This window comes from Elgaria multicarinata, chromosome 3, assembly GCF_023053635.1.
Source record: "Elgaria multicarinata webbii isolate HBS135686 ecotype San Diego chromosome 3, rElgMul1.1.pri, whole genome shotgun sequence".
Taxonomy (NCBI): Eukaryota; Metazoa; Chordata; class Lepidosauria; order Squamata; family Anguidae; genus Elgaria; species Elgaria multicarinata.
In genome coordinates, this window is record NC_086173.1 from 54,612,855 (window position 1) to 54,714,000 (window position 101,146).

General features: G+C 43.6%; 2 protein-coding genes across 5 annotated transcripts; both read right to left on the bottom strand.

The window, feature by feature from the left end:
• Nucleotides 1–4,928: 4,928 nt before the first annotated feature.
• On the bottom strand, nucleotides 4,929–26,387 carry LOC134394696 (uncharacterized). 2 transcript variants are annotated; one of them, XM_063120352.1, is made up of 3 exons: nucleotides 26,251–26,387; nucleotides 25,406–25,792; nucleotides 4,929–5,016 (listed from the first exon to the last, which is right to left on the bottom strand). In XM_063120352.1, exons 2-3 carry the CDS (start codon nucleotides 25,719–25,721, stop codon nucleotides 4,952–4,954), a joined length of 381 nt encoding a protein of 126 aa, XP_062976422.1. In that variant the 5' UTR covers nucleotides 25,722–25,792; nucleotides 26,251–26,387; the 3' UTR covers nucleotides 4,929–4,951. The 2 variants fall into 2 exon arrangements, with proteins under 2 accessions (XP_062976422.1, XP_062976420.1); XM_063120350.1 differs by lacking the exon at nucleotides 4,929–5,016 and adding an exon at nucleotides 17,151–20,670.
• Nucleotides 26,388–29,124: 2,737 nt separating this feature from the next.
• MXRA7 (matrix remodeling associated 7) lies at nucleotides 29,125–99,901 on the bottom strand. 3 transcript variants are annotated; one of them, XM_063120356.1, is made up of 5 exons: nucleotides 99,073–99,899; nucleotides 62,361–62,421; nucleotides 50,034–50,130; nucleotides 44,874–44,954; nucleotides 36,144–37,410 (listed from the first exon to the last, which is right to left on the bottom strand). In XM_063120356.1, exons 1-4 carry the CDS (start codon nucleotides 99,649–99,651, stop codon nucleotides 44,921–44,923), a joined length of 771 nt encoding a protein of 256 aa, XP_062976426.1. In that variant the 5' UTR covers nucleotides 99,652–99,899; the 3' UTR covers nucleotides 36,144–37,410; nucleotides 44,874–44,920. The 3 variants fall into 3 exon arrangements, with proteins under 3 accessions (XP_062976424.1, XP_062976426.1, XP_062976425.1); XM_063120354.1 differs by lacking the exons at nucleotides 36,144–37,410; nucleotides 44,874–44,954 and adding an exon at nucleotides 29,125–29,303 and having other exon boundaries at nucleotides 99,073–99,901; XM_063120355.1 differs by lacking the exon at nucleotides 44,874–44,954 and having other exon boundaries at nucleotides 99,073–99,894.
• Nucleotides 99,902–101,146: the final 1,245 nt, after the last annotated feature.

Here is a 101,146-nt window from a genome sequence, read left to right on the forward strand (position 1 = left end):
CTTCGCCACGGAGCTCCGGATCGGAGCTCCGCAGTGATGGGGAGTGGTGCCAGGTAAGGCCCCCTCCCTCCTCTCCCTTACCTGCAGAGACCAAGGGGGAGGGGGGCCTTACCTGCGTCCATCCGCGGTCCCTCGGCTTCTTCAATTGAGCCCGTGGCTCAACCAGGAAGTCTGCGGCCTAGACTTCCTGGTTGAGCCGCGGGCTCAATTGAAGAAGCCGAGGGACCGCGGACAGACGCAGGTAAGGGAGAGGAGGGGGGGTTTACCGGGCCCTGCCGCTGTCGCCGCATGGGCGACAGTGACAGCGGCAGGGCCCGGTAAACCCCACTTACCTTTCTGGCGGAGCTCCGGATCGAGGCGAAGGATCCGCCTTCACCTCGATCCTCTTCGCCACGCTCCGCCGGCCCCCCAATCCTCTTCGCCTCCGCCTTAAGGGTAGGCGAAGCCCCCCGCTCCGCTCCTGCTTCTCCGGTTCGAGGAGAAGTGGAGCACATCCCTAAGGAAAAGTGAGCAAGAGGGCTGATTAAGGCACAGAGGAAGCAGGTTATAGTGCTCTAGCAAGCAGATGAAAGTAGCTTAAATAAACCTTCCTTATCCTTCAAATACAGAGTTTTTTACATGTTTATAATTCTTATAGGTAGGCAAATTGTTACAATAGCACAAAGATTATCCAATAAATTATAGTATAGGCCTCTGTAGTCTGCGGTATACTGTCAGACAGGCTCCTATTGCTACCTATACAAAGGCGTTGGGCAGCTATTCTGAAGCAAGCAGTGTGAAAACACAGGGGGATGAAAAATGGAAGATGATGACATGTGGAACTCCTCTAAAATTCTGTGAACAAGGCAGGGTGACAGCATAAAAGCCTCGTTTGGAAGCACTCGGAGCCTCAAGTTGAGACTAGGAGAGACCTTGTCCACATGATTACTGCAGCCTACTGTGGCTTATTTAAACTATGGTGGATTGCAGCTTCTGCAGATGGCAGGTTGCCAATTCCTGCCCTCATCCCCTGCCATGGCTTCTCGTGTTATCTGAATCCAGTGAGTGTGGCTTGCTGGGGTGGTCCACAAACCACTCCACAACCCTAAAACAGGTCATGGGTTCTATGTGGTTGGATAACCAAACCAACATCCCACTCTTACTGGGTGAGGTTTGGACATCACAACAAGCTGCACCCAGCAAGGGTCATTAGGAAAATGAGTCAGCACGCACGGGGGTGGTTAACAAGCCACAGTGGCATATTAGTCACCTTCGTGTCATGTGAACCAGGCCAGTGTGTTCCAGCCTGATCCTATACGCGTGTTTATTGAGAAAAGCATCACACTGAATTCAATGCGGCTTGTTTCCAAGCACGTGCACACAGGGTTGCAACTTTAGTAGCATGAACAGTATTTACTGAGACACACAGGACTGTTTGCAACAATAACACCAGCACTGCCCCAGCCAGCTCTAATTCATGATGTGAAGAAGTGCTGGCGGACAGTGAAAATGCTACACTTCCAGTGGGTGGTGTGGGTGAGTGAGATTAAAGAGTGTGTTTGCGACCAGAGGTTTAACCAGCTGAAAGTAAAGGGATGGGACTAAGCAGGAAGCAGAGTTGCCTGCGGGCACCATCAGTTTGGTGCCTCCAGGCCCCAGGTTGACATTCACAGCCCCACTGCAGCTTCTTATGTCATCCAAAGCATTCAACAAAACCATGTTGGCAAGATATCAGAGCACATAGGAAGCTGGTAGTCTGGAGGTAAATGATAGTCACCACCACTCCCTTCCTCAGTATGAATCTCATCTATTTCCTCCTGTGCACGTTTCTTCTCCTGAGGCGTAGGCAAAGGACTTTAACTCCATTCTGCCGTGGCCACTTATGCATCACCAAAAACCACACAACCGAGGACAAAAGAAAGCACAGACTTGCATAAAATTTGCAAACAGGAAGGTAACACATCTCAACACCGTGGTGAAGACTGAGCACGTGTTGGATGACCTGTTGATGGGCAACTTCAAGGCCCAGCTCTCCCACCTTATGGCTCTTGATGTTCAAACTGGACTTGGCGTGCACAGCCCTTCAGCCCTCTGACAGGTCTTCAAATAGAGGACTGTCCTGCATAAAATAGGACACATGGCCATGCTAGCTGCTTTCTTTTCCTTGTTTGTTTGCCTGTCCTTTTGCTACCACCACTGCCACTTGTTCCTTCTGCTGGGAACTGAATGCACACACATATACACACACAACTACCTCTCACCAGGCATGTGCTTTGTGATGGAAGCAGCCTGCCTCAGGGGGATTTCATCCCACATGAGGGGGGAAAGAACAGGCAGGTGTTTTATCACACAACAAAATAGTATATGCCATTCAGTATTTCAAAATCCGGCAGCTCACACTGGGAAAGTGGCGAGATTGTGTTTTGCTATGTACAAAGACATTACTACTGGCTACCCAGCGCAAGGTGTGAATGAGACCAATCTCCTATTGACTTTTCCTGACAGACCAAGTGGGAAACTTTGATTTTCTATCTCCTAGATCAGACTTCCTCAACCGGGTGCCCTCCAGATGTGTTGGACTGCTGGGAAATGCGGTCCAATACATCTGGAGTGCTCCAGTTGTGGAAGGCTGTCTGAGATAATAACATTGAGAGTTTCTGCATCCAGATAGTTTCTCTTAAAGGGGCAGAAAATGGGGGTTGTGGCTGGTGACATTATTCTTTGCTTTCTCCAGAAACCCTTGTCTCTCCCCAGCTTAAAGGCAGTACTGACTTCATCTTGTTGAGACACACATCTGCTCTCATGAGAGTGGCACAGCAATGCCCTCTTTTTGCTTATTGTATTATGAATAACACCTCACAATAAAAACCCATCGACACAAAGTGTTTCCACTTTTTGTGCACCATTTGCAGTTCCTAAACTATGATCAAGCTGTACAGACGATGAATGGGAATGGATGCAACCCAGCTACAGACTCTTTATGCTGCAGATATAAGCACTTTGCACACATTGGGCCTATTTGGACAACACGCTAAGCCATGGTTAGGCCACTACCCTTTAGCAGCAAATGGTTTGTGAGCATGTTTAAACCATGGTTATGTAGCCACCATGGTTAGTTCGCATAACACACTAAGCCATAATGCTTAGCTCAAAATGCTTAATCACTGTGGTTTAGCGTGTCGTCTGAACAGAGTCATTAAAAATGATGCAGAAATGGTGAGGTCCAGCAGTTAAACTAATTAACCCCCAAAGCAAATGGGCTTCAGCGGAGGAGGAGGAAGCCTGCTTGTGCCTCAAAAGCTGCATTTCCCTCCTTTCCTTGAACAGCCCACCCTTTCTCTCCCAATGGCTTCTATTTCCAGGAAGAAATGGCAAGTTACAGGATTTGGGTGATCCCAGCAACTGCAGCAGCTGGAACATGTTGAAGCATATTTGCTTAACCAGGAATGCGCTGGTTTTAATGCCTGGATAAGTGTTTTATTGTGGATTTCTTTTTCAGTAATGTTGCTTTAACAAATTTTGCACGACTCTATGTACACATTGTTAGTGAAGGGTGGAGTCCTAAAGAAACAAATGTTTGCCAAAGATTTCCAGGTTCTGCAGAAAAGCACTGCCCAACTTCCTGAACTGCACATATCAAGTCAGAAAGGTGTGTGTGTGTGTGTTTGGGTGCCCGTACAGCCGCCCAAGAGGCATGGGATGATGGGCAAAGAGGGTATCAGGAAATAGGGTTGCAGTGGAGTGGATGGTGGGATGATAGTGGGCAAAATTAGTGTGTGAACTTGCAACTTGGTCTCTGCCAAAGGTTTGCATATTTCTACCTCAAGTGAAAGGCTGTCTTTGTATTAAGGCTCAAAATGGAGTCACCCTGGGACGCGGAACAATTTTTGCATCTTTTATTGCTGAAAGATGAGTGGCTGGTAACAGCAGACTGGGAGATGGATAAACAGCAGACACAGAGGGGCAAATACTTACCGCCCTCCCAATCCATCACCTGCGCAGCTGACAAAAATAAATGAGACAACTTAGAATTCTTAAATCACTTGCTCCTGAGCAGTATTTTTTAATTTTTTAATCTGTTTACAGCATTTTTACTCCATTTTCAGCCTACAAGACTTACAAAGATAAATAAGACAGGCCTTATAGGCTTATAATCTAAACAATGTAACACAAAAGGAAAAGGGTTTGAGAAGGAGGAGGGGAAAAAAAGCAAACTCAGTCCTTTGTTAGGTTAGGTGTTCTTCCTGGAATGAACAGCTGTTCATTCTCTGGGGCCGGTTTCAGGGCCATGCCCTCCGAAAGCAAAAGACACACACGCACACACACACACACACACACACACACACACACAGAAACAGAAAATCAGAGATAAAGTGGACACAGCTGAACAAGACACATGAAAAAAAATGCTTTAGATCATGTAATTCCCTTAAGGGAGGCCAAGCAAGTGGAAGTGAGTTCCACAAGGGCAGGGTCACAACTGACAAAGCCCCAACTTCACCAGTAAGCAGACGAGTAGGATCTCTGACATAGATCTTAGATCATGGGGGCAGGTGATCTTTTAAGATAACATGGTTTCAAACCGCTTAGGGACTTGAAGATTAATACCAGCACCTTCTATTAGGCCTGGAAATGCACTGTTAGCCAGCAGAAATGGCACAAAAGTGGTGTCACATGTTCAGATTTTCTGCCTCCCTATTAAGCACCCAGGCAGCCGCATTTTGCATGAATAGAGTTTGGTGCAGTCTTCAGAGGCTACCCCATGTAAACTGTATTGTAGACATCCAGTGTGGAAATAACTAGAGCATGGGGAACTGAGAGCAGGTCCTGCTATACCAGATAGGGCTACAAGCCTGATCTGGTAGAAGGCACAGCTACTACCTATGCTTCTGCAGCCAATGAGAGGTCCACGAACAACTCCAAGCTGCACACCAGGCCCTTCAGAGGGAGTGAAACACCACCCAGAACCAGATTAATACATCTTAGCTGGATTCAGTTTCAGTTTGTTCTCCAGCATCCATCCAGATTCCCTGGGATCTGTAAATGGGAAAGAAAGGTAGAGCTGTGTGTCATCAGCATATTGATGGCAACATAGCCCAAACCACAGAATAACCTCTTCATATAGCCCAAGAACAGGGGATAAGATGGAAACCAGAGGTGCCCCACAAGCCAGAAGCCAAGGAGTGGGACAGAACTCACCCAACACTGCTTTCTGGGAATGTCTGTCGAAGGAGTGGAGTCACTGACTACGGCCTTTGCTAGACATATCGGAAAGTCTGTGATGGAGGAGGGGAGAGCCCGCGATGCAAGTATCATGGGATGTCACCCTAGTCTACACGTCAGGCACGACGAGCTCAAGGAGAGACCCGTTGTGTCCGCCATTTTTTTTAAAGGAACGAAGCGCACGAACACTTGTGCGCCAAAGTACAGGCTTTTTTTTTTTTAAAAAAAAAGGGTTTCCCCGATCCCCCCACCCTGCCCCCGATGGGCGCAGTGCTCCTGGGGAGTGCTGTGCCCTATGCGTGGCTCCTGGCTCCATGGCTTTTCTCGCACGGAGCTGGGAAAAGTTGCGAAAATGGGCCACACAGTCCGAGACCGCAGGAAAAAGCGGGCCCAAAGGGGTAGGCTATATCCCGGGGCCAGGCAGGGTTGATCCCTGCCTGAGCTCTGGATCCCCTGTGCATCATCTGGACGCACAAGGGTGATCCCAGGTATCAGCCTGGGATATACGCTGGTCTAGCAAAGGCCTATGTCTTCGAAGCCCAGTTTGGACAGACAGGACAGAAGGATACTATGGTCAATGTGTGAGAAGTAATGAAAGAGTTACACTCCCACCATCCGGTCTTTGATCCACTTGGACCAGCACCCTCTTCACCGTCTTGCTCCAAAAAGGGAAAATTAGAGAGTGGACAGCTGTTGTCCAAATTCAGAGGATCTAAGTTAGATTTCTTAGCAAGGGTCTCACTGCTGCTTCTTTAAGAGCCACTGGGTCCACACTCTCCCACAAAGAAATATTTACTACCTCTGATGTCCAAGTCTTTAAACCTTCCCTGGCTGCTTTTAATAATCTTGAAGTCAATGGGATTCTATTGGCATGAGCAGTTTGGAGATAGTACTGGGAAATAAAACAATGAAACAATCACTGGAGGAAAATGTCAGTTCTAAATATGGCGAACATGGCCTACTTCTTGAAGGCCAAAACAAATGTGGCTTGGGAGAACAGGAAAGTGCTACTCAAGATCCTGACAGATAAGGGAAGTTCATGACTGCACATTTGGGAGTTGTGATTTGAGAAGAATAAAGTTTACAAAAAGTTGTGCTATGGGACCCTGTACTGCACGATTCTAGATTCTGTATAATCCAAGTATTGGCATTAAGCACCTAAGAATAGAAAATAAGACCCATGCTGGACAAAACCAAAGACCAATCTACTCCAACATCCGTTTCCCTCATTGGCCCACCAGCTGCCTATGGGCATCCCCCTTCCACTTGTGTTCCACAACAACTGGTATTGAGAGGCACACTGCTTCCAATGCTGCAGCAGGAGTGAAGTGGTAAATTTCAAAGTGCAGGTACTCATCATGACAGTCCCAACAGCCACGTCTCCAACAACAGTTCAAAAATATAGGCAGCTGTATTGGTCCATGTCAACAAACCACCTCTAGAAAGCTTCATCTCCAAGAGAGACAGGTCTTTTGTAAAGCTAATGGGTCTTAGTTACCCATTCAAGAACAAGCAACCTCAGAATACTTTGCATTATGACAGGAAAAGCTGATAGGGACACTGCTTTATAGCGAGTCAGACCACAGGTCCATCCAGCCCAGTATCGTCAAACACTGACTGGCAGCAGCTCTCCAGAGTTTCAAGCAAGGGATTGAACCAGGGAACTTCTGCACACAAATCAGGTGCTCTACCATTGTGTGATCACTAACAACAAAAAAATTGTTATGGGGAAAGTCCATTTGATGGCACACAAAGCCCCTTCCCTCCTAAGAACGTGAGAAGAGCTGTGCGGAATCAGACCAAAGGCTCATCTAATCCAGCATTAGTTTCTCACAGTAATCAACCAGATGCCCCCAAGAGGCCCAAAGTCAGGACATAACAGCAACAGCACCCTCCCACCCACAGTCCCCAGCAACAGGTATGCAGAGGCATACTGCCTCCAATGACTAGTAGCCATTGATAGTCTTATCCTCCATGAGTTTGTCTAATCCTCCTTTAAAGCCATTTATGTTGGAGTCCATCATTATTTTTATTTATTTGTGACATTTATATACCACTGAGTAAAGTAAAATTTCTCAGCGGTTCACAGTATTAAAATACAATATTAAAACACATTAAAATATAGCATTAAAACACTTCTATCAACAGTAAAACTAAATTTAAAAAATCAAGGAGCAATAAAAAGGAGCAGCAAAATTAACTTCCCTACAGCCCAGGGAAAGCTTGGTTGGACAAATATGTTTCAGGAGGTGTCTAAATTATGTCTCATTTTCGGAACTACATGAGGGAGGGTTTTCTAGATTGTGGGTGCCGCTATAAAGCCCGCCATCTGGGCAACAGTTAATTTGTTTTGGAATGATCAGGAAGACCTCCTCTGTAGATCTGGATAAGTATAAGGCAGTCTGCTAGGTATCCTGGTCCCAAGTTGTTTAGTGCTTTGTATGACAATAGCATAACCTTATTTGTGGCTCGGTAGCTAACAGGCAGCTAGTGCAGTTCTTTTAACACAGGTGTTATATGTGCAGAACTAGGTGTCCCAGTGAGCACCCTAGCTGCTGCATTCTTCACTAGGTGCAGCTTCTGAACCATGCACAAGGGCAGCCCCAGATAGAGCACATTGCAATAGTCTAATCGTGAAGTTGTCAGTGCATGGATCACTGTGGTTGGCCTATCCTTATCCAGGAAAGAGCATAGTTGGCATACCAACAGAAGTTGGTAATGGGCACTCCACACCACCAGCGACAAGGATGAATCGAGGAGCACCCCAAAACTATGAAACCGCTCCTTCAGAGGGAGTACAACCCCACTACATCGTGTGGTAGCTAATTCCATAACTTAACTATATGCTGTGTGAAGAAGTTGAAGGTAAGACTTGTGTAACTACATTCCATACAGAATTGCCAACAGCAATTGACATACTAGCTCAGGGAACAATATGCATTGCACGGCATTATAACATTGCTTTAAAAAGTTTGGTGGTAAGGCATGATGTCCCCAGAACAGAAACGGCGCCTTGAAAAAAGAGAGCAAGTGTGACCAGTTTACCTAAGGGATTGCCCATCTCCATATTAGTCTACCCATGTAAGGAGATCATCTTTGAAGGCCCTCCTCTGGGTGCTTCTGCCATCACATATATTGCGGGAGCTGACCAGGGAAATGCTCTTCTCAGTGGCCATGTGCCAACTGTTGAACATTCTCCTCCTCATGCTCCGGTGCCACCACTAAGGAGGCCCTTTCCCAGGCCCACTGTGCCTGTGACTGCAGAACCACCCAAAGGAAGGCTGTAAAGTACTCAGCTTCAAGATGGTAGCCAGCCCTGAACTTAAGCCTTTTAGCACAGGATGATTTGAGGAGTGAAAATGGGAGAACCTTTCTCTCTCTCTCCCCTCCCCCAACCATCTTCTCTCTAAGCACCAAATAGTGCTATACATCTCCTGTTTCAGGCTGAACAGGAGCAGTCATGTTAGGGGCTCGCATACATTTCAACATTGTTTACTTGGAATACCAAATTTGTGTGATCCCTCTAACTATTCAACGTGGAAGCAAGGTGGACCCACCCAAAAATAAGGTAGAGGTTTCTGCATACTCATTGGACTAAGTATGTATATTAAAAGAATATAATATGCAAATCTGAAAACAAAAATTGTTAAGTATATGAAAAGAAATACTTGCTTAGTCATTAAAATTGTGTGTGTATGGCTATCTCAGGGTTAAACAGAGAAAGACTATCTGTGGGCAATTACCTTGAGATAGAGGCTGTTCTGGGAACCTTGCCAAGATTCTAAGTTAGCCTCATCACAGCTGTATGTAATGTAGATAAGAATTGTGTAAGATGTGTATATAGTTTCTCACTTGTGTAAAATGGAACTGATCACTGCTCTCTGATCACTGATCACTGCTCTCTGTGTATGCCTCAGTGTGCTGATCTGAACTGATCTGAATTGAACTGCACAGAAGCCTGAAGGAAATAAACCAGCTCTGCTGTGTAAGACCTGCGTGATGTGTGTTTGTTTCTGAGCACAAACAGAGTTCCAGAGAGAGAAAAGTTCTGGCACAATAACCCAACAAAGGTTATGGGCCCAGTCTAGCCTAGACCAGCCTACGCCAGCCTAATCCAGGCAGAAGAACCAGAACTTGATGGGAACAGTGCAGTATCAGAACCAGGAGTCTGCTAAAACAGAAAACTGTTGATGAAGGAAGACATCAAGCTAAAGCCAGTGCTGCAAAGTGAGGAAAAATCTCAGTCGGCTGACTCTGAGGAGGACTCTGAGCAGGAGGACGGTGAGATACCAATTCCTAAAGCAGAGGGAATGGCAGGAGCTAATATGTCTGGTTTGCATCAATTGTTAGAAAAGCTGAATGACTCTAGCTATGCATTATGGTCTTACAAAATGCAAATGTATCTGATTCAGGCTGAACTGTGGTATGTAGTCACAGAGGATCCACCAGATAGAGCAGATCCACAGAATGCTAAATGGTTTAAGGACGATGCAAAAGCAATGGCAGTTATTGCATTAGCTGTGGAAGACTCTCAAATTTCCTTCATTCAGTTTTTGAATACATCAAAAGAGTGCTGGAATGCGCTACAAGCTGTATATCAAAGAGAAACAGCGGGCAGTAAAATAATTCTAACCCGGAAGCTGTATGGAATGAAGCTGAAACCAGGGGAGTCTATGTCAAACCATTTGAAAAGCATGAGAGAAATCTTCAATCAACTCAGGGCACGAGGGATGGAGTTTACAACTATACACCAAGTCTATGTGATTTTGTCAAGTCTTGATTCATCGTACGACGCGGTTGTCACCATGATGGAAAGTCAAGAGGAGAAAAATTTAACCCTTGAGTATGTAGCTGGAAAACTACTGGAAACCTATGAAAGAAGACAAGCTTCAAAACAACAGAGCCTTAAACTTCCTGTGGCTGAATTTCAACAAAGCCATAAATCTTCTGACGTGGTGGCTGCATTAAAGGCAAGGAAATGCTTTAATTGTGGTTCCACAGAACACTTAAGGCGGGATTGCAACAAGAAGAAGAAAAAGCAGTCGACAGCAAAGTGGAGAGAAGAAAACAACATGAATGAAGCTGAATCAACAAAGAAGTGTCTTCTAGCAAGAGTCAAAGAAACAATGAATCCTTGGTTTTTGGACTCTGGGGCTTTAATAAGTATGGCAAAAGACAAACTTTCATTTGTAACCTTGGAAACTTCTACTTCAAAGCAAAAGTGTGTTACCCTTGCAAATGGAACAAAAATCCAGATTTGTGGTGTGGGTAATGTATATTTTGATTGTCTGGGAGTTGAACTACAAAGTGTTTTATATGTACCAGAATTAGAAACAAACCTTCTAAGTGTGTTTCAGTTAACAGAAATGGGGTATGAGGTTTGTTTTACTGAAGAAAATTGTACTATAAAACAGGGAACAAGGTGTGTGTGCAGGGAATAATGAAAGAATCTTTGTATGTGATTAATACTTGTACAGAAAATGAAGTTGTAGCCAGCAAAGTCACAACAAAAACAATAGCCAATTGCAAACCACACCAAGAGTGCATCCATTTAACTCATAAAAGGTTTGGTCACGCTAACTATAAAACAATTTCTAAGATTCCAGAATTGTGTGAAGGGGTGAAAATCAAACCATGTTCTAACTATGTAGAATGTAATGTATGCAGTGAAACCAAGTGTCATAAGTCAAACATTCCAAAACATAGTGAGAGAACAACAAAAAAATTTTTTGAATTAATTCATGCAGATCTTGCAGGTCCTTTTGAGACAAGTCAAGGAGGAAACAGATTTTTCTTGTCTATTGTTGATGATTACAGTAGATTTGGATTTGTGTATGTGTTAAAACAGAAGAGTGAAACTTTTGGAAAGTTTAAAGCCTTTGTTAAGTGGAGTAAAAATAGATTTAAAGAACCTATAGCTAATCTAAGAACGGACCGGGGAGGTGAATTTCTCAGCAACCAATTTAAAAAATTCCTCAGTGATGAGGGTATACAACATGACCTTACTGCTCCATATTCACCATTTCAAAATGGAGTTGTAGAAAGGAAAAACAGAACCTTGCAGAACATGTTAAGAGCTCTATTGAAAGAGTCAGGATTGTCTAATCTGTTCTGGGCAGAAGCTTTGTCCACCTCAAATTATTTGTTAAACAGGCTTTACCACTCTGTACATGAAAAAACCCCATATGAAATGTTTTACAAAAGAAAACCTAGAGTGTCACATGTAAGGGTTTTTGGAAGTAAATGTTTTGCTCATATTCAGAAAGAAAACAGACCAGGAAAACTAGCTCAGAGAGGTTTGGAATGTAAACTGTTGGGATATGATACACAAACAAAAGGCTATCGTTTGTGGTCTCCATATCACAAAAGTGTAATTGTGAGCAGAGATGTAGTTTTTCATGAACAAATGCAGGAAACAAAACAGTATGTAAGTTTGCCTGTAGAACAGAAAGCTGTAGAAACAGAAGAAATTCCTGAACAATCTCAGCAAGAGAGGGAGGGGGAAGAAACTGTAGAGGAGGAAACTATGCCTGTAACTATGCCAAGACGATCAGAAAGGGAACGCAAAGCTCCAATTCGTTACTCAGATGAATACCAAAGCAAACAGGTTTCTCATAGAGCTTTACTTAATAGCCTATGAACCTACTTCATTTGAGGAAATTCAGGAAATGGAACCTACAGAAGCTCAGGGCTGGCATGAAGCAATGTCAGAGGAAATCAGAGCAATGGAAAAAAATGAAACGTGGGAGCTAGTACCTTTACCTGAAGGTCGTAAAAGCCATTACCTGTAAATGGGTATTCAAAGTAAAACAAAATGAGAAAGGACAGGTGGAACTTTACAAGAAAACAAATGTTAAGTATATGAAAAGAAATACTTGCTTAGTCATTAAAATTGTGTGTGTATGGCTATCTCAGGGTTAAACAGAGAAAGACTATCTGTGGGCAATTACCTTGAGATAGAGGCTGTTCTGGGAACCTTGCCAAGATTCTAAGTTAGCCTCATCACAGCTGTATGTAATGTAGATAAGAATTGTGTAAGATGTGTATATAGTTTCTCACTTGTGTAAAATGGAACTGATCACTGCTTACTGATCACTGCTTACTGATCACTGCTCTCTGTGTATGCCTCAGTGTGCTGATCTGAACTGATCTGAATTGAACTGCACAGAAGCCTGAAGGAAATAAACCAGCTCTGCTGTGTAAGACCTGCGTGATGTGTGTTTGTTTCTGAGCACAAACAGAGTTCCAGAGAGAGAAAAGTTCTGGCACAATAACCCAACAAAAATGCCCCAGCAAGGACCTATGCTTATTGCCTTCCAGGACTAATGAGGGGTCAGTGAGAAGGGGTCAGTGAGAAGGGGATTGGTCTGCTTAAACAAGTAACTGCTTATGGCATCCTGGACAAAGGATTAAAACTGGGGGATTGCAAGCTGTGAGGTTAAAACACACCCACCCACCCACTCCTGTTTTCATCATATATGAGGTTGTTTCTGGAGGGGAGGTTTTAGGAGAATGGGGTGGAGGAAATACTGTCATTTATCCATCCCGCCTCCTCAAATCTTTTCCTCCACTCATGACTTAAATATTGCTACATTGCTGCTGTTTCAGGCTGGCTGGAATCCTGAGCAGATTTCCCGTTAGGAGCTGGGGGTACACTGTAACATTTTGTTGCCGACCTCCACTTGTTCTTTCCATGTAAACATTGTACTTTTTGATTACTGCCTCACTCCATCAATTACCAGATTCAAAGAATAAAGACTAACTGGAAAGACTAACTGGGTGGTTTCTATGAACTGCCCAGGGAGCTTCGGCTATTGGGCAGTATAAAAATGCAAATAATAATAATAATAATAATAATAATAATAATAATAATAATAATAATAATAATAGATTTGGTCCAGTCATTTTCTGTGACTAAAGGCTATCTATTCCAATCTCTTCCCTTAAAAAATATCCTCTATACTACATATTTCAAATCCAAACAAATAGTCAAAATATATCAATTGATTAGTTTTATTATAGTGAACTCCAAACAAGTTGCAGAAGCAAGAACCAAAGGAAAAAAGGAGTAAATTTAGATGGGTCAAAAAGGTGAGCTGTCACAACCCCATTTGCTAACAAGGAAAGGCTGCATACATCATACAGAAAACATTTTAATTCTTACTGAAAACAGTAACTGAGCTAAGGCATAAATATTACTTTATCACAGCATTAATGCTTCATTGTTTTAATTAACTTATTCTAGATGTTTAATATTTTATTTTGTTAACCCGCCCAGGGAATATTTTTGATCAGTGTGGTCATATAAATCTACTAAATCTATCAAGAATTGGCAAGAACAAACAACCATGAGGAAACTTTAAAGCATTTATTTAGTACTAGCACCATCTAGTGGACCATCAATTTGTCCTTGGGAATATTTCGTATTTGCTACCCGAGTTCTTTTCTACTTGATTTCAGTGAACTGCCCAGAGAGCTTCGGCTATTGGGTGGTATAAAAATGCAAGCAATAAATAAATAAATAAACTTCGCATATGTGGAACTACACAGTAACAACTGCTTACAATGTAATTTTATTATCTTTGCATAAACAAAGAAATTATTTTCTATTCCCACAGATTTAAGTTATAGGAATTAAATTACCACTGGTTAATAAACCCAACTCAGTATATAAATCATTAATATATAGAGAATATTTTAGTTATTCTAATCTTCATAATACCAATAGGATACAAGTGGTGTCACTGAGAAATGTATGATTTTTTAAAAAAACAAACACCTGAAACAGTTTGGCTGAAACACAAACAGGAGACAGCACCTATTTTTTAAATACTCTGGGCAGGTCGATATATTCCAGTACCACTGAAACTGAGGTCTCTTTAGGTCAAGAATAGTTCATGGATTCGTCATAGATAGCTGCCATGGAAATTGAATTGGCAGACCAGTTTGCATATTTTATGATTATATATATATATATATATATATATACACACACACACACACACACCCATGTTTTACATTAAGTTTGTATGAGGGTGGTTGTTATCCTTTCATGGTTGGTGGATATACCACATTTATTCAATGATACATGATTTTTTTGTGTTACATTTGATTTCCAGGAACTAATTCCTGGCATTTTGGGAAGTGCAACAACTTATTCCCACCATATGAGAAAGCTCCAAACATGTGAGATAACCACAAACTCCAACACAGTCAACTATTAATATAAGAAAGCATTTGTCAGCCCTTAAAAATGGACTGTTATAGAAATCTTTAAGTGCTGAAAACAACATATTTGGTAATCAGTTTGTTTGAAATAATCAGAAGTAGCAGAAATAGTCAGAAGTAGCAGAAAATCCTCATATTGCAATCTTTCCTCCAAAACCATGAGTTGATATAGCTGTGCAATCCCAAGCATTGTATGTGAGGAAGTCCTACTGGTTTCAGTGGGGCTTTGTCCCAATTCACAATTCTCATTCAGAATTCTCATTCTGCTGGAGGAAGGATAACCTTGAGGAATAGGACTTCCAGGTCCTTTCCTTCTTCCTGCACACCTCTCTTTGGAGGGTCTCCCAACAGTTTGGAGAAGATTTGAAGGGTTGCAGAGGAAAGTATAGGGCACAGAAGTAGTATCTGCAAGTAGCTTCCTTCTGCATAGGATTGCAGCCTAGCATGCCTATTTCAAAGGCCTCACTGAGTTCAATGAAGCTGCCTCCCAGGATTATACCCATTCAACTGAATATATGTGTTGAATTTGTGCCCCCTCCCCCAAATAAAATGGAAGCTCAGGACTGGAATATTGAACAGATTTAAACATGAACTCCCCTGCATTGACTTAATAAACCTAGTCAAAATCAAAGACTCATATTGCTGCAGAATGTGGCAGTATTATGACAGACTGAATATTTCTTTAGCTTAACTTAAATCATATGTACACATCTTTGCCAAGCATGACTGAAAAAGTAAATTTTTATAGACGCAAACAATGAAACGTGCACAACTTTTCTCACTGCAATAAAAACAGATGCTTTATTCTAGAAATATCCATGTCAAAATCATTGCAATAGCTATCAATACTGAGTAATAACCTGACCATGAAACACACAGTTATCTTTTCAATCTTCTAGATTGCTTCCCCTTTAATCTGGAATGGGTTGTAGAGTGTCCTGCATCCCTACTGGTAAGAGGAGCGGTCCTGGCAACTGTAGGGAACCCTTATTATGGATTCTTGTGTTCCTTTGCTGAAACACTTTTAGATAGATCAAACATGTTGAACTGCCAACAAATTTACATGAGGCTTGGAGGTATCAGGACAGTACAGATGGCAGTTTTTTAAAAAACAAACAATTCCATAGAACAGAGGACATTTTGTGAGGGCTGGTCACAATGGACTTTTGATGGGTGCAAAATAGTTGCAGATGACAGTGTTTCAGGTTGGCTCAACTAAGTTACTTCTCCTACTTAAGGAGCAAAATGGTCCTTTTCCACATTTCACTGAAACTCTATTATATATTTGCTCCAGAAAGGGCATAGATGTTTCTCATTTGAAGTGCTTTTCTTTTGTGTATAAATAGTTGTGACACTTGCACGTGTGTTTTATAAGTCCATACAGGATGCAATCCTACACATGTTTAGGCAGAAATGGTCCTAAAGCTCTTAACAGTCCCAGACGGCATGACTGGCTGGTGAATACTGGGAGTTATAGGACTCTTTTTTTGTTTGAACATGCACAGGATTGCACCCAGACAAGCTCAGCCTTTCCCAAGCTGGTGCCCTCCAGTTGTTTTCGACTACAGCTCCCATCTTCCTTGACCAATGGGGCTGATGAGAGTTGCTATCAAAACATCTGGAGACCAGGTTGGGAATAGCTGCATTAGCTGTTTACAGAAATTAAAGTAAGTTTTAAAAAGAGGTAAGGGGGAGTCTTAAAACTGACTTATCTTGCACATACACACAGGCTGACTCACTCATCTTTAGTGAGCTTACATTACACCATACTTTCTGACAAAAGGGAGAAATGTTACTTGAAATAAGGTCCTTTTCTGGGAGTATATTGCTTTCACTGGCTAGCAAGTCATGCTGAGTAATGGCTATGATACATCTGCCCACCCAAGACAATAGGGCAAGACAGGGGGGTGGTACATAAGGGGCTTTTAACATTTTCCCCTTCAGCAATATTGCTGCTGAAAATTGCTTCCCATACAAACTGTTTTTCCTTGCAAAGGTGAAAATAATATAGGTTTCCTCATGGGAAGAAGAGTAAATCAGGTGCAATTTTCAATAGAAATACTACAGGGAGGAAAAGCATTAACCCCACCCCCTGCTCCCAACAAGCATAGGTCTTCCACTTTAGATTCCATGACTGGTGTGTGTGTATGAATACATGCATACACACACCAAAGAATTCTGTCTACAAATAGGAATAGCCAGAGCACAACAGATTTTCAGAACATGCACATTTATTCAGTCTAATCAATTAATTCAGTAATTACTAATTCAGTAGACTACAGTGCACTTTCAGGTGGCTCACAAGATCATAAGGAAAAAAATGCTAAATGTGTATTCCTGAGCAAATAATAATGCCAAACTGAAAGAAATCAAACTTTTCCTGCATTGCTGCAGCTGTACTGAATACATGGAATAAAGGGAATGGGAACATTGATGGTGCTATATAAATAAATAATAATAATAATAATAATAATAATAATAATAATAATAATAATAATATAGCAGTGGGCACGACAAGCTTTGCACCCATTCAAAGCCAGATCATCCAAGAAGAGTAGGGGCTTCACTGACAAATATTTAGAGACTCAATGCATATGCAGACCCAGCAACTCAATTGGAGGACAGAAAGGACCGAGTTTAATTCAGAACGCTGTTGTGCAAGACAGTTGTAGCAATCTATACCCAAGAAGGTGGTCAGTCAGTCAAGATAAAAATTAAGATAAAGCAACTTAATTTCTCCATTTATCAAGAGAAGAATCCTATTGATACAGGAGTGACATCACCATTGCTTGTGGATAAATGAACAATTTCCAGAACAGAGCTGAAATCGTCATGTAACAATGTATTTTTATAATGCAGCTTAAACACTGTGGCAATGTATAACAGAAACAAGCTGAAAATTTTAACAGAATTAACAGTGACAGATAGCTACTTAGACTAGAAACAGCAATTTAGTTCCAAAGGAAGACAGATAATTGTTTTAACATACATAAACAAAATAGTAGCAGGGTCTGCAGGATACAACCTTCCACCCTACATAAGTTTTACATGCAAGATGCTACAGAATTAATATACAGTCCATTGCAGTATGCAATCCTGATTCTTCCAAGTGTGTATGCAGTTAGAATCTTCTTTAGATGTCTTACTTTATATGTCCTTTTGCTTCCTCCTGTGATCCAGCATATACCAATTTTGCAAATACAAAAATCATCCAAATCTATACAGTTTTAGCAAGGGCCTCATTCCACCCTGAGCAGAAGAACTTAACAAAGATATTACAAACCAACTGCGGAACTCAAGTGTGTATATACATATTTTATAAAAACAGTTCCTTGGTTTTGCAAACATTTCCAACTTTTTCCATTTCTATTCAACTTCTTTCAAAAGAAAATATTCATAAGTAGTCCATGCTCCCCTAAGATCGTGGCCACAACATCTAACAGCACTAGTGGGAGGAAACATTTGTGTCTTCATACGCAGAGGTAGCCATTTTTCTAGCAACTTACCTCTAATGTTGTTGCAACAACTCAACATACAAAGTTTTCTGCAAAAGGTACATCATTGGAAGGCACCACACAAAGTCAAAGTTATAGTTTTATTACAACACAATTACATATTTACATTAATCTTGTTTTTAAAATAGTTAGTAAAATTCCATGTAGCCATATCTAAGGCCATTTCTCTTTCTGGGTAGAATAATTCCATGACTACCAAAGAATCATCTGGAAGAGTGGTGGCCTCTGTCTGCTAAACTCCAATCGTCTGAAATACAAGCTCATGGCTTGTACAATGCTAAGACTTAACCCTTAATTGAAACTATGTATGAAACGTATTTCTCCACCCATGTCTGACTTCTGCATAGATAGGATCATCCTCGTGCTAAGGCTAAATCTTAACAAACTGATGTGTAAATTCTTTGGTTGTTAGACATTAACAACATTATCCTGACTCCTCTAGACTAAATTATAACTTATAAAATAGTGATGGAGAAAAGAGGGCATAAAAAAGTAGCTGATTATTATTCTTACCCATCAGAAAGGATATTAAATAAAAGAAGGGAAAGAGAAGAGAGATGTTGGTGCTAAAGGACATGATAGCCCAATCTGCCTTATATGATAAGGTTAACTCAGCACTTTGCACTGATTGGGTTATTAATATCATGTGTAAATGATTTCCAGTTCACCAAAGTATATCGGGACAAAGAAGGAATGATCTTGAAAGTATCAAAGCTAGAAGTTACTTGGATGTAAAACATATTCAAATAACTGCCATTGATTTTGTTGTTCCAATACGTTTTGGTGAAACCTGAAATCATTTGCACTTGGCACAAAGTAACCAAATCAGCTGGGAAAGAGATTTATGAATCACCATGTTAAGACTGCCATATATCACAGACAGGGCTTCCATTGTGTCCTTCCACCATGCTCTTACCAGCAAAATCTTTTCTTCTCTCCCCGTCCCTCCCTTTTTATGTTTAATATTTAGCCTGAGGAAAGGTTCTGTAAAACATGAAAGCTAGTTCACTACTTTGTGATACTTGTCTAATCCTAATAAACCCATTGTGCTACTTCTGCCTCTAGATTTTCTCTAATGGACCAACAGGAATGCCTGTAATTTGTATTAATTATGGATGAGGAGAGGCAGTACCTTCATAAGACAGATTTTCTCCATCTGCTATTATCCAGAAATACAATGTTCAGGGAGATTAAGCACTTACAATAAATAACCCAATTTCCTTAAAATAGTTAAACAGACAGGTTTACAACAGAACTACAAATAATAAAGTGAGACAAAAGAGCAAAACTGGTACAAAAGGCAATAAGCTGCTATAAGGCACAATTTCTAAGTGCCACCATACTAGAAAACAACAGTTGGGAATCATAGCCAGCTACTGCTCCAAATGACCTCTTGTAGACAATTGTGCTAGTCTGCCAGAGAAATACTGCAATTTACAATCCCCAAATTACTCACTCTCAAATAGCCCATAACCATCAATGGCCTTTTGGAATAAACAGTTTGCTGATTACAACAAAGGATCAGTTTAAATGTAAATATACAATAATTGGGAACCCTACAGCTATCGCCTTTGACGACATCCAACATGGAAAGGCCTGTATATAGAGACACATATTTTAATCATACTCAGTCGTTTCCCCCCACCCCCATATACTTTCACATACAATTTGCTAACATGTGAAAACCTGTTTCAAATGTTTCTGCTAGAGCTCCTGATAATCAACAGTCAAATACCATGGAATCTGTGCTGCTTTAGTACTCAGCACACAAACTATGCAGCAAGAAGTACAGGGTCCATTTCACAGGTTCATAAGTTCTTTTCATTACAGCATCTTATATACAAAGTACCTCTCCAAGGAATCAAAAGAACAATTTCAGTAACAATGAGAGCAGGCATTTGAAATCTTCCTGATGGTAAGATGAATCAGTTACTCTCATTTATCATTAGAAGGTCCCATCATTACAGAAAATAGTTATAGGAACACATCTATTAATCTATATCATTTATATGCATAAACAACAGTTTTAAATGTCCTGTGAGTAGGGAATCCATCTCCACCCTTATTCAGGCAACAGCAGGCCCTTCCTTCCTGACAACCACTAGCACATATTGTCAACACGTTTCTTCCACCTACCCAAACATCTGATAGAACCTTAAGACCTTCTTCAGGTCTGCTATGAAGACATCAGTTCCTGCATCAGATAGGTCATTGACATCAGGCAAGAACAGGCCTGTTTTATCAGAGGTAATCAAGTTATGCGACAGAAAGTGTGTACCAATTTCATTACAATAGTCTACCATTTTCTTGTTAACAAGCCTTTGCATTCCATCCATGTGTTCAGGTTTCTGGCCTTTCTTCCAAAAACGTCTTGGCAACAGTGAAGACCAAACTATAATAGCACCTGGGAATGCTCTTTTAAGAATGGCCAGGTCATTTTTCATTGAGATAATGAGTGAAATGTTATCCGGCATCAGATCATCTTCCCCAACATGAATTATTATAATGGATGGAGGGGATCGAAGATGATAGATTTCATGCAGAAGAGGCATGAGCTGCCGCCACATCATTGCCTGAATCCCATGCCAATACACGTACGCCCTTGAAGTGGAGATGCCTAACTGCAATCCATCTGGATGACTTTTGGCTCTTTCCTTTGATGCCAAGATCACAGAATTGCCACATATCCAGATTTCCTTTGGAGCAGGTTGCAGGCATTCAGTATCTAAAAGTAAAATGCCACATTATTTCAACACCATCAGTTTGAATTCTATATAATTTCACTATTCTTCCTTTCCAACAGTATTAAATTAAAATGTTTTTAAAACATTAATACGCCAGACAATTTTGATTAACATTCTCTCAAGACCAGAAACCAAGAAAGAGCAAACTGGTTGTACTTTCAAGAAATCAGGTTCCACTAATATGCATCAGAGTTTAAAATTGCTAGAAGCCTGTTAATACAATGGACTGGGGAAATGCCACTGAATCAAGGTGGGGTGGGGAAATGATGCAGTAGAGCTCAGCCAGGAAGGTGGTGGTGGCAGACAAGTAGGAGCTGCTTTCTCCAGTAATGTGCTCTAGTTTCCAGGAGCAAATGAAAGAAGGCTCCTCCCTCCTCTTGGCCACCAGTGCCACAAGACAAAACAAGGGGCAGGCTTGGAAAACCAGCCTCAACACCACTACCCCTTCACCTAGGAGCAGCAAGCTAGATGGCAGGCAGGCAAGGATGGCAACAGAAGAGTTAACTCTACATCTGTGCTCATCCACCTGTCAACCAGAGTCCAGCGTGTGTGCGGTTGTAGTAAAGAGCATGCACTAAAGTTGTTTCTCCCACCTAAGATCAGTCCCATCAAACTGTCTCCGCAGGACTAGCTTCCTGTGGCAGGTTCTCCCCATGAAGAAAGACCAGTATTCGAGACAACTGGCATGTCCATCTCCTTGCCATCCCAGAATTTCAGTGTGACCAAAATATAGACATTTTAGGCTGCAATCCTAAACACACTTACTAGGAAGTCTGCACCACTGGGCATGTGGGGCTTGCTTCCAAGTAAGTATGCTTAGGATTGTACTGTTAAAATGGGCGATAAAGGGGAAATCAAGAGTATATCTATATTCAGTGTGCATACCTGTTTAGTGATCTTGTGCAGCTTTAACTCAAGATCTTGCTACTACAAATTTCTATGTATATCCCATCCCAAAAGAAGCCTGTTTAAACCAAAATTCAGGCAAACGGAAAATATATACTGCTCTCTCAAAAATAAATAAATGAATGAAACCCTACACTTAAGCCTGTGACCTCCCTCTGTTTGCAAAACAATACCTTTTGACAACTGGATGTAAAGAACTACAAAATGTTTGAAGATAAATGAGCATATTAGGAAAGATAAGAACCATCATTGATTTGCAAACTTACCTCTTCGATCAGACCAGTCCTATTCAGAATTGGAAAGAGGATATAAACAACCACAGGAGTAAGAGTGGTAAGTTCTGTATCAAGCAAAAACAGCCAACAGTATGGAAATGGCCACCTGAATGGCATGTGTTTGTAGGATAGTGAACTTTGCTGGATGGTTTTTTTTCCTAGCATCAAAACTGCACCACTGTCATAATGCAGCTTGATGGACAGATTTGCTTCGGCTCCATTAGCTGCAAAGCTCAGAACACATAGGAAAATAAAGGGTGCACAAATATTAAATTGATATCCATGGCATGTGAATTGTATCCACCTTCTGCAACCCGGTTTTCTAAGAGTTATAAGCAAAAACACTAGAGGAAAAGGGTTACTTTCAGAAAGAACTTTTGGCCATAATTAGTTGGTTTCTCTTTATTAAATGGATTACAGCTAAAGAGGAATGTAATAATACATAGCAATGAACAGAACTTTAAAAAACCTGTAACACAAAAGCTACATCTTAACCAAGTCATAAACAACAACAAAAACTAAGGAAGTTTTTGTTTGGACATCAACTTTTTTCAAACAGAACACAGAATCATACCGCTGGAAGGGAAGATGAACAGGTATACTAACCTGTCACTATACCAGCCATCTATCCATCAGCCTCCCACACATTAGCCTATGCAATCTTGACCTGCTAGCAAGGGAGACAGGAGCAGGCAGAGACCATCAGAGCCTGCTTCACTTGGACCCCCGCCCCAGGGCTAACTGTCATCTTGACCCTGTGGGGAAGAAAGAGCTGTTGCTCTGCCCCTCCATTGGGAGATGAGAGGGGGTAGCAGGGCCTTCCCACCAGCCTGAGCAGTCTCCTTAATTTCTTTTTATTTTCTCCCTCTTCCCTCCCCATTCCCTTTTCCTTGTGTTTCATGTCTTTTTTAGAATGTAAGCTTGAGGGCAGGGACTGTCTGCTTTACTGATCAATTGTAAGCCGCTCCGGGAGCCTCTTTGGCTGAGGTGCGGGATAAAAATACTCTAAATAGTAATAAATAAAGTGCATTTCAGAAAAGGTGCATGAACAAATAGATCCAGGTGACAAGTCATATACTAGTGTTATTATTATTATTATTATTATTTATTTATATAGCACCATCAACTAAAAGTCACTGGCTTTAGTCAAAATTCATGCACAGTGTCTTTTTCACCAATGCCATCTGTTTGGGCAGAAGAGAAACCAAGACTAGATCTCTATTCTCTCCCGAACTGTGCACAAGACTTCTGCATACATAGGCCCCCAGCTGCATCAACGACTAAGTTTTTCTGGACTGTAACTACAACACTCTAAATGAGTTGGCTCAACTAGTGGGGAGAGCACGCATCTAACTTATGCTAACATTTACCTACATGGATTTTAACTTTGAAATTCGAGAACCATAATAGGCCAAGCCTATGCCTATTATTTCTCTAATTAAAATAATGTATAACCTCAGATCAAGATTTTAGATTTTAAATAACATTTTAAGTAGTTAAACAACATGCAGACAATTGACTAGTTGATTCTACCTATTTTGCCAGTGAGGAAGTAACATGTATGTACCATATTTGGAGTACCAGAATAAAAAGATAAAATTCACCCAAGGCTTTCTTGAAGCTAGTGGCATTCTGGTTCAGGTCAGACAACACATTATTCAATGCCGTGGGAAAACTCCACTCAACGTTTGAGTTTTTAGGAGGTACTCCCCACACAGCATGTTCTAACTCCACTGTTGTGTGACTGTGGGCTACTGAGGAGTTCAGTGAAATCCATCACAATGTTTGATTGACAGTTCCTTTGCCCTCACTCCTCCCCTGGTCCTCTTGATGGTATCCCATCAGCCATTGCTGCAAAAAAATCCCCAATCCCAGTGGCTCTCCTAGAGCTGCACTCACTCTTTTTTGCTGCTCTTACCAACTACAGGGAAGCAACCTTCAAATGGGTTGTTGTTGGGTTATTTGAGGGTTGCTTTCTCCTCCAACAAGTCATGCCACCCAGGTTTAGATGGCACAACAAGCCATGCCTAGGTGTGTGATTACACAAATGGTGCCTAGCATACACCAAGGCTTAAACAAGCCACTGTGACTTGTTTAACTCACAGTGATTGTGTGAACCAGATCAGTGTGACACATACCACCTCCCCATGACATAGGAAGCTTTCCAATACTAATGAATAGCTAATTACAGGAACATAGGAAGCTGCTCCCTCCGGGGAACAGGGAACACTGACTGACCAGTGCAGCCTGGACCTCTGCTCCCTACTTTTGCAGGTCAATCCAGGGCCACATGATGATCCAAAGCCATTCTCCAATCCCTTCCAATGGCAACTGAACTTGAATGGTGCTGTGGCCTTACCACTCCCAACCTGCCTTTGGAAGCAGGTCCAGGATCTTGCCAGTGCACACATCACGCAGGGAGCCTCTGCTGTTGTTGTGTTGGGACTGGTGCTGGTAGTTAGCAGTGGTGGCACAGGCTGCACAGCTGCTGTTCCTTCTCCTGTTCCGGCTGCGTCCTCCCAGCTCAGGTGTTGCTGCTGGAGAAGGGATCCAGCTTGCCATGACTCAGAAGTGTTGCTGAAGGCCAGCAGCAAGCTGGGTGAGGACTGGGTGGGAGAGATGGCAGGTCTTCCTTGGCAACAGCAGCGTGGCAGCAGCAGAAATAGGTGGAAGAGGCTCATAGGAGGCAAGTGGATGAACACTGGGAGTCCTATGGTGCCCGAATACTCATGTCCCTTCATTGATATGAAACACTTGTGGACCCTCTGGACAATTCTGCCCTGAATATTCTCTCCGGATATTCAGGGCTGGGGAATATGGAATTCCCCAACAGGTTGGCAGGTGTGGACTGCAGGATTATTAATCTAGCATCTGAATCACTTGTAGACAGAGCCACATACTAGATACTGAGTGGCCAAGGTCATTAAAGGTCCACGATTCACTTCTAGTTTTCAATAACATAAGGTTACCCTTAGCATTCATTGTCTGACTTGCTATGTGAAACAATGTTTAAACTTACCACATATGATGCAGTACCAATACCAATTCAGTAATTGCTTTTTCTAAATACCTCATTATTTTACATACCATTGTATCAGATTCCTTCTTCAACCCTTAGCTTCCTAGTTTCTATTAAAAGCCAAACTTCTATCTCTTCTGTATTCTATAACTTTAATCATTCTTCTTGAGACAAAGTAACAAAAGCATTCACTTGTGTTTGTGATGTGCATTGTTGATTTATACAGGAACATCTGTTTCTGCCATTCAACAATTAATTACATGTTTGTTTGCCTTGTTAATGGCTACAGACTAGAGACAAAGGCTTTGGTTTCCTGCTAAATAAAAGTACACTTGACACAGTTACCACTTTACATTAATAACTCTTAATTGGGAGCTTTTCCATCTCTACTCACCTGTTGCCATTTCCCCAACAGAAGTGTGAGATAGATGCAGCAGCACAGAAAATGGAAAGCGGAAGGTCTGTGCTTTCCCATCTGTGGCCCTATCATTTTGGAGGTTGCCTTATTTGACTTACCCATTGTCGACTGTACAACAGTTATCACAGTTCTGGGCTTCTCAATCCGTGGCTTTTTTTTCATCACACGTGGAATTATATTCTGGAGTTGCTGAGAAACCATTCCATTGCTGCTGTCCAGATTCTGTTCTGGAATAGCTGCCGCAGCTACCATACCTTCTGGACCAAGCAAGCCACATCTACCAGCTGCTACAACTGCATCCAAGGCTTTCAAAAGGGATGGGTTGGAGATGTCCTTAGGATCAGGCAGCTTGGGATCCTTTTTTGCTGGGGTCCAACAGGGGTTGTTGCTATTGTGCCCCTTGACAGGTAGCATTGTGGGGGGAGGACTTTGGACTGCTCAATAAAAATGGAGAGGAGGAGGATTATGTACACCGCCTTGGGTTCCTTGGGAGGAAAAAAGGCAGGATATAAATGCTACAAATAAAATAAATAAAGACAAACTTCACCACAGGTATAAGGGAAACCCCACTAAAGTTGCTGCAACCAGCAAAGTAATCTCTGTGGCTAAAGAACTGCCTGCCTGCCTCTTGAGACCAGTGCTTTGCTGATTTTACCTGAGGGGCCAATGTTTCATTTCCAAGCCTGAGGTGCTGGAGGCCTGATCCTGGAGGAGCCACCTCAAACACAAGGGACGGGGGCGAAATGTAGGGACCTTATGGGCAGATGTGTGGCGGCGACTCTGCTAGGCCAAGCCTCTGCACTGACTAGGGGCGCTCCAAAGGGAAGAGCACTGGAGCCCTTTCCTACTCCACCCTCCACGGGTGCCCAGGGCGGCCCCAGCTCAGTGGCTTATTTGGGGCTTGTAGCAGCAGCAGCAAAGGGGGCGACTACCGTGATCTCACCGAGGGTTGTGCCTTCCCCAACACCTTCGGGAGGGGCTGTTGCGAACCCCACTCAGGAATCGCTTCACCAGGGGCCGCTTCGTTGCCTTTGGCTCTCCGTTCCAACAACCGAGAAAAACGGCGCGACAGAAGCAGGAACAGCCACCGCGCAACTAAGCGGAGAATGAACCTATACGGCCGCCGTAGCCCAGGAGTTTTTATCCGGGTCATGCCGGAAGCACGCGCGCGAAAAATAAATACGTACATGTCTTAGATTTGTAAAGGGTAGACTCACATGCAAAGCGCACTTCTGGGTTCCGCTGCTTTCCTTCCCCCGGGCAGAAGTGAGAGCTGCCCATAGAAATCAATGGAGAAATCCGGGATTTTAAACGACTCTATCTCTCATTGGACAACAGCATGCGTGTCACTCTCTTCCACGAGCAGAGTTGGGAGTTCATGCTCTTTCTAGCTCAGGTGTTAGTTTGTATGGGAAATGTAAATATATTATTTAGTTTTGGAACATTTAAAAGGGCAGCTCTTTCGCATGCAATTCAATGGAGCAAAAGGCTCCGACTGCTGGATTTGTGCTGAGCTGCTAGTAGACTGAGTTTTGCTGCAAACGGAGGGGTGTTTCTTATTTTGTCTAGAAATCCAAACGAGCCGTAGCTCTATCTCTAACCTCCAATGTTCACAGTGGAGATTGCGAAATTGCCATAAACTAGTCTCTCAACCACAGCCTGCAATTCAGGGATAATGGACAGAGTTGGCATTTGTGTGGCAGTTTTAAAATGAAAGAAGAAAAGAAAGGAAGTATCTTCATTTAAAAAACAACAACAAAAACCACCCACGTTTTCCATACAAAACGTGGCCCGAGTTATAAAAACCACGTACTCTTCTCTTTGTTTCTTACTGTCGCGGCGTGACGCTGATGCCCAATTACAGCAACGCTAAAAACTTAGATTTTCCTTCCCATTGTTTGGTATGGGCAGCTCTTACTTCCACCAGAGGCGATATGGAATATCTTGCTTCTTTAAGACTTGGAGGTCTTCAGGAAGCAAGATATTCCGTATGTCTGCGAAGGACTGAGTGGGGGCTCATCTACACCAAGCAAGTTATTCCACTATGAAAGTGGTATATAAAAGGCAGGAGCCACACTACTGCTTTATAGTGGAACTGATGTGCACTGACAACTGTTGGAGCCCATTGACACATACCATATACTGCTTTCAGACCACTATCCTGCTTGGTGTAGATGTGTCATGGGCCCCAACAGTTGTCAGTGCACATCAGTACCACTATAAAGCAGTGGTGTAGATACTGCAGTGCACTTCAATACCACTATAAAGCAGTAGTGTGGCTCTTGCCTTTTATATAACACTTTCATACCGCTTTCATAGTGGAATATCCTGCTTGGTGTAGATGAGCCCTTAGTCTTATTATTTCCATTCTTATATCTACGTTGACCCCATCCAGTTCTATGACTCCGCTAAACCCTCGCTCCAATCTGGGCATTTCCCGGGATGTCTTTCTATGAATTCACATGCATAAGCTTAGCGCAACTTGTCTCAATTCAGCTGTGTGTGCAGAAGTCCTCACCAGTAGAGATGAGGGCCTTTTCTTCCCTCAAAGGGTTGAAGGTGTGGTCTTTTCTTTTTAAATGGCATCATTTAAATGGAGTTTGGAAAAAGAGAGCCAGGGCAGCCCAAGCATCAAAATTACCCTTACCCTTAATTGCTCGAGCTGACTTCTTTCTCATCCCAGCCCCATTGTGCAGCCTATTCCTAACCACTTCTGTCCCTTGAGTTCAATGGAGTTTACACTCCCTAGCAAAATCTCAGAATACATGTTAGTGTAATGCCTTTATTAGGTGAACCAAAAGATCGCAAAAACGTGCAAGCTTTCAAGAGATCTCCAGATCCCTTGAAAGCTTGCAGTATTTGTGACCTTTAAACAAAATAAATAAAATTTCTACCTCGCTAGAGGTATTAGTACATAACTATATTCTGTGAATTCATAGCTGTATCATGGAATACTGAGCTCAGAGGCTGCATGGGCTTGTTGCTACCATGAAGCAAGTCAAACCCAAATCTGAACAGAAAAATGGACCAAAAGGTTACTTTTCTCTGAATGGGAGATTTCAGGGTACTCTCAAAACAACACAAGCCAGTCCTGCTTTATGTCAAACAAGAATAAATATATTTAAGAAAATAACAAAAAAACCTTCATAATTTAAATCATAAAATTGTCTTTCGTTCAGCAGCATTTCCATTTGTCCCAAATTATTTAGCATCTAAATAATCTCTCTCTCTCTCTCTGTGTGTGTGTGTGTGTGTGTTTGCCAATGCTTTTAAAATGTTAGGAATTTGCCATCCATGGTGCCCATCAGAGTAGAACCAGGTAATTTCTGGAATCCTTTCTGTCATCTTTTAATGTTTTCATTAGCAATGTTAAAAGTGCTGTAGAGAAATCATTTTGGAAAGAAATGGAAGTTCAGTAAGTAGTTGATTTAGTAAAGTATTTATTACTATAGTCTCAGCAATAATGTGTTTCTGACATACTAATTGTCCATTTATCAGACTACCTGGTTGGCTACATTCTCTCAACAGATTATTTCCAGCTTGTTAAACATAACACTGCCTAATATATACCTGCAGCACTAAGGTTACCTCCCTTCAGCAACAATGTATGGAATGTTGATTAGGACAGCTGTGGGTGCATTCCATTAAAAAACTTACATGATACAGAGCTTCTTAACTAGCCAGAAACAACCCAAAGACATGTTTTTCTTCTAGGAAAAATCAGTTCTAAAAGATAGAAAAGGTGAGTCTTAAGTATATTCACAGGCTGAAACTCAAAACATGATTTTGCTCTATGTGGGTATGCTGAAAGTCTATAGTCCTGCAGTCTCCAGTATTCTGAAGGATAGTGAAAATGGTGGTCAGGCTTGATGACTCACAGCCTACATGTCATAAAGATTTAGCTGGTCTTTGATGTCAGTTTCAGACATCTCTCCAAATGTGTCTGCTTTTTCCTTCATGAGGGTGAAGATGGCAGCCAGCTGTTCTCTCTGAATCCTGCCAAGAAGATAAGAACAGTAACACAAAGGAAAACTGGAGATACCGTTGTTTGAAAAGCTTAGAGTCCCCTCAGCAGAAATAATGGAGGTTGAGAAATAGTTTGTTTATTTATTAATTTATTGCAGTTCTATACTGCCCAATAGCCGAAGCTCTCTGGGCAGTTCACAAAAATAGTTCATAAATGTTGTTTTCTGCAGTTGTGTCTTGTGGCACTATATGGTACTATATAGTGTGTGTGCACTGTCTCTAAGGATATCCTCTATCCAGAATCTAAAGGTTACATTATGGTAGGACATATGAGTGAAACTCTTCCCTAACATGCAGAATGGAAGATTGCTTATGTATCTCTTTTCTATATATAACATAATTGTTTATATCTCTTTTGAGATGCTGGGAACCTAAACATCTGAGAGTGTGCTCATTTATTAATAGGAGATGGCAACCATGTTCTTAGAAAATAAATTTGCTTGGGCTTCTTGTCACTCACAGGAGCCACCTCTTCAAAAGCATGGGGAGAGGGGGCGGGAAGAGAGCCCAATTTCCCCAGATTTCTGTGAGTTCCCAGATGCCATGCCCCCATGTTTATTTTGGAATGTCAGAACTCATGGAAGTAAACAGATTAAGAACAGTGAGCTTACATGTTAAGTTGTTCATATGGATAACTGATCCATGTGGAAAAAGCACACCTTAACAGATATTGAGAGCAAGATGTGCAGTTTAAAGGACATGCACTATTTAGAGGGATGCAAAGGAGTTATCTCTAAAACAGTGTTGGGAGATCTGTGGCCATCTACATGCTGGACTACACGCCATGTTGGTTGGGGCTGATTGGGTTTGGAATCTTAGACCGTCGCTAGACCTAAGGTTTATCCCAGGATTGTCCTGGGGTCAAACCTGTTGATCTAAGTGCCGCACAGGGCATCCAGTGCTCAGGCAGGGACGAACCCGGGATGATCCTGGGATAAACCTTAGGTCTAGCGACAGCCTCATAAAGTCTAAAGACTCACAGGTTCCTCACACCTGTTTTAAAAGCATCTTTAACCTTAAGGTTTTTTCTCCCATACCATACACCAGGGGTGCAGAACCTCTTTCAGAAATTAACCTTCGAGACAGGGTAAAAGAACCATGCTGGTGGGTAAGGAGGGACTGAGTAAGACAGGTTACAATGTATCCCAAGGCCTCACCAGGCTCCTTCCCTCCTGCTCTGATGTACCTCAGCTAGATAAAAAAACCCGTCTAGCGCAGCGGTTCTCAACCTGTGGGTCGGGACCCCTTTGGGGGTCGAACGACCCTTTCACAGGGGTCGCCTAAGACCATTGGAAAACACATATTTCCGATGGTCTTAGGAAACTGTATTGACTGAACTATGTCATGTATCATCTTTTGTATTATTAAAGCTATTGTTATGTATTATTTTCATTAGCAAACCATCCCATGACAATGAATCGTGTAGAGAAGAATGAAAATAATTTTATGGTTGGGGGTCACCACAACATGAAGAACTGTATTAAAGGGTCGCGGCATTAGGAAGGTTGAGAACCACTGTTCTAGCGAAAATGCGGAATGGGAGGAGTACGGAGTCAAAGATCACCTCTAGTGCTCCTTCCACTCTGCATAGGATGGCCATAAACCTCCAAGTTTGGAGGCTTATAGGCATCGCCATAGGATTGCATCCTTAGAGTCTCAACTTTTCTTGCTATCTCAGTGACTAGGTCTACCACTTCATCTTAGTTGAAATGTGGGCACCATTCCTTAGGACCAAGTGAGCACCAAGTGATTTTGGGTAAATCCTCAGTTATCTGGGAGTCAATGAACTTGATACAAGGGTCTGAATGAGGATCCAATGGGAAAAGCAAGCCAGATGAGAATAAGCCTTCAGTAGCAAGAGAGCATCAAGTTTGTACAAATGAATACCATGCTATTTATTGTTTTACTCTGTACAGCACCATGTACATTAATGGTGCTATATAAATAATAATAATAATAATAATAATAATAATAATAATAATAATAATAATGTCCTCATTATCATATTTTATTTGAGAACATGGCTGATATCAGGGGAAATAATTTGGGACTGATTCTAAATACATTGTGTCATGAAAAGAAAAAGTCAACAGAATGTCTTGCAGTTTAGTAATATCAGTCCAGTATTTTCCCCCTTACACAGGCATATTAGAAGTCAGTTGATGACAAGAATAGAAAGTAATTCTAATTTTTTCACTATGAAAGGCTGAGTCAAGTGCTAAGTCTGATTTTAAAAGCCAAAGCAACACACTCCTCTAAAGACTAACCGTCTTCAACAGACTCAATACCATCATATGTTTACTTAGAAATCTGATACTTAGAAATGTACTTAGAAATAAGTCCCATTATGTTTAAGGGGACATGCTTTCAGATAAGTCTGTGTAAGATTGCAGACTAATTCAATCACTTTTCTGGGATTTAACTGCTGAGTGTCTCTCTCCTACCCTTGCCCCAGATGGTTTATTAGGAATCCAAGAAACTCCATTGCAATGGGTCTGAGATCAGAACTTGCACAAGAAACGTAGGAAATGGTCTTTTACTAAGTCAAACCATGGGTCCTTTCTACTGCAGTATTGTGTAGTGGCTCTCTAGGGTTTCAGGCAGTTGTTCTTCCCACCCCCACCTGGAGAGTTAGAGGATTAACCTGGGATCTTCTGCATGCAAGGTGTGTGTTTTGCCATGGAGCTACAGCCCCCTCCAGTGGAAGGCCATGAATAAAGGGGCTGGATGAGCCGCCCTCCGTAGGGAATTTGGGTGCTGCTAGACACACAGCAGATGTTGGCAGGAAAGAGATAAGGGCTTCTCTGGAAGATCTCAACACCCATGCAGGCACATACAGGAGAAGGTGGCCCTTCCAGTAATCTGGTCCCGAGCCATTTGCTTCAATGGCCATAGCTACAATTGCAAATTGTGCCCAGAAATGGCCTGGCAGTCCATGTAGTCGTTGTAGCTTAAGAGTAGCAGAGCAGTATCCAATGATGTCATTCCACAAGTTCAAACAGTGCTAGCGGAGCTCTGCTAAATCTTTCTGTTGTGAAAGCAGGTGTGCAACTGTTGCGCAATGGGTTGCACACAACTGGTGGCACAACGGATTGCACACCCGTAATGCAGAACCGTGGGAGTGCAGATATAACTTTAGTTGAAATCTTCTTTTGTGCATAGTTCAGAACCCAGTTTCCACTAGCGTAACATCATTTGCACTCATGGAAAGAGACAGTTGGGCCTTAGCTAGACCTAAGGTTTATCCCGGGATTGTCCCTGCCTGCTCACGTGATCCCCTGTGTGTCATTTACATGAACATGGATGACCCCAGGACCATCCCAGGATAAACCTTAGGTCTAGCTAAGGCCTTAGATACTGCCCACATGCTCCCTGGAACTGTCACTGGTAAAGGCAGCCCCATATAGAGTACATTGCATTAATTCAAATAAAATGAAATGAAGGCAGGCGTTACAATGGCCAGATCAGACACCGCTAAGAACAGGCATAGTTGGCACACCAGATTCAGCTGAGCAAAAGCACTTCTGGCCACTGCCGAAACCTGGGCATCTAGCTCTAGGGGTGAATCCAGGTATATCCCAATGTATGGGGCCAGTCACATCGGTCCTTATTCCTTACTGCTCAATTGTTGCTCTCAGTCCAGGTCAGATAATGATTCCATTGCGAGGACCTATATAATTGCCCATGCTCATGCAGTGGTAGGCCTGTAAATATTGCACTGGTGCCATGGCTGAACCCACAGAAAGGTGGGTCAAACAGCCCTATAACATTGAAAAGACGTCTACATTCCTGAATCTATGCAGTTCAGTTCAGTGGTGATTTATTTGGGGTTGAAAGTAGAAATGTTTACAACGTAAAGATGATGACTGACAGTTCTTTGGATGGTAGCTAAAAGGAACTTATATAACTTAAATATAATTAAGTTAGAATTAATTATAGGAAACCTCCTGCTCAAACACGGCTTTCCCACTGTTTAAGAAAAATATAGTTTCATTTTATTTTCCCCCACCAAAACAATGATATGGTGTGGGAGTGTATAAGCATAAAGTTATGGGGCCAATGTACGCAAGATAGTCTTATATTCCAACATTTTTCTTTGACAGTTTGCAAAATAGAGCTGCAGAAACTGCCATTTAGAGTGGAAGATGGCTTCAATGCAGGTAGGTCGTGATTGTGGTGGAGGAAGGGGTTAGACTATTCTCGTCTGGTGGTCTGCCCATGGGGCAGCAAGAGTGGGGTGGGGGAATTTATTGGGAAAACCAGAGTGGGGGGACAACCTCCCTTTTCTCACAGCCGACTTTCACTGCAGACTGCAGCCTCCCATATTCACATGTCACAAGTAGTTTGGCCCACAGTTAGTACTGTCTGTGAGAATGGTTACCAATTTTTATCAGTACAGTAACTGCTCTTAGGAAGGACACCTGATAGTGGAACTCACCATTAAAAGCAATCCAGTGCATAGGCTGTATTACACCCAGACCTTTGATGTCCAAGCTCATTGCCCTGAGCACTCGAAGATTTATTTATTACAAACAAGACTCTAGTATTTATTCTTGGTGGCTGATTTACGCATTCCTGATAGGCTCCTCCAGTCTTTAAAGACAGCAATGATCTACATCTCTTTTAATGCAATGTAAGGTTTAATTCTTCATTGCTTCTTGGGGTGCTTCTAGTATTTTGTTTCCGGAATCAGCAGCCATACACCCACATGTCATGCTGTGCTGGCCCCTGCTAGTTCAAAAATCCTTATAAATCCAGGATAGACAACATAGTGTCCTCCAGATGTTTTGGACTGCAATTCCTACAAGACACAGCTAGCATGGACAATGTTCAGAGATTCTGGGAGTTGTATTCATAAACATCTGGATGGCACCAAATTACCTAACCTACCGCTACCTTAGAATGATATTACTCTGCTCACACAAAAGCCACTCATGTGGGGATGCCCCAAATAGACGTGACATACAAAAGCATGAAAGAAAGTGTATGTATGGGGAGGGGAGATTGGGGCAAAGATCCATGTAACTGTGACATGTGTAGTTTGGAACAAAGTCGATCCAAGAATTAGTATTTCCACATAGAGAACCTAGTTCTGGTATTGTCCTCTAGCTGCTAATTCTGCACAAGTGTAAAACAATGGCATTGTTTTTCAAGGTGGACATTCATAATAGTATTAAAATCTTTTTTAAAAAAAATATGGCGTAATCTTTGAAACGAAGTAGCTAGGGACAGAAAGATGTAGATACCATGCATATTAACAAACACTCTATCTGGGGCTGCCCTTGAAGCTGCTCCGGAAGCTGGAGCTAGTGCAGAATGCTGCAGCTCGGCTGTTGTCTGGAGCTGCCCCTTTCCAGCATGTAACTCCTTTGCTGAGGGAAGTGCACTGGCTGCCTATTCACTACCGGGCCAGGTTTAAGGTTCTTGTACTTGTGTACAAAGCCCTAAACAACTTGGGATCAGGATACCTGTGAGAGCGGCTTCTTCCTTATCAACCTGAGGTCCTTCAAGGGCATACTCCTGGTGGTTCCACATAGACCCATCCTCCATCAGGGGAAGAGCTTTCAGCGTGGTGGCTCCCCTCCTATGGCATTCCCTGCCTCTGGAAGTCAGACAGGCGCCAACTTTGTATTCCTGTCGGCGCCTCCTGAAAACATCATTGTTCTGGGAAGCCTTCCCTCGATGACCAGCCACGGTTCACTTTGCATTTTGCTTCTTTTAAAACTATTTTAATGTGCTTTTATTCTGCTTTTATTTTATTTTATCTCGTACACCACTCCAAAATTTTGAATGGGGAGCAGTACATAAATATTGTAAATACATAAATGACCATTCATATAAACTATTTAAAGGTTTATTGGACTGAATAATGGCAATATACATTTTAAGCCACTAGAAATTACAGTCCTGTGTATAAGATCCACCTTCACATTTAGAAAAAAAATGTAAAAAATACCCAGACAGCCATTTTTGTCATTATTGAGGAGATAGTTTTGCTCACTGCCACTAGTCATATTCCTTGTACAATATATGTATTGCTGTATACTGAAACATTATATTGCATATAAGGCATTCTTTGCATAGTTAATGGTGTTTGGAACACTGAATCTATCAAACAATGTGAATTGGAGGCAGAGTGGTTGCTAACAGGTATCTTAAAAGCCGAGTGTCCTTATATAAATAGGATTCTGTTGCAAACTGTATTATGCTAGTGAAAACAGATACAGAAGCAGAAGCTTAGCTTTTAAAATATACATATAGCCAAAGCTTCCTGTAGTTTCCCAAATAAGCCCTTTTAAAAGAGTTATGCTAGAGAGAGAAAACATTCCCCAAACCTAGGTGCTCCAAAGAATGATTGACTAAATAATTTCAAGTATTCCCAAAGAATTAAGTTGTGGTTGTTGTTGTTTTTTAAAAGAGCTTGGGTTTGATACATTATGAAGTGTTAGCTAAGAATCATCCTGTCCTCCAAATATGATGGGAAAACAGTACTGGGGAGGGAATCCAACCTAAAGTGACAATTCTACAAAACATCAGTGACATCAGTATACTATTAAAGTTGAAGGATCAGTATACAAGTGACAGTCGAAGCAAACACTTATTGACATATCAGTTTCAGGAATTATGGTTGAGGAATTAACAGTTTCAGGAATGCAGTAACCAATATGACCCAACAAACCTGGTTTTCAATACAGGTTCATGATTCAATACATTGATGGATCAGTTGTGGAGAGGCAAGCAACAAAAAGAAGTTCAAAAAGGGAAATGATATAGCAGTATGTTGCTATGACAAAAGGAAACAAATATATCTTTGATATTACTCAGAAAATTTATAATTAATAACTGAATGGGTGCCTTACATTTTATAATTTACATTTTCAAATTCCATACTTGGGAACAGGAGCAAGGACCAAGTAAACAGAAGCATTGGCTATCAAGCATTAATGAAGCTCTAGTCCTCATGATGAAAATCAGTCACAAGCCATTAAACTAAGGCTGCAATCCTATACTCTTATTTCAGAGTAGGCCTCATTGAATTCAGCGGGACTTGCTTCTGAGCAGACATGCCTAGGATTGCACTGCAAATCATTCTTAATTCTTAGGACTTCTCTCTACCTAAGATGGAGGACTGTCCCTTCTTCAAAAGGCTACGAAGCAAGATTGACTACACTAGATTCTACATCAGGGGTAAGCAACATGGCTCTTGTGGGTACCAGTGTGCCCTTGGACACATTTGTTAGTGCCCGCCAACGTGACCTACCCCCTCCTACTTTCTTTTTTCTTTTTTAAATAACAAAATTTCTTACTGGCAGCTGGGATCACTTCAAAGCAAAGTGAGGGTCACTAGCTGCTCTCATCTTCTTTTCCCTTGAATGCCCCTAGGCCACGTGAGGGGCTCAGAGACATCCTTAGGAAATGAAGATGGCAAGTGGCTGCATGCTGATAGTTTCATTTGTAGCATTGCCCAATTTGTGGTGGTGTTCAGGAGAGTTTCTCAAATTGCCAAATGTGCCCATGCGACCAAGAAGTTTGCCTACCCCTAGTTTATATCATACAACAACCAACCCTCCACCTAGGGGTGAAAGGAGCCTTCATAATGCTTTAAATCTCAATGCATTGTCTTCAAAGGTATCAAGAAAGCTTTTGGTCCAGGGCACAGTGGTGGAAAGGGACTAGTTAATGATATGTTTGGACTACTCCAATGAGATGGGCAACCTTTTTTCATACTGTCTGATGAGATTTATTGTTTGGGGGATGCAGCGGTGTGCTTGTTTTGTTGAAGGTTCTTTCACATCCAAGATCAGAACCCTCAAAATATAACATCTCACTTTCTCTAGTCCATGTAATTCTCAGGACCAAACACACAGATTCTCTCCAGTCTTGATATTACAAGGATTTATTTTGAGGAAGTCAGCTTCAGCCAAAGAGAAAGTCCTGCATTTTGAGGGGTTATTTATTTTTCGGTTGTGAATGCGTAACTGGTTGGTTTTGGTTTTTGGTTTTTCTCAAGCCTTTAAAGATGCCAAAGGAAAAGCCTTAGGAAGAGTCTAGGGATAACTTCATATAGTCTTCAGTTCTGCAAAGAGAAACAAGAAGAAAATAAAAAGAATTCATTTCAGTCATATCACCTACAGCGGGTTATCTACTACTAATACTTTCCGTGTTAAGTGGAAGAGAAGAACTTAGGGCAAGGAGGAAGCTCTAAGGAAAGTTTCTGAACCACCCTGGCACACCCACAAAGCACTTAGCATAAAGGGTGCCTCAAGGTTTAAGGCATTTGTTTCATCATTTGCAGCAAGATAGTCTAAGCCCAAGAGAGTACCTACAAAACCTGTTGCTTGGCATCAGGAGTATTTCAAGTTACTCTAGCCCTGAAAACTGGTAAGGATGACTTGAAACATATTTGGTTGCAGATAAACAAACTCCAGACGTTTCATCCTCTAGGTATCTGAGCACATTTCATGATGTACACTTGTTAGGACTCATGAATCTCAGCCTATGAACTGATGATTCATACAGATCATAGTGATTCATATGTCATGATTCTCACCTGGTGCAGGGCACTGCTCAGGCATTAGGGATTAGGCATTAGCCATTCCATAATTGTTGGGAGCCCTTTTCACTAGCCCAAGGAACTGGAGCTTAAAATGGAGTGGATCACTGCAGTAACTAGATGTGAACAATGTCCTTTCTACTGACAGTACAACCCTTTCCTAAAAATGTACATAATCCAGCATTTCTTCATGTTCAATTGCACAGTCATATATCAAGCACTGGGTAGGTTCAAAAATATTATAAGAGCACATGCTTCCTAAGGGCAGCTGTTGAGACATACAGAGATTGGTAACCATTTATCATAGACAGTGGTGGACAAGGCTGTTTATACATACCATCCACATCTTACATGTCAAACAATGGGAGTTTACACCTAATCATCCAGTATTAAAAGGTTCATGCCGAATTCCTCTTTATGCTAGAAAGTCTCTTACTAATTTACAAATGACAGTATAATCCATTCACGCTCAGACATTTTTATCCCCTTTTATAGGTTGAATAAGGGAAAAAAGAGGCAAAGTGGATGAATCAATGACCATTTATAATGATGCGAACCTACTGATGTTATTCAGGCTAAAGCAGCATAAGTGATCATGGAATAACTCTGGGAGGCTGCAGTCAACAAGGTGTTGCTTAAAGAGTTGATATGCCTGACCTTAAACCAGTTTTGCCTCATTTATGTTAAAGGAGCTTAATATCTTAAGTGACAGGCAGACTGCATTTGAATTCCCCTGTCAAGTCCTTTTGGGCTGCTTGACCACATGGCAGTTGTCTTCACACCACAACATCTCTCTCCTTAGCTGAAACATTCCTCCCAAAATGTGAATATCAGCATCACTTCAGAATGCAAGCAACAACATGCAAGGAAAATTCTCATGTTTTCACATTCTAGGACACTTGCTGCATGGCCAGTCACCAACATATAAGATCAACAGCTGAGTACTTTAGGGCAACAAACAGACATTTCTTCAGAAATCAAAATGTATCTTCTTCATGCACAGGAAAAGGAGGCTAAGTAATTGCCATGCTTTTAGGGTATAAGGCAATTACTGTGCAAGTTTGGAAAATAGTCCCACAACCATCCCAAAATGCACATTTCTGGGCAATTCACTAACAGCCCAATTCACAGCCTGGTTAAGCCAATATATTTAGATTTTACCTGAAATATCAGGAATTGCAAAGGATAATGCTATACAGACAATAAGTTCAACGTAACATTAGCTAATCCTGGCTCTCTCTTTGCAGGGCCACAGTTCCAAAATACTGTGCAAATGTTTAAAGGAGCTGAATTATAACTTCATATTATGGGAATATACACCTGATGGCTGCTAACGTCCACATTTTCGTCAGTATTTTTCTGCAACTTCTACCCACTTATCAGCCTCTTATTGCTTGCTGACACAGAAGAATACCCATAACACCCAGTACATTAGCAGATGGAGAATGACAGGCTGCCTGTGGAAGGATAAGTATAACGCAGAACATATGAGGGCATGTTGTGAAGGGATGCCAGGTAGGGCACAGATGAACAACAGAGACCAGGGGAGAACTAGAAACAAAGCAGAAACAGAAATGAATCAAGAGCTCTTAGCAGCTTTCCCCTTAACCTCTTCTTCACTTTGACTTTGTCCCACATTTGGAATGAAGAGAGATACATCTATCTAGAAAACCCCATAATTCTTCCCTCACCCCCTGTATGAATAGCCTCATAAAGTAACTAAAGGATCTTACACATGGATGAAAGAGTTAACAGTTCTCTGCCAACTCTGTTTAGAAAATACATAGCAAGAGGACAACCAGGTAGAGAGGACTTTTGTTGAACTTTCCTCCAGATTTTGATACGGTAAACGTCACCAGAATGCCAGTTTTTCATCTGCTAATTACACATGCTAAAAATGCACGGTGAGATGTTGGCCTGAAGATGTACTGCTTCCAGAAATAATGGCATTTTTTTTAAAAAAATGTAATGTGTTCAGCTATTTTCTTGTTACTTTCCAAAGCAGCCTCATAACTTGCTGGTCGTCAGTCAGAGTAACTGCTCTTTCCCAAAGCACACTGGGATTTCATTCCAATGCAGTTTGCTGCTGAATTCTTGAGAGAAGGCATTCTGGGCACAAGAAGTCTGATTATTGCTGGAAGAAACATCTTGCTGCCATGCCATCAGAGAATGTTGAGATAGCAAATTTATTAGAGGATTTTTGTTGGGAGGATTTTAATTTTATCTACTTTTTCTATCCTACTATCATCATCATAAAAAAAAAATGAATACCACCAGCAACAACTTGACATTTGCAGCCCAGTAGGGGCTTGCAGATGTGTCTCTTAAAAAAATCAAAATATATGCAGGAACATCCAGTTCATTCTTACTGGTAGATTGTGCAGAAAATCAAAATCCAACCATGTCCATATAATTTATTGGATGTGGTCTGATCTGAGAATTCTTATGCCGTCGAACAGCTTCAAGTGCATTAAAACTCTAGCTGTAGATAAATGAATGGCTTGGCAGAGAGTTATGCGGACTGTGGTAACACCCCAGAAGTGGCCCCGGGCCCCTTGCTTCTTCCCCACCCTCGTGTGCTCTATCGTGCTGCAGAAGATGAAAAGCAAAACGGAACAGAAACTTACCAGCCTCTCTTATCCCAAAGAAGCACCATGCTGGACAGGAAAGCAAAGCTGCTGATAAAGGTGTGAGAGGAGGAGGAGGAGGAGGAGGAGGAGGAGGAGGAGAATGCAAGCAGTGAAAGGGGGAATGACAACAGAAGGAGAAGATGTTCACCATCCAAAGGCTACACACAAGGATCCAGCAAGCAGAAATCATGGAGGAGCAAGCAGAGGGGGGAGCATGCACTGGAGAGCAGAGTTGGCAGAGGCCAAAGGGTATCTGCCCAAACGTATCCCCTACCCTTTTGAAGGACTAGATGAGTTTGTGGAATGGGAAGCTGGCAAAAATGTGTAGCTGCTTTGGCTAATCCTTTGAACACCTTCTTTCCTTTGGCATATTAGGAGGAGCCATTATTATATTAGTCCAGTCCAAGCCTGATCATATATAATCTACAACGAGGCAACAATGATGCTCTTGCGGCTAAAAGAATAATCCTGTCTGTTGTCTTCAAAAAACCAGAGGCAGAGCCAAAATGGAAAACTCTTCTCCTTCATGCCTCACCCTGCTAGTTTTCAGCAAGGGGTTGTAGTCCACTAAGATTTGGTTCAGAAATAATGCTGTCATAGATCTTTCCATTGTTTGAGATTTGAGTTTCAGATTGTGGTACCCACATGTGCTGCAGGTTTTCCCCATTCTGCCTCAGGGCAGGTCAAACGGGAAGGTTCCCCCAAGTCTGTTAAAAACCAGGAATGAGGAATGTGTGGCCCTCTATTGGCTATGATGGCTAGGGCTGATGGGACTTGAAGTCCAACAATATCCAAAGGGCTACACGTTTCATAGCTTTTACGCACTCCATTCTCCTCTTCCCCGGTGGGAATTAGCTCATTCAATGCTAAACTAGAGGGCTGGTTATTGCTAAACACAACCACCACACATCTTCTGCCCCTGCTGCACGACAACATATTTATGAGTAGAACTTGTTATATCATAATACTCTTCATTCCCCACTTCATATCCTTGGCTGCTAGTGGTGGGGGCAGGAGAACATGAAATCATAATGTCATAATAGGATCTAAATTCCACTACGTAAGGTGAAGGGGGAAGGGAGCCTAAGTGTTCAGTTGCCCTTTCAATAGCAGCCAAGCTCTGCTGGATCAGACCAAAGACCTATCTAGGACCAGCTGCCTCTGGGAAGCTGACAGGCTGGACATGTGGGCAATAGCACTCTCCTGCTATTCTTTCCCAGCGACTGGTAGGTAGCATGACTACTAGCCTCCATTAATAGCTTTATCCTTCATGAATTTATCTAATCCCCTTTTAAAGCTATCTAAGCTTGGCCCTCAGAAAACTGTTTCTGGGCTGTCTATTAACTACCATTACCTGTGCCTGGTGATACCAAGAGGTGATTAACTAGCATGAGACTTCTCAGGAGGGGTGAAATTTTGAAAACATTTTGAGCCATACAGTTCTTTCAGAACATAGGGAATGGTTCCCTGGAGGCGAAGGCTATCAATGGCTACTAGCCCTGATGGTTGTGTGCTATCTCCAGTATTTGAGGCAGTGGGCCTGTGTGCACCAGTTGCTGGGGAACATGGGTGGGAGGGTGCTGTTGCACCATGTCCTGCTTGTTCATCCCTGGTCGACAGCTGGTTGGCCACTGTGTGAACAGAGTGCTGGACTAGATGGACCCTTGGTCTGATCCAGCGTGGCACTTCATATGTTCTTATGTTATCCTTAGCCTTTGGCTGACAGTTCAGCTGGAAGGGGCAATGTGTACACACATACACACCCCTCCCCCTCAAAATGAAAGTCTCACATGACCCAATACTAGGCCTTATCACCTAGTGCCTTAGGCCTAGGCCCAAACCCTCGATTAACTCTACCCTCAGGGCAAGAGCCGCATTCTGAAAGAGGATACTGGGAGAGCGATACTTTGCAGTCAAATGAATAGACAAAGCACACATTTGGCTCTTAAAACTAGTCAGGCTCTCCATTTGCCAAACCTGTTCCTTTACCAGACAGTTGCAAATTAGTCTACATGGGCTTATGGTCAACTTCAGTAAGGAGCTGCAGCCTAGTGACTAAGTAAATCTCTGTGTGTCCACCTTTAGCTATACTGAACAACATGCATTAGTTTATACCAGTATAACCTTTAAGCTTCCCCAAAGACTGCTTTGGAGCTGTAGTTTTGAGAGGTGCCAAGAAGGCTGCGAATGACACCTATCACTACATCATACCCTAAACTACAATGCAATTTAATGAAACAAGGTGAGAGGATTTTATTGCTAGGATTTTCCAGATTTCAAATCAGAAAGGCTTGTCAAGATCTACAGAGGGCGCCCCAACACTAGGAGTTTTCTATTGTCTTCCCAGGAAAACAGCAAAAATACAGCACAACTAAAGGACTGAAGCCCATGCAGAATCGGAGACTTCTTTGAATTTTTGCAGGAATAAATGCCAATATGAAGAGGACTGGAAATATACAGGATAATCCACAAATCACCTATTTAAACTGCCTTATAAATGCATGCTGAGACTTCCAGACAGGCAGGCAGGGGTTGGGGAAGAAAATTAAAACTTTTTATAAATAAATACATAATGCTATTCCCATTAAAATCAACAGGACATACTTCCAGACAGCATATTTAGGACTGGAATTGTGTTTGTTCCCTTGAAACCAAAGGAATTAACCTAGTTTCAGTGAAAGTTTGCCAATTGAAGTAGCTTGTGGACTGCAGCTTTTCGCTACAATCCAAAAGCTACTTGTTTACCAAAGAGAGACTCCTAGATTTCACTGGGATACCTGCATCATAACAGGGATGGCATAGTCAGGCACCTGCTGAGGCCCATGCCCCAGTAGGGAGTGGGGGCAGGACTGATCCTTGGAATCTCCTGGACCTCCTCTTTCAGTGAGAGAAGCAAGAAAGAGCAGTAACCTCCTCATCCTCCCTGGAAGATGGTGCCAACTGGGCCCAAAGGGGGAGGCAAGCGACGGGGCAATAGCAATCCTGGCAAGGGAGGAGTGTATTTCCCAACACTCCCCCCCAAAAAAACCCTGAAAATGGCATTGCACACTGATACAGATTCTCAAGCATGCAGAGTCCTAACCAGCTTGGGGCCAGGTAATTTGAAGGGCCATCTCTTCCCATATATACAGTACCTGCCTGGACCCTAAGATTGTCTTTCAGTTTCTGTTGTTTTAAATCTATTGCTGCATTTTAAACCTTTGCATTGCTGCTAGATTTTATTTTGGTTTTTAGTTTTATTTAATACTGTAGTTTTAAACTTTTATATTGTATTTTATCGTATTGTATTTTATGGTTTTAATTGTTGTGAATCATCCAGAGAGCATTGGCTATTGAGCAATATAGAAATGTAATAAATAAATACAATTTTAATAACCTCCCTCTTATTTTGATGCCTATGCAATAAAATAACAATTTTATTGTCTGTTAGTGTCTATTAAAGCCAAAGTTCAAGCTTTAGCCTGTACATAACAGAACAACTACAGACACAAATATTAAAAGATTGGGAGCAATGTATCCAATAATGCATAAATACGCTTCTACTATCAAAGACCTGGGGTACAATCCAGCCAAAGGTGAGCACTTTTACATCCCATTGATTTAATTAGGAAAGATTTCAGCACTTGCTTAGCTTTGGCTAGCTTGTGCCATTGGCACACGCTAGCTGTTAAGAACACGAGCTTGAAACGGAAAAGATGGATCTCAGTGCAGCTATCAATTCACTGGGTGGCCTAAGGCAAGCCACTGTCTCTCACCCTTAGCCTCCTACATATAAACACACTACCCATTATTATATTATTGTAATATTCCCCATTCTGCTGCATGCCATTAATTTTGGGTGGAAAGTTCCTGCAGGCACAAAAGGGGCCAAAGATAACAGTCAGAAACTCAACCCAATGTAGAATGGAAAGAAATGCTGTCCAGCTCATAGCAGTTCAGTGAATTGGACTGAAATTTGGGTATTCTCAGATTTGGGAGGCAAGGTTGCCATTTTTAGTTGAAGAATGCAGATTCAAAGATCTGAAAGATGGGTCCTAAGAGATGAGGCATTGAACCCCTGTGGCTCATTCTGCACATGTTTAGCTCTTGCTATCTAGGAGGAGTAAACCAGAGAAAGGCCAGCATATGTTCTATGAGGAAAAGGCCAGTGTATCCTGTTTCATTATATTGATTTGTGGTGCTCATGGTAAATGAAATGGGGGCACAGAGGGGAAGGAGACTAATTAATTAGTTATGAAGAGGGAGAAGGGAAGGTGGGAGGTGCGGGGGGTGGGAACATGGTCAACTTTAGTTTCAAGTCACATTAGCAGAGGTTATAGGTGGTACCACTACTTCTAAGAAGCATTGTCTCCTTACCAAAAAGATTTGTAAGAATGTTTGTGGCCGAGGACCTAAGGTACTTGCTACAGGGATGTGAGGTCAGAGGTCAGCTCAATCCTGTAATATAAACGCAGCAAACCTGGGTCACATCAAAATGGCAGCATGGCCTGTCACGGAATGGGGGGGGGATAAATGCAGGTGTGCGCGTGCGCGCAAGGGATTGGGAAGAAAAGGATTGGATGGTGAATGGCATGGCTTCCCTCAGCTGATCCAGTGTAGCTCCTTACCTGAGGGCAGCCCTGCCCCAACAAACCAGCTAGAAAGGAGGATGGTTTGGAGAAGCCTGAAATGAAAAATTCTGATGCCACAACCAGCACTCAGAGGTAGCGGGAAAGAAGAAAACAAACAGAGCGAGAGCTTTGAAAAACAAATACACACACAAAGAGAGAGAGAGAGAATATGGCACACTGACAAGAAACAGAGAATCCGTTAGAAGAAATGCAACAATCTGCCAATGCCAATTAATGCAGGAGGCTGAGGGTGAGCAGTGGAGTTTTGCAAAGGGCTCTGCACAGAGTGAGCAAGCATTCAGTATTCCAAATGAATTCTGGAAGGTAATATATGGCACAACCAGAAAGCAAACCACAATTTTTAAATGCTGACATTGCAATCCAGGATGGGAAGGAGGGGCCAAGAGTATACATTCATCCCTTATGAAAAAGCTGTCCTACAGAATTATTCACTTTTCTGTTGGATGGTGAACACCTCTGTAACGGAGGCTAGAGAATCTCACCTAGTTTATTTTTGCATCAGTTGGCTTAACATCTTTGGTTAAAACAGCATCTACACAGCGAATGAATGTGTCTGTAAAGCCGGCCTGTGCAACTATCGGCCCAGAAACATATGCAGCATGCCATTTACTTATCAAGTTCCAAATGGGTCATTAGTTGTGGAGTTACAGGATTTAGTAAGCTGCCATCCAAAGCTGGCATGTTGTGTATTGCTATGAGTCTGCATATTGTGCATGGCTCCTATAGAATACAGAACCAAATTGTCTAGCAGTTACCTAGGTTTAAAGATATAATTCCTAAAAGCCTATCAACATCACTCTTATTCAGTTCTTCAGGCTACTTTGATAAGGAAACTCCAAGACAAAACTATGGGGTCACACTAGTAGAAACATGCCCACACTTCAGTGGGTGCGGTGGGTGTGGTGATGGGGATCCGGCAGAGAAACATGAAACAAGATTTCACTAGTCAGCAATGCAGAACCAATACAGCAATGGAGTTGTTACCTATAACTTCTTGTACCTGCTGATACATCCGTTAAACCTAGCTAGCAATTTCATATTGGTAAGAGCAAAAGAAGGTGAAAGAGCCCAACATGTCAGATCCTCATGGTTTACTTGAAAAAATTACCAGCAGTGGAAGGAAAGCAAATTATGTCCCGACATGTACATGCAGCAAGTTGGATTCCCTGGAAATGTACACTACAGTTTGAGCATTAATGATATGAACAAATACAGAACTGCAACCGACTTGCACTTCTTGCATTCATGCATGTCATTAATACAAAAATACAAGCTGCCCTGAGCATTGTGATTACAGTGGAATGGCAGGATATATATTAAATAAATGTCTAAGGGTGCAAGGTTCAGAGAGAAAAAAAGGCCTGTAACTCCCAGCATGCGCCTGCCATGGGAGTTATAGGCCTTTTTTCAGTCTAAACCTACATAGGTTAAAGCTGCTCAAAGACTTACTTCTATGTAAATGAGTTTAAGACTGAAGTGTAAGAACTTATAGCAGAACTTATATCAAAATGAGTTTGGCTGGTCAGGGAAGAATTTCAGCAAATAATTGGAGCTTATATGTTTGTTTGCTTGTTTTGTTTTTGGTTGTTTGAGTTTATCTTATTGCCCCCCCCCCCATTAATGTAAAGCTCTTCCTTTGAAGAGATACATTGCTAACCACATCAAGTTGAAGGCATTTCACCAGAACAATGAGAACATATTGGGTCCTCTTTTAAGGTTATTTGAGTAAGAGGTCATTTCTATGGGTAGGCAATTGGATGAAGAACACGGCCTCCAGGCTCTTTCCAAACCTAGCGTTCTTTGCTTAGATATAACAGGTAATGCCATATTCATCTTATACAGCTATTGGGTAAAGGTTACTCATATTTTAGCGAAGACTGCAAGACAGTTTCTCCTTCTAGAGATATGCCTGCTGAGCACATGATGCCACCTATTGGTTGAACCCCGTTTTTGTTTTTCCAATGAAAGACTTACGAAAAGACTTATATACATGCACATTTTGAACTCTTTAAATGAATCTACAAATTCATATTCTGTTCCCTTGATTTTTTTAAGATTTTTTTTTTTTAGTATTTGACTTATTGACATAGTTATTTACCTGGCAAACAATGCCATAAGAAATCATGTGACTATCAATCAGTTTGTATTTGTATATTTCTTTGGTTATTCATTTATTTTGCTTGCTCATTCACATCATTTGGATCTGCTGTTGGAGATAGAATGAACACCTGCACTAGAGGACAAGGATGGCATATCTCATTAATAGGTATGCAGGCAGATATTCTGACATATGTAACTTGTCTGAAATTCCCTCTGCTACACAGCTATTCAAGATACAGAAACCCCACTCCCTATTACACCTGGTCATCATAACAGATGGTTGCAACCTACAACTGAAGCAAGCCAAAGCATTTATACTAAAGTCAATTGAACCCACTGAATTCAGTGGGTCAAATAACCCTAATTCCAACAATTTTCTGAGAAATGTGTTCCAGATTGTTCTGTTAGATTTTCCAGTGACAATTTTGCCTGTAGAAATCAGAGAAGATTTTGGCTGTTTAACCAGCTAACATTGATAGGAATGTATGATTCGTTTCTAAATCTGGCTTCCTTCCCCCATCATGACATTCTCTTCAGAACCATATGATTTTTGGAAAACTCCAACAGAATTCTGGGCTAGGCTCCAACAGAAGCAGCAGTAAACATTTTTGCTCTTTTGAATCAGAGTGTACAGTTCTTGTTATTATTGGAACAAAGGTTAAAAGCGCAACTGTATTATTATTTATTAAATATTTATGTTTGCAAGCATGTGACCCATATCTAGTCAGGCCAGAGATGAATCTGACTTAAGGTCTCCATTAATAAGCACATTTCTACATAGCTCAGACTGAACAGACTTCACAGAAAAAAAAGAGGAAAAGGCAAAGCAAATTTTATTGACCACACTGTGAAGCAACAATAGAAGAGGAAATAATCAAGCAAGAGAAGGAAGCCACTTGACCATATTTTGCTATTTTTCTAATTATTTTCTTTAAATGAAAACTTACAAAAAAAATTGCAAGTAGGGGGTCATAGAGGGCCTCACATAGTTGATGGGTTATGCACCCCTGAAGTAGGGTGATGTCCCTAGAACATAAAATGAAACCACCTTCCAGCTGAACCCATAAAGTTATTCCTATGCAGGTGTCAGGATCAGGCCGGTTTTCCCTAGTGTAGGGGAAGGCATTTCAGGGTGTGTGTGTGTGTCAATCAGAAGAAGAACCAGGAAATTACCAACCAACACATGAAGTGGGGACAGAGATTCTCCAAGTTTCTTCAGGAGTCAAGGATGAATCTTCCCACAAGCTTATTGTGAAGAACACAGACAACTTAGAGACCATTTCCCCTGATTCCTGAGAACTCAGCCTCTATCTGAGGGAGAGGGAGCATTGGGGTTGACAGATCCCAAAGTCTGCCACAAGGTCAAGTGGGTGGAGTTGAGAGGAAGTAGGAGGTAGTCTCTTAGGGTAGCTGCTCACAAGAGGCTCTTTTTGAAAGACCCTCCCTGAGCTAAAGGGCCTGTTGGATTGTAGGTAACAGACTTGTTTTAGTTGAAGGCAACTGTCTAGCTTTGTTAGCCAAATTAGGCTTAGAGGATGGTTCCTAGCATTCACACTTCTTTCAAGTGTGAAGAGATGTTTATTTGTTGAATAAAGCAGACATCTTTATTGTCTTGCCTCGGTGGGAGGGCTTGGAATCATGACAACAGCTATATTCCAACACACATTTCTGAGACAAGAAGCTCTGCTGTAATCACTGGGACTTACTTCTGAGTAACTATGCTTAGGCTTGTATAGCACATCTTACAGAGTCAGGTGGACATGGTTATATCATTTTGTTAGTGCTAAGACAAACTATTTGATGTTTTAGGGAGTGGCAGAATGGCCTCTGAAGGTTTTTCAGATCTTTGGGGACTGGGAGAAATTCTCATATTTTTCAGGAGAAGCGGCAGCTTACCAAAGATGTGATGCAGCAGAGGGTTGCCACTGCTCTTTTACTGGAAAAAAGGTTTTCCGTTGCTCCAAGGAGGAGGAAGGGGCAATCAGGGCTGGTCTCAAAGGTAGGCATGGTTGGGCACCTATCCAGGGCTCACACCCCAGCAGGGTCTCACTGACCAGAGTCCCCTCGAATTGCTCCTCTTCTTCCCCACTGTTTACCTGTTTCTCTCTCTGGCCCAGACAGTGGTGGTAGTAATATGGAAAAGCAGTAGATGCCACTGCCTACTTGCTCACTAGCAAGTGAGAGCAATGATAAGGAAGAGAATGAAGAGCAATAGCAGCTGGTGACACTGCCAGTGAGAGGGTAGACTTGAGTGTGTCTTGCCCAAAAGCCCTCAAAACCCTAGAGCTGGCATTGGCTGCAATGAACAGCTCCAGATTGGCTGTATTCCTCATTGAAAAGAGTGCAGTGAGAACAGTCTTACGTTATGGTGTATCATCATTCCCAGGGGCATTCTTGAAACCTTGACCATGCAGAGGGTTTACTGAACCAGAAGTCCACATCCTGACCAAGAAATGGTCAGTCTTATTATTCTGAGAAATGCTGGGTGTTTCCTATTTGGGCTGACTCAAGATATCTATTTGAAATGGGAGGCTGGAGCCATTGCCACCAACAGATCCATTTCCAAGGAAGTGGGCACTGTCCCTCATGATGGGCAATACCACACAGAAGTTAGTCACTCTTTAATCCCCAGGATAGTAGCTGGTGCAAACACACCCGAACTCCTTGTACTTTTCAGAAAAGATAGAATACACCAGCCAAGTAATTCCTGGTTGCTAGTCAAAACCAAGAGAAGCTGGTTTGCAAGCATCAGATGCTGTGCTGAACGTAAAGGAACCCAACCTACCTTTGTTCCTCTTCAAGTTCTTCTTTGGTCATCATGGTTTTATACTGGTTTCCCCTCAGTTTCCCAGGACTATATTTAAAGGAGAACTGTTCATCTGCTACAAAAGACAGAAAGTGAAATAGTCAGAACTTCCCTAATCCACCCCCAAGCTAATAATAATAATAATAATAATAATAATAATAATAATAATAATAATAATAATTTATTTATTTATTTATTTATTACCCACCTCTCCCTCTGGATTGAGGCGGGGAACAACACTGAATACAAAAATACTATAAAATACATAAAGCTGATTAAAAACATATAAAACTAATAAATTATTAAAATAACAGCCAGACATCTTAAAATTTGACTGGGCAGGCCTGCTAGAAGAGATCTGTCTTTATAACTTTTTTAAATTCAGAATGACTGCTAAGTTGCCGAATCTCCTCCGGCAGGCCATTCCACAGTCTGGGAGCCGCAGAAGAGAAGTTCCTCTGGGTAATGGTTGTCAGCGAAGTTTTGGCTGACTGAAGTAAATTCTTCCCAGAGGACCTGAGTGTGTGGGGCAGATAGTATGGGAGAAGGTGATCCCTCAGGTAACCTGGACCCAAACCATGAAGGGCTTTAAAGGCAATAACCAACACTTTATACTTTGCCTGGAAACTAATTGGCAGCCACTGAAGTGCAGGAACTGAGGATGACAGACAAACAAGAACACTTAGACAGGAAAACACAAAGCTTGCAGGTGACGATAGTATCCTAACATTGTCCAAAGGCTACTCGCTAGCTAGAAATTGATGGAAATCAGGGTAGGACTAGGTTTTCTTTCTTGCTTGCTGATAAGAACAGAACTCCTAAGCTGCACATTGGATTTGGTGCCTTTCTTTACATTACAACCAGGGCCAGTGTCGGCAGTTGCACGATTAATTACGTTTTCTTTCTTGAGTCCTGTGTAGACCACATCGCTGCCCTAATTAAAGCACAACAGCTAACAGACTTGGAGCCAGAGGTTCATCTGTTCAAAGCAGATCTCGCTAGAGCAATTTGTTTATGTTTAAAATCACTCCACCGGCCCATCTTCTGACAAGAGGCCCAGTAAACAATAGGACCGGAGGCCAATTAAAGGCGCCAAAAGCAAGAGGCTGCACCTGTGCCTGTCAGGTTTTTTTTTAAGCACACACATATAAAGGTTGTGCTTAGATAAACTCTGCACCAAATGAAGTATGGCGCAATGCTAGTGCATTGCTCAAAACTCCAGAGGGACACAAGTTGTTTTTAGTGTGAGGAGAGTAAGTAGGGAAATGAAATGTCTATTCTTAGACTGCAGCCTTTATTTGTAAGCACAATGTCAATGGTAGGATTATAATGCAGGCCAAGCAGGGTTCCTCACACCCACCCACACCCATTGTGAGCTACAACTCATTATGAGCCAGAGGACTGCAGCTAATTTGTATATGCTAATGTCATACCAGCAGCAACATAATGACATACTGTCAGCAATTTGCATCTCATTTGGAAGAGTACAGAACCATCAAACAGCACTTTGCACATAATCGCCAATACATCTTTCCTTGGAATTGCCTATTACTTTCATGAAGGCTCTAAGCACTGTTTGTCTTTGGGCCAGGTAGGTAGGAACTAGATGGGAAGGAAGCACTTGGTCATCACCTAGCAACAACCTAGGTGTTCTTGTCCACAATAGTTTAGAGTTGTATTAGAGCCTGACTACCAAAGGGAAGGGCCCCAGACTGAGCTACCCAGCTTAATTCTGACAGTGTCAGGTAGAAGACCAAGAATTAAAAAAAATGCTTTAACCAGCTAATTGATTCATTAACCAGTTAGGAAATGAATTAAATGGGAATTATGGGTGACTGGGCCCCTCTCCCAAAAGTGGTGGTGCTCAGTGCTTTTACCCCAGCTTTGCCCTCATTCCACCTATATCTAGGTTCTCCACTTGGTTTTATTCTCAGTTCAGACCACCCAAGAGAAAACCAGCTTCCTCTAAAAGTTCACGTGTGACCAACCTATGCAGAAACCCATCTATATTTCTGCCATACATCAGCCTCTCCATTTTGCATTCTCAAAAGACATAGTTACCAATTCAATAATGGCAATGCCCAATTGCTGGATTAAATGAATTAATTTCTCACCCATGAAACTAACTAGCCTGCTCATGTGAGTTAAATAGGCATGTCCAAAGACCAGGCTAATGACTTGTTCAGTTTCATTCTGTGGTGTGGAAATGAACTGGGGCACAAGGAAGCTAGGTTCTACTGACACAACCAACATTCATTTTCTGGGACGAAGAACTAGAACAGCCCATAAGAATGAGCAAATGATGAGTTTTGAGCCTGGGTAAAATCAAAATCATCTTTAGGTGCAAGGCAGGTACTGCAGCCTGCAGTAGCAGCATCTAGTCTTCTTTGGATTAGTAAAGCCAAGAAGTTATTCTTCATCTCTAGTCCAGCAGCCTCTTTTAAACTGAAAGAGGGTGTGATATGTTTTCCACATCTTCTTGTTGTCCTATGCTACTTTAAAAACAACACCTTCTTGTTTGATTTAGTATAATTGTGTTTAGTGTTGCTTAGGAGAGGGAAATCGAATTCTGTCTAGCTTTGATCGGTTGTCCCCCTAACAGCCAGACTACAGACAGAAAGCCAAAAATAATGAAACTGTTTTTCAAATGATTTTATCCTTCACACTATATATAAACCTCTAACTTGGGCCAAATGAAAGCTAGAAAGAGCTCTAAAACAACCACAACACTCTTCTGGAGGATATCCAGTCTTCTAATCCAACATCCCTTTCTTTTTAATCCGAAATTGTTGACATGGATCACTTCGATTCCAACTACATATCCAGGGCAAAACATCCTAAATAAATCAAGAGCTTAAAAGGCCAGATACAAAAGCTTACTTTCTAGAATTCGAGCAAAAATACTGAAAAGTAGCACCACACAAATTCACTCTCTTCCCACCTGCCAAATGCTTTCACTACAGCCAGCAACCACAACCAAAACAAACACACCAGAGCCTTGCCTTGGGAGCCTCAAAAAATTCAGCTTTGTAAAATCTTGTTTCCCATCCCGGAAAAACCAACGTGGTTCCCTGACCACAGCAGGCACACAAGTCTGATTGACTGGAAGTCAATGGAAATTTAGCTCATTTAATTATCATACTCTACCAAGAGAGCTTGAAGGGTTTTTTTTAATGGGTCACTGATCTTGGAGTTTCTCAATAAACGTTTATGAAACCAATTCAAACATACACTGATTTAAATCATTAGTAACACCACTGATTTATACTGGTAAAGAAATTCAGTCCATTTGACCCATCCCTCTGAATCAAGGAAAGGAAAGTGAGGAGAAAGGATTTATTGATTTTCCATGTTTGGTTAGTTCAGTGACCATCATATGATTTGCACTGGCTGCTTTACAATTCCACTCTGAAATGCAGCAACTTCCAAACTGTGCCCTAGGTCTGATGCAGGCAGCTGGTCAGCCTCAAAGGGGGTGACACCAAAGAGGGGGTCACCCTTTGAGGGCACTTTGAATTCTTCTATCCCACATATACCCTCCCATGTACTTGGTTCAGCACTAGAATAGATTGGAGATCTGGGGAGGGGAAGTTGCTATACTCTAGCCAGTGTGGGGAACATGTGGCCCTCCAGATGTTGTTGGACTGTAACTCCCATCAACCGTAGCCAGCATAGCCAGTGGTAAAGGATGATGCGAGTTGAAGTTCAACAACATCTCGAGGCCTACACATTCCCCCTACATGCTCTAAAGGAATTTCTTCCTTCTTCCTTTCTTTTCCACTCCTTTCAAGCTTCCTGTCCATTTAAGTGCCAACCTGACCAATCAAGTGACAAACCTCTTCCATTAGTTTCTGTAGTTAGAGGATATGATGAAACCAGATCGGGCGTAGCTGGGTCTAGTTGCCCAGATTTGGGCTGGGGAGGAATCCTGACACTCTGGTATTCAGGTAATATATGTGGGAGGACACTAGCTCTTCCAAAATAGTGAATTCCCATCTACCCCCACTCCCCATCACCACCATGTCACGTAGCTTTCAAAGAAAAGAAACAACTTTCAGAGTGATCAGTCTATACTGAAGTAGCTTTAGTTGCTTCAAACAGTATTATAAGTTTTTGAACAAAGTACACAGTTGCCTGTCCAAGTGCTTGTGACTTAACATCCTGTTTCTCTCTCCCCTAGTTTTTAATTCCTATGTGAGCACACACGCCCCCAACTAAAGTGACAGACACACCTCTTAAGAGTTCTCTCTTTCTCCCTCTCACCTCCATTAGCACACAGTTGAAATTATCCATAGGTATAAAGGATTCTATATATGGCAAATAAAGTCTTTGGTCTACCTGTCCATTGGAGCTATGTTGTAAAGAGAATCCCCACAATTATTTAGGTCTTCCCTGCTTCCAGCAAAGTGCAGGAAACCCTTTCCAAGTTCTAGGCTTGCTGTAAAATATGTAAGAGGAGTGGAGTGACCTACTTTAAAGCAAAACATCTGGAAAAGAAATAGCATTTAAAAGGGCATTCACCTAAACTCTCCCTTGTCCTCACCCACTCCATTAAGAGCCTGCAAGATGCCATGACACTCTGCCTCAAAAGTCAATTTTCTTCCAAGCAGTGACCTTTTCAAGAGGGCTTTAGTTCAAATAAAACTCATCTCCACCCTAAGCTCTTTGCAAGTCAATCCTATGTATGTTTGCTCAGAAGTAGACCCAATTAGTTCAATGGGACTTAGTCCCCTTGAAGACTTGCAGCCTTACTTGGACTTTTAATCCTACAAATCTGAAAGTTTACTAGAGAACCTTGTGTGGTAGTAATGTCACATTTTCAAGGAAAGTTAAGAAGAGTGCTTTGGTGGGCAGTCTCAGCTGTGGCAAAGTTTTTTTTCTGACTTCAGTTTGTTACACAGACAGAGCAGTATGAAACTAGGTGACACAAAGGTTTGGATTCTAATACGCATCACACAAACGTGGCTGGCCCAAGACATTTTGCTACCTAAGTTGAAGAACAAGATGGGACCACCCCCTCCCATTCCCTGTACAAAAGCTGACTGGCAATTGAATATTTCTTCATCACTGACTACGGGACACCATCCTCCATGGCACCTGAAGGCAGCACACAAACTTAGGTGTCACAGGGCACACAGCTCTCTGCTCCAATACTTTTGCTGCCACCTCCCAGCATCTGCTGCCTAAGGCAGCTGCCTCATTCTGCCTAATAGAGCCAGGTATAAAAAGAAGCAGAAGAAGTAGAGAGGACTCATACTGTAATAACAGTCTTTCTCTGACAAAGGTGGGGGTGCAGGGAGAGAGGCATCTATTTTGAACAGATAGTTGCTTAAGAAGCCTGGATGCTTCAGGCTTGAAGTGGAACAAAATGCATTACTGAAGTACAAAAGTTGCTAGCTAACCATTCAAGCTCCACGTGGCTGCTAGAGGCCTCACTCGTCCTATTAATATGCCTGGATTATATAATGCTTTTCTGTGGGGAAGAGAGGGGAGGATATAGCAGCTGATATAGCAGCAACGCCAGAGTCCAGCAAAGTTTTTGTATGACCTAAACTTAATCAAGCCTTCAAACACTCTCTGCTACATCAGGAATCACTTCACCCATCTTTTAGGATAGTGCTTTCCAACCTTTTCCTTTAATGCTGAGGTCCAGTAATAAATGCTAGATGGAGAATTAGGCCTAATCTACACCAAGCAGGATATTGCACTATGAAAACAGTATGAAAGTGGTATATAAAAGGCAGGAGCCACACCAACCAGGATGATATTATTATTATTATTATTATTATTATTATTATTATTATTATTATTATTATTATTATTACATTTATATCCTGCCTTTTTTTCCTCCAAGGAACACAAGGCAGCATACATAATCCTCCTCTTCTTCTCCATGCTATCCTCACAACAACAACCCTGTGAGGTAGGTTGGGATGAGAGTTTGTGACTGGCCCAAAGTCACCCAGTGGGTTTCCATGGCTGACTGGGGACTAGAACCCAGATCTCCCAACTCCCGGTCCAACACCTTAGCCACTACACCACACTGGCTCTCTGGATATAGCACTATGAAAGCAGTATGAAAGCCGTAAATGGTGTCAAGGGGCCCCAACAGTTGTCAGTGCACTTCAATACCTCTATAAAGCAGTAGTGTGGCTCCTGCCTTTTATATACCACTTTCATAGTGCAATATTCTGCTTGGTGTAGATTAGGCCATAGAGACTGGCTTTCTCATTTCCACTTAGCAGTACATATTCATGATGCCTATCACCCAGCAATACCAGATACAGAGGAGGACTGAGATTCAACTACCTTTCATCATTGTGCAAATAGTTGTGCTTTTCTCACCCTTGCAAGCCAGACTGCATCCGCTGGAAACCAACAACCACCTCTCCCTTATGTACTACAATTAATCTTTGCATCTGGTCATCTTAACACCACTAGTCTGCACCTTACTAAGAAGGAACGGCTCTCTACTCCTGCCAAAACCCTGCTTGGCTACTAGTCTCTTGCTACTGCCTTGCTGTTAAAAAGCTTTACCCTCCCAGTCTGCGGCTATTTGCCTAGAGTTGCCACCTTTTGGTGGGGATCAGGACTCCTGTTAGATTAAAACCTCCAGCCCACAGGCCTAATCCAGTGGTCTTCTTTTGTTATCCTAAGAGAACCTGTGTGTCTGTGGGACTGGTAAATGCTCATTGTATTTTGCTTTTTGTTTTCTCTCTCTTCTAACTGCCTTTCTAACAAGAGGCAGCATTACTAAATAATCCCATCAGATCCAAGGTTCAATCCCTGGCATCTCCAGTTTATTTTATTTTAAAGATCAGATAGATCCTTTTTTTAAAAAGGATTAGGTGCCTGAGTCACTGGAGAACTTCTGCCAGTCACAGTAGATGATACTGAGCTAGATGGACGAATTGTCCGACCCAGGATCAGGCAGCTTCATGCGTTTTTAAACTAGCCCATTCTCCTGTGGCTTTAAGAAGTAGGAGTTTTCCTTGCAGGAAGAGAAATGACAGTGAAAGGATTCACTTATTTAGTCTCTGCCCATTTTAAAAGTTCAACAGCAGGGCCAATGAAAAAATGGGGCAGCTCTGCCTTTTATTCCCTGGGAAATTGACTAGCTACAGTATGTGAGCTGTAGCAAATGTTGTACATGATGTTCCTTTGTCTCTGTAAAACAGGGGTAATACCCCCCCTTGCCTTGCCTTGCGGACATGAAGTATGCGGTTTAAAGATTGTTTATAAGCATTAAAAGCATTTATCCTCCAGAATCGATAGGCCTGTAGCTGTGAAATGGGGTCTCAAGGGGCAGCAGGGAAGTGGGGCAAGAAAGGGCAGCTCCCTCTTTCTGCATGAAAGGCATGAAAGTTTATAAAATGAGAAGGGAAGTCTAGGAATGGGCAGAGGTGTATTGGTCAGGAAGAGGTTTTCTAGCTTTAGATCTTTCTAACTAGCACCAGGGGTGTATATTAGGCACTGAAGTCTGGTGGATCGAGCGTTGGACTTGGAATGAAGAAACCTGGTAGCCAGCCACAAAGCTTTCTGAGTAGCCTTGGACCCTATCTAATGTACCTCAAAGGGCTGTTGTCAGGCAGTGCAGGCCCAAGATATTTTGCTGCCTGAGGCAAAGAACAAGATGGCGCCCTCTCCTGTTCCATGTACAAAAGCTGACTGGACTGTTTCTTCAACAGCATCTGCAGGCAGCAGGTTAGCTTAGGGGGCACAGGGCAGGCTGCTTGACGCTCAGCTGTGTCCCACAACACCTTGCTGCCGCTTCCCAGGTTCTTGCCACCTGAAATGGCTACCTCACTCTACCTAATGCTAGGGCTGCCCTGTTGTCAGGACCAGGGCCGGCGCTGTCATAGAGGCAGTTCAGGCGGCGGCCTAGAGCATCAAGCAAAGGAGGGTGCTGAATGGCGCGGACGGAAGCCGCTTCCGGGTGCGCTGTTCCGAAGCTGCCGCCCCGGCCGTCCCCAACCCCAGCGTCCTGGCTTCGAAGCCAGCGCCCGGTCCTGGCTTCAAAGCCAGGAGCAGGGGTGGGGGTTGGGGGGCAGCTTCAGTACGGCACGCCTGCCTAGGGCGCAAAATAGTCTGGCACCAGCCCTGGTTAGGACAAAATAGAATTAGCCTCCATGCCAATCATACTAAACTTCACAGAGAAAGGTGGAAAGCTATAATGAATTGAACTTGCTTCATTTACTTCTAGTACAAGGCAAGTTGTAAGAAGTACTAGGACACCTTTTGGTAAACTAGTTGAAATGGTTTGTTTTCCTCCCCATAAGGTGATGTAAAACTTTTGAAAATAATCCACACACGGTGCCACTCAATTAAATAGGGTCAGGATATTGGGAATAGGTTTGCCAACTGAAAACAGCAGCAGCAACAACAACAACAACAGCAACAAGAAAACCAACAGAACCTGACTTTTTCTATTGTTTCAATGACAGAAATCAGCAGAAGTGAAGTTTTAATGGCAGAATCACCTGCTCAGTATTACAAATCACACCACTATTGAAGGCCCAGGTTCTGGGACCAGTTCAAAATGGGGTCACCGGAATTCAAGCCATTGGGGTTTGATCGTTGCATAACATTTGGCGTTCATTCGAATTGCCCAGAAAGGCTTTAAGGTACATCTGTCTTGCTTTACGTTGTGTTTTCTTTCCAAATTAGTCAATTAATCATTTTATTTTAATCAGCTAATTGACTATTCACTTAAACACAGCTCTATATAAGCCTCTCTAGAGATGCCCTCCAGACATGGCAAGGAACATTCAGGCTGGCTTTTAAAGTTGCTGCAAATACTTAGGAATCACGGACGTTGGAAACCTATGCATCATGTCATTTTTCTTATCTCTTTGGTTCAGTTTCTTTAATATTTTAGGCTACATTTTCTCTGCAACCATGACACTCAGTTTAAAACAAAATGGAAACTGGAATTCTTTGGACTCTAATAAGAACCTAAAACCTCCAAGACAATAACCTCAAAGACTTTTTGGATGCAGTTTTATGTGTTTAGTGTACCTTTTGTGTTCATTTCTAATAAGAATCCATAGATCACAGAAAAGTGATGGGCAGAGCAAGCCTAATGGGGTGGGGTGAGGGGATTCCATGGCAGATCTAAGCTGAATCCAAAGCCCTGCTGGTTTGCTGCAACCAGAGCAGACGGTGTACGGGGGGGGGGGGGGGGATTTCCTTGCCTATATCCCCCCATTCTCCTTCCCTTCCCCCCCTTCACATTGACCACAATGGGAGAAAACTAACTATGCCAGCTCTGGTATAGTTTAGGGCCTCCAGGGAACAAGGTAGCTTAGGATCCTGCAGATCCATGGCTTCCTATGACACCCCCAACACACTCCATTTTGGGGGCCACCAACTTTGAGCGATAGCAGTGGAACTTGCTGCTGCCACAAGGAGACCTCTGCCTGCAAAAATCCACAGCATCCAGTGACCTCTCAGTTGTCCTCTCCAAGTAGGACTTTCTCCCTTAAGCAGTGGCCAAGTATTGCCCAAATATTATGTAAAATATTACAGCACTGCAGATGACAGTATGGCCCTAAGATACCACAGTGGCCCTAAGTTGTTGTCTACTCTTGATCTGGAAGCGATCACTGTGAAAGGCTTGTTTTAGGATCTTGGAGAGAAGGGGGTTCTTGCTACCATCCTGTCCCCAAGAGTGAGAACCAGGACCTAGACCAGGGGTGCACAACCTGTGGGCCTGTAGGTTGTGTGCAGCCCTTGGACACTCTCAGTGTGGCCTGCGGAGCTGTGGTGACTGCACTCAAGAGTTTCTCTTGCCACCATTAGAGCTAACAAGAGGAACCCTTCTCTTATCTCCAATCTCTCCTAAGAGAAGGAAATAAAGGAAATGTTTCCCTTGCTAGTTCTAGGGAAGCATGTTCCGTATCTTCAATCTGTCTGCAGATCAGAGATATTCTGCTATTGGAGATGTTGGGGCTAGCAAATTCCGTATTTCTAATCTCTAGGTCCTAGACATTGTACAGCCTTTAGAATTGCTGGCAAGTGCATTAATATGCAACCTGGCTATTAGGCTCCAGGCTTAGCAAATGCCCAATTTTGTATCCTTTGTACAGTTTAGGATTAGCCTAGCTCATTTTGACATCCCTTCCCCTGGCTCTCCTATTAAACCTCCCCCACCCCCATGCAGCGTGTGGGGAGACCTGCAAGGTTTCAGTGACCAATTCCAGTGACAGCCTTGCCCTCCGTCCCTTTGTTCTTCCCCTGCAAGTGGAAAGAATTAACAGCTCAATAATCAGGAGGAGGAGGAAGTAGCCTGCTTTGAGTCTCAGCTGCTTGGGGGCAGGCAGCTAATCCTCTGCTTTCCCCCCACCCCACCCCAGGAGGGATGCGGCAGCACCCAGGCCTGCTTCACCAGAGGCTGTATTTATAGAAAGTGACAGCCTTGCCCTAGCCCTTCATCGGCACTTAGGATTGTCCTGTATCTGGGCTCAGACTCTCCAGCTGACACACATAAGAAATCAGAGCTCTGCCAGGCAGGGCAAGGCACACTTAGGCTGCTGCATATTCTACCCTCTCTCCCCCTCTGCATTTCTGCCACCTCTGCTAGTAGGCAAGAACTGGAAATGTAAAATGAAAGCTCCCTGGACTTTCACATTTGCTGCTGGGTCAGGGAAGAGGCCAGGAGGAAAAGTGCAGAATTTGCCATGTTCCAATTGTAAACACCAGAATGCTTTCCCAGCCCCTGACATTGCATCGGAAGGGCTGATGTCACCAACCAACAAGCCATCCTCAGGTGTGACATCCAGTGACATCCTTCATTACTTCCTTGACATTCAGGGGTTTTGTTTGTTTTCACCAATGGACACTGAGGATAGCTGCTTTACGTCTGCCACTCACATGTTAGTTTTCTGGAATGATGTCCTTGCGATGTGCTACACAATCTCCTTGAGCAATACAAAAAAGGGAGGTGGGGAGATCCACATTTGCAGAGATCTGCCAATGTTTCAGAGATCTCTTAGACTCTAAGGCTGGAACTACACTACTGCTTTAGAGCTCCATCACACCAGCATTTTATTGCACTTTCGTCCTGCCTTATTTACCATCTTGCCCCGCGACCCTCACGTGACATCGTCCTTGTCCTGCAGAGCCCTTCCTCCTCCATTTTCATGTTTTTCTGGGGCAGGGAAAATGTGGTATGTTTTTCTGGGGCAGGGAAAATGTGGTATATTTTTCTCCATGCAGGATAAAACCGCCCTTCCATCCTCATAGAATCATAGAATAGCAGAGTTGGAAGGGGCCTACAAGGCATCGAGTCCAACCCCCTGCTCAATGCAGGAATCCATCTTGAAGCATTCCTGACAGATGCTTTTCCAGCTGCCTCTTGAAGGCCTCTAGTGTGGGAGAGCCCACAACCTCCCTAGGTAACTGATTCCATTGTCGTACTGCTCTAACAGTCAGGAAGTTTTTCCTGATGTCCAGCTGGAGTCTGGCTTCCTTTAACTTGAGCCCGTTGTTCCGTGTCCTGCACTCTGGGAGGATCGAGAAGAGATCCTGGCCCTCCTCTGTGTGACAACCTTTTAAGTATTTGAAGAGTGCTATCATGTCTCTCCTCAATCTTAATCACTTAAGATTAAGTGATTTAATTTCACTTAAAAAATAATTTAGAGCCAGAACCCTAAAAATTGACAGAGCCTAGTGCTGCATTCCATTCGTACATAGAAAACTGAAAACCTTTCCTACCTTCTGGCTAATGCTACTGTCCATTGAAGGTCTGCAAGGATTGAAGTTGGCTGCCATGCTTGCAGGCTGCCCCCTACTCTCACATACAGAGAGTTCAGAAATGATCATAAAATGAACAGATACACACAGAGAAAGAGATTCTCTGCTCAGAAGCCTGCTGCTACACTGTGTAGAAGAGACTGAGACTTGGCTCCAAACTTTGTCTCTTGGTGAATCTATGTCCTGAATCCTGGCTCTGGTTTCATACACCAGCCATGTGATACAGACTTTATCAGATATTCTGGTAGGGCCTTGTGTTCTCAAGGTTGGCTATAATGGCCTGAGGAGGGGCCGTTATGGGCAACCTTCCATGCTGGCTCCAACTTGCCAAAATCAATGAGGGTTTGTTATAGGTGTCTTCTGAACAGGCCCACTAATGGTTAAGAATTTCAGATACAATAAAGTAAATAAGAATGGCCCCATTCCTCTTCCAGTCTTCCAATATTCAGAAGTGATGGTCTCCAATCTAAATGATGTTCTTCTTTGCATCAATTGTGAAGGCTTTCCTCTCTGATATCTTCCCCTCTAGACATTATCCATCCCAGAACTTACCATCTTCCATTTCAGGTTCCTTCACCACTAGTTTCTCATTTTCCGATTCTTGATCTTCCTCCTGGAACAGAGGAATTAAACATCAACATTGTTGCAAAGCTACTGGCGGTGATACCTCCCTGCAAAACAAACTGAGCCATATGAGAAATCACAAGGGAATTACAGTCATAATAGCTCAGAGATAGAATTTTAGTTGGATCGCATAGAAAAGCATTTCACATTATTAAATAAACCCGGAATTCACTTAAACTTTCCTCTCCACTGCTCTTGTAAGCAACAGGAGTGCAGAGATACAATTTAAAGGCTTATTAATCTATAGAATCTAATTTAAACATACCCTCAGGGCACAACTACTATTTCTCAAAGCAAGACAACAGCAAGGGTCAGGCATAAGATTTTTATAAGAGATAAATCTCAGTGTGTGTGTGTTTAATTTTTTTAGTTCCATATTTTTACACATGGAAACTAAATGTATTTTGCTTTGTTTTTAAATGAAAATGACTCATGTCCCATTCCTGCCATGTACAGTATATACACATTCATGGAATGCACATTTAAATATCCTAAGAGAAGAGGAGAGCCTAATCCTTTCCTGGTGGCAGCTTCTTTGTATTTTAAAAGGAAAAGCAGTGATTTTATATATGCATGCACCACCTGGGTAAATAGAAAAATGGCATTTGCCAGGAAAGTTTGGTCCCTCCTGTTTTAATTGTACTTTTTTTTACCTGCCCCATCCATCTTCAGCCATGCCAAAGTCTTTAAACCAAAATTATATACATCGTATGTCCAGTAAAGCATCTCTGAGCATGTACAGAGTGATTTCCCTCACTGCTACGCAAATGCAGCATTTTCCTTTACTTTATCAAATGAAAGAGCAGGGGCTTCCATAAAGGCCTGAGCCCTGCATGTCACTTTTAAAAAATTAAGAACCCTCTCTTGACAATATTCCACAAAAATACTCCTGTTTTGTTTTGGTTTTTTTTAAAAGATATTTAAAAGATTATACCTCCACATCTCATGCTAGTACTCCACACTTTAAGAACAGAAGGTGAGCCCTGCTGGATCAGACCAACGGTCCATCTAGCCCACCATTCCATTGACATTGTGGTCAACCAGCTGCCCCAATGGGAAGCCCACAAGCAGGACATGAGTGCCATTCTGCTTGGGTTCCCCGGCACCTGGCATACAGAAGCATACTGCCTCTGATACTGGGGGTAGCATATAGCCATCAGTACTAGTAACCATCAATTACCTGTCTATGTTCACTTTCACCACTGGCATAATATAGTATGCAGAGATAAAGATCCTTGGGTTACTGAAGATGAATGTAAACTATAGCAAGAGAAACTACCCAAACAACCGTGGGAAAATGTCATGGTTTTCAGGATCCTATTTTATTCACACTAGGGCCATACATACCTCAGTAGTAGGGTAGCTACTTACGTGCTGCCCAAAAAAAGAAAAAAAAAGGACACAGATCTGCATACCCTTTGCACATGCTAATTGCTATGTATAAATGCAAATCGGGAAATAATAATATTTTAAATGGGAATGCAACACATTTCTCTGTAGTGGAACAGACTGTGGTCAGGGGCTCTGTGTACCTGCTCAAGTCTGCTGCCACTCTCTCATTGTAGGGTACTTTCTTTTTTAAACCAGACTTCGACTGTGCAACTCTTCAGACAATAAGGGATGCCTTCAAAGAGAGAACTGCCTTCTGACAGCCGTTCCAATACAGGACTGTCCTCTGTAAAGGAGGCCATCCAGTCACCCTATGAGTGGTGGTGTACATACTTTGCATAAAGGATGCAGGTTCAAGCCTCAGTACTCCAATGGATCTTAGGGGGAAACACCTGGAAATCCATCGCCAGTCAGGAGCACCATCCATCATTTTTAATTTCCACTGCATTTGGATCCCCTTGGTGTCATAGTTGACATTCACTATTTATGCAATCAGCAAAATAAATAAGGAACTTGCTTGGCTGTGATGGAAAGGCCTGCTTAGGGCAGCTTAGTGGCTGAGCAGCTGTTTTGCATACAGAAGGTCCCCGGTTCAATCTCTGGAATCTCCAAGCAGAGCTGGATGGAAAGACTCCTAGCTGAAACCCTGGTGAGACTCTGCCCATCAGGATCAATCATCCTTCCCCAATTTGGTGTGTTGGATGCATTAGAATATATTTCCCATCATCCCCAGCCAGCATGACCAATGGCCATGCCCAACACTTCTGGAGGGCACCAGGTTGAGAAAGGCTGGCTGACAGTACTGAGCTAGTCTGGCTAAGTATAAATCACCTTCCTACGTTCCTATGACAAATTGGGGGTGGGGGCAATGAAGTACTCCTTCTAATACATAGATCAGGCTTTCCCAACGTGGTATGTCAGCTAGGAGTTGTAGTCCGACCCAGAGGGTGGTATCTCGGTATTCCTTCTCTCCCAATCTGAAATCTAGTTCAAAAATTGAAGAGTTTCTAAGAGTGCGGTTCTATGCACGTTTATACAGAAAACTATACTGGGAGCTGTAGAACTTTTTTCCTCTCTAAGTATGAAGCGGATTGCACCCTAAATGATTTTATGGCTGTTGAGCTAAGCAAAACACACACATGAGGGCACCACCATTTCTTAACTCAGTGAGGCAACTGAAGGAGAAACGTAAACATCTGATCCCATCCCATTCATTCTGAGCTGAGAAAAGGAAGGAATTCTCCATAAACTCCTCCTCCTTGGTACAGCTGGAGATGACCCAATATTCTAGAGATGACCCAAGAATTGTAGGCTGAGCACTTCCAGACAGCGGGATGTAGCCAGTGGCAGCTAGTGCCCACTGGGGCTGGTAGGGCAGAGGACAGGCCAGATTTCAATACAAGAGTGCCAGAGGAAGGCAAGAGAAGATCATGTGTGGCGCTCAGCAGCTGCACATGTACCCTGGTCATGTGTGTGTGTGTGTATGTGTGCCACAAGTGCATGGGGGGGGGAGGTAGAGCGTCACTACCCCACTTGCCCCCAATATAGAACCGCCTCTCATATCTAATGTTACTGTAACATAAGTCACATTCATTTCAATGAGTCTGCTCTAAGCAGGGCTAACATTATTGGGCAAAAGGTGGGATACAAATAATAACAACAACAACATTGCTTCCCCCATCCTGGGCTTTTGATGGTGAGCAACAGCTCATCGCAGTCTACTGGAAAACTGCAAGCACAGACTAGTCGCTCTGCTGCAAATCCAAGGGTGCTTCAAGAGAAAGCTTTCTTCCTGCCGTCGCCATGGATTTTTCCTGGGCTCCAGATATTGTCTTCCATTTGTATTGATATTGTCTCCAGTTTTTCCCCACTGCTCCCCCCCATCTTTTTTCTTCCCAGGGGAAAAAAAAACCCTTTAAAGAAGACAAGATGAATAGCCGCTGTGCAAGCCCTCTGCCCCTTAGCTGGACCCACCGTGAGGCTTGTACGACTCCCTGAAGGAGGCCCAATTGGCTGTGGCACTCATGGCTGTCTAGGTAGGGGGCAGGAGGCTTGTGTGGCTCGGCACCCATCGAGCATCTCCCTTACTCATGCCCCCACCACCACACAAGCCCCCTGCTCCTTACCTGGACCTCCCATCAGCACCCACAGCCATATCAGCCTCTTCATGGGAGTCGACATTTTTAAAATGCCGACTCTCTTGACGAGATCTGGATGGCTGCAGGCACTCGTGGTGGGTCAAAGTAAAGAGCAGGGAGGGGCAGCAAGGGTTCCAAATTCAGCCCGAATCAGCCCAGCGCCACCCAGCTTCGGTTCCGGACTGATCCAATTCGAATTGGCCTGCTTCAGCTCAGAATTCGGATTTGAAGCCAAAGTGTTGCACAGCCCTAATTTCAACCTTTTAGAATGGGGGGAAAGTGCACAAAAACTGGGAATTGCTGGTTGGCGAAAAGAGATGTGGCCATCTGGGGAACCCTGAAGGTCGGATAGAAACCCCAGGAGGATCCAATATGGCCCCCAGGTCTGAGCTTTCCCACCCCTGATGTACAGGATACATCTCCTCAACAAACTTGGGTTGAAAAGTCATTCTCTCTCCCCAGGGAAGCCTAGTTAATGGAGTTCTATGGGAGGATGACTATTCTCCCACCCCCCTCACAGTCAAAGACACATAGGTGCGCATGCACAAACACACTTACTTTTTCATTAGTGCTTAGGTGCTGGAATGCGTAACAACAAGGCAGCAAGTAGCACACATTCTTTCTCTGTGCCTCTGCGTCCCTGGAGAGGAGGGGAAGAGCCAGTCAGCTTCCAGATGGTGTGCGGGCCCGTCTCCTGTCTCCTCCCCAGCTCGTCTAATCTCCCATGTTTGATTCAATGGGGCAAGGCCTTTACAGCTGCTGCCTTTTGCTATATTTGTAGAGGGCGGTGCGTGCATAGGGGAAGAGCCAGGGGAAGCTGCCAGCCTCAATTAAGGAGACTGAGTCAAGAGAGAGAAGAAACAAAGGGAGCTAATACAGACATCAGGAACATGGAGAGAGAGAGACGGAGAGAGGAGATAAAAGAGGAGTACTCCCTCTGCAGGAAAGGTCTTGGGAATTCAAAAAGCAATTGGGTAGAAACCAGGAATTTGCTGTGTTACCCAGAGGCCAGATCTGGGTGAGCGGTGTCACCAGTGGGGAATGTGTATTATTCATCATCAGCCTTTCGGGGCGGATCTTGCATTCCAGCCGGACACATACCCTGCATTTCCACCTCCTACACACACATATACACACAATCTATTTGAGTCCACGCTTCCAAAAATGGAAGCTCCTTTTGCCTCTTCATTCATCTCTTTCCCAGCCCATATTTGGAGGAGGAGAGGAAATGTGACCCAGCAAGCTGAGTTTTTCCTAATGCATCATTCTGGGAGGAATGCCAGAGACAAGAAGGCTTGGCTTTGTCCTCCTGCATAGTAAGGGCTATACCAGCCCCAAAGAAATATGGCCTCCATACATGGGAGCTGGTATTCTGGCTACAGTATCTCGCCCTTTCATCCATCGTTCAGTTGACACTCTCTGGCCCACATCCAGCCCATAAGGAAGCCTTCCTCAACCAGGTGCCTTCCGGATGTGATCAGCTACAACTCCCATCATCCCCAGCCAGCATGGCCATTGCTTCACAGTTCTAGAGATGCCCCAATAATTGTAGGTAAGTGCATTTCCAGACAGTAGGTTGTATCCAATGCTAGTCTGACCTAAGTCCTGTTCATTTCAACATCTGGAAGGCATCAGGCTGGGATAGATATGGCACTCATGCCCAGCCCGAACAAGGTGTGCTGTGGCCAGGACTGATCCAAGACATTTTGCTGCCTGAGGCGAAGGCAAGATGGCACCCCCTCTTCATGCACATTCCTCTTAGATTGATTCTTTCTTCAACGCGGGCAGTGGGGACAGCGTCCTCCACTACATCTGAGGGCAGCCAGCTAACTTAGAGGGTGCAAGGCAGAGCAAGTGGCACACCTAGCTCCGCCCTCCAACACTTTGCCACCCCTCCTCATCTGCCACCTGAGGCAGCTGCCTCATTCTGTCTGACCCCTCTCGGCTCTACAGTGAGATCTCATGCCACACAGAGGCTCCCTTTGAATTATCCAGTCATGTTGCTCTTCTGTAAGATGGAACAGCTGTTTCGGTGATGGGCAAAACAAGAGGACAGAAATGCCTGTCAGGGGGAAAATAATTTTTAAAAGACTCGACCCAGTTGGCAAGCAGCATGCAAAGGAGCAACAGCAGCAGCGGCTTTTTCAGGTCATAGGCCATGGCACCCCTGGGCTCACGCTCTCCCAGTGTCTGCTGACTGTGGCTTTGAGAGCGACATTGACATGGAAGGCAAGAAGGCTTCCCTTTAGGAAAGAGGGCAGCGGAAACCTTCCCGCCCGAAGGAGAAATGACTCACAGATCTGGGAGCATCTGGAGGTCTGCTGCATACATAGGCATTTTGGGCAGCTGCTGTAACAGACAAAGATCACTTTACTGGAGGCTTAATAAAGAGGCCTCCAAACCCAGCAGCTGCCTGAACTTCCAAGTTCAGCTAGGACTGGGTCCAAGTCCAATCATTTTGTCTTCTCTATGTGCACCGCTCTCATTTTCTCAGTGCATCTCCACCAAACAACAGCGCTTCACACCCAGAGGTTTTCTCTGTCTCTCTACACTTCCTGCAGACTTTTGCACTTGGTGTGTAACCTTCCCTTCTGAGTCTGCACACTCCGGGACAGTGAAATCAAGGGACCCTTTCAAGATCAAAAAGGCCCAGTAGTCGAAATGCGGTCAGAATGCGGCACTCTGCAGCATCCCCTGCTTTAACCCATAGGCAGCACTGCCTTGCGAAATCCTGCTTCTGTCATCCATTGCCAGCTATGGCTGGGTTTGAAAAGGCACCAATGAACCCAAATGGGATCTAGAAAGATTGCATGGAGAAAGGAGGACATAGGGAGCTGCCTTAAAGCATGTCAAACCGTTGGTTAGTCTGGCTCAGTACTGTCTGCACTGAGTGGTAGAGTCTAACCTGGGTCTCAGGCAAGAGACTTTCCCAGCCCTAACTCATCTTTGGAGGTTTTTCTTTGGGTGCCACCATCACCCTGAATGGTGCAAAAGGTGGCCATTGGGGGGAAAGCCTTCTTTGTGGTCCCCCACCCCAATCTGTGGAATGCCTTTCCCAGGCAGATCTGCCTACCTCACATCTTCAGTGTATACATTTAGGGTGCAATCCTATGTATGTTTAGACCAAAAAAAAGTTCTACAACCCCCAGCATTCCCCAGCTAGCCTGAGGTTGGTTTTCATTATTGTAAACTGCTCCCAGGTATTTAAAAGTAATAAATAAATAAATACCTGGAGATGCCAGGGATTGAACATGGGACCTTCTGCATGCAAAGCTACTGCTCTACTATTGTGCTGCATCCAACAAGATGGTGGTTGTGGATGTGGGAGATTAAATCAGCCCTTGATGAACAACTCCAGGGGCTTTGTTCATTGGTACACTTGGCTGATAAAGAGCTTTTCTACACAAGGATGTTAATTGGCTGTGTCTACTTTGGTTTCAGTGCAGAATTGAGATCAGAGAACTACAAAAAGAGCATTTCCTTTCCTGCTTTCCCCCCACACAACCTCTAGGTGGCACTGTGGTATAGTGGAATAGTGTAAATACACACGTGGAAAAAGCAGAATTTTGCTTTCACAATGAAACACTGCATTTTCCCTGCTCTAAAAAGCCTGGCACCAACATTGTTATCTTTTCAGCACCAGGTCAAGATTTTTCTCTTTCCCCTGGTATTTAGCAGCATGTGCTGAGATTTTTAATCAACCCCAGACATGTTTTAGGTTTCGCTGACAACTAAATGGCTGTTTTTAGATGTATGTTATCTTTGTATATGCTATCTGTTTTATGGTTTATGGTTTTATATTTTGTAGATTGTTTTTAATGTTTTAATCTTTTGTAAACTGCCCAGAGAGCTTCGGCTATGGGCTGTTATAGAAATGTAATAAATCAGCAGCATCACTGGTTAGACATACAAGTGAAACCGACGGTCACAATGTCCTATGAAGAACTGGTAAACAACAGTTAGTAGGGAATGGTGAGTGCCTGATAAATGCCTTGTGTAGAAAAGCCCGAAAACAAGATCAAGGAAATGAAGTCATTCATGTCTGTTAAGGAAAAATATATTGAGCATGATATCTTTGTGACTTCGTAAGACAGACATTCATGTATCAAAGCTGGTAAGTAGTAGCTAGGAGTAAAACAGAAGTTTGAACCAGCTGAACTGGGCACCACATAGCCATGTTTCTCTCTCATGGGCAAAGATTTGTCATCTGCATATTTGCTGCAATGGGCTAGGTGGGATGCTAAGATAAGAACTTGGAATGCTGTGCACAGACCACTGTAATCGTACATTTCTAAATTTAGAAGCATGTCATTCATTCTGGAGTGTCCCAAAAATGGATGCCAGCACAACAGCAGCTCCACTGTAGGGCTTCTCCTTATTGAATATGCTTAGCAACACTGTTGTTTGAGCCCAGCTCCATCTGTCTGTGATTTCCTTCTGGGACTACTTTGCAGTGAGTCATAGATACTGCTACTGACTGCCAACTGGACCTCTTTGAGCAGCCAATGACCATTCTTAGGGATGATGTACTTCAATCCATCTATCTCCCCCTAGATTTTCTTCTAATCAGTTTAAACTAAAGTTGTCCACAGTGATTATTTATTTACAGAGGATCCCGAACCAATACTACTAACAATTACTATGAGCTTTGCAAGAGATCAGCTGCTAAATTGAACCACAGTTCCTTGCAGGAGCTCTACACTTTTGCAAGTTAAGTTATGAGCAAGCTATGCTTTGCAGGTGCTAAAATAAATTTTATTCAGATTAGTATTTACATATACAGCATAAAATATCAAGTACTGATTTAAAATATGAATGTTAAAATATTATTTATTTGCAATATCTATATAGTGCTCAATATCTAAAAAAGATTTCAGAGCGGTGAACATAGGTATAAACAGTAAAAAGGGAGAAGATTTAAAAAGCAAATTAAAATTGTTCAATTTAAAATGAAGGACCAGGGGGAAAAGTGGCTAGTCAGTTGGGGAAGGCTTCTCGAAAGGGAGTTGTTTTCATGAGGCACTGGAAGCAGCCTAGTTTTGGCACCTGCCTGACCTCCAGGAGCAGGGAGTTCCACAGAGAAGGGGCCACTACACTAATGCAATTATTGTGTAAATTTTAGAATGCTGTTGTTTTTTGTTACGGTTGTTGTTATGCTGTTGCCTGATGGTCTTTTCTCCCCCCCCCCCCTTTTCTTTTTTCTTTTTGCTTTGCTTTTAGCTTCAGACAGAGATTGGAGATTCTAGGTGAGGGAAACATTAATGTCCCAAAGGAAGGGAATTTCTGGGATAGGAGGGAGAAGCCTGGGTCTGCCTCTTTGGGACACTTTCAGATGTTGACAGTTATACTCGTAGGCGCATGACAGGGAGTGAAATTGTTGGCAGAAAACCTTGTCTTGGCTTATTTGCTGTGTCTGTCAACAGAGCCAGCCCAAGATGTGTTGTGGCTAAGAACAAGACACACACACACACACACACACACACACACACACACACACTACAGAAGCCAAGTAAAGCAACAGTTGAATCCAACTTCAACACTCATGATAGGACAGTAGTACCCTTCATCTCACCTGAGGGCAGCAGGCTTGGGGTGTTCAGGGCAGGTTGCCTGGAAGACACAGCTGTGCTCTCCAGCATAGGAGAACAGGTAGGGGCTGCTTCTGCTGCCCTCTCCACACCACCCAGCATCTGCTGCCTAACAGTAGGACCGGCCCTGTCTGTCAACGTGCCCCCCCCCCTTTTCTGAAATTGGACTGTAATCTATTTTTAAGTTTCATTTCTGGTTCGAGAGAACCACGGCATCGCCGTTGCTTATTTCCTGCAGGCCTCATTGCCTTGCTCTCCAAAACAGGCTTCCGTCAAGCAACAACTGCTAACCTTGCCAGGTGTTCCTTGGAGGAAGAAAACAAGAAGCAAGTCAGCCCTGCCAGATGCTCCGTTGTGGTGGTTACATTTTCAAACTCAAACTGCAGTGCCAAGTGCAGAGAGAGAGAGAGAGAGGGAGGACAGAGGAGGAAACTGTGCTATTTCTTGATCCCCAGGAAGAATAAGGGTGTGAAGGGAACGCCCAGCGTTGAAAAGGGCACTGAAGTTGGAAAGCACAGCTTGGAAAAGAACTCTTGGCTACCGTGCCGAAGTGTGTAACATGTTGCCATTTATGGCTCTGTTTTTCTGACCCAAGCCTGATGCAAGATGCTGCAAGAGGAAAAGGGGAAGAATAAAGTCAGGAATAAAAGGCACGCTCCATGAGTGTGGCCAGAGAGACAGTTACATCATGCCCTGTTCCCTTTCACCCTAATCCTGCATCTAGATCTCTTCAGCATTGTATATTGTATCGAAGGAAACAGCTGCTCAAACAAACACCTCCCCAGACTGCTGGAATAATCACTGCTAATCTAGCGGAGAGTTGAGGAGCCACGGCTGGGTGTGCCTCTGGAAAGGGACTGAGCCTCCTCTGGTCTAGCCGCCGCCACCAGAACTGTAGCCTTTACTTAGGCACAGAGGAAGCGAGCCTTCCAGATGTGTTGGCCTGCACCTCCTATACTTCCCAGCCATGCAGCTAGCTGGGAATTATGGGAGTTGCAGTGCAACACATCTGCAGGGTGCCAGGTTTGGGAAGGCTGGTCAAGGTGGTGGTGGGGGAGTGTTCAGGTGAGAGCCATTGATACCTTGCATCTGCATGTGTGCACATTACACCCCTCGCGCATGACTACATGCACTGAAAACTGTGTTTGAAATATTTGCAGGCTGGATGGATCCGCAGGCTAGAAGTTCCCCATCTCTGGCTTCGGGTGTTCCAGATACAACGTTGGACAGGGCTCTTGTACCTTTCATAGTTGTGCAGAAGAAAGAATTTGTGTAAGTGCCTCTTTTCTCATCCCCTACATGACCAACTGCAACCCATCAAACCCGTTTCCTCTACACAGCTACTAAAGGCGTAGGCACCCTATATTTTATTCCATCCAAATAGGTCCATCACCCCAACAGAAGAGCACCTCAACCTCTTATTGCACTGTTCCCTTTTTAGCCTAGCCTTTTGCTTAATTTTGAAAATTTCACTAGTATAATACACTTTTGTTACCCCATAAGTCGTATCCCATCCATCTGAAAATATGCACACGCACACACGTCTTGTAAATAATAGCATGTGACATCTCATTGAGACACTGACATGCCTGACTAGCCATTCAGGGCTTGGTTTATTGAGAAGCCACAGTCTATCAGAGGATGGGTTGGGGCCAAGGAAATGTACTCTACGCTCACTGCTGCTATTGTGCTGACAGTTGTCTTGTTTGGGGTTTTGAACGACTATAATACCTACCACTGTTTTTGTATTCTAATGGGTGTGGGTTTTTTTTTGTTTTCATGTGACGCTTGTTAACATTTTTTTGTTTTTAATTGCTAGCTGCCCTTGAAATCCCTTTAGGGTTGAAGAATGGGGCAGAAATACCTGCAAAAAAATGAATTCCAAGGCATCGTGGGCTAGTGTAAGGTCAGTGCTAGTGCAACAGCTCTGCAGCTTGGCTCCTGGCTATCTCAGTCTTACTGCTTTCTTGCTTTGGTTCTTAGCTTCCACTATTTTAACCTTTCCCTGCATGACAAGCTCTGGCTGTGTGCTCCTTCCCCCCACTGCTCCCTGAAGCTTGAAAGATCATCTTTTATTATCATCGCTGGCTTGGATCCAGATTTAGTCACACTTCGAGAAGACCCTCTCAAATCAATGGGACTTTAAGACTGTTGTGCTAACTTAAGCGCCATTGCTTCCAACGTGTCTTCTCTAAGTATGGTTAAATCTGGATCCAACTCATATACTCTTATTTACAGAGTTTGATCTGAGAAACCCTTTCCACACATCGACTTGGTATCTGTCATGCTGTCTTTCTCGTAGATAAGTTGACCTGTTTTGGATCAATAATCCATATCCTGAAATGGACCTCAAAAGCCTTCATGTTGTCATGATACGTTGATGTGTGAAAACCGCTGGAGACCCCCAACAACCTCTGTTCCTTAGCTACTGCTACCCCAGTGGCTTAGTATAATCTAGTGGATGGAGGTTTGGACATATTTGAACCTAGGCTACAGATCTCTGCTTTTCCGGGAAATCATGGATGGTCAAGAAAGTTCACTCTCTCAGCCTCCACCCCTCATCTGTAAAATGCGGATAATAATGACTCATCTCACAGTAACGTTGTGCAGAAGAATGAGCGCAATAATAATTGGATTCCCTTAAAAGAACAGGCTGAGACTGTAGGGGCCACTTGTATTGATTCAGTGACATCATTACACTTTTAGAAGAGGCTTCCCCCTCATTTCTTTGTTTCCAGACTCGCAAACTCTGTCTACGCGAAGGTAAGAATTCGACCTGGCGAGGGGGAGATCTATCACTCTCAGGAGCCAGTCAGCTGCAACTGCACCTTGGTGCCAGTATCCCCAGGTAGAGAATTAGAGCCAGCCCTAGACAAATTTCCTATTATCACGCATATAGCCACTCAGATCTGTTATTTATTCCCCTTCTATATTTGTCCATGTCCTGTATGTAGAAATAAAGGAAGGAGCTGACAAAGGGCTCCCAGCACTGTCCAGCCCGTCCTCTTGGGATGCTTTGCTAAGTTGATTGAGTCTGCTGTTTTTTAACAACATTTCTAAACTAGCTCATAAATACCAGACCTCCAACTGCATTTGCCTGATGATATACCATGTCATTTTGCCCAGGCGTTGTTAGGAATAGATTCCAGCTAAGCTTAGAAACCATGGAAATTGCTGTTTGTAATGGTAATAGCTCAGGACTGAGGTCCAAAGCAAACTATGTGTGACTCACTGATTGTTTGGGACTTACTGTGCATTCTTGGGGACATCGCGTCAATTTTCTTTAGTTCTATTACTTGTAAATAAAAATGGCACTTCTCCCAAAATGCACTGATGCACATAGTTCTCATACTTATCTTTTTTTTAAGAGTTCTGTTTGCACTGTTTTTTCTTACACAGTGTTCATGTGCGCAGTTCAGTAGCAAATTTCGAAAATAAAAATAAAAAAAATCCCTGTTTACCGGACTGCTGCTCATTAAAGTAATGCACAGTCACTGTTTTGAGCCATTCCAAAGCCACAAGCAATGTTCCCATTTTTCACCAGCAAAACTATTCTCTGGTTTACATATGAAATATTATGAGTTGGGCTGCAATTCCAGACTCCAAGTTAAGAGCAGAAAATTTCCCCCCCCCCCCCCTTTGGAGGGACAGTACATGTTACCGCTGTCTGTATAACCTGCTTTATTCTGAATCCAGTATTTAGTTTCTTTCACAAACTGATTATTTTTCCATACAAAGAACTGTTTGGGAGATAGATTGGCCAGACACTAACAGGGATGGTCTAAAGGGCATAGAAGCCATGGCTTTTGAACAATGTTAACTTAAAAAAAATATTATAGGAAGATCCCCATGTCCACCAGAGTATCCTTTTAGTGTCTTAACTGAATTGTTAGATTTGGATGTGAGAGACCTGAGTTCTTCATGAAGCTCATTGGGTGGCCTTGGGAAAGCTACTATTTCCTAGCCCAAACTACTTCAAAGGATAAAAAATGGGATAAACCTATATATGGTGTCTTAAACTGGGCTCCAGGATCTGGTCTGCAGGCGCATGATGGAGCCGTTTTGCTGAAGCTAAGCAGGTTTGAGTCCTGTAAGTACCTGGATAAGAGGCTGTATACAATGGCAGAAAGGCAGGATATAAATGTCATAAATAATAAGCTATGGAGAGAAAAAGACAAGCTACTGATATGATAAAATAAGATAGACATATCTGGTTCCAATTATTACTACTTCTACTCATTTCTGGCCGCAGGTTTTTGAGGGCCCTTGGGAAAGACACTTCAATGGGCCTCTCCTTTAGCAAGTCTGCCTTCGCAGCACCATTGTCGCCAATTGCTACATCTCCTTCTCATCATTGCTACCATTGCTTGCTTGACCAACAGAGACAGTGAGTAAGGAGGCAGCAGCATCTACTGCTCCTCCTTCTCACATACTACTGTTGCCTGGGCCAGAGTGAGAGGCAGGGGAAGAAGCAGCTTGCAATGATGAAGAGAAGGTGCATGTTTGTCTAAATTAAGTCCCATTCATTTTAATGGGTCTACTCTAAGTATGACCAACACTGAATACAACCCTTGGAAGGGACCTTAGAGGCCAATCCAGCTCACTGATCAATGCAGGAATCTACAGCCTCCTACCCTCTGCTTAAGTGACCCCATCAAAGGAGAGCCTCCCCAACCACCCCGTGGTCTGTTCTACTGACAAACAGCTCTTATCATTAGATGGTTTCTCCTAATGTTTACTCAAAATCTACTCCTTTGTAATGTTCACCTATTACGTCTAGTCTTGCCCTGTGAACCAACAGAAAACCAGTCTGCGCCATCTTCTACATTATTATTATTATTATTATTATTATTATTATTATTATTATTATTATTATTTATTTATTTATTTATTTATATAGCACCATCAATGTACATGGTGCTGTACAGATGACATCCCCTGTGCTATTTGAAGGCCGTTATTGTACTGACTGCTATTGGGATAGCTCAGCAGTAAAGAAACTTTAATAAGGAGATTCTGGGAAGAATCAGAACTACACCACCCACGCTGTTTAGGGTTATGACTACATTGCCATTTCCCACAGGTTCGACGCAGGAGGAAACTATGCAGGAACAGGGCGCAGTTTTTTCAAAGGGACAATATGGAAGGTGCCCATTCCACTGTGTCATAAGAACACAAGAAGAGCCCTGCTGGATCTGACCAAGGACCCCTCTAGTTCAGCATTATGCTCGCACAGTGGTCAACCAAAGCACTGTCTGATGCTAAGCCTGAGTCTACAGGCTGTCCTGTATGAGTGCTGTGACTATCCTTATGCGGTGCCCCCCCCCCCCCCGACAGGAAGGTATAAAGGCCTGTCTGGTAATCCTGAGACACAAGAGGTAGAAAAATGAAATGGAAAGTATCACCACAGAGGGGCAAGGAGGTGGATATACTCACACAAACCCAAACTGTGTGCATATACTCTTAAAGTTGCATATTGGCTGTTTGGCTGGTTTGGCTGGTTCTGCCAAATGCCTTCTTCTTTAGGAAAGGCTTTTGGGAAGATGCTACGCGTGCTTGTCATTGATGTCACCTACCGCACTACAAGGAGATCAAGCATTGTGTGATATACACCAGCAGAACAGGTTTGCTGAGTTCCCGACCCCCTAAAATAGAACTGACAGTAGCCTATTAAGGCCCTTCTAATTGGACTCGCTCTGATGGCATATGGCATCTGTTCCAGGAGCTCTAACAAAAGAACGGCATTACCAGAGCTTGTACATATGAACTGAGCTTATAACTTTATGATTTGAGGGGAGGGAGGAAAGGCCGAGTTTGGCCTTGTTTGCTGTAGGAGGCTTCAAAGTATTTTTTCCCCTATCACCTTCCAAAGAGATTCAAAAACTAGAAAAGCTGCCCAGCACATGAAGTGAAAGAAAAAATGAAAAGGAAAGCCATGTGCATCATTATCTGCCAATAACCATAAAGGCAACCATGTGGATAGGGAGATATTTTTCTCCCTCTCCCATAATGGAAGGCCATCCGATGAAACTATGGAATTCACTACCACAGGATGTGGTGATGGCCACCAATTTTGACGCCTTTAAAATGGGGTTGGATAAATTCCTGCAGGAGAAGGCTCTCAATGGCTACTAGATGGCTTAGTGCTACCTCCATATTAGAGACAGTAAGCCTATATACACCAGTTGTTGGGGAACATGGGTGGGACGGTGCTGTTTGTGTCCTGCCTGTGGGTCCCTGGTTGACAACTAGTCAGCCACTGTGAGAACAGAGTTCTGGACTAGATGGACCCTTGGTCTGATTCAGCATAGCTCTTATGTTCTTAAGATGACAATAATTTGTTGTTAGCCTAGGATGGCCGTGAGTGCTCTTTTATAGAGTACAGTCCTTTCTTTGAAGGGATGTGCAAGCCGAGTCCAGTTTAAAAATAAAGGACTGTCAGAAGGAAGAGCTGGGCCTTGAAGTTGCCCATCAGTGGCTAGACCTTCACGGATTGCAGACCAAGCAAGCATACAGGTCACCTGATCATGGTGGTGAGATGTACTTTATTACTATTTAAATTATAAATTTTGCTCTAAATTTGCATCTATACATAGGTATAGGCAGCTTTCATGTAAATTAGTATCCTCTTTTGTCCTCTCTTTTGGTGATGCATTCCCCTTGCTTGGCAAGTCATAAATGGCGAGCCTATGTGAGCCTTCCCTAATATTGCCTAAACTCATCGCACATTTCATAGAATCATAGAATAGCAGAGTTGGAAGGGGCCTACAAGGCCATTGAGTCCAATCCCCTGTTCAATGCAGGAATCCATTTGTTGCATTGTGTTTTGGGAAGTTCCCATACATTTTGGGGACTGAATGGGATCCTTAAAGGCGAATTCCCTGACCAGTATAGCAAGCCTCTGCCAGTAGTCCACAAAGCTAAAATGGCGACTATATCAGTTGGACGATGTGTGTGCTTTTAAAATCAACAACAATGGAATATGCGTAAAATAATGGCACAGTTCTTAATTGAACTTCTGTGTTCAGTTCAATTACTTGATAATCCCACCCTTCAGCCCCCCTCCCTTCTCATCCCTTCTTCAAGAGCTGATCCGCGCATGGCTTCATGCCAAAGAATAATCCCCATCTCTCCTCCCACCAAGAGGAAAAGACCAGGAAGCTTTCCCTTTATATAAATTTCAGTGCAACGATTGCATCCTGAAATTAAAAGATGTTTAGAAACAAGGACCACCACCACCACCACCCAACCCATAACAAGGGAGGGTTTTAAAAAATGATAATAATTAAGGAATATCTGGCAGCTCTGCTACCCACAACGCCTGCTCCCCCCCCCCCCCCCCGGCCTTCCGAGAAACTCCTACAGAGGCAGCTGGGATAACATCCATATTCTGCCCATTAATCAGGACCTTGTCTACTTGAACAGCAAGGCATGAGTTCGGAGGCAGCTGACTGCAGGGGGGACGTGTCCGTTTACTGGGTGAATAAGACCACTGTTGTCTAGTACAATTCATTTTCCACATGGCTGTGCCTGTCAGAGGTGGTCGCTGCTCTGAGGAACTAAGAGTGCCGCACTGTGATCTTGACATCTCTGCTTGCTTGGCGACAGGCACGCTCTCCCAGATCCTTTTCTTCTTCTTTAAATTAACCCTCAGCAAGGCAGGAAGAATAGCCAAGGAGCGAATCACACCCACATCCACCTCACCTAGCCTATATTACATGATGGTGAGAACAGCCTCCAGGGAAATATATAATGGCAAAATGATGTCAGGGGAAACGAGTGCTGTGTTTTTCTATCTGAAGGCCCTTTCACATGTACAAGGCATCACTGGAGGCTGCAGGCCCATGTGCGAATTGACCCTAAGCTCCACTGACATTGGTCATTTTAAACCATTCTTTCCAGTTTCAGTTATTTCAGGTTTCCAAGGACTCCGACAAACAACAACACAGCAATCCACAATGCTTGGACACAGAAGATGGTCAAAGTTTGGGCAAATAACAGAGGGAGAGTTGAAGGATGGAAAATGGCATGAGTGTGTATATTGCCATGCCAAATAGGCCGATGGGGCAGCTTTCCCATTCTTGGTGTCCTCCAGATGTGGTGGGACTACAACTCACACACTCCCCAGCCAGCATGGTCAATAGCCTGCTGACTGGGGAGGATGGGGCTTGTACTCCCACCACATCTGGAGGGCGCCAGATCAGGGAAGGCTGCAATAGGGAGACAAGAAAGACACGAGACTTTTCAGACTATAGATCATTAGGAAGACAACACGATGGATTAAGCCACAGCAGTGGCTTTATTGTGCCTCTCTTTTCCTCCACGCATTCTCTGAACAGTTTATGTTCAACTTTCTCCATCCTTGGTCCCTCCAGATATTTTGGCCTGCAGCATCCAGCATCCCTAACCGTTGTCCATGCTAGCTTGGGCTGATGGGAGTTGTAGGCCAAAATATTTGATGGTCAGGCTTAGAGTAGCCTCCTGCAACCTGGTGCCCTCCCATGATCCTGACCCAGCAGGGTGATTTTTGGCTGAACTGACACAAGGATTTACCAAAAACAGGCAGGATTTCTGAAGTTCTGATGAACCCACCATGCCTCTCTAAACCTTGCCACGTACATGCAAAAACTTCCTGTTTTTCAAGTAGGCCCAATATCTCATCAGCCCACGTCAGATCCTAGAGGCCTCTGTAATACTCGAGGCCTCGGTGATCAAAGCCCAGGCTATTCTGGGTTCCACCTCAGTTCTTGGCATGGCAATTCCAGAATCTGAAGAGGATTCTGATAATGGCACCAGATGTTCAGGAGAAATTAGGTGAAAAATACTATTTCTCCCATTTTGGCTCAGAGACATCTAGCATTTGCATAGAAACACCTATACACGGTGTCCCTCCCCAGCTGTCTCTGCATGTCCCTTTTTCACTGTTGCACTTCAGCCTCTTTGATTGGCTATCATGTTCTATCATATACTCATGGCCTATTTGCTCCCCTTCTACAATGGGACAATCAAAAACATTTTCATCTTCGCCCCCTTCAGATGATTTAACCCGAACCAGAAGCTTTCCAGCTCCAGTTGGCTTTCTCTCAGGGTTTCGTTTAAAAGCTGCTCTGCTTTTAAACGAAACCCTCTTTGTTTATTGCTTCCAGGGTATTCAGAAACACAGAACACATGGAGCCACTGCCAACCAACAGCCTCTCCTGTCAAATGGTCCCTGGGTCGAGGGGCAGAGAGGAGAACCACGGGAAGCACAGCCATGGCCGTGACATTTAGAGGCAGCAGCAGTCCACGGTGGAAACGATTGATGTGCTACTCTCGTTTCTGTCATCAAACTTATGGATGTTTAGACAGAATCTAAACATTTGTAGGGGTGTGTGTGTGTGTGTGTGTGTGTGTGTGTGTGTGTGTGAACATGCATAGAATTGTGTCCTTGATCAGGCTCCTAAAGCTCTTCAGAAAGTTTAGCCTGTATTCTCCATGGCTAGCAATAATGCGTTTAGATTCCCTAATGACTTGGGTTGGCCCAGGCTTTTCATATTATTACCCCACTATCAACCAAATTATAACTACAAGGAAGACTGGCATCTTTTGCACTAGTCAATTCATGTAAATGTATGCAGAATACAGATTGACCATTTACTAGCACTTGCGTCTCAATTTAAAAACCAAACTGAACCCAAAATCTGTAAGTGCCAGGGTCTATCATCTGAGTTTGGATCCGCAACACGTCTTGCGTAGATGCTCTTTTTGCTCAAACGCACGGCCCGTCTTCTTCGTTTCAAAGAAGGTGATCTTCCCAGTTAACATCTTTCATTCCTAAGTAAAGACGTTAAAAGGCGCCACTGCATTGCATCTGCTGGGTGGAGAGAGAGAGATGGCTATGTGGGCAGATGCATTTGTGATTTAGGGAGAGAGACAAGCCTTACTAATAATGCTTGGAGCAGTGGTCTGATAGCAGCATTTTAGGTCACCAGATGGCCTCTCATACTCAAGGCCTAGTGGCTAAGCAACTAGATTGGGACTCTCGGGAGGCAGCACATTCTGCTGCTTGTTCAAGCTGCTTGCTCAGCATGCAATACTTTTTATTAAAAATACACACGCACTGCGAGCTCGAGTTAATAATCTGCAAACGGGAATAACAGTACAAAAGCTTCCTGCATGGAATCATTTTCGACTGACTGGTTTAAGAACACAACAAAAGGTGGTGGGAGGGCAAGATTAGTAGATAGGACTTGCGCAGCTTTCTCCAACCCACGGCCCTCTAGCTGTGTTGGGCTTCCTAAGGCTGGCTGGAAATCATGGGACTTGCAGTCCAACATGTCTGGTGGGCACCAGATTGGGGAAGGTTGGACTTGTATTTAGCTGGGTTAATTTCTGTATGAATACATAAATGGGCAACTGAGCTCCAAAGGAGTGAGGAGGGCTTTCTCCTTGATTAATAATAATAAGCCACCTGAGAGATTTTTTTGGCCTGAGGCAAAGATGGGCCCTCCCATTTCATTAGCAGAAGTCAGCCACACTCGCAGTTGAACCTTACTTCAGCACTGGAGATGGGACTATGTCCTTCACTGTACGTGAGAGCAGCAGGCTAGCTTAGCGAGTATAGGGCAGGCACACACCACCCTACCATTACATACAACACAGTTGCACCCAGCATCCGCTGCCTGAGGCAGACGCCTCACTTTGCCTCATGGTAGAGCTAGCCATCCTACGTCAATGGCCGGGAGTCTTTACAAGCCCTGCTTTAAATCCATGTTTAAGTTCACTGAGAAGACAGCACCTTAAAATGGCCTGAAGAAATGGCTGACTTGAAACACAGATTGCTTCTGAGGCTCTCTCACTGGGGAAATCAGTGGCTCTAAATGCAGGCATCTGTTCCCTTCCAGCAACTTCAGACAAAGTAGGATGCATGGCAGGCAAAGGAGAACAAGGGGCCCTTAAGATACACAGCTGTATCCAGTCTTGTCTAGTCTTTGCTTGGGGGTCAGGTTCCTTCCTCCTTATCTGAACTGCAGTACCCTTTTTTTAGCCGGATGCCAGATCCTTTTTTTAAAAATGGCTTCTGCGTCAAAGCTTTACAGCCTGATGAGCAGATGGGAAGCACAAACCTGCTTCTGATCCAGCTCACAGTTCAGGAGAGGATTTAGGGATTTTATCCACAAAACAACATTGGCTACATCTATAACAATTGTAAAGAACTTTTGCAATGTGCTACTTTTGCATTCATCACAAAGCAAGTGCCTACTCCACAAACAGGCATAATTGTCATAGATCAGGTACCTGTTCCAAAGAGGCTATTGTTCCTATTTGTGGAGTAGCCCTTGGAGGACTAAGGAGCTTGTGGAGCAGTCCACAGAATAGCTGAGGCAAATTCTGTGACTTATAAATCAAGCTAGGGACCTTCCAGCTGACCTTAATTCTGTGACTAATAAATCAAGCTAGGGACCTTCCAGATTTACTCATCCTTTTAAGAGAACTGACCATGTCCCAAGAAAACAGTTCTCTCCAACAGGTCTCTCCTACTAACAAGCTGAACGGACTCAGTCAGGCCAGCTGACATGATGGATGGGTGACGGAACAAGTACTTGCGTCCCTACTCAAACATGAGGAAAATGTTTAAATAACTTTGTGTCCAGAGGTTGATGATATATCACACCCTGTTTCAACAAGTCATGTACTAAACATGAACAAGGGATACAGTTTCTTCCCTCTCTTGGGTATTCTATTATTATTTTTATTCTGCTCCTCAGCCAAAAAGAAGGCGCCTCCTGGCCTGCTCCATTTGGACTGCCCCCATGCCCAAAGGGAGATGAGAGATGAGCCGGGGCTATTCTGTTGAAAAATCTACTCCTCCACCCTTTCCCCATCCCCATCCACTTTTCCTTGCGCGTCATGTCTTTTTAGATTGTAAGCCTGCAGGCAGGACCTGTCTTATTTTACTGATTGATTGTAAGTCTCTCTGGGAGACTTTTTTGAGGAGGGGCTGGAGAGTGGGATAAAAATACTATAAACGAAATAATAAAAAACAAAAGAGAGTGAAGGACAGGCAGATAGGACCTTCGTATATATTGTTTCTGCATTGTTTGCTGGCATATCAGCCTGAGCTCAGAATAGAAGAAAGTTGACATACTCCACCAAGACAGCTTGGTGCTATTTTGAACATTCAACTTTTGTAGTAGATACACTTGTGAGCCATCTTCTTCTGCCTCAATGAGCCTCATCCAACTGGGGGGGGGATCATGTTTTCCTACCGTTGCTTTGCATCCTGGTTCTGTCCCACACTAGGGACGGACAGCTTCCTCTTTCTTCACACAGGGAAGAAAGAGGAAGAAAGCAATGACCACGTGGCCCAGTCAGTGGGCATTTTTATCACACTGCTTCTCCTTGACACTGCAGGAAATGGCAGCAAGTTTCGTTATGGTAAAAAAAATCAACCAGATTTTCTGGGTCTTGTTTTTTGACAGAAAAAAGAGCAGAAGGAATGGGAGATGCGTGGGGAGCGGACAACATCGTCAAAATGACCCATGAACATCCATGAGTGGACAGTAACGAACATGCTATAAAACACTCGTCTGATGACGCTCAACATAGAAGTCTTTGGATTCTAAAATAATCAGGGGCTAGAGAAGAATGTATGTGGGAAACGTTCTTGAGATATTAACATGTACCTCCCTCTAAACCGTCAGAGACACTTGCTTTTTTGAATGAGTGGACAATCACTCTCTCAAGCAATGCTTTCAAAGGTGTAAAAGCTGAGCCAAACACTATAGTATATTTCTGAGCCAAGAAACTAAGGAGAACAATCTAGAGGAAGAGATTATTCATATGTTCATCACTTGATGGCTGCAACAGCAAGGGGCCAACTTGCATGTATGAATGGGCCTTCACAGCTCAAACGCTGCACCCTGCAGTGGTTTCATATCCCTGCAAAACAGCATAGCTATATAATTTCAGACCCTGGACTTAACAGTGTTATGGGGGATGGGGAAGGTTTTAGACAGCCATACGTATTTCTTCAGTTGTGAAGCACACAACTTACATTTCTTTCCCACCGCACAATTCAACCACCACTCCATGCTTTAGAACTGCTTGTACATTCTTGATATGATAGAACAATAGTAGATAATAATAATAATAATAATAATAATAATAATAATAATAATAATACTATCATGCATGTACAGGCTAACCCTTGGCTTTCCATTTGTGGATGGGATAAGATTTCTTAAGTTGTTAAATGAACAAAACAGCCTACTGATCTCTCTAAACCCTGGCAACATCTTTAGCAATGAACATTTTAGTTGGCTGATTAATATTTGCATGTCCTGATTAATATTTGTATGATGCATCTAGCCACTTAAGGAGAAAAGAGGCAATCGTCCTGTCCCCCCAGACCATTCCTGATGCAGTGATTCAATGAAAAGAGACCTTACGCCTGCCTTAACTCCCCCAGAGGTTGCTACAGAATGGATGGCTGAGCTCACAGTGTCTAGGAATCTCGGGCAGCGGGGATATCTAGAGGGGGTCTTTTGGGGGATTAGAGAAGATTCTCTTAATAAATCATGCCTGCCACAGATTAAAAATTACCCCCGAGGCATGGAATGTCATTATGTCCTGGATAGTCGGACCTTTCCAGGCATTTAGAGATAGCTGTTTGCTAACATCCAGCCTAGGCAGCCATCTGGACAGCAGTGGCTCAACTCCCTTACCCAATCTCCATGGTCCAACAGCTCCAGTTATCTCTCCTAAGCCCACCTCTGAAGAACCAGTTGTATTTTAAGGTGCACACCTGCTTAATACTTCTTTTGATTCCTCCCCCCGCCCCTGCTTGACAGGTTTTTGTTTGGTTTTTGGTACGGGATAGATAAATAGCTTGAGTAGCATTCCCTTTCTGGGTGGAAGAACAAGTAAAGCCAACCATGACTAGCTAAGCGAAGTATTTGCTAGGGATGTGCTCCGCTCCGATTAGGAGCGTAGAAGCAGTAGCGGATTGGCCTGCTCCGCCTTACCCAGAGGCGGAGTAGGAGCGGACCGCGGACCCCCTAGAAGCAAGGCGAAGAGAAGCGACCATTTTTCGGAGCTCCGAGTTCAGTCGGAGCGCTCCGGTCGCCATCTTGAAAACATTTCGCCATAGGATTGCATTGCGGCAAATAATCGCGCATAACTACGTTGTTTTTGAAGCTATCGTTCTGGAAATTCTTGTGCACAGAGAGTCGTGGATGGGGGTCATTTTGAGACCACTCTCACCTCTCTGCGTGCTGTGGTTCACGTGCAATATTTTTTTAAAAATCGGGGCAACCGCGGGGCTCAAACTGCGTTTCGGCTTTTCGCCCATAGGATTGCATTGAGGGAAAGAATCGGGGATAACTGGGGGGGGGTTTAAGCTATCGTTCTGAAAATTCTTGTGCACAGAGAGTCGTGGATGGGGGTCATTTTGAGACCACTCTCAACTTTCTGCATCGTACGGGTCGCGGGCTAGAAGTTTTTTAAAAATAGGGTCAACCGCGGGGCTCCGTTTCGGCTTTTCGCCCATAGGATTGCATTGAGGGAAAGAATCGGGGATAACTGGGGGGGGGTTTAAGCTATCGTTCTGAAAATTCTTGTGCACAGAGAGTCGTGGATGGGGGTCATTTTGAGACCACTCTCAACTTTCTGCGTGCTGTGGTTCACGTGCAATATTTTTTTAAAAATCGGGGTTTGGGTTTTTTTTTTTTATTATTATTTTTTTGGAAGCGATGACAGGCACATTCAACTCCCAATCCTGATGAGAATTCATCTCCTCAGAAAGCATCCTCCTCCAATCCCAGCGTTGGAGGGGGAACTAAGGCAGACCCACCCTGAGAACTTTCTGTTTTGTGTCTCTTTGTGGGTTGGCGTTCGTGGAGGGAACACTTACTTAGCTAGTGCTCCTGCTTTGGAGATAGATTAATTTAATATAGGTTTAGTTTGGCGCGTGTGTGTGTTTGTTTGCTTCTTTCTGACTTGTAGCTTAGTTTGCCCTGTGTTTTCCCCTTACTTTGATTTAATATAAACTTTATTTTTGAATTTTGGAGTGTGTGGTTGGGTTGGTTGCCCCCCCCCTTCCCTGTATTAAAGCCTGACTGTTCTGCTTTTGTGAAAGCTTTCTTTTGAAAGCATACACACACTTTTTGTCCCATTTCCCTACATTTATATTCTTAAACATATTTTATTATATTCTTTCACATAGTCCATTAGTATATATTCTCATACATATTATATTAGTATTCATATTTTGTTCTTCTTATAGTAGTGGTTGGTTCTTTTTCCCCCTCCCCTCTCTTAAATCCTGATTGTGTTTCCTTCTATCTTCTATATACCAAATATACCAAAAAAATTGGATTCTCTTTTTCTTCTCTGTGTAACTTCGACGGAGTGGGCTGCTTTTGTCAAGTTCAACAGGCAGCCACAGATTGAGCATTTTGGGGAAAGCATACGCACACCATTTCCCTATTCTTAAACATATTATTATTATATTCTTTGACATAGTCTTAGTAGTCTATTAGTATACATTCTCATACATATTAGTAGTAGTATTCATATTTTGTTCTTCTTATAGTAGTGGTTGTCCCATTTCTTGTCCCATTTCCCTACATTTATTAGTAATATTCTAAAACATATTATTATATTCTTGTAGATATTCTTAGTAGTATATTCTCATACATATTAGTAGTAGTATATTTTATTGTTCTTGTCCCATTTCCCTACATTTAAACATATTATATTCTTCTTATACATATTCTTAGTAGTACCTTATACATAGTATTAGTAGTATTAATATTTTGTTAGTCATCATGAAAAGAGAAAGCAGGCGTGCTGAAAGCAGCAAGGCTCAGTCTGCCAGCAGGGCTTCCTCTCCTCCTGTGAAACTCAAACGGGCAACTCCTTGGCTGACTGCTCCAAAACAGAAGCAGGACAAGCAGCAGGCAGAGCCACTCTCTTCTGCAACTTGTGCCCGGCGTTCTCTTTTTGAGGGTGGGAATGGGAAAAGTGCCCGTTTGCAAGAGGCACGTGGCAGCAGTGCCATTAGAGGAGGAGGAGTATCCCCAACTCCTTCATTCTCCTTTCAGCCCACGAGCCCGCTGATGGACCTAGACGAGGTCCTCAGCACAGTGGAGGGGGGGGAGGAGGAGGAGGCGGTGGGCCTCCAGGATGTGGGGGCTGAGGAGGAGCAGCAGCAGGCCGAGGCTCTCTCCCCAGTCTCATCCCACACCCCTGTTTCTGTGGCAACACCAGAGAGCTCAGGCGGGCAATTGGTGGTGTCACCACAGAAACGAAAGACAAGCATCGTGTGGGACCACTTTGAGTTGGGAGCGGATCCCCGCTTTGCTGTCTGTCGCCACTGCAAACTCAGCCTAAGCAGGGGTTCATCGACAGGGCATTATGGAACCAGCAGCATGAAGATGCATCTTCATAGGCAGCACCAGGCGATCTTGCTGGGGAAAGAGGCGGGCAAGGCGACTGGTTCCAGGGGAAAGCCGAAGGCTGCTGCTGGCACTGCCACTCTAAGCTCTCCATCTCCCATCCCCACAAGGGTTAGGCAGGCAACCCTGCAGGACATGGGGTGGGGGAAGTATTGACCCACAAGATGGCGTTTTCCAATGCCCACCCAGGGTGCTACTGTGTTGGGGCATCTGCCGGGACTGACTCCTCCCCAATACTAGATCTATGACATGTCACTCTGCCTGCCCCTCTGCTAGCCTGTCCTCCTCGGTGACCGACTCGCTGGGATGGTTTGCGTTTGCAATGCGTGACTAACTGCAATGCTGGCTTAGAAACCAGCCATCACTTCCTTGTGCCCCCAGAAATGCCCGCAGCCTGCCTGCCTGCCTGCCCGCCTCCCCCGGGGTGCTGCTGTGGTGGGGCATCTGCCAGGACTGACTCCTCGCCTACTCTGCCTGCCTCTCTGCCCGCCTGGTGCCTGGTTTGCTCCCAATCGTCCTCCTCTGTGCCCCTCAAGGCGTAACTGCTGGCTTAGAAAGAAACAACCAGCCATCTTTGCCTCACTTTGCGCCCACTTATGGGTTGGTTTGCTATGCGTTAGTGCTCAAGCCATCCTTGCGGCACTACAATGCATGCTGCCTGCCTGCTTTCCATTGATGGTGCTATATAAATAAATAATAATAATAATAATAATTCTCCCCTTCCCGCCTTGCAGCGATGGTGTATGTGTCTTGCTTTGACTAAGGGGAGAAGTCCTTCCTGCGCTCACTTAGACTTTATCAAATTCAATAATCCCTTTTTCAAATGTGCCAGAAGATTTAGGGTTATCTCGTGGCATGTTGGGATTGCCTTGGAACTGGCCCCATTGAGCTGTCTGCAATTGCAACTTTAAATCCCTGACATACTGGAGTGTTCAAATTTCAAAAGTTCCCCTAACATCAGGGGATGATGGGATTGCCTTGAAACTTGGTGTCCATGGGGACACATGGGTAAGCTGTCATGGGACCAAAGGATAGGTTTCTAACGTGCAAATTGACGTAGTTGTAGAATGGGACTTGATTTGGGGTGAGTTAAAAAGTTTAAGCCGCGCCAAAAATCAGGGGATGATGGGATTTGCTTGCAACTTGGCGTGCATGTGGACACATGGATAAGCTCTCCTGGTGCCGAGTTTGAGGTTTCTAACATGCAAATTGACGGAGCTATCCCAAGGGGTGTGAATGGGGTGCCCGATTTTCATAAATTCCCCAAAAATCAGGGGATGATGGGATTGCCTTGAAACTTGGCGTGCATGTGGACACGTGGATAAGCTATCATGGTGCTGAGTTTGAGGTTTCTAACGTGCAAATTGACGTAGTTGTAGAATGGGACAATTTGGGGTGAGTTAAGCCATGCCAAAAATCAGGGGATGATGGGATTTGCTTGCAACTTGGCGTGCATGTGGACACATGGATAAGCTCTCCTGGTGCCGAGTTTGAGGTTTCTAACATGCAAATTGACGGAGCTATCCCAAGGGGTGTGAATGGGGTGCCCGATTTTCATAAATTCCCCAAAAATCAGGGGATGATGGGATTGCCTTGAAACTTGGCGTGCATGTGGACACGTGGATAAGCTATCATGGTGCTGAGTTTGAGGTTTCTAACGTGCAAATTGACGGAGCTATCTAAAGGGGTGTGAATTAGGGTTATGGGAGGTGCGTTAGAGGGTAGAGCCGCGCCAAAAATCAGGGGATGATGGGATTTGCTTGCAACTTGGCGTGCATGTGGACACATGGATAAGCTGCCCTGGTGCCGAGTTTGAGGTTTGTAACATGCAAATTGACGGAGCTATCCCAAGGGGTGTGAATGGGGTGCCCGATTTTCAAAAATTCGCCAAAAATCAGGGGATGATGGGATTGCCTTGAAACTTGGCGTGTGTGTGTATACGCCCATGAGGTGTCATGGTGCCAAACGTGAGGTTTCTAACTTCAACGGAAAAAAAGTTGTTTACTTTTTTAGCTTTCAATGCAAGCCTATGGGGGGGCAAAAACGGAGCTCCGGATCCGATCCGGAGCTCCGGGCGGAGCGGAGCGGAAGTGGGCGGAGCGGGGGCGGGGCGGAGCGACCCGCTCCGAAAAATGGCGGATCTGCAAGTGAAGCGGAGCGGGGGGTCCGTGCACACCCCTAGTATTTGCACTGAAGTCCCTCGCTCTCAAACACGGCTGACTCAGGGATGCTTCCAGGTAGAGGGCTCCTAGTGCTACGAAGGAAAAAGCATTGGGCACTTATTCCGATTTTGCTTTCTTAACAGATTATCTGTGATAAGAGAAAAGATGCAAGAAGTAGTGGTAAAATACGGTAGTGTTATGAGCTGAAAAACAACGGCATCTGGACACATACGCACACACCCTCCCGTAAAATTGTGCGAATGATGCAAGGCAATGGCACCATAAAAGCCTTGCCTGGAGGTTGTTCCAATCCAGATTTACAGCACAATCCCTTACACGTCTACTCAGAAGTAAGTCCCACTGAATTCACTCACTTTCCCTGGCAAGATTTCACATGTAATACTAATTACAACAACATTCTCAAATAGGAGACGGCTGTACGTATCCAATGAACCAATGAAATGTCCTAAAAATAAAATCAGAGAAGTGGCAGGGCTGTTCCAGACAACATGGCGTGGCTCCACAATGAAAGAGAGAAAATGGAAGGAAGGAAGGACGATAGAAAAAAGAGGCCAGGGATCAGTGGAACGGCACATGTTTTGCATGCAGAAGATCTTAGGTTCAATCCCCTGCATCTCCAGGGCAGGATCTACACTACTGCTTTAAAGTGGTTTATAACAGTAGTGACAACTGTTGGGCCCCAGGACACACTCCACATACAGTTTTCAACCTGTTTTCAAAGTGTCATATCCTGCTTGGTGTAGAACTGGCCCAGTTAAAAAAAAACTGCTAGAGACCCTGGAAAGCTGCAGTCAGTCAGAGCAGAAGAAATTGGGCTAGATGGACAATTATTCTGACCTGCTGGCATAAAGCAGCATCCCATGTTCCAAATCCAGGAAACAGGACCAGCATCAAGAGTAGGTATGGTCGGGCACCTGCCAAGGGCCCACAACCAAGCAGGGGCCCACTGACAAGAGTCCCCTGGAGTTGCTCCTCCTCCTCTTCACCATTGCAACCTGCTTGTTCACCAGCTTCTCCCTCTGGCCCAGACAACAGCCGTGGTGAGAAGGAGGAGCAGCAGACACCACTGCCTACTTGCTGAGTGGCTCTCCAAGCAAGTGGTAGTAGCAAGGAGGAGGAGGAAAGAGGAGGAGGAAAGAGGAGGAGGAGGAGCAATAGCAACTGGTGGCAATGGGGGTGAGAAGATTGAAGCACTGAGGAAGGTGGTGAGATGCCACCACCAAGAAACCTCTTTCCGGGGACTGAAAACACAGCCATGATCAAATAACTAAAATGAATCTACCATCCATCCCAAAGCTCTCTTATTTCAGCTACACTAAAATAAAAAGTGGGCTTATTTCAACTCTAGCTAGAAAAATTGGGGAAATGAGATTTGTGACTGGACACATTTTCAAAGATTGCAGGGCAGGATGTTTCTGTGACAACTGTTCCCCCCCCCCCCCGCCTCTTCAACTTGAATTCAGTGGGCATCATTTACTTTAGTACCAGCTAAACAAATAGCTTGCTCAGAGGAGCTCTGGCACACGCCAAGTCTTGCCTGCATCGTGCCAGCCCCGTCTTTTCAACCGCTGACTCAGGACAGAAAAATGTCCCTCCCTCTGGATGCCGGTCAGGCACAGCCTCCCTCTGAAACTGGCCAAAAGAAGCAATGCAAAGCAAGCAGCCTAAATGGGGCCATTCTTCCCACAAGCAACATGCGGCGAATGGCAGAGAAGTCATAAATCAGATTAATCTGCTTTGCTTTATAGGTCCAATGGTGTGGGACCAAATGAGATGGGGAGACTGTGGCGTTAAGACGATCCCTGCTATCCCAATCTAAGATTGTTATTTTTTTAAATGTAGACAAGGTTTCTGGTGGGAAGTAGCTGCTCCTTAGAAATATTTTTTCAAAGCAAAAAAAGTTATGCCTTTTGACTTTAGAAGATCTGCAAACTTGTCAAAGCCCTAAAGATACCAGCTGGAAATTTTAAATATAAGGGATGCTGGAGTGATATGCTTTGCATTCAAAGGGATTTGTGATTTTTGGAAACATGGCTTGTCCCTGATAACACAAGACACCTTCCAACCCTAAATCCTCCTAAAATATTGCTGCTTACACTTGGGAACATGTGACATATATGGTAAACATGCGACATATACTGTATATGTCGCATGTTTACCATATACCTGTATATGTCGCATGTAGTCATGCAAACAAGGTAAACCAGTTTAGCTCGTGACCTCAGTGGGATTAGATCAGCCTAAATCAAAGAATTCTGGATGAGATCCAAGCTGAGCCCATCACTCATTAATCCCCTCTGGGCCTGGTAGACTTAAAACACATTGAACAAGCACCCTTTCCCCCTGATGGTTCTTACCATAAGGCTAGGATGTTACATCTCCCTTAACGATAAAAGATACTGCTGTCCTAGAGCAAATGGAATTGGCTTCTTGGTCCAGGGAGACCATTTTTGCTATTCTAGGTATTTGTGTAGGCCTATTCCAAAAGCAATGTGGATTCTTAATTTGGTTTAAGGTTGTGGATTCCAAGAGACCTTAGCAGAGTGGAGGAGACGGTCTTAAAATGGTGAAAGGACTGACTATCCTCACCACACACTCAACTTTTTGCAATTTATTTATTTATTGCATTTCTATACCGCTCAATAGCCGAAACTCTCTGGGCAGTTCACAAAAATTAAAACCATTCTAATTATAAAACAACAGTATAAAAACATGATATAAAATACAATACAAAAGCACAACCAGGATCCCAGATTCTGCACCACACTGGGGCAAATTAAACCAGGAGTGGAATTTCTCTCCTACTGTGTACCATTTCTCAGTTCTATTTAAGATGCCAGATCACAACCAACCAAACAAGAAACAGGGTTTCCAGCCTTCCTTTGGCAGCAGTTCTCAATAGGGTGGCCATGTGTCCTACTTGACAGAAGACTGTCCTCTATTTGAAGGGCTGCCCAGTCCAAGCCCATTTTAAAGATGAAGATCCATCAGAAGGGAGAGCAGCAGGGGCCTTGAAGTTGCCCGTCAATACCTGGACCACAGATGGAGCAAGAACACAGGTCACCGGGCTAGTTTTCCCCACTATGGTGAAATGAACTGAATTGCTTCTTAAATGATAGCCATTATTTCCAAATGTGGTTGTATGAATATAAATTAGCACGTGCATGTTTTATAGAAACTGGTGTCCCTTTTAGCCACCTTTTGGGGTGATGCATTTCCTCTTCTGTTTTTTTGGGTGATGTGTAAGTGTCCATCCTAGTTCCTAGTCCCTGCATGAGACTGCCCTAGAAGACTGTCCAGAAGCTTCATCTGACTGAACATTTTTTAAAATCTTTTGACAGGGATGTGGAGATCATTGAACATAGTATTCCCATGGCTTCCAGACTGCCAGTTTGCTTCTAGGAATTATGGACAGGCATTGTTTTTAACCTCTAAACAGCATGGCCCAGTGTTTCCAAGTCTTCTCCAATGTGAGCCTCTGCCCACTGAAATCATTTGGAGATGATTTCGATGTCCTCCCCCCCACCCCCAGGAAGTCACAGAAATTCAGCTCAGGGCTCTCTGTGATGACACCATAGCTGGGTAATTACTCTCCACAAGGGAAAGTTGGTAAACACCTATCCGTTCCACCAGGCATTTGGAAGAGATCCATGCTGCTATTTTTTAAAATTAAAGTTATTGTTTACTGTTTACAGTGCAATCCTAATAATGTTTACTCAGAAATAAGCCCGATTGGGTACAATGAGAATTACCCCTAGGAAATTATGCATAGGATTGCCTCTTTATGAGTGTTTTAAGTAATGCTATAATTTTATGGTTGTTGTTGTTGTATTTTATTTATTTATTTATTTAGACCCCGGGTTCTAATATTATGAGAGCGGGAGAAAAATGTCTCCACAGTCTTTCTGTGCAAAATAAATAAATAAAAAATTACAAAATTTAAGGTAGAACCATTGCCTACCTTTTCCTAAATTTATCATAGAAGTATAAGGGCTAGTTACTTTTTTTTCTTGTGGGGAAGCAGGGAGGAGAATGAAAACTGGGATTGTCAGGCATTCAAATTCTGTACTCAGTTTCACATGGGATCATAAAAGAGTCCTTCCTGCCCCACGGCTTTGCTGGCAAAGGCGGTGAGACAAGGGGTGACTGCCTTTTTTGCTTGCAGAACAAGCATGGCAACACCCCAAGGATGTGTTTGGGTATGCAGCCAGTAAAGAGGCAGGAAAATAAGGTAATCCTATATACACCTCCTGGGTAAATGTTTTTGTAGGTACCCTTAGAAAGCAGAGGCTAATACAGAGAAAACTAAAGTTGGAAAAGTGGAGGAAAGGGTCCAGCCAACTCTACTGCCGAGAAAGGTCATCCCTTCCCTAGCACGAGACTCAGCCATGCTGCAACAGCCGTGGTGAGGCTCCAGCTGAGCACATTGTCAGCACTAAGGTCAGTCATGTTCCGGCCTACGCTGTACCTTTCCAGCCAGAAAAGACAGCAGGGGGCTTTGCAGCTCGCTTGCAAGCCAGGCTGCTGAGGAAACCCAGCTGCTTAATAGCAAGGGCAGCGGGACTGTCTGCTCAGGGCTACTTTTCTGTCTTGCCAAAGTTCCCCCTGGGAAATCACACAAAGGGAAAAGGGTGCCCTGAAGCATAAACAGGCACAGGCACAAAAGCTGGGTGTGTGAAAAGTAATCAACGGGAAACAGGGATGCATTTTTTTTCTTTTAAATGACATCTTTCTGCGTAATGGCATCCAGGCTATCTGGGCCTGTTTTTAATTTGAACTGACTCCACGCTGCTTTCCACAAAGCAAAGGTGGAGTTTATCCTCACGAGAGGTCGACAAGACTCCTCCAGGGCAAGAAGAATATGAAGCAGAAACGCAGCAGGCCTCATTTGTCAGACTGACTACAAAACCTCTCGGTGACTCCGATGTGAAACAGGACTTTGCGTCTCTGTGAGACTTGGGGTAACCGAGACCTCAGATGGGACCTTGAAGAAATTTTAACCAAGAACATTTCCTTCCTTAAGCTATTGTTTTTGACTGCTTTGACAATCCTTCATAAAGGAGCATCATATCAACTAACCTTTACATAGCACTTTTGGGGGGTTCAAATAACTTCACATAAATTATCTCTGTTAACTTTTCTGATTACTTGTACCATAGACCATTATTATAACTCTCCTACTACAGAGGGAGGCTGGGACTGATAGATTGAAAGATTTGTAGGAGACAGTGTACAACTCAGACCAGTTAAGCCAGTGACCTCAATGGGATTAGATGAGCTTAAATCAAAGTATTCTAGCTTGGACCCCAGCCAGGCCCATGGCTCATTATAGCCCCTCTGAGCCTGGTAGATTGACATATACCAAACCAGGGGCTGGTCTTTTTGACCATTCTCATCATAAGGCTATGGTTTAATTTGTTTTTAACTGTGCATATTTATTGTTTTATACTGTATGCTTTTATCTGTACACTGCTCTGAGATCTTAATGATATAGGGCGGGATATAAATGTTTTAAATAAATAAATAAATAAATAAGGCTAGGCTGATATGTCTCTCTTAATGACAAAATATGCTGATTTGTCCTAATGAAATAAAATAAAAACAAATAATGGAGTTTGTGTGTTGTTTACAGGTCAATGTTTTTGGGGTTTGGGGTAAGTAAGCAATGCTGACTCAAACTCACTGTGGTTGCCTGCTGAGATCATGGCTAAGGTGAGATTTGAACTGGGCACTTCTGGGCTTGGAGTTCATATTATTTATAGCAGGGGTGGGCAGACTTCAGGCTTGTGAGATTTACGTTGGTTTTTTTTACTTGAACACTGAGGTCCACCATTGCTGAGTTTTTTGCCTGGTGCCAAAACATATACTTATCAGTATATAATCTTCCTGTATAATCTTCCTGTATAATCTTCCTGTATAGTATTGCCAGGATCCGACCATTTTTGTCTATCTCTTCTGCCAAGACTCTCGTTCACGCACTGGTTATCTCTCAGTTGGACTACTGCAACCTTCTTCTCTCTGGCCTTCCTTTGTCTCACATCAGTCCGCTGGTCTCTGTCCACCACTCTGCCGCTAAGATCATCTTCTTGGCCCGCCGCTCTGACCATGTCACTCCACTTTTGAAATCTCTTCATTGGCTTCCAATTCACTCCAGAATCCAATACAAACTTCTCCTGTTGACCTTCAAAGCTTTTCACGGCCTAGCTCCTGCCTATCTCTCCTCTCTCATCTCACACTATTGCCCCGCTCGTGCTCTCCGCTCCTCTGATGCCATGCTTCTCGCCTGCCCAAGGACCTCTACTTCCCTTACTCGGCTTCATCCTTTTTCTTCTGCTGCCCCTTACGCCTGGAACACTCTTCCAGAACACTTGAGAACTACAAACTCAATCACAGCTTTCAAAACTCAGCTAAAAACCTTTCTGTTCCCTATAGCTTTTAAATATTGAGTTTGTTCTGACTCTATACTGTTTAGCTTCACCCTACCCAGTGCCTGTTTACACTTCCCTGTGCCTGTTTGCATTCTCTTTCCCTCCTTATTGTTTACTACAACTTTATTAGATTGCAAGCCTACGCGGCAGGGTCTTGCTATTTACTGTGTAATCTGTACAGCACCATGTACATTGATGGTGCTATATAAATAAATAATAAGTAATAATAATAATAATAAGTAAAGAATTCTGAGCCCAGAAATGTGTTTTGAACTAAATGATGCTCACAGTCCTTCCTCCATACAAAGTCATTCTTGGGCTAGACCTACACTAGTGTGTGTTTTTAATACATTGATAACTGTAGATAACATATTACACATTCTGTATACAGCTTTTTTAGTGTTATTTCCTGCATTTTATATTATCTGAAATACAGTGACAGGTGTCATGGTGTGCGCTACAGGGTATAAACGCATAAGAAGGATATGGCATCACCATGATGGGAGTATAGCAATAGGACACGAGGTGGCCCTGGTTATCCCACGTTTTCTTCAGTTCAGCAGAATAATTTTGCTGCTATTATTAGACAATTGCCAGAAATGCTTTCCGATCTATTTCAAATCCCCCAGAGATCTACTGGTCGATCCAGATCTACCTTTCACCTGACTCTGGACTACACATTGCCAAAAAAGAGGAATCGCATCACCAAAAGCTCACACCAATTTACATAATACATACATACGCACAGGTATTTGCATAGTTTTAAAATTAGAATTTAAATAGAAATACAATATATCTCACCATGGTGGAGAAGACTTGCGTGGGCAACCTGTGTGCCTGCTCAGTCTACTGCCCAGGTGTTAACTCTTGATGGGCAGCTTGAAGGCCCAGCTCTCCCTGCTCATGATTCCTTGGCCTTAAACAAGAGTTGGATGGGACAGCCCACCAAAAAGAGGATAGGACACCTTCAAGTAGAAGATACTCCTCTACCATCTCTCCAAAACAGAGGACTGTCCTCTGTAAAGTAGGACACCAGGTCACCTTTACAAAACGTCAACTCTTTTTAAATGACACCATTTCTGTGTGGCTACAGATATCATGCTCCATTAAATAGAGGAATCTGCATTCCCTTCTCCCTGAGAGTCATGGCACAGCAGTGGTGAGGGCGGACTTGGATTCTTATAAGGCTTTCCTCCACTTCCTGTGTGTGATTTACCTCTTGCGGGGCACGAGGTGGTGGCAGGCGGCCTGGCCTCTTTGTGCCCTTAGGTTTGCTCATTTATTTTTAATCAGAAACAATCCAGGACTGCATGTGAAGGCAGGGTGATTGACTTTCACTGCATGCCACCTCCTCAGGCCCCGCTGCTTGCGCATACCCAGGCCACATTTCTGGGGAAGTTGGTGACATCACAATGTGTCTCATCCTATGGGAAAACATGAGACTGCAGCAGGAGAAGTAATTTGTCAAGGCTAGAGAAGGGGCCACCCAAGGGGATTTTGTCTTTATGTACAAAGCTGCATAGAGCAGAAGAATGGAAACTTCTGAGCCCCATATGCCTCTGCTGGAAGGTAGGCAAAGCTCCTGCTAAATCAGATTGACCAAAGTCAGTGCAACCACAGCGCACTAGTCTGTACTAACATTACCTCTGTCAAGTACTATATATACATCGCTGGGAATATGTTAATGATGAAAATACCACCGCCATTATTGTCATCAATAAACACAACTTTTCTTTGGACATCTCAAAGTCTCTTTTCTGAACGAGGGTGGCTGCAGTTGTGACTTAATAAACTGGACCTTCATTTTTAGCAGCATCGCTCACACTTTCTGAAGCAACAGGTGGGCTTTCCAAGCTGGTAACAGCAAAATGGGTGTTGTGGGGGAGTGGGAGGAAAGATTTCATAGGTCCATTTGGTAGGCGGATGGGGCTCTACCAAAAGAAATCAAGGGAACTTACTTGTTACATGATCAGGGTTAATACTGCTAGATATCCAAGACCACCACCCCTCCCCGGTTTATTACCATGCTGACTCCGGGTCCATGCATAATGCAGACTGTACAGATCAGCAAAAGTCCTAGAGGCAACTGCACTGCCTAGGCTGATGGCCTTGCTGTGAAACGCTGCGGAGCAATGGCCTGGAATACTGAACGGCCAGGGAGTGCTGCTGAGCAGCAATGCTGGGTGCGAGGGGGAGGGAGTCGGGGGGGGGGGGGGAAGACCGCCACCCCCTTCAGTGGGTGGGAGGTAGGCAGGCTTTGGAGAGGTAAGGAGCGAGCCGAGTACATTTATCTCCAGTGAAAGCCCGACCAGCCAAGCGCTTCCCATGGGGCCTGGCCGGCTTGGGGCATTTGCTTCCAAAAGAGGTGCCCTCTGTAATCTCGTCCCCTTCCATCCATCCTGTCCGCATACATAGAGGCGCACACTCCAAGAGGCAGGCACTTCAAAGCCCCTCGCCCCCTTTCCCCTCCTTTACCTTGCTCTCCTCTTCTTCCTCCTCCTCCTCTTCTTCCTCCTCTTCCTCCTCCTCCTCCTCTTGCTCTTCTACCGCCACCGGAGCAGTAGCGAGCGCAGCCACAGCAGCCTGGCTGGGAATCTTCCCCTCTCGGGGATGACTCTGCTGTTCTGTTATTGCAGTCCTCTTTGCAGGCTCCTCCGCCGCCTCCTCTTTGCTCCCCTTCTCCCGGTGCTGCTCTTCCTTGTCTTCTCTCTTCTTTATCTTTTTCTCCTCCTCCTCCACAGCCCCGAATTCCTCCCACCTCACCTCTGCCTTGGCTTCGACCGGCTCCACTTGGTCTTTCGAAAGCCCTTCTCTGCCTGGTTCTGCTTCGCCTTCAGCATCCTGGACTTCCTCTCCTCCGTCTGCCGCAGCAGCACTCGCCTCGTCCTCTTGGACTCGGGGGTCTCCTTCTTCCTTTGCTGCTGCTGCTGCCGCCTCCTCAGCTTTCTCCCCTTCCGAGGAGGATCTCAGCTTCACAAAGACCGATGCTAGAACGATCGCCAAGACGGTGAACAGCAGCGGGACTGCAATGTACAAGTCCACCCCTACATCCATCCCTCCTCTGGCAGCAATGCAGTCCTAACCTGGACGAAGCTCAAGCCCACGGCCCGCCGCAAATGACCAGGAAGCAGCAGCAGCAGCAGCAGCTGCTAATAATCGCGGATCCTTTCCCTCTCTCCTCCTCCCTTGTTCGGCCTCTGTGCAACTGACCAGCTCTGGTTAATTTCAGCGCTCTGCGAGCACGCACGACCGTCTGACAGCAGCCACCGCTGAAATCCCTTCGCTTCTAAAGCTGGATAGGGTTTCACAACACACGCGTCATCTCTCTGGGCCCTGCCCACAGCTGCTACTTTTACCGCTCAGGCCGCAAAAGTTCTGGGGGTTTTCTGGCTGTTCCTTCCTTATCCCCGGGGATTGTGTTTTGCCACCTTCCCTTTTAAGACTGTAAACAGAAACAGACTCCGTGGCTTGAGTATCAGCCACCTACCCTTTCTTTCTTTGCCTAGTTTACCATTTTACCTAAGGGCTCAATCCTATGCATACTTAGACAGAAAAACGCCCTACAACTCCCAGCATTCCCCAGCCAGCTGCCTGGAGAATTCTGGGAGTTGTAGGGCTCCCCTCTCTTCATCTAAACGTGCATAAGATTGCGCCCAAAGAGTTCTGGAGAACTCGAAAGCTTAAACAGTCTTTTGCAACCTTTGTGTTGGTCTAATAAAAAGCATTCCCCTAATATGGAATCTATATAAATGATGTGATCTCTCTCATTCATCCAGCCTTCTCCAGAACTGTTCCCAAGGAGAGTATACAGTTCAATATACTAATCATTGCAATAACTTGTGGAGCAAGGCAAGAATAACTCCCAGTGTCCCATGCAATGAGACACAAAGTGACAAAGTATTTCTAGCACGGTGTTGTTTTTTATTATTACTCTTCACCATACTAAATTATGATTAAGTCCAACTAAGTTTATAAAGCCGATTGCTGCCTGTTTCAGCTTCTAACTCCCCTTTTCCTGCCCCCTCACCCACCAAGGTAAAGCACTTTCTGGATGGCCAAGCACTTCTGTTTGTCCCATGGCCTGTGCATAAGCCTGAAGCAGGAAAGGGAAATTAAAGCTTGCGTGCCAAGCTCATATCCTGGGGCTAAATGTGCTTTCTTGTAAACAGGGGCTCTTAATCTTGCAGCTCCCTCTTCTGCTTCAGCCAAAAAAAAGAGGAAGAAAGAATGCAGATGTAGCCCTCTCAAATGTTTAATGGTCTTGAGTCATTGCCAGGTTGATGGATGGACAGGCACTGTCTGAGGAGCGTTGGGAGGCAAGCATGGCCCAGGGTGTCTGTTCTGATGCAATTTGTAAAGATCTGGACGGGATAACTATAGCAGAAGTATCAGCCAACCCCCCACATCTTACTCTTCTTCATTCCTAGCGTTGAAAGTCTCTCACACACAAAGAGATAGCATTCTGCCTGCTTTGGCCAGGTTTAAGATTTTGATGGGTGTTTTTTTTGTGTTTATTTGCCCTTCTCTTGAAAAGCATTGGCTTCTAAAT

Coding starts and splice junctions, on each gene's coding strand:
- MXRA7 (XM_063120354.1), bottom strand. CDS start 99,651: ATGGATGTAGGGGTGGACTTGTACATTGCAGTCCCGCTGCTGTTCACC. Junction 62,422..99,072: donor AGGAAGAAGAGGAGAGCAAG/GTAAAGGAGGGG, acceptor CCTCTGTTCCAG/GAGGAAGATCAAGAATCGGA. Junction 50,131..62,360: donor GGAACCTGAAATGGAAGATG/GTAAGTTCTGGG, acceptor TGTCTTTTGTAG/CAGATGAACAGTTCTCCTTT.
- LOC134394696 (XM_063120350.1), bottom strand. CDS start 25,721: ATGCTACCTGTCAAGGGGCACAATAGCAACAACCCCTGTTGGACCCCA. Junction 20,671..25,405: donor TGTTGTACAGTCGACAATGG/GTAAGTCAAATA, acceptor TTTTACTTTTAG/ATACTGAATGCCTGCAACCT.